General features: G+C 37.8%; 1 long non-coding RNA gene and 1 pseudogene across 1 annotated transcript; both read right to left on the bottom strand.

Annotated features, from left to right (window-relative positions):
* Positions 1–10,418: 10,418 nt before the first annotated feature.
* On the bottom strand, positions 10,419–127,093 carry LOC138833747 (uncharacterized). Its single transcript, XR_011373954.1, has 4 exons — positions 126,975–127,093; positions 20,704–20,794; positions 13,594–13,728; positions 10,419–10,760 (listed from the first exon to the last, which is right to left on the bottom strand). It is a non-coding gene; the product is annotated as an uncharacterized lncRNA (long non-coding RNA).
* LOC138834249 (U2 spliceosomal RNA) lies at positions 94,752–94,915 on the bottom strand (annotated as a pseudogene).
* Positions 127,094–130,655: the final 3,562 nt, after the last annotated feature.

The following is a 130,655-nucleotide window of genomic DNA, read 5'->3' as shown; positions in this document are numbered from 1 at the left end:
ACGAGAGAAGAAAGGCTTGAGGAACTGGGGAAATACTCGTTAATGGAGTAGCTACCTGACAAGCACAAGGTTCTGCATTCAAACCAGAAAAAAGAATTAAAAGAAAAAAACAACCTCTCAACAACTGGTAATCCATTATTCACGTGTCATTTACCTTGTCGAATGATCCAGGATCAGCATAGAAGTCTTAGAAAAGTGGGAAAATTCTATGACATACCAGATCACTCACCACAGAGGTGGAGAAACTGGGTGATTGAGAAGTCACTGTGTAGAAAGGATTTGTGATGGTATTTGTGATTTGTATGATACCAGCAGAAAGGTAACAGGGACAGAACCATTCTCTAGAGGAAATGATACTAGTTTCCTATTCATGCATAATGAAGTATGCATCAAATTATTACCTAATAAATGTTACTAGTCTGGGCATGGATTCACTAAGACCTATGCTTAAGGTAGAGGTCAGTTCCACCAGGAACCATGGACTGTTCTTGTCTGTTGGTAGAAGCTGGTGGCAGCATTGAAGTTCCCTGTAGTTATTGGAAGCTACCAACAGTTAACCTATCCAATCTGGTCACTTACTTCATCCAGCCTCGAATTGCAATGCAATGAGAAGTCTCATCAATGAAACATAGCAAGGGGTGCTTTTAAAGGGGACCATGCATTGCCTATGTTATAATCTGTTGCTTAGAAACCAGTCACAGAGGGCTGGGAATGTGGCTTAGTGGTAGAGTGCTTGCCTAGCATGCATGAAACCCCAGGTTCAATTCCTCAGTACCACATAAACAGAAAAAGATGGGAGTGGTGCTGTGGCTCAAGTATAGAGTACTAACCTTGAGCAAAAGAAGCTCAAGGACAGTACCCAGGTCCTGAGTTGAGGCCCCATGACTGGCAAAAGAAAAGAAAAGAAAAAGAAAAGGAAACAAGTCATAGATCTCACTTGCACTCAGGAAGACTAGATTATAGTGTATGTTAAAAAAAAAAAGAGTCCACTTATGCTAATAGTCTGCAAACAGCAGTAGGCTTTCCCTCTCTTTTCTTATGCCCCATAGGCATGCAAGCCCAAAAGAAAGACTGAGTACCCTTTGTTTGATATTGGCAGGAATTTCAAACATCCAAGTCTAGAAATAATTCACAAGAACCCTCAACCCAGCTCTCCTCCATAACCACTGAGGAAACTCCCATTTATTTTCCCGGACCACAACCTATTTCAGACTTCTTGACAACTATTCTCTTCCCAGAAAGCTATATTATGTAAGAAATAAAGCTGTTCACAATAAGACAAGATGCAGACATAAAGGGGATCCAAATAGGGAAAGAAGAAATAAAACTCTCCCTCTTTGCAGATGACATGATCTTGTATTTAAAGAATCCCATGGACTCCACTCCCAAATTACTCAAGCTAATTCAAAACTTTGGCAAAGTAGCAGGTTATAAAATTAACCCCCAAAAATCAATGGCTTTTCTATATGCCAACAATGAGAAAAGTGTGGCTGAAATTAGGAAAGCAACTCCATTTGTAATAGCCCCACAAAAAATAAAATACCTAGGAATTAACTTAACCAAAGAAGTGAAGGACCTCTATGATGAAAACTTTAAAATCTTGAAAAAGGAAATCAACACAGAACTTAAAAAATGGCAAAACCTCCCATGCTCCTGGATTGGCAAGATTAACATCGTGAAAATGGCAATACTCCCCAAGGCTATCTACAAATTCAACGCGATACCTATCAAAATTCCACCCTCATTCTTCAAGGAAATAGAGGAGGCAATCCAAAAATTCATATGGAACAATAAAAGACCCCGAATAGCAAAAACGCGCCTCAACGGAAAGAATACTGCTGGAGGAATATCAATACCAAATTTCAAACTCTACTATAAAGCCATAGTAATCAAAACAGCTTGGTATTGGCATAAGAACAGACCTCAGGACCAATGGAATAGAATTGAAAACCCAGAAATGAACCTACAGACCTATAGCCATCTAATCTTCGATAAGGAAGCTAAAACAATAGAATGGAAGAAAGACAGCCTCTTCAGTAAATGGTGCTGGCAAAATTGCTTAACTACATGTAGAAAACTAAAGCTAGATCCTTATATATCACCCTGCACCAGAATCAACTCCAAATGGATCAAAGACCTTGAACTCAAAGCAGACACTCTGAAAACATTACAGGATGGAATAGGAGAAACCTTAGGTCTCCTTGGCTCAGGCCGAAATTTTCTGAATAGAGACCCGGAAGCACAACAAATCAAAGAAAGGTTGGACAAATGGGATTGCATACGGTTGCAGAGCTTCTGCAGGGCAAATGACATAGCTAGCAAGATCAATAGAAAGCCCACCGATTGGGAGAAGATCTTTACTAGCCATACAACGGACAAGGGTCTCATATCTAAAATATACTTGGAACTCAAAAAATTAAACCACCCAACAACAAATCCTCAAAGAAACAACTGCCCAATAAATAAGTGGGCGAAAGACTTAAAGAGAAGCTTCTCTGAAGAAGAAAGAAGGATGGCCAATAGACACATGAAGAAATGTTCAACATCCCTAGCCATAAAAGAAATGCAAATCAAAACAACATTGAGATATCACCTCACTCCAGTTAGAACAGCAAAAATCAAGAACTCTAACAACAACAGATGCTGGAGGGGATGTGGACAGAAAGGAACCTTACTTCATTGTTGGTGGGAATGTAAACTTGTTCAACCACTTTGGAAAGCAGTATGGAGGTTCCTCAAAAGACTTCACATAGATCTCCCCTGTGATCCAGCAATCCCACTTTTGGGCATTTACCCAAATGTTTACAAACAAGACCACACTAAAGCTACCAGCACAACTATGTTTATTGCAGCATTATTTACCATAGCTAAGATATGGAACCAACCCAGATGCCCCTCAGTAGATGAATGGATCAAGAAAATGTGGTATATATACACAATGGAATTCTATGCCTCCATCAGAAAGAATGACATTTCCCCATTTGTTAGGAAATGGAAAGGCTTGGAAAAAATTATATTAAGTGAAGTAAGCCAGGCCCAAAGAAGCATAGGTCCCATGGTTTCCCTTATTTGCAATATCTAGTATAGGTATGAGTCAAGCAGAAAAGGTCAGATAATGTGATGTTAGGAAAATGAACCCTTAAATATGTATTTTAATGTTTTCGTTTCTTTCATGCATATGTTTCTATCGCATTTATAAGATTATTTCTTTGTTGCTTTGTATGTCCCTCCCCCACAGTGTAACCCCCGCTTTCACTATATTTGATGTCAGTATAACATGTGGAGGAGATGGGGGCAAACAAGTCGTTTAAGGATTCAGGTGGACCTGTTGCAACAATGAGAAGTACAAAATGTCATGTCAAAACCAGCTTTACAAAGTCGGTGGGGGGGGAGGGGGGTATAATTGGGTGGGGGGAGGGGGGAGGCTGGGAAGGGAGGTGAAGGGTAAACAAAGGAGGAGGCTGCAATGCTTGGTAAGAAATGTATGCATTATCCTGCCCATGTAATTGTAGCCCCTCTGTACAGTATGTTCTCAAATAAAATAAAATAATATTAAAAAAAATAAAAATAAATGCAGTGCATACACCAAAAAAAAAAGAAATAAAGCTGTTCATACTTTCTTGGTATGTGTATTTGTCATCACTTTTAACACTTAATTTTTGAACCATGGGCTGTTTCATTGTGTGTGTATTTGTCATCACTTTTAACACTTAATTTTTGAACCATGGGCTGTTTCATTGTGTGTGTTAGCCGGGACACCAGGCCACCAAGACATGGGTGTTGGTAACATGGACACGAAATACTCTGTAACCAGAGAATCGAATCAAAGTGTGAAGGGCTAATATGAACTCTTTAACTCCAAGAAGGATAAATTTACTTATTCCGTTCACTCATTCACTTACTCAGGCCTTCATCCTTCCACTCATTCTAGAAAGGTTTACTGGGCACCTGTGCATCAGTCCTGTGTTCGATGCTAAGGATATAGTCGTACATATGGCAGAATGTATCTCTCATTGCAGATGTATCTAATGTAGTGGAAAATTTGGACAATAGACAATTCCATCAGGGATACACAAAAGCTACAATGGAAAACATCAGTTCAGTGTTAACAATGCTGAGAGGAAATTCGTATTCCACTAAGCGAGGTGACCTGAACTGAGAACAAGGGATGAAACAAGTAAAATGTGTAAGCATACATATGACAAGGCAGTAGGAAGATAGAAAGCCCATGAAGAGATATAATAGCCACAAATAAACATTCAGGAAAGTAAAAATATTTCAACAAGTTAGTGTGATGACAGAATAAATCTACAATTTCAGTCTCTGAAGATCTATTCCAAATAATGTGGGAAGCATAGACATACAATGTTAAGATTAGAGGTCACTGAAACTTAACATTCAGAAATGTTCTCCCCTCTACCCATGGCAAAGGACATAGCTAGCAAGATCAATAGAAAGCTCACGGGATTGGGAGAAGATCTTCACTAGCCATACAACAGACAAGGGTCTCATATCTAAAATATAATTGGAACTCAAAAAATTAAATCCCCCAACAACAAATCCTCAAAGAAACAACTGCCCAATATATAAGTGGGCTAAAGACTTAAGAGAAACTTCTCTGAAGATGAAATAAGAATGGTCAATAGACACATGAAGAAATGCTCAACCTCTCTAGCCATAAGAGAAATGCAAATCAAATCAACATTGAGATACCACCTTACCCAGTTAGAATGGCTATAATCAAGAACTCTAATAACAACAGATGCTGGAGGGGATGTGGACAGAAGGGAACCCTACTGCATTGTTGGTGGGAGTGTAAACTTGTTCAATCACTTTGGAAAGTAGTATGGAGGTTCCTCAAAAGACTCCACATAGAGCTCCCCTATGACCCAGCAATCCCACTTTTGGGCATTTACCCGAATGATCACAAACAAGACCATACTAAAGTTACCAGCACAACTATGCTTATTGCAGCATTATTTACCATAGCTAAGATATGGAACCAACCCAGATACCCCTCAGTAGATGAATGTATCAAGAAAATGTGGAATATATACACAATGGAATTCTATGCCTCCATCAGAAAGAATGACATTGCCCCATTTGTTAGGAAATGGAGAGACTTGGAAAAAATTGTATTAAGTGAAGTAAGCCAGGCCCAAGGAAACATAGGTCTCATGGTTTCCCTTATTCTCAACAACTAGGGGACAAGCAGAAAAGGTCAGATAAGATGATGTTAAGCGAAACGAACCCCAAGATAAGGACTCAAATGGTTTTTCTTGCTTGCTATTGTTTCTATTTATAAGGTATACCATGTGATTTTTTTGTTGCTTTGTATGTCCCTCCCCCATGGTATAGCCCATGTTTTCACTGTATTTGATGTTGGTATAATTTGTGGAGAGGAAGGGAAAAAAACAAAATTTTTTAAATAGGGATACAAGTGGACCCATTGCAACAATGAGATGTACAAGATGCTATGTCGAAAAACGAACTTCACAATTTAGCAGGAGGGCAGGGGAGGGAATGTAGTTGTGGAGATGGGAGGGAAAGATGGTATGGGAAAAACAAAGGAGGAGGCAACAATGCTTGATAAGACATGTACTCATTACCTTGCTCATGTAACTATAACCCCTCTGTAAGATATTTTCACAATTTAAAAACTTATTAAAAAAGAAAGTCAGACCTAGACAGCTATTGGGTCTCCTGTATGACTTTTATTATTTTTTAATTACTCTTAAGTAATTGTACGAAGGGGTTTTCAGTGAACCTATCAGGTTGTGAGTACAATGCATCTTGATCAACGTCGCTTCTTTCATCCTTCTCCCCACCTCTCCCAATCCTACCCATCCATTGCTTCAATTTACCTGGTTCCATTTTCCCATACATACCTTGAATGTTATATCTGTATTTACCACCTTTCTTCTCTCCATTCACCTACTTCTACCTTGATCTCAGCACCACCAAACAACATATATTCCAGCTTTCTGGTATTCATTTTGTGAAACTGTTGTTAGTTGTTCAAAGAAGTTACACCACTGTCATCCTCCCATGCATATACCAGACTTTAGTTAACATGTTGGCATCTATATACATATGCCCTTGTATATATTTGCACGTATATTTATAATTGAACTGTGACTTCCACCTATTAGAGAAAACATGTGTCCGTTTTCTCTCTGAGCCTGACTTACTTCACTTGGCAAAATTTTTTTTCCAGGTCTATCTATTTTCCTGAAAGATGACACTAACTTTGAAGATAGATTTCTCTCTCCCTCGCCAGTTTTCTCTAGAGCATCTCAGTAGGACAGGGATTAAGTACACATGTGGCCCTCATGACAAATGCTCTGAACATTCAGGTGTATGGATTAGTTTCAACATTTAAGAGTTATGTAATTCTGGGTTTCCTTGCATCCCAGTTTCTTCATTTATAGACAGGCAATAAAAATGTTTGCAAAGATATCACTTGTGAGAATATGGGATTGTCTTTGATTGCATGAACTCTATACCCCAGGGCTATCTTAACAACCTACTCCACAGTTAGAAAGAGATAGTAAGTCTCCTCAGAGAGGCAAATTTCTGATCCAAACTTGACTTAACAACGAAGGCTCCTTGGGTCTGCACAGTACAGGTTTTGCCATTGTTGATTCATTTTGTGTCAGTGCCTGAGAAACTTAGTGACTTGTGTTTATATTTATGTTGGCATTTGGAGTCTCCAGAGGTGTGACTGAGATATGAAAAAAGACAAGAGAAAACAGGACTTTTAAAAGCCAGAGCAACCTCGGGAATTTGCCTCTTCACTTTGGGCTGACTTCTAATAACTTTTTGAGCCCTTTTTTTTCTGTACCATATTGCTAAGGAGAAGGACCATGACAACAAAACAAAAAACAAAACAAAACAAAAAACACTTCAGGGGAAGGGGGAGGAAAGAGAAAGAGACAGAGAGAAAAACCAACTATAAAGTGCCTAAAGTTGACAGTGATTAAGTTTTAACTAATATTTGCCAAATATGAATTTGCAAAAGGTCACTTTTTTAAAAATATTATTTAATTTCTTATTTCCCCCAAACAGAACAGTCCAGAAGTAAAATTTGATGTAGGAAAGTTAAGGGGGAGGAGATTCCGGCTTTCGCTTGAACTTTCCTTTAGTGAGAACTTGATTCTCTGGACAATGCATATGCTCAGAGACCAGCTGAGAACCTGAGGGTGGCTCAAAAGGCTTACAGGACTAGACAAGTCCATGCATCACTCTCAGTCTTCACTCAAGACTCCGAACATAGCCACCAGTAAAACCTTCCCAGCTCCAACTCAATCACATGTACACACATGCCTGGTAACACAATCTTTGTGTACCTTCTTTCAAGGAGAGCAGCTTAGCCAACAAAACAGCATAGTCAGCATGTCCAGGGACTCTTCCCTTTCTGACCAGTGTGCAGGAGAGGGTGCTTGCAGCTCATGCAAGCACTTATCTGGTCTAGGAAACTATAGCTACAAGAATTATGCTTCCACTAGCTTAGCACAAGCAAAAGAGAGATTACTTCTTCTGTGATAGTTCTTTTTGTTCCATATGCTACTTCTTGTTATTTAATACAATAATTATGTACCCCACACTGACATGAAAATTTTTCTCTTTGCATACCAGTGATGAACATGTTTTAAAGACCGATGTTACCTGTCTCCAGAACAAAGGCCATTCTGCCATTTTATGAAATACGGTAATAGAGATTCCTGAAAGGTGACCCAGTGGGCTTGGAAGATCATTAAAATGCTTTCAGAAAGAAAGGACTGTTAACAGGATTCAGTTGTAATGCAGTTATAGTGTCAAACTAATTATCTAAAATCAAGATTCTATTAAATAAAGCATGTGATCATCTTAAATGAAGTTCCACACACTCATTGCAATCAAATAACAAAAGCATATTTGATACGATTTGATTGGTCCTGCAATTGTAAATTTGTAAAATACAATGTGCCAAAACTTAACCTTAAACTCTATTTTGGCAAGATCCCCCCCCTTTCCCTTTCTCCTCCTCTTCCTTCTCCTCTCCTCCCTACCTAGTATTCACATGCTTCCTTAAGAAAATCTTGCAGAAAATTCAATTTAAACCTAACCTCAACACCCCATCTAAAGTTCCATGCTCTTTTTCTCAAAGTTTCCGATGCCTTCCCCTTTGTTTATTTTTCATCCTTGGCATACTAAACATATCAATCAAGGCCCTGGACCATAACAGATGGCAGGCAGAATATGATCATTAAGAGAAGTTAATGGAAGGACCATAAACAAGGGTGTGAGTAGCATGAGCAGAGCAAACTAAAGAAAACCTAGACCTCATCTCAGGATGAGCAACAGTAACAAAACCAATACTACCCCTGAGAAAAGTGTGTAACAGAAGAGAGCTGATAACAGAAGCAGGAAAGAAAGTTGTAACTATAGATGCCGAACAGGATCTGGGCCTTAAGTGAGCCCATAAACCAACAGGCATAAATAGCTTTCTCTCTCTCCTCCTACACATTCTTCCATGACTCATGTTCTTTAAACCCAATCAGAAGTGAGAGGACAACCAGGATTGATGGCCCATGCCTGCAATCCCAGCTACTTCTTAGGAGGTATAACGGGAGGATCATGTTTCTAAGACATTCCAGGCTCCCCCCCCCAAAAAAAAAAGTTAGAAAAGATCCTATCTCAGATGAACAGCTGGGCATGGTAGTGACCATCACCTCTTAGAGGTATAAATAGGAGGATTGTGGTCTGAGACCCAGGAAAAAAAAAAGTGTAAGGTTTTATGTGGAAAACAACAAAAGCAGTCAGTGCTGGGGATATGAATAAAATGATAGAGCCCTTCTCCCCCTAACGCAGGTTCCAAGTTCAAGCCCCAGTACCACCATAAAAGGAAGTCACAGAAAAAAATGCATCCATGGAAATATCCAAATGCTAGTATCCAACAACTTCAAAGTTTATGTTTTTTTGTTTATTGACTCACTGCACCTAAATTATAATCTCCAAGAGGATAGGGACATTTTTCTGTTTGGACCAATAATGCAATTCCAACACTTGGAGGAATGCCTGTGTACAGTTAGGTGTTCCGTAAATATTTGATAAATGAATGAATATTGAATGATGGTTACAAAATGTTTGCACTGGGGTAATGAGTTTATGGGCAACTTTAATTTCTTTCTCTGACTTGCTGTATTTTCCCTGTCTTCTCCACACACACACACACACACACACACACACACACATACACACACACACACACACACACGTACATATTTTATAATCCTATGCACAATCTTTATATAAAATATATGCAATGTATATGTAGCCTGAACTGCAACTCCAAGTAATCAACCAGGAGAAAGGAGCTATTTCCTTTCCTGGAACACATCAAGTATGTAATAGCACTTTGGGACAATGTAGATGCAGTCATGTCTAGGAAGGTCTGATCAATATTACCTTTCCAGTCTCAGCATATACCCCAGACCAATTGCCTATATATTATTTATGCTTTTAAGATAATATTTAGGCGATACATAATTAAACAACAGCCAGCTTTGAAAACACAAGTAGAACGGTGATCGTGAAGGAATCCAGCCTTATTTTGACAAAAGAAAGGAAAGATATCCTTCAGGGTTTGACAACTACTTTTTAATAAAAGTAGACAAGAACCTTGGAGGTTGCTTTTCCTGTCAGAGGCCCCTAACCTTTAGCAAGGTACACCTCCAAGTGAATAGTATTACTTCCACCTTTATCTCATTTCCTATAACTTTTAGTCCACCTGTATGGCTCGCCAATTCAATCATTAGTCCCTAAACGCAGTGACAGCAGTGATTTCTGGCAAAGTGTTTCCCAAGGCAGGGGTTAGACTGTCAGCAACAGAAATGATGATTGGATGATATGAAATTGGATTTTATGACTTGACTCAAAACATCCATAGTAAAAATTGTGTTGAGAGTGCCTTACTGCACCCTTAGATATTAGGTAGTTGGTCATATAGCTGTAATAATAATATTAAAGGCCCATAGCAAAAGGTGTTACCTGAAACATTGAGGCAGACCTGGTAAGAGAGACTGCCAGCACTTTGAATGGAGAGTAATAGGTATTGATTTGCACACCCAGGTGTGAATGTTGTACTTTCCTTTGACCACCTTCCAGCTTGGAAATAAATGAGCTTCTATTTCTGTTCACTGTTGCTCTTTTCCTCACTCCAGATGTTGTGCCCTGCTTTCAGTGTGGTAATTGCATATCTAAAAGCTTCACTCCTTGAACGCTCGAAAAAAACACACTCATCTGCATGAAACTGTTTTGTCAATCAACAGAAAAAAAAATCTTAGATGTAATTCATAAATGCCATCAAAGCAACGCAGGTTTTAGTTACTTTTCATCTGTTATATATTTGTTCAAACATATGTTGTGTACTTATAACTATATGCATAGCAAATAGGGCTTTTTCCCCTGTCATCTCCAAGAAATTTCATGAAGGAGAACATATTCTGTTCCAAGAACAGTTCCAACTCAGGTGAACGGCAATAAAAACATACATTAGAGTATTACACGGCCAGGGTATATTATAGTCATAAACTAACATATTGAATTGAAATCTTTTTGTATAATGACAAAGATAAATTTAAAATAAATTTCAAAAGCCTTATATGAATAGGGGAGATGATACACAATGGATACTTCCTTTCTAGTGTTTCTCTGTCAACCATCAGTTCACTGAAGATCCCACAACTCCATGGACTTCTTGCCAAGACTTTTGGGACCTACAAGGAGTGACAACAAGGGTGAGGGCACTTTTGATTGGAGTAACGAATGACTAACCAATGATATCCAAGTTCTTATAATATGATGAGGACCAGTTTGCCATCCCTTCATCAGGGAGGTATCTACATGTCAGATCACCAGTGAAACCTCAAGGAAAGGGTAGGGCTGGAATAAGGAGCAAAGAGAGCAACTATGGCAACAGCATAGAAAAAAGAAGCATGATAAGATGCTTGTGCTACATTTGAGCTATTAGGTGATCACTTGAGAATCTGGGCCCATCTCTAACGCCAATCCTGTTTACTAGACTCTGTTGAGTCTAGAAAGCTTTTTCTTAATCTGTTCTTCCTGCTCATGTCTAGACCTGAAAAAGACTACTCACCTTACGGAAGGTTATAATGCAATCCTACAGACTTTGGCAGAGACAGTAGGATGAAAATTGTGTCATATCATCCTGAGAACAGGGATTGGTCAAGGCATTATAGTTGTCTACTGCCTCTTCAGGTAATCCCTGGACCTTAAGTAGCTGAGGGTCTGGTTATTCTAGAATTTTCATCACATCAACGCTATGGCTCAGCAGTCTGCAACCAGTTCTACATTGGTTCCATCATGCCATGATGTGTACAAGTGTCCCAAACTACACTGAAAAGCAAGCAAAGACAAAGAGAATCTTTGTTTTGCTCAACACATGTACTCTTTCTTCCCATAGTGCTGCAATGAGAATTGATGATTGAAAGCTTCTATGGACTCAGAGAATAAAGGGACTCGATGTACCTGAGTGTAGCAGAAAAAAAAAATAATAAAAGTGCAGATGTATCCTTTGTCACCAATAATGCAAATTTACTCTGAAATTTTCATAACTGCTGTGGTGCTGGAAACAAACTGACTCAGTGCACCAAGTAGAACTGTGTACTGACAGTGAACTGCTTATAGAGGTGACATTTTCTCACATCTGTTTTATTTTGAAGTTTAAACTTGCTATTTTTTCCATTGCCTTTGCTGACATTTCTACCAGTCTTTCCTTAGTTAAGCCAGTGCTTTTTTTTTTTTTAAATTCAAACATCGCAGCCAGGTCCTCAATGTTTCTGAGGGCTATGTAAAGAATAATTTCTGATGCCCTACTTCTTGTGCCTCTTTAAGGAAGCCAATGGCTATCCCTGTGTAGGAAGGATGATTCTCACACAGGGTCAAACTTTGCTTTATATTTCTTGTTGTAAGTGGTGCCAAGTCAGTATCTTGCTTAATCTAAATAGGAACAAACTGGGTCTATCTGTGTATGAAAATGTAGTTGGAGATCTGCTTGGTACAAGGTCAGAAAGTAATTGGAAGTATTGTTTTATTGTTGTGATCTTAAGCCAAAGGGCATAGAAACTGTACTGTTAAAAGGCACCGGTTTTTCTTCAAGGGATTGAACGGATACTCTTTTATAATTTTATTGGGTGTAAAATGAAGTTTTTAAAAATGTGTTTAAGTAGCAGGGAACAAAAGCTGGCTCAGTAGAAGCATCAAAGAAAAGTCTACTAGTATCAGGATAAAGGATAAAGGTCATCACTGATACAAAGAGAGACTGAATTTAGAACTCTTCTAGAAACAAAACCAAGAGTCTGTTTAGCAAAATGGTTACTAACAATATTAGAAGAAACAACTTGGACATTGTATAGCAAGCCAAACTTAAAATGACTTTGGTGAAATTAAAATCATAAACCTGAACTCTAAAAATGAAACAAAGCAAAATAAAAATTGGTGTGTTTATATACGTTATACAAATAATATGCTTTACTTCTTTCAATAATGCACAAACAGGCAATGTTATCCCCACTTTCCAATGAAGAAACTTAGACAGAAAAGAAGCTAAATGATTTGATCACTATGTGACAGCCAGCGCATGTCTGAGGCCTACTTTTAAGCCATTCGATGAAGCACCAGTCTTTCCCAATTTGGCATGTTTGTTTTGTTGTGTTCCTCCCTATTTTTTCTATCATATACTGCAATAAGTAGACACATACAGGTATAGCCACAGAGATGGCACCATGGAACAAATCATGAAACAACACTGGCTATCTTCTTGGGAATGTCTGACTCCCTCAGTGAGAGCGAGTGGGTAAAGAGATGTGAGATGTCTGGCTAAAGCTCTTCATCATTCCCTGGAAGTGGGAACAGACTGATTGTCTATCACCAGTGAGAAGTGCGAGTGAAAGGATAATTGAAACAGAAAAAAAGACCTTCAATAGGATGATGTCCCAAATGGCCTCAGTAGGTATGGGAGCACCAACTTACCTTGAGCTAACATGTTCTCTTTCCTTGCATTTACCTTTTACAGGCCCAAGTCATCTACCAGTCTTGCTACCCTTATCTCAGGCCTTATTTCTAAGGGAAATCTTATCTAAGATATCATCTAATGCACAATTTATAGGGTGTATATTAACGCTTGGTGAGAAATCTAAAACTCTAGAAGGTTTAGTGATTTACCCAAGGTCATACATGGGCACTGGTTAATTTTCTATCTGTATCTTTCAAAATCCATTCTTTTAACCACACCATGGCGGTTTCTCTTGAGGCCTAATTTAAGAGTCTGGGCTCCATCTCTGGGTTTCTTCTTTGGGAAAAAGATAACAAGTAAAAGGTCTTGAAATTATTATAAAGATTTTCACTGAAATATCATAATTATAAAAAAGTCAAATATGATGTAGGAGCTCTAGGGGAAAAAGAACATCTAAGAAAGTCCCAAGTACCTTCCATTGATGGGTCCTAGATAATTTCAGAAAAACTTGATAAAGACCTAGAATGGACAATACAGATATAGGGAATAAAACCCAAAAAGCCAAATTTACTTGCCTTTTCTAGGAACCTAAAAAGATCAATCTGATGGGTCATTTGATGAGTCCAAACAAATAGACTGTGTCGCCTAGTTTCTTCTGTGGAAGTTTTGCTGTGAAGGTATTTGGCAACTGAAGTCTATAACCAGTGGACCTGAAGTAAGAAAAGATAATCTGGATGAACCTCATCAAGTCGAGGGGAAATCAAAGTCAAGAGGGCTGAATTAGCTAATGAAGAAAATCCACCCACAGACAGACGCTTTAGCCCATGCGGAGAGCTCCAGTCTGCCTACCTGCAGCCTGTTGTGGCTTGCTTTGGACCTGTAATTTCACAATTCCCCCACCAGTCCCCACAACCACATTAGCCTATTTCTAGCCATCCGACGGTTAATTTCTATCTCTCTCCTATTCAGATCTGCTTCAATCTCGTACAGGGTCATTTTGCAAATAAAAACAATGTAAACTTTACTGGACATGAATAAATGATTCTTATTAGTATTAGGATGAGGTGACTGATGTAATTTACTAATACCTTTTCTTAGCACTTTATACTTCCTTAGAGTTGCTATTTTAATGTTCCTAGGGGAATATATCATGAATGTAAATCATTATTAAAACATGGCTTTATGGTTTACTGATGTTTAATCTAGCTCACTGTTTTCTAGTTAAATGTAAAGTGGGACAGAAGATATAAATACTGATAAGAATTTTTTAAATGTTTTTCAAATCTTCTAATTGCTCAGGAGAGAATCTTCGTATTTTGGTGAGAACAATATAAATGGGTTACTTTTTACTTTTCTTGTTGAAGGCAGTTGTTTGGCTTTGCCATGTTATGGTTTAGAGGAGAAGCTCTATGACAAGCCTAGTGTCTCCACGTCAGATTGATATTTTCTCTGCATAAAACTAGCAGAAAAGAGAAAATGTTTGAAAATCCATTCTGTTTGCAAGGTGCTAGGTTCTGTACTTGCTGAACTCACTGAGAATCTATGTTCTTTATTTACAGCCCCACAAGGAGGAACTTCTTCCTTTCCCCTGTATTCCCAAGCCTAAATTTTAAGATTCTCTCTTTTACTTAAAATTCTGAACTCCAGTACACAAAGGTTCCACCACATTGTTTACTATTTTCTGTTGCTCTCCAGTAGGTTTCATATACCCCTCTGTTCCCTGTAGCTGTGCTTCAATTTTATAAAGAAAAGTATTGGATGTCTTTCACCTGCCATTTTCCTACCCTTATTCAGTGTTGCAAGCATCCATTGCTTTTATTGCTTTTCACAAAATTATAACATCACCGTCTCGAAGCACATTAGCATCAAATAAAGCCATGACGTTGGAGCCAAAAGGCAGACCCCAGCTGTCCCCCGAGTAAAGCAGGCAGAGTCTTACATGGTTTCCATGAAAATCACCAGCAATGTGAGCAACTCAGTAAGAAAGGCTTTTAAGTGGATATTTCAGAAGCTGATTGATTCCTTCAAATCCAGAGGTATTGCTTAGCTGAACACTGAGGGCTCATGCCAGTAATTCTAGCTATTCAGGAAACTGAGATCTGGAAAATCACAATTCAGAGCCAGTCTGGGGAGAAAAGTCTGTGTGAGATTTTTGTTTCCAAAGAAAAATCAGCAAAGAAGCATAGCTGGAGTTGTGGTTCAAGTGGCAAAGGGCCAGCCGAGTACCAAACAAGTTGACTGACAACAAAAAAAGAGAAGGCTCTTGCCATATTACTCTATAATCCATCATCACCAAATCACTCACATGCTCTAGATTTAATAGGAATGTAATGCTCTCTGACACCAATCATATTTTAGCTAATTATCAAGTGATTAAATTGTAATTTGTTCCACTTTTATGACTGCCTTTCCTTCCCAGGGTCCTAAAAAGATGATTATTGTCTCCCATAAAATATTTTCACTCTAAATAATCAGTATTGATTTAACTATATCCTAGTATTTGTCCGATTTATTGTCTTATTCCATATGAAATTCCAACCTTGGTACAATTGATGAAAAGACAAAATAGCTCCATCCACCTGCCTCTCAAAACCCCTTTCAAACAACTGTCTTCTGTATTCTTTTTCCTGCCTTATAGTCCTAGGGAAATTATATTTGACAGATTTCTAATTGTGAATTTATTTTGTTACTCCTTATGGACATATTTAAAGAGGAACAGGAAGAAATGGAAGTATTATATTAAAAGTAAAAACTATATTAAAAATGAAAAAATCCCTGGTTTCTGAGCAAGTATTTAAGGCAATTGAGGTAACTATCTAGAATGCCTGAGAAGACAAGTTATCACATCAAGAATTCCTTACACTTCTGAGCAATTGTGAATACAAAGCCAGGGAAGACTCATCATCTAATTTAAAAAAAAGCATTGGACAAAGTTAATGTAGTGTCCTGAAAATTCATTTTGATTCAAATATTTGGATATTAAACTTATGTGATGTAAGAATCACATCATTATCCATAGCACTGTGGCCTACATAAAAGTATCAAATCATGTCAAATATTAAAATTATACCCTGCCATAGAAATGTAAGTTAGTCTTAACTTGTGATGTGAGTTCATAAGAATTGCAATATTTTTTAAATCAGTCTTTGAGTATACCTTCAACTATCAGGATTATCTTGTTCATTCAACTTAGAAGTATATGTTCACTCTCCTTTTCAAGGGTACTTTGATGAGAAAATTGGAGAGGTACTATGCTTGGGTACTGGGCTCCTGGAGAAAGGTATTTCAGTGTTATGATCCAGTAGAGAGTGGTTTCTAATAATGAGCCAGGGAAGATCTTAGCAGGAAAGACCTGAGAAGGAGCTGCTGTTCTCCATGCAAAGGAGGAACAAAGGTCCCAGGCTATTTGAGGGAGCTGTGGAAGAAATCAAACAAGCCTCAAAGATCTTTGAATTCAGGGATAAGACAACTGTTATTACAAAGTTTTTGTTGACACAATACAAAAATCCCATGCATAAATGTGGAAAGCTCTTGAAAGGCTTCTAGTGGTCTTTAATCACCACCTTCCTTGTTGATTCCAACTCCTAGGGTTGAACTGATTCAGGCAGATCAAACCCAAAGAAAACCTAATCATGCTTGTACTGAATATGTACACATGCAAAACATATAGGCTTTCTCTTTTTAGTTAATCCTTAATATAGTATAATGCCTAGTTTCATGGTACTTACGTTGCAGTATTGTAAATTATCTAGAAATGGTTTAAAATACACTTGCAGATGTTTATACCTTCCATGCAAATACCACACCATTTTATGTGAGCATTTCTAAACGCTTAGAATTTGGTATCTAAGGGGTCCGGGATACAATTTGTACCTTTCTGTTAGAATCTCACCAAGACAAAAAGTTATCCTAGAATAAACTACAAAGAATATAGAAAATTAAAATGGAATATCTCAACCTCCTGTGTATAAGAAACAAAACTTAAGAGATAGGACAAGGATACTGGTCAAGTGAAATTCTCCCACTCTCCACTTCCTATTTTCTGAAAAACATGAAGGAGATAATCAGTATTTTATCCTCTGAGGAACATTATTTTGCCATCCATGCTGCTTTAAGGTAGAAAGGAAGCTGACCTATGTGGGGAAAAGGATAGTAAGCTCAGGGATTCTGTCTTATCTGCTCTGAAATACTTGCTTCCACTCTTTCTTGAAGCCAATTTTCTCTCCCACTTTCTAAAATGGGGGCCATGACCCACCAAAACTGGATTGAGAGAAAATGTCTGCTGCCTTTCAATAGACAGTTTTTAAATAATATGTATAGATCTATTCCATAGGCATTTATATATCTTTCCTTCAGAATCGATAGAGTTGTAGACAAAATAAATAAGGCCATTTAGTGCAGTCACCAGATAGGGTCAATAACTTTATGACAGAAGTTAAAATTCTGCTAGTTGAATTAATGCCTTTAGACTATTTACAAAAAAATATTTTTTCAAGACTATTGATCAAAACCAAATTCTCATGTTGTAAAGCAAAATGTACAGTTTAAGAATACTTTCAGATAATAATGTATTAAGTTTGTTTATTGAATTTTGCTCTTATGTACCTACTATTGAAAGAAAGACATCTTAGTCTAAACAGGCAAATAATTAAAATTGATTTTACAAAAGATCCTTTACTCTGTTTGCTGTCCTCTTCCCCACAATGGTGCTCATATGCCAGCGCCTAAATCTATGCAAGTGTTCACAGCTCATAATAATATGTGTGATTTTTCTTTGTATAGAATAATTACATACCTTAGACTGGGACTTTTTCACTACTTTTATATAGACAGCCTTATCACAGTAAGTCATCAATCTTGATGCATACTTGTTTCTTAGCTGCATACATTCATTCTAAAGCTTCAAGATTAGAAAATCAGACACTAACCTAATAATTCTCTCCTCAATGAACAAAATGAAACTTAAGGAATTAAAATTACCCAACCAGCAAAACACTAGCATTTTAAAGGAAAGATTACTGGATTTTTAATTTTATTGTTTATTGTTTTTGCGTAGTTGATATAAAGAAGTACTGGATTTTCTAGCATTTGCAACAAAAAGTGATATGCACACACATACACGCGCGCGCGCACACACACACACACACACACACACACACACACACACAGTCCCCTACTGAATTTGGATGACACATACACATGTATGTATACTTCATTTGAAATGTCATCTTTGAGTGGCCATATGTTCATGCACAGGCCTCTTTTTTATTTTCTTAGCCATGTATAATAATCTTATTTTATGACTTAGAAACAACAACAGAAATTGAGGGCTTAGACTCTTATCTAATCCATATTTACTTCAGCTAGAGAAGATGAAAAGAAAATGAGATCTAGTTCTCTCTATAATGAGAAAAGATTTGGGCTTGGGTCTGGAGTGTCTATTTTTGTATCCTAGACATATGAATGTAATGATACTGGCACAAAATTATCTGGCTGCCTTTTTCAATAAACAGCAAGACTGTTAGCCAGCCATTTTACTGGCCTATCTTAACAGTGAGGGGGGAAAAAAAAGAGAGGCATTAAAGCAACCACAATTGTGTTAGAGCTGTGTAGCATCTTTCCTGTGAGATTCTTAAAACATTCTGGAAATTATGATCCAAATGCTGCACAGAGCACATAGCTCTTCTCCCTCAGTTGTTTCTCTCAATGAAAAAATACGACGACGTAACTGAGTAAAAATGAACTCCCCTTTTATCAGTGTCCAGTGAGTCCCACTGCTGCACGGTTTTTTTTTTCCCTTGAAGGAACAACAACACTGTACAAAAGGAAATGTAATCATGACCTGACTCATGGAATTGTAATCCCTCTGTACACCCCTCTATAATAACAATGAAGTATATTAATTTTAAAAAAAGAAAGAAAAATTGACCTACCAACTAAATACAATTTATTTGTTCATGATACACAACTTTTTAGACAAATACATAAAATTTAGAAAAATGATGGTGACTGAAGCTTAAGAATTCCTGTCTATGAGCTGCACACCTATGCCCTCACTCAGATTAAATTAAATTTATTGTGTGGAAGGAGGAACAGGGGGAGGCGTTAGTTTGGCCTGCACTTGCTTGAAAGCATTAAACATTTCACATGGTGTCTATGTGAAAAATCTGGAGTACCTGATGACCAAAAAGCCCACATCCCATACAGCAGTAACAGAGGGCATCTGGATAGCTGTCCTCTCCTCTCATACTCAGTGACCTGTTGTCCTAGATTTGCTTTACCATCCCTGATAACTTTAGTTTCTCTTTTGTGGAAGTAATGAAGCTTGAAACCCTGATTTTACTCTGTACAAATACACTATCTCTTCCTTAAATAGGTGCTGCTCTCCAGGTGTTCCATAATCGCACTTTAAAATGTGGTTTTTGAGATTACCCTGGGATGACAATTCAAATTGCAACCTAGATTAAATTCTTTGACTTGGTAGCTATTTTGTGACCTATGCAAGGCCCAAAAGACTAGGAACTAGAGAATATGAGGAAACAGATCAGATGTAAATACTATTTTTGGAAAGTCATTGATATCATAAGAAAAGCAAAACACAAACAGAAATTTCAAGGCAGAAACATTCCAAATCTTCAAGAGAGATACCTAAAGTAGGAGCTTTCAGGAAAAAAAAAAAAAAAGCTCATTCCCACTGAGAATGGCTAAGGGCAGACTTTGTGAAGGTTTTCTATGTTGTCTTCTTTGGAAAGTAGACTTAGAATAGAGAACTTGGCAGTTCTTTTGCAGTGGAATCAGCTCTAAATGTTAAAGGAAGGAAGAACACTACAGAGTGATACCTGTTTCACAGTATCTGCTGCTTCATTCTGATCCCATGCAAGACTTCATTGCAGTGAAGTGCAGATCTGCTTCCTCCTCATTCATATTGCTCACACACTCCCAACACTTCATCCTATCCGGTCTATCTAGAATAGTCATCCCATTGATTTAAAGTCAAACCACTAACAAGCCATTGTTGTACCTACAAAATCCCTTTCCGTTTGCCAAGCAATTAAATTTAAGCATGGAAGAAATACCCATCATATTCACAGCCTTCATCCACATTCAATTGGAGGAGATTATATCAATAATGCATGCTAGGAAACAGCAGAAAACTCAGGAACTGCTTTAAAATTCTGCTTCCACCTCTCTCAGTGTGTGTGTGTGACACATGTCACCTCCTCTGCAAAATATTCCAAATGTACAACTAAGGAGATATTCCTTTATGTGTTTTGCTGCACTGCAATGCACTTAACTCTATTACAGAATAAATTGCATAACAAGGTCAAGAATAGAAACTATGTAATATTTTTAGATAGGCAATACAGAAGAAAGTCTGCCATCATAGAACAGTGTTCAAGACAGATATTTTACTCAGTAGATTCAAGAAAGTAACCCAGATTGCAAGCTCTCAGAGCCCTAATTATCTTATCTTTAAATTTGGAGACATAGGCTATCTATAGTAAGGCAAGACACTCAGACTCTAGAACCAGATTGTGTATATTTCATTGCTGCATTTCTGATTAACACTTGACTGGATCAGTAAGGGATAAACTAATGATGCAGTTGCAAATCTCTTACATAAACAAATGAATCCCTTGGTTATTTAAAACAATAAAAGCTTCTTTCTCATTCTTGCTACTTACTCTACACAAATTGGCCAGAAGCTCTGCTTCCACAGTCCACACACAGAATTCGGATCCATGATAATATCTTTCTCTGGAAACTTCCAGGTCACTGTGAAGAAAGTGAAAACTCTGTTAGGTCTAGGATCAGCAGTTAAATGTTGCGGTTGGTCACGTGTCATTCTATGGTCCCACACAACCACTCTATGTTAAGTTCTTCATATTGTGCCTAGTAGAAAGTAAATACATATTAATATTAGACTATATCATAAGTAATGTCATGAACATTAACTTTATTAGTTCTCCCATTCATGAACTTTTTTTTTTGTATTTTGCTTTCAAGCATTTACTTACATAAGTGTCTGTCTTTCTGGCTGACTGATATAGATACTATTTACATCAAATGATAAAGTAAGTGGTAGCCAGAATGTGCCTATAAATCTACAAGTAAACACACTGGATGGTTAAAAAAAATACACCAGGGGATGATAAATTATACAGGTCTGTAGGCATTCACCCACAGTGAGACCAAAGGAGGATATTCATAGGAGAGAAATACAAAGGATCGATACCTATGTGCTTCTGATCATATAAAATAATATTTATTGAAACAAACTCCAGGGATTGGAATCAAGAGGGGTTTTTGTTGCTATTTCTGTTCTCTTTTCCTTTTGTCTTGTTTGTTTGTATATCTACCTTTGGGAGGGCAGGGGGGCACAGAAATGGTGGGGCAAAAGGTGAACAAACGCAGCTCTGGCACTCACTAGACACTACGTTGTAAGTGAACTATACAACTTGTACGTGGAGATGAGAGAGAGAGAATGAGAGACAGCGATGATGGAGTGACACTGTTCAGAAAGAAACACACTCTGTCTTATATAATTATAACCCTTCTGTGCATCACCTTTATAATAACAATAAAAAGGCATAAAAGTTTAAAAACATTAGAAAGCACTCCAAGGGTACTTGAGAGACAAGAGAATAGAAAATTTAGTCATGATTTTAAGTTTTACCACAAGCAATCCAAATGTAGAAATCAGAATAAAGATCTGACTGATACTCTATTGTGTAAAAAAAACAAAAAACACAGACATGAAAGACACATGCTGCATGATTCCATTTCTATTAAACGTCCACAATAAGTAAATCTATAGAGACAGAATATAGCCTGGTAATTACTTTAAGCTTACACATAGGATGAGGAAGAATTGCCACATATAAATATAGAATTATTAAGGTACTCTTTGCAGTACAAAGAATAACAAAAATTCTGTACAAAATATAAATATATAAATAAGGGGAAAAAGGTCAACCAAAGAGTTTACCCAAAGCCATCAATTAAAATCTAGGTCTGAAGTTCAGTGCACACTTTGTCTAATTTGAATTGGTTTCCTTATGTCAAGTCTTTGGTTAAGGTTCCTTGAGAAAAGAATCTCAAATCAGCAAAGGAAATCAATATCACAGTTGGTGAAGGCCAAGTTCAATAACACTGCCTGTATCTGAGTGCAGTGAGGGAAAACAGCATTCATTAGTCATATAATAACTACAAGGCCTCCCGTTTATCTCAGAAATTCCTCCAAGGAACACGACCATTTCCCACCTATTATTGCCTATTGATTTCCACCACCTGCCAAGAGGCAGAGCAGGAAGAGCCAAAGAAGGTGAAGTCAGAGAGAGCAAGGAGAAGGGAACCCTGCACAGATCTGTGGACCAGACGGCAGAATAGTACACAAAGATTGCAACTTTGCCCTGGCACACTTCCCTGAGTATCCTATTCTCTGACTCTGGGGAGATTATTAGAGTTGGAATGCCATTTTCTCACCTGAAACTGTGTCCAAGGAATTTGAAAGATTATTAGATAGAGAGTGTTGTCTTTGTCATCACCATCTTATTATTATTAGCATATACACACAAGTATCACTACACTTTCCGCTCAGTCTTCCGTTCCCTGAGTGATAATACTACCTAGCTATATTTCTATCATGAGGAATCTTCTCTCCTAAGCAGTAAAGGTTTGCAGAAGAACCTTAGCTATTAGGAACAGACAATGAATGTTCCTTTAAAACATTTGAAGAGACTCAACACAGCATTTATTATGTCCTAAGTTCTGTTATCAGTGTTTAACATATATCAAATCTATATAATGTTCCAAGCAAGTCCACCGGGAAAGCTTCTTTCACTAGTGTCCTCATTTACAAATTAGAAAGGTAAAACAGGAAAAAATCTAGAAGCTATGAGATACAATCACTATGAAATGGTAGAAGATATGAACCAAGGCAGTCTCTCTTGTGCTTACTCCAAATTGCCATGAAAATTGTGTTTTGAGGAAAAAAATGCTTTTCAAGTGGAACACATTTATCTGAATTTATATTGTCCACAGACACTCCATATATCCTAAGGCCAGTGGGAGAAGCAATTCTAGTTATCATTATTTCCTAAATCATAAATTCTTATAATATCAGTGAATTAATATACCATCAAATTAGATTGTTTCTGTACATCAGACTTAACAATATTTTGTGAGCAAGAATTCATTATGTATGTCTCAGAAGAGAGTCTTGACTATATTAAGGTCTTAAGATTGTGTTCATACACTTCTTCAGTATTTCAGTACCATTTTTATGAACTGGGATTTGGATTCTAAGCCATGTACTTCCTAGCATGGTACTCTACCACTTGATCCACACCTCTAGTCTCAGTTATTTTTTAGATAAGGTCTCGCTTCCTAGGTAGGTGTTTTCCTTAACTGCAAAGTATCTACTTTTGGCTGCTTGTTATTGCCGGAATAATAGTCATGTGCTACCATATCCATGAAGATGGAGTCTCAAAAGCTTTTCTGTACAAGCCTGCATGGATCCACATAGCTTGCAATGGCAGTCATGTAGCACTGCACCTAACTATGAGTTGCATTGAGTTCTCTTGAAGTTTTTGCCCAGGCTAGGATCTCAAACAGCATCTCAAACACATTCTCCACACAGGCTGCTGGTTCAGTTATTCAATATATTTACTGATGCTAAGTATCCTGAATAGTGGCACTATTCTAGGCACTGTGAATAGGACATAAATAGGACAGGCAAAGTCCCTGCACTTGAATTCCTTTCATCTGAGAGAGTTTCCCAACCTCAACCACTGTGGATACTTTGAAGTAGATAAGCTTGTATTTTAGGAGTTGATCAGTCCATTGTAGCAGTTTGTTTTTTTTAGCATTCCTCCAGTTGTGAAACAAAAATATCTATAAATATGTTAACCACAAAGGCAAAAACCATCCTATCCTCAAAACCACTATCCTAGTGTGAATCATTTTAAAAATAAATTAGTGAGAAAACACATCCGATGGTGAAAAACAGTTCTGCAAACTATTAAATGATAATGATATTTTAGGAAGCAACTCAGAGTGGTTAATAGAATGGTCTTCTCGAAGAACATGCAAGTACAATGAAATCTAAATATCAAGATTATGGATGCATCAGTTATGGAAAAGAGTATTTCAAGCATAGTTTGAATCTAGCACAAAAGTCCTGCGAAAGTGACAAGTTCAATTTGTTACAGCATCAGAAAGAAGCCCAAAACAGCTTGGAAAGTGTGAGAAAGGGGATAAAATAGCTTAAGACGAGGTCATGAGAAAAACAAAGAAACAGCGGACATACGGCGAAGCAGAATAAAGAATTCTGATCTGCTGTTTCTAATATAATGCAGTGGAGGGCACAGGAAGACTTCAGGCAAGAGGAACAAAATAACCTGTTATACTCAGTGCTGAGTGAATTGTAGGGAGATAGAGGTAAAAAGCAAGAAATCTAGATAATTGGGATACTTTCAGAACTCTAATAGAAAGGTAACGGCCTGAGTGAAGATGGTACCCCTGGTGGTGAAAACAAATTTATGGAACAAATGCATGACGTGTGTGTAGACCTTACTAACCAATTAGATATTATTAACAAAAGAGATGGTTTTCTTTTAGTCTTTTTTCCCGAAAAATTCAATGATGGTTAGTTTCTAAGAGAGACAGAATGGAATGAAGGAAAGAGCTAAAATTAAAAGTTTGGTTTTGATAGTGTTAAATTTGTTTGGTCTCCAGTCATTAATCTAGAGATAGCATATAGCATCTGAAGTTCTAGGAAGAAGTCAAAATTACAGAGAACAAGACTGACTTAAGTAGGTGGTATTTAAGTTCTAGATCCAGATTAATTCAGCTATGGAGACTGAACATAAAGTAAAAGAAAGGGACACAGACTACAAAAAAAGACTGGGGACATTTAGAGTTGGAGCTATCATAGAGCGAAAGGTAGGAAGCAGGGAAAGAAGAACCACTGATAGCTACTGAGAGTGAGTAGCATGATGAATGAAATAAGTCCATCATAAAATCCATCATAGGGTTGATTAGAAAGAAACAGTTAAACATAGAGACATTTCCAAAAGAAATATCTATGTGGACATCTCATCATTGAAATAATTTTGCATTAGCAAAACTAAATCCCTGATTTTAGTACAAAATTAAGGTGAGTTCTGGAGGACTTTCTCTCTCCTTCCCAATAGGACAGATGCTGGAAAGCTCAGAGATCAACACTATAACTTAGCATAGCACATCTTCAACATCTAAGAATGATCTAGAATCACTATTGTATTTGAATTTGTCTGATAGCTATCTCTCTCTCCATATATATGTATATATATAAATGGTCTGATATGTATGTATATATGTATATGTGTATGCATATATATTTGTATAAACAATATGTATATGTATGCAATATGCATATGTATACACATGAAAATATATATGCATGAAAAAGTTTAATAATTGCTATTAAGTTCAACTACACAGCATTAACATAGGTATTTGCTATTCTAATTGTAATAGATGTTATAATACTCAAAATTCATATAAAATTAAAATATAAATTTGTTATTATTTATTTTATGAATAATATTTGTAGGTAAAATATGTAGGTTACAAACCCTGTGGGAGTGAGATATATATATATGTGTACATATATATATATATATATATATATATATATATATATATATGCTTGTATGTGTATGCACATTTTTTTCAGGATTTTCCCAACAAGTATGTACCTATATTTCTTTATTCCCATTCTGTATACACACACACGTACATGAACACACACAAATATAATCTACATTTTAAGTTCTATGATTTATCTGTTCTTAATTACTCTGTACAGATAGGTCTTTGGGTCTCCTAGCAATTGGGTATGCGTTTGATACTAAATAAGAAGTAGCAAGACGTTTAAAGCACTGTGATAGATTTTTAGTTTTCTGACTCATAATCTTTTCCTTTTCTCCATCAATCAACATTTAGATGGAGTATTATTCTCATTCCAATTGGGGGGATAAACAACCCAATACCAGCCAATCAACAGAAGGAATTCCCTTACTATTGTGATTAGGTCAAGTGTTGTAGACATGTGATCGGCTTTCAACCAATCAGAGTGCATTTGTGGAGGAGTGGAGGAGTTCCATCTTTAAGGTAATGCACAAGGCTGCCACGTGGAGCCTAAAAATGAAACCAGTAAGGAGCCAATTTGTTGAGAGCTAAAGAACAACACAAGACCCTGTAAGTGCATATGTCCAAGTTGCATAAGTAAATAAATTCTTACTCTTAATTTATCTGATTGAGCAAAGTTTTCCTTATGCAGAATCCAATTAATCTTAACTGCAATGAGTGCATATGATAGCGACCAAGCTTGAGTTTTAGGCCAAGACTCTTTACAAGAAAAGAGATGTCTTTTCAGTATAAACCAGTGGGCCTAGAGAGTTTCATAGTCGGATTTAGGCCAGCCAGGAACACATGGCCCATTAAAACAAATCATGCCATCTGTCTCCTGTTGGAGATGGCTTTCTTTCTGTGTGTTTCAAATACCCTTTGCTTTCAGGGTCTTTCAATGACAAGTGTCCCAACTCCTTAAGCTCAACAAGCAAAAGGAAACTATAACATTTTCAAGAACATCAATGAGGAAATAAAATCTCACACACAGATTATAAAATGTCCCTCCCAAGATACTTGCATTTGGAAGAGAGATTTGTGATTCAACATACCACCAACTTATTTGCCCACCTGTTCATATCATGTCTAATGAGTACCTTACCCAAAGAGTAATTCCTTTCGTTAATATTCTCTGTTTCCTAACACTCCACAAACTGCCTCAGGATACTAAAATGGTACCTTCCACATAAAGTGTAGTAATACTTTCCAGGCATTATTGTGATGATCAACCTGGGAGAGATGTTCACAAATGAGTAACTCACTTTATATCACATAAAAGCATCACTGGGCATCTCTGGGAAATAGAACAAAGGAAACAGTCATACTCAACAAACACACACACTCACATACTTTCACAGTGTTTACATTCTGAAGGGAACGATTTATATCTATTTTAAAACCTTGTTATGTTCTGTAATCTCCCCAGGCTTTCATGCCCTTGACAATTTATCTGCACTTTTCTTGCAAAATTTATCCTTTTCTACTTATACTTTGTTATGTGTATAAGTCTTATCTTCTCTACAAGAATCCAGGTTCCTTGAAGGGAGGGATTTTGTTCATCCTTGTATCTAAGGCATGACATATAGTAGCTTGTAGATACTGGGTGTTCCATAAATATTAGCCGAGTAGAAAAAAAAATGTTTGGTTGTTTTCTATATCCAGGGTAAACCTGAATGGAAACAGGAAGCTTTGTAAACTTGTGAAAGGAGATTGCATTAGAAGAAAGTTGCAAAAGTTAATACCACTGCTTCTCAAACTTCAAAGAAGAAATGTGTTCTTCATGTAAACTCAATTATTCATTCCTACATATAAATGAGTTCATTAACTGAATTAATATCTCTTAAATTTATTGATAAAATTAATAATATAAGGGAAAAAATTAGAGAAATTTAGTTGTACGGAGTGAAGGAAATTTCTATTTTTCTTGATCTCAGTATTTTATGCAGCCAGCAACACCATGGGATTTTGTTGTTTTCCTATTTTTCATCTTACTCAGGATGCAACAGAAAGGTAGCATAAGACTAGAAAATTTTAAAATTAAAAGTGGCATTTACCTTAGCAAATTAGAGGGGTTTTCATTTATTTGTAGGTTTACTTTTGTAGTTAGAGATTGAAATCTAGCAAGAAGAGAGCAGCACACATACAAACATATAGAAAAAGGCCTAGACAGAGACTGACAAATACCTAGAAAGACTTCTGAGCTAAGAGATGAAAAGACTGCATTCTGGGAAAAATTCCTCTTAAACACGAGAACTGATCTAAAAACACAAGAAAATCATGACTAAAAACAGCTTTGTAAAAAGGAATAGTGTAAGAATAACAAGTTGTACACTGTTCCTGAGTTTCATTTAGCCTAGTTCTAAAATAAGTAAATGTTTTAATGCATGGGTATTTTCCAAGCCTATAGTTTTCTATTGTCAAAAATGTGGTGATATTCACTTATTATTTTACCTTCTTCCCATGTAGAAGAAAAGTACTAAATTCATGTGTGTGCACTTGCAAAACTAAAGTAGAAAACAAAAGGCCAATGATAGTGATCCTAGAAATTCTAAGCCTCTATGGTGGATAACAACTTCAGTCACAAAAACCACTTGCCTTTGGATTTCTTCCCTTTCATAAAAATAAATTGCATCTCCTGCATGGAAGCATACTGAGTAAAGAAGAGATATCATTATCTATTTAGAATCCTTAATTCTGTAAGTGGCATGTAAATACAGTTATGCTCCACAAAACAACCGAGTTCTTTGTAACTAAAAACAAGGGGCACAAAAGCAATTCTACTTCCCTGTGGATGAGGTGTATACAAAAGAACACTTTTTTTTTTTTTTAATTTTTTTTGGGTCCGGTCATGGGGCCTGAACTCTGGGCCTGGGCGCTGTCCCTCAGCTCTTCAGCTCAAGGCTAGCGCTCTACCACTTAAGCCACAGTGTCACTTCTGGCTTTTTTCTTTTTGCTTATATGGTGCTGAGGAATCGAACCCAGGGCCTCTGGCATGCAAGGCATGCGCTCTACCACTGAGCCACCTTCCCAGCCCCAAAAGAATACATTTTACTGTTATATAAAAGCATAACTTATGGCTTATATGATATCTTGAAATCTCAGCCTTTTCCCTGGGGAAGCTTTCAAGGGATGGGTAGAGTTTGCATAAACTACATGAAACAAGGTGGCAAGCCCAGCCCTGTGTGGATTTGGTCACCAGCCCACACTAGTAGCTGTACAGGACACGCCTCATTCATCTTCACATCAATATGACAGGTGCAGCAGTTTCTGCTGTTTTTGTATTCTGCTGCTTAGTGTTAGAGGAACCTTTCTAGTCTCCCTAAACTGTGGGGCTCTGAGACTTTGACAAGAACACATGGATTCAGCAGGCAGCCTTTTCTGGGGATCTTGCTGCTTCCTAGAGTTGAAACTGGGTAATATCTGTTGGAGAAAACAGGGTCATCGCAATGGAAGAGATAGAAAAAGTTGCAGAATGTGCTTAAGAGGTAATAGTACTTTTCATCTGTCTCATCCCATTTCCCCAAACATTATTATCTATGCTTAGAGCTCTCTCGCTGCTGTAAGCTTTAAATCCAGGAAGAGATTGGGCAGGCTATTTTTTCTTCTTTTGGTTTGCCACATCCTTTTCTTGAGGCAAAAGCCTAGGATGCCCTCACTGTTTGAATAAAAAGAAGTTCAAGAGAATAGAATTATCAGGAGGATGAAAAAGCATGTTTAATATTTTAAAACTTTACCAAGAAATAGGGAAAAAATGTCTGTGAGGTTATATGGGAGAAAATTAGCATAAACTTGAGGTTAGATAGAAGAAATTAGCATAAATTAGAATAATGCTCTCTGATTTGGCTGATCTCTTTGCCTCCCAGCAATCCTATAGAACTGAACTTTAAATCTCTTTTAAATAGGGAGAGTTCCAACAAAGGCATTTTTCCCCACCGCATATTCTTCTGGAGGCATCATGGTATACCTGAAACATGTTGAAGGATAAATCTTTGTTTTCAATAGACCTCACTGTTAAAAAAATGAACTTTTCCTTCTATGGAATCAATTTTGTACTAATCCCTGTTCATTCTGACCTTGTCTTTTCATGCTTCCCTCTAACTCTGTCCTTTCCAAACCAAAGAAATCTCAGTACTTTTTTTCTATTAGATTATAAATTCCACACCAGAAAATCATCACAAAAGTAAGACCACATCTATGTAACTTGCATCCTGTACTCCAGAAAGGTCTATTGACAAAACCCTTTTATTCTGCTTTTACTTCAATAAAAATCCAATTTTTCCCTTATCTGGGCAGATTGTGGATAACTTGATGAGTTGTAATTTGTAGATTCGTAATTTTTCCATTTTATTTTTTTAAATATGTCAAGCATGTCAAGTCTGTAATCTTTTAATATGGTGAACAAATGATCTACTTGGACTGACTCTGTGTAGAGAACATTCACCAACAAGACCCCAATATTGGCTATATGCTGGTCCTCTTCTACCTGTAAGCAGCCTACTGTTCCAAAAGACCAAGAAACTTGCATTAGCAGATGTACCTGCTACTAGGGTGCAGAAACTCAATATTAACCCTAGAACTTGCACGCACAAGTGCACACAGGAACTGTAGGTGATGACCAACACTCGATTCTGAGAATGTGGGCATTGACAGTTCAGCAGTTGGTTTTGAGGAGACGTTCTATTGCTTGCAGGGAGCAGTGGCAGAATTTTAGACATCCAGACTAACACAGTGAGAGCCACTATGTTCTCTGCAGAAGGACACTGACTAAGAATTGTTGCTAGTTGGCTGACTCAAGACTGTTTGTCTTCTTACTCTCCTGAAGAGCCATACTTTACAACTAAACTTTAAAAAATTCATTTACTGGTTTAATAAAATGTTTGCAGTGCTGAACACTTATAGTAACTGGAAAACTAAACAATCACACAGTCTTATATTTGTATGCAAAATAAAGGAATTTCATTCATGTTGACATGCCAGCACTGCTGCAAAGACTCAAGAATCATTTGTTCATTAAGCATTTGTTATTTATTCCAGGGACATGGTGGCTCAATCTTAATGTGATCGTAGATTTTTCAGGCCTTTTTTCTCTGTTTTTGCATTCAATGAATGTGGTTTTTAGTGGTTACAAGAAAGATAATGTTCATAAGGATAGTTTTTATTAAAGTGTTCTATTTTAATAAAGTCCTGGGGAAATATATACAGCTGACTATACCACTACTTTAAACAAAGTGTTTAAGCAGTTATTAAATATTATCTGTATCAAATAGAATCAAGGGAAAAATGCACAAAATAAATGATAAGTTACAGTCTGGTTTCCTGGTAGTTTTTGTTATCAGTTTCCTTAGAGTAAGAATTGTATCCAAACTACAAAACTTGTCATTGCCAGGCACCGGCTCACACCTGTAACCCTAGCTACTCAGAAGGCTGAGATCTGAGGATCGCCATTCAGAGCCAGCCCAGGCAGGAAAGTCCATGAGACTTATCTCCAATTAACCACCAGAAAACTAGAAGTGGTGCTGTGGCTCAAGCAGTAGAATGCTCTCCTTGAGCTGAAGAATGCAGCGACAGTGCCCAAGCCCAGAGTCTAAGCCCCACAACTCTCTCTGTCTCTCTTTCTGTCTCTCTCTCTCACACACACACAAACTTATAATTATACCTCCATGATTTCTATACATTTCTCTAATTAGTTGCTTTTTTATAAAAATTAATTATTACTGAGGCTATCCAAAGAAAATAACTTATACTGTTCCTATATACCCTCATTGGTAATATTGAGAGCCATTGTGTAAATAGTTCAGAATAATATTATTATACTTCTCCAATGGACCATATTAACCAAACAAATGTCCTTTGAGAAAACAACCAGATAAATTACTTATGTATCTCCATCCATGACCATTTGTCTTGTGAGAATCCAAGCATTAGCCACCCATCCTACTCTCATTCTAACAGAACCCTGCATTGTGGTATCAATAACTAATTACATTACAGTTCTGCCTCAGTAACATAGATTGATAGTTTCATTATAGCATTTAATTAGAATTGTTTTTAATTTATCAGGAAGAAATGGTGTAATTGGTGAAAGAACAGCTGTTACAGGTCGCAGGGAAAGAATATGATTGAATAACAGAAAAAGGCAAACTTTGCTAAGGAAGTCAACTTGCACTGAAGTCTTCAGGAACGTGCTATGTGGAGGAACAGAAGTCAGCCAGCTGGCACATTTAATCAAATCGACACCTCAGAACTTCAGCCTTAGCATTGCTTGGGAAGGGGGCACAGACATGAATAGCAGAGCAGATTTCTAAATTTCTCCAATATATCCAACCTGACTCTACACACGAATCCTTTCAAGGGCTGAAAAGAAATTCTCAAGAAAAACTACTTTCAGTTTCGCAATAGAACCCAGAATTCAGGAAAGGGAAAACATTTCTCTCTTCCACAAGTAGAAACACCAAGTCCCTAGAGGTTAAGTACCCAAAGACACGTAGACAGGAAGCACTACAGAAAAGAACTCCTAGAATTCAGTGCTGGTGCATTTTCTGACCTTTATTTCTAAGCACCCCAAACAGAACATCAAAGAGCAGTGGGAAGGAAGGAGATCTTCACTCTAAAAATAATAGCCTTTATACCTTGTCTCTGGTGAGTTCACTCCTATAACTTCAATATGTAACTTTGAAAAGCCTACTCAGCAAAATGGCATTGATTTTATTGCATATGCCGAGACATCGTAATGATAATTAATCTTGTAAAAAAGAAAGAAAGAAATGAAAACAGTCTTGACTCTCCAGAGAAGAAAGGAGTTAAGCTTGTGTTCAGTAAATTACACCCAGTGGCTGCCACTAGCCTGAAAATGTGCTACTGCATTATTTAACTTTCAGACAGATTAATATAGTTCTTGATTATTAATATGATTTTAATATCCAATAGTGCAAAAGGGTAATAATGTTGTAGAGCTAAGTCAGGAGGAAAAGGTAAAATTATCAGCACTATTGGTGATTCACTGCTGGTGTGTGATGCTAAACATCTGTTTCATTGCTTCATTTTAATTTAAGAATTCCAATAAGAGGTAACCATTCAGAAAAGGATAGAGCTAATTTTTTTCATGTGTGTGTGTGTGTGTGTGTGTGTGAGGGGGGGGGAAGAAGAGAAAGAGAGAGAGAACTCACTAAAATGGAAAACTGAGGGTGCTTCAGCCATCCAAAGGAACAAGTTTTTTTTTGTTTAGTGTTTTGTTTTCTGTTTTGTTTTTGTTTTGTTGGTCATAGGCTTGAACTCTGGGCTTGGGCACTGTCCCTGCACTTTTCAGCTCAAAGCAAGTGCTCTACCGCTTGAACCACAACTCCACTTATGGTTTTCTAATGGTTTACTGGAGATAAGAGTCTCATGGATTTTCTTGCCTGGGCTGGCTTTGAACTGTGATCCTCAGATCTCAGCCTCCTGATTAGCTAGGATTATAAGCATAAGCCACCAGCACCCAGCAGAACAAGTATTTTTTTTACCAACTATTTCCTTAGCAGCTACTATGAGCCAGTCTCTGGACTAGGCCTCTTACAACTCTTAGAACTCTCAGTGTGACTGGGAGACCAGATGAGAAAAGAATGAATACTACAGGCTAAAATACAGAAGAGGCAACTACTCTCTTTTGGAGGCTACACAGGAAAGTTCACAGCAAGGTAAAGGAAGGTGAACAATAGAAGTTGCTCTACCTAAACACAACAGGAAAGAGGAAGAATAAAGAAAGTGTGCACGCGTCTGGCTCTGGGCTGTAAGTTACACATACACAAGGGTTTCCTATATTGTTGCTTCTCCTGTCTTTTGTGTTGCTGGCACTCAGCAAACTTCTATAGACTTATTGGACAGATGAACTCCAGGAGAGTGAAGGTAACAGAGCATGAGAAGTATTTGTTCTCTTGACTTTATTTGCTTTTGAAGTCAGGCTCACAGTCCACTATTAGCAATGCAAAAATACAAAAAAAAAGTTCTGAAAGCCCAAAATATTTTCTTAACTTATTTGATGTCAAAAAATATAACCTGACTTGATCTCATTTAGTGGAGAAAAAAAAATCTGACCTAGACTGACTGACATACAGTTATTTTTAATCTTTATGTACTCACTTTAGTGTGAATATTTATCCACTTTGCTGACAAAAATGTCTGATAATGGGGTCCTGCCCTAGACCTCTCTAGGAGGTGTTTATATAAAGTACAGATGCAAGATATATTCTTTAATACCTTCCAAACATCTGAAGGAGGTGGAGTTCCAAAATAGATTTATCCCAAGGGTTTTAGATACAGGATGGTAAGTCTCTTAAACACAATTCCCTAGATGAGACTCACAGATCCTATCACCTGTTACTTCTTTTCCTCTTCTGGCTTACTGCTCAGTGTTTGCCTATAGCCAATTTAGTTCATAGTGGTGGTTGCCTATAGCCAATTCCGTTCATAGCGGTGTATCATTTTTCTGGAATTATCACTGCCTCCATGTATCTTCTCCACCCTGGTCTGTCCCCATTTGTAACTGTGTGCCCCAGCCACTCCATATCAGCTCCAAATGGCCAAAGGCATCTCTTAGAACTAACCCTGATATACTGTCACCATTTCAGTGATCATAAAATATACATTACCTCTTTAATCGTAATGAAAACAGGTTTCACCTAATAAAAAGAGACAGCCAAGTAAGAAGTGTGATAAAGCTAATAGGCAGGGATTATTTAGGGGTGCCTCAAGGAGTAGAAAACTCAATACACCAAATCGGGAAAGTGAAGAGAACTAAGGAAATCAAATCAAAGATGATAAACATTGTCAACTGCAAATCTTCCTGAGGACAACCCTTGAATAGAAAGAAATATTATTTATACTGAACATAAAGCGTGTGTATGTGACATGCAGCTGCTGACAATTCCTTTTTCATGTTTAATGCCTACAAAGACTCAGATTCATTTAGAGACCTTTATATTGCACAGAAATCTCTTAGGATTGAAAAAACTTCTGAAGAAAAGAACTGGTTAAGGCAGACCTGGGATTAGGGCAGAGTTAGGTTTGACCCACATGATAAGTAGCCCATTGCAGACAATGGGGTTTAAAGCCACATGAAGAAAGATGCTGGCCTTGAGAAAAAGGAGGATCCTCACTTCCTTTAGCTAGAAGGAAGAAGAATGCTCACCTTTCCTCCAACACATAGCAGTGCACAATCCATAATGAATAGTCAATAGGGCATATTCTAGGTTCACTTGGCAAAGGCTTATGCTGACTGCTTAATTTAAGGGGAATCATCTTTTATACCCTACAAAGCAAGAATTTTCATTCCTGAAACTCAGAGAACTTGACTTACTTGCCCAGCATTTTTTTTATTGTGAAAATACCGTATAGAGAGGTTACAATTACATGGGCAAGATAATGAGTACATTTCTTATCAAATGTTGTTGCCTCCTCCTTTGTTTCTCCTTCCCATCCCTTCCTGTCTCCCCCACCACCAAATTTGTAAAGTTTGTTTTTTGACATAATGACTTATACATCTCATTGTTGCAATGGGTCCACCTGTATCCCTATTTAAATGATTTGGTTTTGCCCTTCCCCTCCCCAAATTATACCAACATCAAATACAATGAAAGCAGGGATTATACCGTGGGGAAGGAACATACAAAGCAACAAAGAAATCATCTTATAAATATGTTAGAAACAATCGCACGAAAGAAAGAAACATTTGAATACTTACCTTGGGGTTCATTTCACCTAACATCAACTTATCTGACCTTTTCTGCTTGTCTCAGTTATATACTAGTTATTGCAAATAAGGGAAACCATGAGACCTATGTGGTGAATGAAAAAGAAAAAGAAAAAAAGATGTTTATGTCAATGATGATCAAGTTCTGAAACACAAGCTCTTCTGAGAGAGAGAGAGAGAGAGAGAGAGAGAGAGAGAGAGAGAGAGAGAGAGAGAGAGAGAGAGAGAGAGAGAGAGAAGCATTGAGAACACTGGGCACTAGTGGCTCACACAAATAATTCTAGCTACTCAGGAGGCTGAGATCTGAGGATTGCAGGTCCAAACCACCCCAGGCAAGAAAGTCAATGAGCCTCTCATCTCCAATTAACCACCAGAAAACTAGAAGTGATGCTATGGCTCGAAGTAGTTGAGCAAACAAGCTCAGAGATAATGCCCAAACTCTGAGTTCATGCCCCATGACCAACAACAAAAAAACAATAAAGAAAAGTTTGGGAATTAGGAATACTTAAGAATGGCTACCTGAGCTAGCCTTATCTCATTTTAGAAATTAGAAACCCAAACTATACATCATTGTATTGTAATCAGAAGAATCCATCCCTGGGTTGCTTGATTCCAGACAGTTCTCCCATTTGTATATCATGGGACTAATCTGCACTAATTAGGACAGGACAAGCAAGACACCTGTAATGTGATTTGTCAAAGTACACAGACAAGAAGAAAATCTCCCTATACTTTAGAGTAGGAAAAGATTACAGCAAGAATGTTATCTTCTGATTGCAATCTAGGGTGAAATGAAAGAAGAGGAACTTCATCAGCACTGACCTTTGTGACCTACCATTAGGAAACCTCCTCCCTATAACTGCAGTCACAAGGACTTAGGAATATCTTTTCCATTGCATTTCCAGCCAGGTTGTTAGGCTGGGCTAGATAATGCAGTGAATCTCAGTCCTGGGAGATACTAACCATTTCTGGGTAGGGCAGTTAAGAGTAGGCTTTAGATGTATAAATGGGCTGTAAGAAGTCTTGTTATTGTCACGTGGAATGGAGAACTGATCTGAGCTTTAGAAGAATAAGACCAAGAACCTAAAGGAGTGGCACCAAGCCTGTCTGAAAAAAAATCTCAAGATATTCCTCTATTGGAAAATAAGAGCATGTAATTGTTATTTCTTCCCAGCCTATCATTGATTTCTGATACCCACCTCCCACTTCTGTCCCCCAGTTCCTCTAACCACCATGCTGCTTTCCCGCATAATGTCTTATAAGAACTACCACATTGCCTCTATGTTGAAATTAATGAGAATCTTCTGATCCATAGTCAGACACATTATACATGGTGACACTGTATGTAACTGTAACCCCTCTGTACAACACCTTCACAATAAAATTAAAATAAATACAAAAGAAAAGAAAATACTCAGAGTTTTATAGTTTCTAAAAATTTTGCCATAAAGGAGACATACAGGTACCTGTGGTTCACACTCTTAGCTACCCTAGAGGCTGAAATCTGAGGATCATAGTTAAAGCCAGTCAGGGCACGAAAGTCTGTAAGATTCATCTCCAATTAACCACCAGAAAACTGGAATTGGTGCTGTGACTCAAAGTGGTAGAGTGCTAGCCTTGAGCAAAAAGAGCTCAGAGACAGTGCTCAAGCCCTGAGTTCAAACCCCACAACAGACACAAAAAGGAGTTTGTGAGGATGAAGAAGAGGAGAAGGATGAAGAGAAAGAATTTGACAATGCCATAGGTATCTGTACAAAACCAAGAATATAATTTTACAGCAAACATTTCGTACCTGTGTTGATCATTTGTAGTTCAATTCACAGCCTACATAATAAGCACTTTCCTTAGGCAATGATGGTTAGTGATGGTGGTAATAGCACCATTCATGAAGGCCCCAAAGCCAAGTTCTATCTCTTAGTAATAAAGATATGGAAAGAGAGTTCCCATTATGTCCGATCTTATTGTGCTCTAGAAGCACCTTGGCAAAGGACTGAGTATTGCTGCATGCTGACAAGAATGCCTTTGTTTTGGTTTAAGGTTTTTACCAATAGTCCCCTTCTACTTTAGGTCTTCCCAGTTATAGGGAGTTATAGGGAGTTATAGGGAGGAGGTTTCCTAATGGTAGGTCACAAAGATCAGTGCTGATGAAGTTCCTCTTCTTTCATTTCACCCTACATTGCAATCAGAAGATAACATTCTTGCTGTAATCTTTTCTTACTCTAAAGTATAGGGAGATTTTCTTCTTGTCTGTGTACTTTGACAAATCACATTACAGGTGTCTTGCTTGTCCTGTCCTAATTAGTGCAGATTAGTCCCATGATATACAAATGGGAGAACTGTCTGGAATCAAGCAACCCAGGGATGGATTCTTCTGATTACAATACAATGATGAATAGTTTGGGTTTCTAATTTCTAAAATGAGATTGAGTGCTCAAGGCTAGCTCAGGTAGCCATTCTTAAGTATTCCCAATTCCCAAACTTTTTTTATTGTTTTTTTTGTGAGAAGTCCCAGGGCCAAACAGTTGTTCTGAGCTCTATTACTCCTACCTCAGTTTTTATTAATCCTTTGCCATTGACTAGCTATAAATTAAGCAAATACTGCCATGGAGGGGATTATGAAGCTCATAATTAATGAAAGAGACATTTAGAGGATTTACAATGAAGGCTGATCCCAGTCTAGTTTCACTGGGAAAGTGCATTGTCTTGCTCTCATTTGCCAGTAATTAGCTTTGCCTTTACTGCATTGTAAATACCGCTTTAATTACTGCACTCCTTAGTTCAGAAGATGGAACTCAGTGTCCTTATTGGATTTCATGTTCTGGCAATTCCTCCCCTGTCACTCTTGGAGCCTTTTGTGCAAGATGGATGCGTGCAAATGCAATTGGCAATGGCTGTGTGAAAGGATGATAAGGCGTAGAAACGAACAATGTGGAATAGGCACCGTTCTCAAGGAGGAGCGGCCTCTGTCCCTCTTTCATTACTATCCTGAAACTTCTTACTGTACTCTCTTGGGAGGAATAGTAGTGGGATAACTTCTTTCTTTTTACTTTTAAAAAGTATGTATAAAGTAATTGCAATGGATAACTTTTGAAAAGGCTCAGTAAAACCACTGGAGATAGCCATCTTTAGAATGCCAGGTTAGTGCAAGGTCTACTTGGGAAGGCCTGGGACAGATTTCTCCCTCCTCTTGGCTAAGTCTCCACCCAGTACCTTCATTACCTAGGTAACTGGCATTCTTGGAGGCAGTAACCTCCTCCTCCTCTGAGGTCACAAGCACACCAGGCATGGCTACACCTTCTCCCCACCTGGCCACACCTTCTCTCTGCCCCTTCCCTAGGTAAACCCCAGGCCAGACAGTAGCCCAGCCCCTGGGCCATGTGTCTCCATCATGCATGGCTGGACAGCAGTTTGGGACAAAACTTCTCTTTCTGCCTGAATACCGCATGGTGTTCTCTTCTCAATGACCTAATTAAACCTAACAGTTACCAGAAGGAAATGGTCATTAACTAGTCATTTATAGTATCCATTAGGGAAAGAACCACCATGTACCAAGGCCACAGCCAGAGGACTCAGGTCAACTTGAGGCTTACTAACTCGTCGAGGGTCTTCAGTAAATCAGTTCTCTTTTCAGACTTCAACTTCCACACTGAAAAAAAATGGCGAAGGTATTTATACATTATATATGGAAGGACTTTAATAAAAGAGAATATGCCACCTTTGACTTTCACTACAACTACGGTGGATGGTTCTGGGAATGCTCAAGCTCCCTTGGAATTGCCGATGGCTGAAGCAGGCAATTTTCCTGCTCCCGGATCTGCTTCCTGAGCAGTAAAGAAGCTCCGTGGGTAACTCCCAAAAAACAGGGCCAGGAGTGCTTTAGGATGCCATATTTCCATTCTGAGAAGTATTTGGCATGCTGTTCGGGCTCCAAGAGGTTGTTACCTAGACCAGTAACCTTCTTAGTGTAGGTTCAAGATCTTCAAGATCTTCCCTCCTTTCTCCTCTACATTTGCTTCCTTGGTTTACCCCCAAGATACCCTTTGAACGCAAGTACTTGCCACAAACTTGGCGTTCATAGAAGGCAAAATAACGTTCTTTTGTTTAAAGATAAATCAATTGAGAAGAATACAGTGGAATCAAACAAAAGTCAGTGTTGACTCCAGTGTTCTTTTTCCACTCTACTAATGGAGAGTTCACACATTTGCAAAATATACCCAGAAGAGATCTTCTGTGCTCCTCTGAACATCTTATAAAGAGAAAAAGAAGGTGCAGCCTAGCAACAGAGCAATATTAACAAACATTATTATATAAAGAGAATCATAAATAGGGAAACTATCAGCAACAAAAGAAAAGAACACATTCTGAGATACCAAATCAATCTAGATTTGTTCAGTAACATGGCCATCTTGTAGCTGTGTGACCTTGTTTTGTATGCTTTCTCTACATTTTACTCTGCTAACTCATAAGATGTCAATAACAATAATAATTAATATCACTAATACAACACTCTCCCAGTAATAAGTATAGTATCATAGTATTATCATAATTACTTCCATTCAAACAAATCTATCACTTCCATCCAAACAAAACTATTGATACTGCAAATGGTAATCTTTCTCAAAATGTGAGATATTAACTCTTGTACCCTTTCAAAATAACACCTAGTTGGGGTTTCTTTCTTTCTGATTACTCACACAAAGACGTGAAGAAACACAAATGGAAAGGATTCTTACAAATTGCATTCTCTTCCACCTTTCCTGTAGGACTTTGACAAAAGCCCAGTGATAACACATGGCCTTAATGTGCTTCATCTCCATGTGATACAGACTGGCACTCCAGAGTTTATCAAGACTTCCCCTCCTGGCTCTCCACATTCCTAAGCCACCTGTGCCAACTGCTTGGGAACTCATCCCAGACAGGCAGAATGAGCAGGCAAGAATCCAGGGTTGAATATGCAGGAATGCCAAGCCCTGTCAGAGAATCATCCAGTTTCAAGGACCTTAAATGTCATCTGATCCCAGCTAGCTCAACGCCCCCAAGGGGTCACCCCACTTCTACTGAATAGTCTCACGTTCTAAGACAGCCTAATCTATATTTAGACAGCTGGGACTTTTTAGAAATCTTTTCTTTGTATGCATTCAAACTATTTTTTCCCCTGTGGCTTACATTCATCATGTGTCATAACGCTAATCTAGTAAGTCATTTAGAACAAAAGCTAATCCTGTCTCCATATGGCAAACCTTGAAAAAAATTTAAAAATCTCAGTTACATCTTCTGTTGGCTGCTATATTCCTTCTGGCTGGACTGCCCATGTCCTTTTATATTCTTGTATTCTCTACTACTGAAATAGCAGAAATATTGGGAGAGAAAATGAGCTTGAAAAAGAACCATTAGCACAAAAAGTTCATACACAAGTAATTGAGATTTGGCAGTATGATTGAACAGTTAGTCAACAACTGCATTTTACTTAAAAGTCACTGGCTCAGATAGGAAGAACTTAGACTCTGAAGACAAGCCAACTTGAATTTGAACTTCTGCTTAGCAACATATTAGGTATATGATATTTAATGGATCACTTAACCTTTCTGAGCCTCAGTTTCTTAATCTACAAAATGGACTTGGACCATCTTCCTGAAATAATCTGAAGACTAAGTGTGATATGTGTGTGTGTGTGTGTGTGTGTGTGTGTGTGTGTGTGTGCAGATACATTATGCTAGTATAACATCATGAACAGCCTAGACACGTGGTGTGGAAAAACATGTCAGAAACAGAAGGAAGAACTGGAATCTTAACTCTGCTATTACATATCTATGAAAACTTGTACAAGCAATTTTCATATCCTGAAGTTCATTTTCCTCATTTGCCAAATGGAAAATATATGAAATGTCTTGCCAAATAAAAAAGCCAGAACCTATCTCTTGAATTAGCCACACAATTTGTCCAAATTACAAATTTTTATTGTTTTGCTTTATCTCGATAGAATATTACTAGAGAATAAAAGCAAACAAACAGAATCCGTTAAGTCTAAATTGCTACTCCTAAGGTAATGGTGGGAGAAAAAGATATTGTAAGATGATACTGAGTATATATTTCTGAACTATATAAAGTTTTGAAAATTTTCTCTAGGCAGTAAATAAATGACAAAATGGAAGGGCTGATGATAGTAAAGGGCTTGCTTAGCAAGTGCAACTTCATGAGTTCAAACCCCAGAAACACCTAGGAAAATAAAAGACAAATGACCAAGCACAATTAAAAATAATGATACCAAAAGAGCATACACTCTGACTTCTTTCCATACTAATGTCGCGGAGAAAGAGACCCAAGGTTGTGACAAGTACAGTGGCACAGGACAACTGTGGTCCTGTGATTGTCGTGTTAAAGGCCAGACAGAGCAATTCACAAGATAACAGCTATTATGATTATTAGGGAGAAGTCAAATATTCTGGACAGTGCAAAGGCAGGGTAGAAAGAACACCAGGGAACACATCATGGGTAGCACCTATTAGAGGTCATGTGATCTTCTCAATAGCACTAATAGGAGGAGGACTGCAATGGGCTCAGGCCCAGTCCATCAGGAGGAAGAGGTTGACATCATTACACATAAACCATTACCAGCCCCGTTCAGAAAGAAAAGTACTCTTTACCTGACTTATGTTACTGTAATCCCTCCATACATCACCTTAATAAACTTGGCAGGGGGCAGGGGGAAGCAGTGAGTGGTAAGCAGGAGAATATGAAGGAGGGGGTAATGGTGTTTAAGAAGAAATAAACTCATTGTCTTACCTAGGTAACTGTTACCCTATTGTCCATCACTTTTACAATAATTTTTTTTTAATCATCAACACTGCCATGGAAAACTGCCTAATACACAAAATTACACATCCTTCCAAGGGCTGAATGCATCACAGCCATGATAGACGTTAACAGACTATGGGTTAAAAACACTTACTTTCAAGCTGAAAATTCAAAGTAACTCTGAAAACACAGTTTCCACTTCTAGCCTGTCCTCCACTCTGCTTTGTACCTGGAGCAGATCACTTCTCTGTCTCCAGCTCTGCTCCAGCGTCCCCATCTGTAAAGGGGAGTGAGGTTGCATGGGGGAAAATTTTGACATCTCTTTTAGCATCATCTGATTCAGGGTTTCTTTTCTGTCAAAGATGTTCAAAATGGATTTATATCAAGAAGTTGGCAAATTACAAGGCAAGCTTACCTTAGCATGGAGCCTGGAACATTAGATGTCAGAGTAAGAAAATATGCCACAAAATGCACTTGCCCCCTGTGAAGTTGATAGGTAAATGCCTAGTTAACACTCACAGTGGTTTGTTAATATCCAGATCATTCTGAAGAACATAACTTTCATGACATTGGAACTGATGCAGATTGAAGCCCTTTGAGCTTTGCAAACTCTCCTGTTAAAATGTAATTTCAGGCTCCCGTGTGACTTTCAAGAGGCCTTGTTCAAGCCTTTACATGGTTACATCAGTTTCTGTCTTCAGCCCCATCAGGCAGCCATCATGTTTGTCCTTTCTCACACTTGGTACGTGCTTCCTCCCTAGTCCTTCCTACAATCCAGCCTGGCACTTCTTTCTCATGTGCCATTCACTTCCCTGTGTAGTCAGCAAAGACAAGTCTTGAAGGGAGAGGAATCATGCTAGAGGACCTGACCACAGAGACAAAGGGCTGCCATACCTTTTACTACCTAGATCTATGGAAAAATGAAAGAAAAAAAATAAATGGGCCCCTACAAAGCAATACTCTTGGGAGTATTTCCCCTCTTCCAGTTACAGCTTAAATGCTTGATACCAATGACATAATTATTACCTGCAATGTTAGTCATGATATAATTATCATAGTCACTCTGGAAATATCAGCACACTACCTGACCCCATACACATGTCCTGCTGTCATTATGGAGCTTATAAATTGCTTCCTCAGGGGTATTATTTTCTTGCAGAAATGAGGGTGCTCTGACGCTTGGCTCTTAGGCCATCTGGAAGGAAGCTGATCATGCTGATGATCTACAAAGAAATGTAATCTTCTTGTCCCTTGCCCTCACAAAGAGGAAGGAGAATATCATGAGCAACCTACTCTTTCTGTCACTCCTTATCCCCGTCATTAAGTGTCTTTGCTATTCCTCTCCAGTAACAGAAGGCTGGGGTGGGCCAGCCGGATGGCATGAGGCTGAAATCGCTCCCCATAAAAACGTGTCTGCAATGTTACAACAGCTTTGATGCAGTTGTAATGCACCCATAAAATCAAGGAACATATGTAGAGGCATCTGCTGGTGGCAGCGAAGGAATGTAAAAAATATGGAGCTGTTGAAAAACTTTGATAGATTTTACTGCTAGCCAAGTATATGGGTTTTTTTTTTTTATGGTCTGCTATATGAACCTACCAAAAAAAAAAAAGTCATGTTTTGCTCTAGTGTGTTTATTCATTGAGTCGTTTACAACCAATTCCTGAGACAAACTAGGAGAGCTGATGACTAGTCTTCAAGCAGTGGTCTCCACTTAGCCTTGCTCAGGAAAACAGACAAGGCTGTCAGTAGCTGGTGCCTGGAAGGCTATACATGCAGGAAGAGGTTAATATAACTCCACAGAAACCATCTTGCTAACTTACACCCTTTGCATGCATCAGAATCTTTACTTCAACTACATTCAAATGACATGAGCTTGACATCAATTAAGTGATAGTGAGGTCAGGAAACATAATATATATATATATATATATATATATATATATATATAAATCTGCATGCATGCATGTATGTATGCATGTAAATACATATTATATATGTATTCATGTATATATGTATATGCATGTATATACATATATCACATTATACATGTATACATGTATATGTATATACACATATCACATTATACATGTATGTGTGCATATATGTATACATGTATACATATATACACATATATACATACATATACATATATATACATAAATGTACATATACATGTGTATATGTATACGTGCATGCATGTATACACACATTATGTATGTATACATGTATACATGTGTATATAAATATATACATGTATACATATGTAATGTGTCTATGCATACATGCATGTATACATATACACATGTATATGTACATTTATCTATATATGTGCACGTGCATACTTACATATACATATATGTATCATTATGTGTACATATATGATGTATCTATATGCACAATGACAATGGGTAGGTAAAATTACTTAAACCTAATAAGATTATGGAAATAATGCCAAGGAACACAAAGTAACTCAGCAGGATATGATTTAAAAAAAACATTAGAATTATTACAATATCCATTTATATGTGAAAGAACAGGGAAGAAAAGTGTATTTTGCTAATATTTAATACATACTCAGTGAGGGTTCTATCCCTGACAGAGCAATGCAGGCTAGGACTTGAAAAAATAATATATCTGTATATTAGAATAAACTCTCCCAAACTCTGTATTGTCGATGTGTGATCAAAAGCTTTAGAAATTTATGATGTACAAAATTCTTCACTGCTACAAGAAAAAGTTGAACTATTCAAGGAACAGATCATTTTTAAACAATGAGCATGAAAATATGCAAATTTCCCACTCACTTTATTTGGTTGGAGCATGTGTTCTGTGTTTGCCTTGGCTTTTTTGTTCTTTTTTTTCTGCCTTGGTTTTTGTTTGTTTGTTGTTGCGTTCTCTGTAAACCTTCTGTGACTTGTAAGTTGGTACTTTTTTCTTATGTCTTTTTATTCCACTAACATTTAATTTGAGCCCTGTTCTTTTCTCTTTGCTTCAAGGCAAAGCTGAGTTCAAAAGATTCATAAAATATCAAGAGACAAAATGCATGGCTAGAACAACAGCCTATGCTCTGGATTTTAATAAGAGACAATTTGGCAAAGTTACAAAACAATGTACTAAGGCTGGGAATGTGGCTTAGTGGTAGAGTGTTTGCCTAGTATACATGAAGCCCTGGGTTTAATTCCTGAGTACCACATCGCAGAAAAAAAAAAGCCAGAAGTGGCACTGTGGCTCAAGTGGCAGAGCACTAACCTCGAGCACAGAGAGGCTCAGGGACAGTGCCCAGGCCCTCCTGAATTCAAGCCACAGGACTGGCAAAGCAAAAATAATAAAAACAAAAACAAGGTACTAGTTTAGATTTGATCATGGGATACAGCCCATAGAGCTCTGCATATGTATGGAAGAGATGTCCACATGTTGCTCAGTTCTGGGTTTCATTTTGGAAAATGCACCATTATACAATTTTGTGATTGCGTGAATATCATCTGCAAAGTTTACATGATATAACTTATCACTGCACACTGATTCAAAAATCAGGAGGGACAAAGTAAGAGACAATTAAACAAGAATAAGAAAAGATGATGTGAACAAGAGATGAAATAGACAGGGGTAACTCTGTAATCCCAGTAGTGGGCGGTCAAAGGCTGAAGGATTACAAATTTGAGGTTAGACTAAACAAAGATAGGAGGAGCCTATCCCCCAAACAAAGTATGAAGAAAGTGATTTGGGCATGGCTTAAATGGTAGAGCCTTTGGCTAGCATGCTAGAGGCCCTGGGTTTAATCCTCAATGTGATTAAAAAAGAAAAACTCAACAAACACAAATGTATGAGATTACTGCTGTAACATGCCATACTATTACACTATTACACAGTAACCAATTTATAAGTGGGACTTTCCTAAAATATCTGTAAAAGTACAGCATAGTAATACACAAGCCAGAAACATAATCATTTATGATCATTATCAAGTATTACGTCATGAACAAACTTGTACTGCAATGCTTTTTTATGACTGGCAATACAGTGAATGTGGTTGCAGCAGCATCACCACACACATAAGAATGAAATGCTATGCTACAATGTAACAACCACCATAGTATCTCATGAAGACAGTTGTTCAGCTTCATTGGAAATTTAAATGACTACTACTCTATATAAAGTCTGTCACTGAACACAGTGTTGTTATACAAACATGTGACTGGTGTTAAGTGAGGGAACTGCTAACTCTCTCCTAGATGCAAGAGAGTTATCTGTAAAAAGGGAGAGATTTCACAGGTATTGTTATAGGTTCCAGTCTTATTTCCTATAGTCTTTGTCCACTTTAAAGCAAATACAAATGCTCCCCAGTTCATGAAGGAAACACATTCTGATATCATTAAGCTCATTGTAACCTAAGAAGATCATAAATTGAAAATACATTTGAAGCATACCAAACACTGCAGCTTAGCCACTCAGTACACTGTAAAGTATCAGTTGTTTACCTTGGTGAACATTGGCTAGATTAGGACCTGTAGCTCACTGATGCCACTCAGGATCAAAGAAACACCTCACACTGCATTCTTCTAACACAGAATAATATCAAATTTCAAAGTAGGACTTCTGAATGTATATCACACATCTTTATAAAGCAAAAGGAAAAGAAAAGAAAATCATATGTCAGACCATCCTAAATCAAGAACCATCTGTAATTCAAAAGCTTTCAGCACATGATGTTGAAAATAAGGTTTAAAGAAGTGGAAAGTAAGAGAAGCCAGAATGAAGAATAAAAATGAAGGAAAATCTAAAACATGCTCTAATAAATCTTCTTCAGATTCATGCTAAGCACTATAAAACAAGGATGTTAGCATAATCCTAAGCAGCCAGGGATAGCTATCTTTGGAAAAAGACACTGTGTTGTTTTGTCAATGATTTATTTCTTGGCAACCTAGGAACCCATGAAACAAGTACATTTCCATTCCTGACTTTACAGGCTCAGGTGAAAAACTATTAATATGCACAAAATGCCAGATGGATGGTCCAGTGCCTGGAGCACAAAGGTTAGTTTTAGAAGAACCATCTGGGCCTTGTTCTTATGCCTTAGTGAAGAAGCCAATAAGAGCCCAGAACACAGCACAGCCAATTAGGAAAGTAATCACCAGAGTCCTCCTGGCTCTACTCACCTTTCCCTGCTAGAGAGAGATGCTGATGTGAGAAGGCGAAAAAAAGAAAAGCAGCTGGTTTTTCTTCCTCTTTAATTCCTAAAAACATCTGGACACACTTTGATAGTTACAAAAGGAGGGGGGCGCTGGGAAGGTGGCTCCGTGGTACAGTGCTTGCCTCCCACACATGAGGTCCTGGGTTCGATTCCTCAGCACCACATAAGCAGAAAAAGCCAGAAATGGCGCTGTGGTTCAAGTGGTAGACGCTGGCCTTGAGCTGAAGAGCTGAGGGACAGTGCACAGGTCCAGAGTTCAAGCTCCACAACCGACCCCCCCCAAAAAAAGAAGAAGAAAAGAAAGAAAGAAAGAAAGGAAGGAAGGAAGGAAGGAAGGAAGGAAGGAAGGAAGGAAGAAAGAAAGAAAGAAAGAAAGAAAGAAAGAAAGAAAGAAAGAAAGAAAGAAAGAAAGAAAGAAAGAAAGAAAGAAAGGAGGCAGAGGAATTAGGGTACATCCTGGGCAGACATTTCCCAGTCTCACAGAAGTTTCTGAAACAAATTTTCTGAAACATTCTATGTCATTAAAATATCAGAGATCTCATTTCAGTGGGCACCCACTGACATAAAGTCAAACTAGTAAACAGAATTAACCAAATATCCACACAATATTGTTTATATTACCTATTTCACCAAACAATTCTTAGGTCTGAGCAATACTCTGGGCAAAGTAGAAAGTATAAAGTCAACATAGAAAATTTTGTAGCTTATCCACATACCAATCATGAGTAAGGTAATACATACATCAGTAAAACAAAGCCATCCATTACAATCACAAAAAATACCTAGTAATAAAACTAACTGTGGAGATGACTTATAATGAAACTTTATATATACATATATATATATATATATAACAATGAGGAAGAAAATCTAAGAAGATTATTTTAAATATATATTATATATATTTATATATATATTATGTTATTATATATATTTAATATTTTTTATTGTAATGATACTGTGCAGAGGGATTACAGTAATGATTACTTACAGAGTAAGGTAATGAGTACATTTCCTATCAAACATTGTTACCCTCTCTTTATTTTTCCCTTTCTATCCCTTACCTCCTCACCTCCCAACTCCACCTTCCCCCCTCCCAAGTTGTAAAGTTCATTTTCAACATAGTGTCTTGTACATCTCATTGTTACAATGAGTCAACCTGTATCCTTATTTCAGCATTTTGTTATTTCCTTCCCCCTCCCCAAATTAGAAAAATATATATACAAGATGCAGGACACCGGAATCAAATACAGTGACAACAGGGATTATACCATGGGGGAAGAACACACAAAAGAAACAAAAAAAAAATCACATTGTACATTAAAAACAACAGCGATGAAGAAAAAATCTCTTGTGCCCCTATCATGGGGTTCATTTCATTTAGCGTCATATTATATGGTCATATGTACATAGATTTTGACCTTTTCTGCTTGTCTGGTAAGATTATCCTAGATATATACTAGTTATTGCAAATAATGGAAACCATGGGACCATGTTTCTTTGGGTCTTACTTCACTTAATATAATTTTTACAAGTTTTTCCATTTCCTAACAAATGGGGCAATGATATTCTTTCTTATTGAAGCATAGAATTCCATTATACATACACACACACACACACACACACACACACACACACACACACACACATACACACCCCACATTTTCTTGATCCATTCATCCATTCATCTACTGAGGGGCATCTAGGTTGGTTTCATATCTTAGCTATGGTGAATAATACTGCAATAAACATGGTTGTGCTGGTAGCTTTAGTATAGCCGTGTTTGTGATCATTGGGGTAAATGCCCAAAAGTAGGATTGCTGGGTCATAGGGGACTCTATATGGACTCTTTTGAGGAACCTCCATACTGCTTTCCAGAGTGGATGAACGAGTTTATTCTCCCACCAAAAATGCAGTTGAGTTTTCTTTTAGCCATATCCTCTCCAGGATCAGTAATTAGATTTCTTGATTCTAACTGAGGTGAGGTGGAATCTCGGTGTTGTTTTGATTTGCATTTCTTTTATGGCTAGAGAAGTTGAGCATTTCTTCATGTGTCCATTGGTCATTCTTATTTCTTCTTCAGAAAAGTCTTTCTTTATGTCAGCCCACTTATTAATCAGGGGTTGTTTCTTGAGGATTTGTTGTTGGGGGATTTAATTTTTGAGTTCTAAGTACATTTTAGATATGAGACCTTTGTCTGTTGTATGGGTAGTAAAGATCTTCTCCCAATCTGTGGCCTTTCTATTGATCTTGCTAGCTATGTTCTTTGTCATGCAGATGCTCTGCAGTTTTATGCAATCCTATTTGTCCAAACTTTCTTTGATTTGTTGTGTTTCTGGGTCTTTATTAACAAAATTTCAGCCTGTGCCAAGCAGAACTCACACCAATACTCATCCAACTCTTCAATGAAATTGAAAGTGAAAGTTCACTACCAAATTCTTTCTATGAAGCCATCATAACCCTCATCCCAAAACCAGATAGGGAATCATAACAAAAAGAGAACTATAGACCCATTTCTTTGATGAACATTGATGCTAAACTTTTCAACAAAATTTTGGCCAACCTACTTCAACAACTCATCAAAAAAAAATCATATAATACGATCAAACATGATTTTTTTCAGGGATGCAAAGCTGGTTCAATATATACAAATCAATCAATGTAATTCATCACATCAACAAGAGCAAAGATAAGAACCACAAGATTATCTCAATAGATGTAGAAAAAGCATTTGACAAGATCCAGCACATCTTTATAATGAAGGCTCTGGAGAAACTAGGAATCCAGGGAACATTCCTCAATACAATAAAGGCTGTATATGACAAACCTACAGCCAGCATTATACTTAATGGCGAAAAGCCAAAGCCATTTTCTCTAAATTCAGGAATGAGAGAAGGATGTCCGCTCCCTCCATTTCTCTTCAATTTAGTATTTGAATGCCTTGCTACAGCAATAAGATAAGATGCAAATATAAAGGGGATCCAAATAGGGAAAGATGATGTAAAACTCTCTCTCTCTTTGCAGATGGCATGATCTCATATTTAAAGAACCCCATAGACTCCACTCTCAAGTTACTCAAGCTGACCCAAAACTTTGGCAAAGTAGCAGTGTATAAAATTAATCCTCAAAAACCAATGGCTTTGGGCTGGGAAGGTGGCTCAGTGGTAGAGCGCTTGCCTTGCATGCATGAGGCCCTGGGTTCGATTCCTCAGCACTAAATAAGCAAAAAGAAAAAAGCCGGAAGTGGCGCTGTGGCTCAAGTGGTAGAGCACTAGCCTTGAGCTGAAGAGCTGAGGGACAGTGCTCAGGCCCAGAGTTCAGGCCCCACGACCGGACCCCCCAAAAAAACAAAAAACAAAAACCAATGGCTTTTCTGTATGCAAATAACGAGAACAGCGCAGGTGAAATCAGGAAAGCAATTCCTTTTACAATAGCTACACAGAAAACAAAATACCTAGGAGTTAACTAAAGAAGTGAAGGTCTTCTATGATGAAAACTTTAAAAACCTGAGAAAGGAAATTAAAGCAGAACTAAGGAAGTGGAAAAACCTCCCATGGGAGGATTAACATTGTAAAAATAGCAATACTTCTACAGGCTATCTACAAATTCAATGAGATACCTATCAATATCCCAAATCTCATTCTTCAATGAAATAGAAGAGGCAATCCAAAAATTCATATGAAACAATAAAAGACCTTGAGAAGCAAAAACAATCCTTAGCAGAAAGAACAGTGCTGGAGGAATATCAATACCAAATTTCAGACTCTACTACAAAGCTAGAGTAATAAAAAACAAAAAAACAAAAAAACAGCTTGTTAGTGGCACAAGAACCAATGGAGTAGAACTGAAGACTCAGAAATGAACCCACAGACCTATAGCCACCTAATCTTTGATATTTTTAAAAAATAGAATTGAAGAAATACAGTCTCCTCAATAAATGGTGCTGGCAAAAAATGGTTAAACACCTGTAGAAAATTAAGCTATATCCTTATAGATCACCCTGCACCAGAATCAACTTCAAATGGATCTAAGAAGATTCTTAAAGAAAGACCATTTATGTTAGTGAGGCAACAGAATTAGTACTGTGAATATGGCTATTAAATAGGAATTTAGTATCCATTGTATTTGGTTCCATGACACTTCCATGGAGAAAAAACCATGGATGCTCAGAATGGATGTACTGGAATGTATGCTTTGTTTTTCCCCAAAAATACTGTGCAACATTGGTTAAAGATATGCTCCCTATCAACAAATCTAAAAAAAATGCACTTTGGGCCAAGAAGGTGGCTCAGTGGTAGAGTACTTGTGTTGCATGCATGAGGCCCTGGATTCGATTCCTCAGCACCACATAAGCAGAAAAAAGCTGGAAGTGGCACTGTGGCTCAAGTGGTAAAGCACTAGCCTTGAGCTGAAGAGCTCAGGGACAGCGTCCAGGCCCAGAGTTCAAGCCCCCACGACTGACAAAAGAAAAAAAAATCACTTTATCACTTAAAGTAAGCACACTAAACCATCACCTTGATTTTGGAGTACTGTTTAATTTTTAGAGAGGCATATTTTCACAAAATTGATCATAAGGAAGCTCTCAGCAGATAATAGAAAACATGATGACCCAAGACAGACTGCTTGTTTGCATCAACTGAGATAGTTCATGGAGAAATACCAGATTTTAAATTTCTCTTGAGTTTTAAATTTTATCCTATACATGCTCAGTTAAAACTGTGTATAGTGGCCAGGTGCCAGTGGCTCATACCTGTTATCATAGCTAAAAGGGGACTGAGATCTGAGATCTTGGTTCAAAGACAAGCCAGGCAGGAGAGTCTGTGAGACTCAAATCACCAATTTACCAGCAAAAAGCCAAAAATGGACCTGTGACTAAAGTGTTAAGAGCATTAGCTTTCAGCAAGTAAGCTTAGGGACAGTGTCCAGGACCTGAGTTCAAGCTCTAGTGCTAGTGTGCATACACACACACACACACACACACACACAAACACACAAACCTGTGTATAATAATGCTATGAATAAGGCAGTCTTATTGTATTACTGACAGTTATCTATGGATAAAACTCTAAACCCAAACAAATTTCCAATGACATTCTTTACAGAAATATGAAAATCAACCCTAAAATTTTTATAGAAGTAAAAAATACTATGAACAGCCTAATTAATCTTCTAGACATATAATATTACCAGACTTCAAATTATACCATAGAGCCATAAATAACAAAATCAGTATGATACTGGCACAAAATAGACACATGGACCAATGATATACAACAAAAAACTCAGAAATAAACCCACACAGGTATAGACACCTGATTCCAAAAACCATGTTGAAAACAGCTTGTGTTTGGAAAACTGGATTTCCACATGAAGGATATTAAAATTAGAACCCCAGCTCTTTCTTTGTTAAAAAAAAAAGTCAATTCAAAATGTACCAAAGATATTAAAATAAGATCTGAAACTCTGAACCTATTTGAGAAAAACATGGGGGCAGAAGTTGAAGATATAGGTCTAGGCAGCAATTTTCTAGATACGATTCCAATAACTCAGAAAATAAGAGCTAGGATTAGCAATGGGGATCTCATCTCATAAAGTTAAAAACTTTCTGCATACCAAGCCAAACAGTAAAAGACACAGCCAACCAAATGGGATAAAATCTTTGCCAAGTAGTCGTGTGACAAGGGACTAATATCCCTGTGTACAAAGGGCTTAAAATTAATTGCAAAAAAAGAGCAAATACACAATTCATAAGCGGACAAGCTAGACATGAATGGCTCATCTCTCTAATCTTTACTACTCACGAGGCTGAAAGTCAGAGGATCACACTTTGAGGTCAGCCTCTGCAAAAAATGTTTATGAGACCCCCTTCTCAACCAGGATCTAGGCATGATGGTACATAATGCCGTCCAGACATGAGGATCATGATACCAGGCCAGTCTGGGGGAAAAATTGTGACATCCTATCTCCGTAGGGCATGATGAAAACAGTGGGCATCATGGTACGTGGTGTCTTTCATCTCAGGTATAACAGGCAACAAATATGGACTAGACCAGTGTGAAGAATAGCAACATCTGATTTAAAAACCAAAACAAAATGGGTTGGAGGCATGGCTCAAGCTGTAGAGTACGTGCTTAGCAAGCTTGAAGCCCTGATTTCAAAACCAATACTTCTAAGAAATAGAAATAAATAAATTAAATAAATAAATAAACAACCAAGTGAACAGTTAGCCATTAAGAAAAGTCACATCAAGAGACCATTGATGTTCCATCTCACCTCTAGCAGAATGGCTATTATGAAGATAAAAATGAAACAAAACACAAACATGAAATGCTAGTGAGGCCATAAGGAGAAAGGAACCCTTACTTGTTTTTGATGAGAATGTAAATTAGTGCAGTACATATGGAAGTAAATGTGGAGATTACTCAAGAAACTTACAATAGAATTACTATTTGGTCTACCTATACCATTCCTGGGCATATATCTAGAGGACTGCATGTCCATCAACTGGTCAGTGGGTTAAAAATAAATGTGGTACATATACACAACAGAATACTATTCAGTCATAAACAAAAATAAAATTACAGCATTTGTAGGAAAGTAGATGGAACATCGGATGAATCAAAATAAACCAGACTCCAAAAAGCACACATCATATATTTTCCTTAATATATGGACTCTGATCCTTCCAAAAGACTGAATAGAAAATGGTAGACTATTTGAGCAGGCAGACAGCTCTGCCTTACACAGGACAAAAGCTACCAGCACAACCATGTTTACTGCAGCATTATTTACCATAGCTAAGATATAGAACCAACCCAGATGCCCCTCAGTAGATGAATGGATCAAGAAAATGTGGTAATTGTACACAATGGAATTCTATGCCTCCATCAGAAAGAATGACATCACCCCATTTGTTAGGAAATGGAAAGACTTGGAAAAAATTATATTAAGTGAAGTAAGCCAGGCCCAAAGAAACATAGGTCTCATAGTTTCCCTTATTTGCAATAATTAGTGTATGTCTGGGACAAGCAGAAAAGGTCAGATAAGATGGTGCTAAGCGAAATGAACCCCAAGACAGGAACACAAGTGGATTTTTCTTCCTTGCTATTGTTTATAAGGTACCATGTGATTTTTTTGTTGTTGTTGCTTTGTATGTCCTTCCCCCATGGTATGACCCTTCTTTTCCCTGTATTTGATGTTGATATAATTTGGGGAGAGGAAGGGAAAAAACAAAATGTTTAAAAGGGATACTGATTGATCCATTGCAACAATGAGATATACAAGTCATTATGTCGAAAAAATGAACTTTACAATTTAGGCAGGGGTGGGAGGTGGGGGGAGAGATGGTGGGGTGTAGTTGAAGAGGTGGGAGGGATGGGATGGTAGGGGAAAACAAAGGAGGAGGCAACAATGCTGGATAAGAAATGTACTCATTACCTTGCTCATGTAACTGTAACCCCTCTGTACAGTATTTTGACAATAAAAAACTTATTTTAAAAAGAAAATCACCTAGTTTTCTACTTCTGCTATCAAAATCTTGCCTGAAAATCAGACATGAAAAAATGTAATTATACTATAATATGATTTTTAAAAACCCCAAAGGAAAGGTGAACAGAGTATTGTGGTAATATAGAGGTAATGGTATATTTCCACCTATTTATTTATTCTTATTTAAATTTTAAAGTGATGTACAGAGGGGTTATCATTTCATAACACCTATTTATTTTCTATAACCAGTTGTCTAGCTATAATGCAAGTTGTATTATAATTTCAATTACTATTTCTTTATTTCTACAAATAATGTGTGAATTCCTTCTATTGTGAAATTTTCTCATTCAGAAATATTGTCTGTGGGGGGCTGGGAAGGTGGCTCAGTGGTAGAGTGCTTGCCTTGCATGCCTGAGGCCCTGGGTTCGATTCCTCAGCACCACATAAGCAAAAAGAAAAAAGCCGGAAGTGGCATTGTGGCTCAAGTGGTAGAGTGCTAGCCTTGAGCTGAAGAGCTGAGGGACAGCGCCCAGGCCGAGTTCAAGCCCCACGACTGGACCCAAAAAAAAAAATATTGTCTGTGCCATCATTTATATTTTTCCAATGAAATTTTGTCATTACCTGCTTGAAGAATTTTGTATTAAATATGTGCATGTTAACAAAATAAAAAGAAAGAAAATGGGAGCCTGTTGAGCCCAGAAGAACCAGTGAGAAGTGAGTGGGGAATAGGAAATGGTGACTGGGACAGTGTATATGGAAATTGAGTAATGAAATATGTGAAAACGATGTAAAAAGGGGGGTAAGGATACAAACAATGGGGTAACTTTGATAAAAATACCTTCTGTGTATGTATATGCCCATCACACTTCAACAAATCCTCTTCATAACAAATATTTGCTAATAATTCAGATAAAGATAAAGATAAAAATTTTACAAAATGGAGAAGTTAATGAATCTATTGAAAGTCATGGAGTAATTGAGTAAAGAAAGGAATGATATTTGAATTCAATTCTACGAGCCCTGGAAGCCTGCACTTGCACTCTCTTGGGCAAAACATAGTTTCAGGACCCCTAGCAGACAGGAGTTTGATGATTTGATGATCATTCCAAAGAAAGGTTTTGAAATATTTGAAAGATTACAAAACAGAGACAAAGAGTTATCCCACAAGGAGCAGGAGCTTGGAGAACACATTTTGGTCACTTAGTGAATCTTGATCTTGGATGACTTAATTCTTGTACCCTTACTGTCCCAATATATAAGGTAGATAATGAATCATAATTATCACCGGCTACGATATAATTTAAATGCCATTAAAATGTAAAACTTAGTGTGCTTGTCTTCTAAGAAAGATGCACATTATTTACAGCATTGTTTTATGCATGTATAAAAACAGTAGCTTGTCAATAGTGATTGAACCTAAACCTTAACTAAATGGCTGCTTACATAACTTGATCTCCCTGATGTCAAGAAGCTCAGAGGATTAATCCTCCATAAGCTGTTAGTTCTTTCCCTGTCACAGCTAAGCATAATGACAGCAATATATTATGACACTAACAGCTCCTTTAACAATTATAATTAACAATGACATTGTGCACATACTATGCAGAAAAATCACAAAATACCAACAGACCCTGACATCCACCACTTACCAAGCACTGACTATTGAGTATATTCTTATCGATCTTCATGATGATTTTTCCAAGGAATTCAGATCCCCAGGTCTCTGGTCCAAAGGATTCACTACCATTCACTGTGCCATTGAGTTCCTAGACTCGCATGAAACCCAGGAATGCAGCTACACCTTGTTCCTCTTTGCCTTGAAGAGTCAAGGTAGAATTGACTTGACACTGTTGAAATGTTATTTCCCCAAATCAACTCATCCCATGCTCTCCTGGTATGTTTGTCACACCTCACATTCAGATTTGCAAAGGAGATAAACAAGACTGGAGCTATTCACTGTAATAAAAATATGTTAGAAAATTGTTGACTGAATTTCTTCTCCAAAACAATTAACACATTATTAGATCTCTAAAGCTCAATTAGCCTGTGATGTCAGAGGGACCACCTGTTCTACAAAGAAAGAAAAGCCACCAGTGCCAGCCAAAGAGCTGTTTGTTAATTTGACAAAACCTCAGGGGCTTGTTTTTAATTAGTTTTATCCCTAATATGGTTTGATTTCCTGGGTGTGAGCCCAGCCCTTCAGAGGACTAACACCATTTTCCTGAAAAGGATTCCAGGAATTTCTTCTTCCAAGGCAGCATGAAGAGAGTAGGAGATGAAACCATTAAAATTCTGGAAATTAAGAGGTTTAGCCCTAAGAGCCATATCAGACCAGTGGTTATAAAGACTGGATAAAAGAAGTATGGGGAAAGATATAAAGGAAATTTGCAAGACAATATGCCAGAAGTTGTAAAATTAACCAACTATGGGACCCAGGCTCTCCTAGTCAAAGTTATAACATCCTATTTTAGAACATAACTTCTATCAGGGCCAATATTCTTTCCAAGAGATGTGTTCAAAGTCAGTTGTCTTTAGAGTTCTAGCATATGAAGGATGTGCTTCCCAAAGACAATAGAAAAGAGCAATCTGAATAGTTATTCTTGAAAAAGAGAGAGAATTGCTTGGTTTAAAGACCACTCAGGACTGCAAGTTTGGGTTAAAAGGTTGTTTCAGCAATTCTAATTCATGGATGGAAAATAGCTTCATTGTGCGATTCTGCCATAGGATAGCAATAATCTATATAGTAAGCTTCACAACTTTTAAGGTGGCTAGTGGGTGTTTCTGTGACACAGAGCAAAACCCAGGAAATCCAAGCTATGATGATGGCAACGGTGGGTCATGACTTACAACCATCTACTCAGCGTATCAAAAAGGAGGCCTCAGCATTCTCTACGTGCTTTGAAATAACAGCTTAAATAGGCTTTGGGTCTTATCAATGATCAAGTCTTATTGGTAGGGATAGGAATCATTTAAGATTATTTACATTGCCTCACTGGTGGCTCATGCCTGTCATCTTACCTACTAGGGAACGTAAGATATAAGGATCATGGCTCAAAGCCCCCTAGTGTAAGAGAGCTCATGAGACTTTTATGAGAGTCTTATGTCCAATTAACTACTCTTTCCCCCAATTAAAAATAAAGCCAAAAGTAGCCAGGTGCTGGTGGCCCACACCTGTAATCCCAGCTACTCAGGAGGCTGAGATCTGAGAATCACGGCTCAAAGCCAGCCCGGCAGGAAAGTCCGTGAGACTCTTATCTCCAAAAAAATGCTTAGAAAACCGGAAGTGGCGCTGTGGCTCAAGTGGTAGAGCACTTGCCTTGAGCTGAAGAGCTGAGGGACAGTGCCCACGCCCAGAGTTCAAGCCCCATGACCAACTAAAAAAAAAAAAAAAAAGCCAGAAGTGAAGTTCTGGATCAAGTGGTAGAAAGCTAGCTTTGAGCAAAAAACCCAGGGACAGCACCCAAGGACACTCTGTCTCTGTCTCTGCTCTGTCTCTGTCTCTGTCTCTCTCACACACACACAAGATTATTTACTCACATACTATATTATATACTTATCTTGAAATGTTACTTAAGAATTAATTCAGCATGTGCATTCTTCTTTTACCAAGTTCTGGCTCCCTGACTGTGCTTATTTATTCTGTGGTTGATAGTGTGAGCTCAGTCATGATGTGAGCTCAAGTACTTCTTGGCTGGAAATAAAGGGGCTAGTGTGAAAGGAAAAATGAAATGAGACACACAGTACGGTGGGAGGAAGGGAAGCTCTGGTGTAAAGGGATAAAGGACATATACATGAGAGGCTGGGAGAGATTCAAGCTATACGTAGAAAACAGGAACTCCCAGGAGCTAGAAAAGTGAGGGAAAAAAAGAGTCTAGTATGCTTGGGGAGGAGATCCAGAACTATTTAGTATCCCTGGTGGCCAAAAGCAAGATAGGGCCTGAACCTATATGGTGTAGGTAAGAACATCCCTTTCTTCACATGGAAGAAATCAAGAGAATTACTTGATTTGCATCAGGAGATAGCATCGCCAATCATCATGATACCCTTGAAAGTCGTTTCTGTACAGAATGCTAAGGACAATCATAGAACCAAAGGTTTTCCAAGAAGATAGAAAGAACAAAGTGGTGATGCTTGTGGGGTTGGTGGAAAAACTTCCACGCACATAAAGTAAGGATTGCTTCCAATCATCTTATCCTCAGAGTGGATCCTGTTATATAAATAAAATGCATGCTATAAGACCAAATGTTCCTAGCATGTAGCATTTTATTTTATTTTATTTTTGTTGGTTGTGGAGCTTGAACTCTGGGCTTGGGCACTGTCCCTCAGCTCTTCAGCTCAAGGCAAGTGCTCTACCACTTGAGCCACAGCACCACTTCCAGTTTCCTGATGGTTTATTGGAGATCAGAGTCTCATGGACTTTCATGCCCAGGCTGGCTTTCAACTGGCACCTGGCTGTGGTAAGACAAATCCTTCAAAAGAGGATTTGTATTTTGCAGAAGTATTGATTGCAATTTTATATTTGAGGCTGCTACTTGCAATGTGACAGAACAAACACAATATTTTAGGAAGGAGTTCTACCATTTGTGAAAATACCTATTGAAGGCAAGGTACTTTGGGTACCCCCTATGAGGTGCACATGTCGTGTTCATTCTAAAAGTAAGTGAGCTGAGTCTTTGAAAGAGCCAGTATTCGGCTCAGGGTCACATTGCTCATAATAGCAGAGAAAAATCTCACAGTTACATTTTTAAATTTATGAGACGGGGCTCACAAAACATATTGTGTTATTACTTTCCCAGATATTGTTCCTGAGGTGGTGAATGGGCAGTAAAAGCATCACTGGGAAGAGCACAGAGTGATACCTTTATAGAGAACAAGGCAGTCTCATTTATAGTAAGTGCCAATGACTAAAGGAAGGAAAAGGGCTGTTTGCCAAGGTTGTTTGCCACCTGAATATTGTAATCAGAAGCCTTTTGCAGCTCCACTAACATCTTGGAATCCCCACCCTCTTGCTAATAATATGATTATATCCTTCTGCCTTGGGGTCCAATCCCAGCTACACCTCCACAAGTTATCCACTTGCAGACAATACTCAAGGTGAAATTCCATCAGCAGTTTCACTAATCATGAAAGCTATGTATAAGATGTATAAATTGCCAGGGACCCTGAAATACACTGAACATCGGAAAGAATTATCTTTTTTTTATCGGATGTGGGGCTTGAACTCTGGGCCTGGGTACTGTCCCTCAGCTCTTCAGCTCAAGGCTAGCACTCTACTACTTGAGCCACAGTGCCACTTGCAACTTTTTCTGCTTATGTGGTGCTAAGGAATCGAACCCAGGACCTCATGCATGCAAGGCAAGCACTCTACCACTGAGCCACCTTCCCAGTCCCAGAAAGAATTATCTTAATGATCTTTTCTAAATTCACCAAACAATTTTCCAAACCAGGAAATGGAAGAAATCGTATCTCAGGTATAATCCAGACTGGAAGAGAACTGACTCTTTCTTTACTATAGGAATCTCCCAGCAAGGTAGACAGTAACACAGGAAGCATTAGGATATCCAATCGGCTTTGTTGAAAAAAATCCCAACTTACATCACTCAATGAAACTCAATATGCTGAATAAATGGAAGGCTCATATTGTCTCAGAGGAAAAACAAATGACCACAATCTTCTCACTACTTCATTTAATAAACAAAATTACCGAGACAACAGTTTGATGATATGAGTGCTACAAAGAACTGCTTTGGGAAGACATAAGGGAGATAGATCTTCACTCCTAATGGACTGAAAAGCAAACCATCTTGTATTACATATATAGGCTAGACCTTTAAATAAAAGAATATTAATAGTTAATTTTTTATAGCTAGTCCACTGTATTAGCCAACTAGGACAAGTGTATTTTTCATTGTCATTAACGTTCCAGGATATGATATAGAATGTCAGTGTGAGTACTGAAACTATCTTAGCTCCCGTTCCTCAGTGAGCTACACTGGGCTAATTTCTCATTACCAATAGGGCTGGACAAGTCTGATGCCATGACCTGTTTCTGCCTCTGACTTTAGACTTAGTTCAATGTGTCCACCTGCCTTTCTACTACAGAATGGAATAAAGTCAGCATAATGCCCCCTGCAAAAAAAAAAAAAAAAAAGCTTCCAACTCATTTAGTATTCTAAAGACCAACAATGACCTTCACATTGCATAAATTCAAAGGATCGTTCCTGTTCCTTAACACATATTTTTCACTTGACTCCCCAGATCCCACTGACCTGAACTTTTCCTCCTACTTCCTTGAGTTTCAGAATTCTTTAACTGATTCTCCTCACCAACTAGACCTCCAAATACTGAAGTATCTTAGGTCTCATCTCTTGAATGTCTTGTCTTTTTCGCCTTCCTCTCTCTCTTTTTTTTTTTTTTTTTTTTTGGTTCTCTCATCAAATCTTACAGTTTTAAATGTTATGTGTATGTTGGTGACATAAAAATGTATTTCCTAAACGCTGATGTATTTTAAACTTGTATTTAAAGGTTTTATTATTTTTTTTTAAATTTTTATTTTCTTGTAAAGATGCTGTACAGAGAGTTTACAGTTATATGAGTAAGGTAATAAGTACATTGTTACCTCCTCGGTTTTTCTTCTACTATCATTTCTCCGCCCCCCCCCTTGCCTCCTTTACTCCTCCCCCGCCTAAAGTTGGAAAGTCCATTTCCAACATAGTGTCTTGTGAGTCACATTGTTGCAATGGGTCATCCTGTGTCCTTGTTTCAGCATTTTGTTATTCCCCTTCTCCTCCCCAAATTAGATAAATGTATATGTAAGATGCAAGGTACCAAAATCAAATACAGTGACATGGGAGGAAGAACATACAAAAGAACCAAAAGAATTACATAGTACATTAAAAACAACAACAACAAAGAAAACCTCTCTTGTCTATATCTTGGGCTTCATTTGGCTTAGTATCATCTTATGTGGTCATATGTACATAGCTTTTGAAATTTTCTGCTCATCTGATAAGATTATCCTAGACACACACTAATTATTGCAAATAAGGGAAACCATGGGACCTACTGTTTTGGGTCTAGCTTACTTGGTTTAATATGATCTTGTATTTAAAGAACCCCATGGACTCCTTTCTTAAGTTACTCGAGCTGATCCATATTTAAAGTTTTTAACAATATTTAATTATTTTTTAAATTCTGGGCATACACCTGTGTTCTCACAGAACTCCCTATCATTTCTTAGCATTTTTATTTTGAATAAACCAATGGGCTCTTTCCATTGTTTACTCCTTTCTATTGAGTAGGACATTTATTTTAGGTGCCTGAGAAATAACCACAGGACTCAAAATCTTTAAAATAACCCAGACTAATGCTTTGACCTCCACAGATAAGATGGCTGAGTTCTGGAGAAGACTTGTATCTTCTGTTACCCAGTGTGGGTGTTTATTATGAATGGGGTTATATGGTCCACTACAAAGCTGTTTCATAATCTGCAAGGCTCATTTGGAGCTAGGAAACTTCATTTTTTCTTCAAAATAGTATGTGACAATGGCAATGGCAGTAAGGTTGACAATGACAATGATACAATAGCTTTAGCTATCACATTTTTACTCATCACTCATTGCAGTAAGAAATTTTCATACATCGCCTCATAGAATTTCAACAACAAATGCACGAGGCACCTAATGCTATCAATTTCTTAATAGATGAACAAACAGCTTAGCAAATTAAGCAATATGAAGGCAGTTACACAGTTAATTAGCAATGGACTTTTTAGTTTCATTGTAATATTGTTTTCTTTTTTAAAATTTTATTTTCTTGTAAAGATACTGTACAGAGAAGTTACAGTTACATCAGTAAGGTGATCAGTACATTTCTTGTGGAGCATTGTTACTTCCTCCTTTGTTTTTCTCCCTCTAACCCTTCCCTCCTCTCCCTCCCCGACTCCTCTTCTCCGAAAGTTGCAAAGTTCATTTCCAACATAGTGTCTTGTGAGTCTCCTTGTTGCAAGGGGTCATCCTGTGTCCTTGTTTCAGCATTTTGTTATTCCCCTTCCCCTCCCTAAATTAGATAGATGTATATACAAGATGCAAGGTACCCAAATCAAGTACAGTGACCACAGGGATATACCACAGGAGGATGAGCATACAAAAGAAACAAAGAAAAAAAATCACATAGTACATTAAAAACAACAACAAGAAGTAATAGATTGTTGTGATGACCTGTGGTCTCCCTGACACCAAACCTCCAAATTCTAGTCTCTATGCTGCTACCCTGATGTCTTTACTTCTAGGGTGCCTTGCTGCATACAGAGATGGCAGCTCCTTTGATGACCTGAGGAAGGCTGCAAAAGGAAAAGAGGCTTCACTGGGGGGACCAGATGATTGACATTTCAAGCATCCCATGTGTTTCTAGAGCAAGGATCTTTTACAAACAAGAAGAGCAACAATGTCCACAATTTGTCATTCAATTCATGTGTGGCTCTAAGTCAAGCAGAATTAAATGTTATAAAAATTTCCGATGGCTAATTCTATGTCTGTTTTTAATATTGGCCAAGACAGTGTAAGAAAAATTTTGATTTATGAAAACATGTGATGCAGATGTATATCCTCTTTTGGTTCTTAAACAAACAACAGTGGCATGCAATCCATTAAAATGCCCCACTCAGGACTTGACTAAATGAATTATCTTAAAAAGTAATTTTGAAGGCTGGGTGCCGCCAGTGGCTCAAGTTTGTAATCCTCGGTACTCAGAAGGCTGAGATGTGAGGATTGTGGTTTATGAGACTCTTATCTCCAATTAACCACTAAAACGGTGGAAGTGGAGCTTGGCTCAAGTGGTAAAGCACTGGCCTACAGCAAAAATACTCAAGGACAATGCCCAAGCCCTGAACTCAAGCTTCAGGACTAGCAAAAGAAAAAAAAAAAGAAATTTTGAAAAAAGATAATGGTCTGAGTTAAACAGAAAAGGTCAGATAAGGTGATGTTAGGGAAATGAACCCAAAGATATGTATTCAAATGTTTTTTTCCTTTCATGCGATTGTTTCTAATGCATTTATAATTATTTCTTTGTTGCTTTGTATGTCCCTCCCCCACAGTATAATCCCTGCTTTCACTGTATTTGATGTTGGTATAATTTGTGGAGGGGAAGGGGAAAAACAAATCGTTTAAATAGGGATACAGGTGAACCCATTGCAACAATGAGATGTACAAGTCATTATGTCGAAAAATGAACTTTACAACTTTGGTGCAGGGTGAGGGGATATAGGGGGATAGCGGGGAGGATTGGGTGGGGGGCGGGGGGAGGATGGGAAGGGATGGGAAGGGGAAACAAAGGAGGAGGCTACAATGCTTGATAAGAAATGTACTCATTATCTTGCCCATGTAATTGTAACCCCTCTGTACAGTATTTTCACACTAAAAAAATAAAATAAAATAAAAATAAAAAAGATAATGGAAGTGGATTTTTATCAATTTCTTTTTTAAGAACTTATTTTTATTGTGAAGGTGAGGTACAGAGGGGTTACAGTTGCATAGGTCAGGCAATGAGTACATTTCGTTTTGAACAGTCTCTCATTTTATCCCCATAAGCAAAACATGTACTCACATCACATGGCTTCAATGCTGGTTCTAACATTTACTAGATATAGGCAGTTAGAGCCATGACCAGCCTTGGTTTGTCATTAATGAGACTCATGCACAGGTATATCCTATCTTTTGAAGACTAACTGAAGTTATATACATAAGTGGCTGACACTTATTTCCCAGGCAGGATAATTTACAATTTGATTCTATTAATAAGTTTTTAGCAAAATGTGATCCTTAATTAGAAGAGCTTCAAGAGAATATTTTTTTTTTTTTTTTGTCAGTTGTGGGGCCTGAACTCTGGGCCTGGGCACTGTCCCTCAGCTCTTCCGCTCAAGGCTAGCGCTCTACCACTTGAGCCAAGCACCACTTCCGGCTTTTTCTGCTTATGTAGTGCTGTGGCAGGGCCTCATGCATGCGAGGCAAGCACTCTACCACTGAGCCACCTTCCCAGCCCCAAGAGAATACTTTTTGAGCTTGCTAACATTGTTTCCTCAAAGGCAGCAAATTCCATGATTCTGAACTCATAGATCTTTTGGATTTTCTAAATGCAAAGTGTAGAAGTGAGATGGTAAAGTCCTGGATAATGAAGTTCTCTACTCATCAAAATCAGAACCTGAAATCATTTCCTGTGTCTTGGCTCTTGAACATTACTACCTCAGCTTGTGGTGTGGGGGCTAAGGCTGGAGTCAAAGCCCCTCATGAGGAATATGCTCAGAGGGAAAGAATACTTAGTTGGGCGGGGGGGTGGGGGGAGTGCAAAAGGAGGGTTTGGTTGGGGGTTTAAAGATAGAAGGACAGCAACACATTGTACTCTATTTTTCTTTTAATAAAGAAGTAGGTTTTTTTTCATTTTACACTGTCCCCTTATGTACTGTGTCACTGCTGTAGTTGTGCCAGTTTCAAAAATAGTTCATTGAATAAGCCATTCTTACTATTTCCCTTAAGTTTTTATTATCTCTTCTCATGCAAGCTGTTGGCTCTTTTGTTTGTTTGTTTGTTCATTTGGGGTTTTCTAAATAAACACTGTTAGTAAGTTAGCAATTGTTAGTAATACCTGTTTTAAAGTTAATCTAACACAATCCCTACAACACAGCTCAAAGCTAGAGTTAGAAGAACAAGCCCCCACCTGGCAGAATGCAGGTGAGACAGCCCCACCGGTGGCCACCTCGGGCTCTGGCTCTCAACTGCAGAAACCACCGCCAGTTTCCACACACATACATTGCGTCAGGTCTGTCCTCTCTCAAGCTCATCCACACTACCTTCCCTTGAATCTTCCCTTCTGCTTCTCCGCTCCCTAAACCAACATGTGTGTTTGGTTTCATGGTGAAATTCCTACATGCCCCCGGGTTTACATACCTCTAAAATAAAGCCCAAGAGCCACAAAAGTATCCAGTGGTCTTCCTGGGGCTCCAAGCTGTCTACACTTTATATCCAACAGGTCAGATTCTACTCATAACTGCCTAGATGCTAGATTTCAAGTTTCAGAAGGAGATGTTCAGACAGAAGCCATATCAAAAATGATTAACTCCCACAATTGTGAAAAGTCAAATCTTATCATGTACATGCACAGATATATTCATATACATGTATACAGACTCACTTAATCGATTTTGTCTTATTGTAACAAAATACCTGAATCTGGATTATGTTTTATAAGTAACAGAGTATTATTCTTACAAAGCTGAGGGGCTTGCATTTGTTAAGGCCTTCATGCTATAGAATTTCTAGGGAGGTGGAAGGGTGGGAGAGGGAGAAGGAGAAACAATGTGTCAAAGGGGAGCATGTTCAGCCATTTATAAGGAAGCCACTGCTTCAGTAATGAAAATGTGCCCATGATAATGCCAAAATAACCACATAAATCCACTCATAATCAGAGCACTCATGGTCTAATCACTCCATTAAGGCTTCCTGACCTAGTCATGTTACAATGATGGTTTAATTTCCAACACACACTTTGGAAGAACATATTAAAACCCATATATGCACAGACACACACATACTAATGTATCTGTGAGTATATTTTTTTCCTTCCCTTTGTTCTGTTTATATAAATGAAGTTTCAAAGACAGACACTGTACTCAAGCTAGGGGAAAACCCTGATGAAAGCCAACTCCTTTTTTTTTTTTTGAACGCCAATCAGAAAGTCTGAGTTCAGACAAAACCATAAAAACTGATTTATCTGTCAATATGTAATAGCTTTAAATATGTTCATACATGTCAAAAGTCATAATGAAACTGCAAGTATCATTAAGATTACATTATGATAGAACTTTATTACAAGAGTGAGGAATTTTAAACTCCTGCTCTTCACCATGGTCACCCTTTGAAAGCAAGACAAAGTAATATTTAATGGATTATAGACCTTCCCAGTTCTATTGAGATGATGCATAAGTGAGGTATGTATCACACGCTGCAAGGAGTAATATAAAAGATAATTCAACCTCATTTTCCATCATAGGAATTCAACAGATCATATTCAAAACTCATTCTTTTCAAGCAGTGAAAGCTTGTACATGACACTGCAGACCAAAGGATTATTAATAAATCTGACAACAGTTAAAAAGTATTAGTAGGTGCTGATATAAGCACATTAATTAAAAGTACGGAAGTAAATGTTAAGAAGAAGAGCTACAGGGGTAGAAACAGATTGCTTCCAAGAAGCAACTCTTAATGATGAGGAAGAGAGGTACTGCATTGTGTTTTGTTTTCTCTTCCCTGTGTCTGCATGAGCATTTAACATCTCTAAGGTGCATGCATGTGTTACTTCGATCAAAACTTGAAAATAAATTAGAGGATATAGCTACAAGGTTGCTCATCACACTTCATAAATATCAATAAATTAAAACCATCTATAAACCTAGAGTCACAGAATAGATAGCTAAATAACTATATGCTATTCAATGGAGAGCAGTTCTCGTGATCTTCAGAAAGGGTTTGAGTAGCAAATGCTCACAGTAAGTTAATGGAAGGATGAATCTTCAAAAGCCTTTGGGTTGCCTATGTGTGTGTCTGTACATGTGTGTGTGTGTGTGTGTGTGTGTGTGTGTGTGTGTGTGTGTGTTATACAATATTTTAATGGATTTATACATGAAAAAGGGAAGAAAGACAAAAGACAAAAGAATGGGGAAATAATAAGTGTGGGATGGGAGGGAATGGGACCTGTTAGGATATGTGATTGGATGGCACATGGAAAAGATGCTGATGGAAGTCTCCACAAGCCCATGAGCAGCAACAGGACCATGGGGAAGGGTAGACTCTTTGCTACAAATCTTTCCTTATCTACATACTTAGCACACATACAGAATCGAATTACATTTTATGTGATAAATATAAAATATATTTACCTATATTGATATAAACACACTTATATCAATATGTTAATGTATCCACATAATATATTATATATTTATAATTATCTAAAATATTATTTACAACTATATTATGCAATTACATAATATATAGCATAGCATGTTTAATATATTAAAATTTATATGACATGTTTATGTTAGATAAATATATATCTTTTACACAGAAATAAATACATCTATATAATATACAGCTATATAATATAATAAATATATCTATATAATATACACATATAGAATATAGTAAAACTTTGCTACTATGGGACAACCTTAAAAACTATTCCAGATTATTCAGAAGAAAACAAATATTTCTTCTTAAAAAGGATTGTTCTTATATTGTTTAATTATACATTTTTCTCTGCATTTTATTTTCAACTTTTTAAAGAACAATTTACAGTAAAACTCACTCCTACAGGTTAACAAGTTGACAGTGTTTTACAAGTGTATATACCTGCATAAGCATTTTTCCAGCCAAGATATAAAGTTTTCCCATTAATCCTAGAAAGTTTCCTTGTGCCTCTTTGCATCAATTTAATACGTTCCTAGTAAATCACTGCAATGAACTTCTGACTGTTAGTTTATTTTGTCTGTTATAGGCCCATATACATGGAAAATAATAAGAGTTAAACTAACATTTACAGTGCTTATGTTTTGCCAGGACACATCAATAAGCAGTTAGAGTGATACACACCTGAAATACCAACAATCAGGAGCTGAGAAAGGAGAACCACAAGTTCAATTACAATCTGAACAACATAATGAGTTCAAAGGCAGTCTGGGAAACATAGTAAGACTTAAGTCGAAAAGGAAGAGGACAGAAGGAAGACAGCCTTACTTTAACCTTTATTGATACTATAAAAGAAGCTATTTGAAATAGTAGATTTTAAAAAAAAACTAATATTTTACCATGGTCATTCAGCCAATTAATGGTAGATAAAGAATTTGAATTTCTATCTGTTTGAAATCCAAACCAACAGTGTTTTCTTAAACTTTAGGTAGCATCACTTCAGGAGCCAAGAAAATAGAAAGTGTTTGTAGTTATTCCTGACCTTACCAGACCATTGACTCAATTTCAATTAATTTAGCCATTAATGTTTCATTCATTTATTCATACTTGACAGGCTTATTCTTTGTCCTGAGTTAAGTTTCAGATAGTATGGTGCCCTAAAAATTTACTATATTATAAATTGATCCTTGGACTATCCCCAAGGCCATCTGTTGATAAACTCAATGATGAGAAAACATAGCTTTGATACATTTTCAATGGAAGTTAAAAAATAAATATGTTTACCCTAAAGCCGGTATATTGGATGACAACCTGCAAATTTGCTTTTAATTACTTCCATCCCCATTCATGTCACATTCACCTTTGAAACTAATTATTACAGGATTCTCTTGACAACACATTACTTTCCCATGAGTAAATAATTGTTGTCAACTGTAAATAATAATAAAAGGTTAGCATATGCCAGTTTTATACTGTATAGTTGAGTAAATGTGGTTTGTACTAATTTGAAAGAAGTAAGGCAGAAAGGTCCAAATAATCACAAGTGTTTTGGGTGTTCAAATAAAATTCTCTTTGGCTAATCTGGGAAACAATATGAGTTATCATGGATAATTTATGAGTACATTTTTTTTCTTTTTGCTTATGTGGTGCTGAGGAATCGAACCCAGAGCCTCAAGCATGCAAGGCAAGTGCTCTACCACTGAGCCACCTTCCCAGCCCTCATGGATATTTTAGAGCACTGATGGCTTTTGTTTGGTAAGTATTGCATGCAGCAAGATGCATTTACTAAAACAGTTTTGTCTTAAAGTTGACTAAAAAGCAGCAAGTATGTTTTTGAAACTATACAAATCTTTAAAGGGCAAGGATAGGACCTGTATGTATAATAACAGAAGTTCACTAAAGCTATGAATACCCTAAAATATGCACCAGTAATTCTGATATAAACTATGTCAAATAAGGAATAGTCATAGATGCTATCTCTAGGGAGTCAGCTAATAGTTTATGTTCAAAACTTCATTGAATTTCATTTAAAGGTATGTACACATTTTGTCTCAAAATGTGAGACAATAAAATATCATGCTTTAAAGCCAGAGTGTTGAGACTAGAATATTTAGTCCTTTCATTTGTTCTTCTTATTTTTATTTTTTTTATTTTGAAAATACTGTACAGAGGGGTTACAATTACATGGGCAAGATAATGAGTACATTTCTTATCAAGCATTGTAGCCCCTCCTTTGTTTCCCCTTCTCATCCCTTCCCATCCTCCCCCTGCCCCCCCCAATCCTCACCCCCTCCCCACACCAAAGTTGTAAAGTTTGTTTTCAACGTAACTTGTACATCGTTGCAATGGGTCCACCTGTATCCCATCTTACCTTGAGAATTACACCCAAAGCTTGGGTTTATTTCTGAGTGAAATGATAGATAATAGATTCTACCTTACAGAATAATGAAAATTAAGTGGGTTAATTCAACCTAAAACATATATCACAGTATCAGATATATGAGTTTATTAAATGTCATCTATTTGTACTATACATGCATTCAAATATTGGCAATTCAAATAAAGTATTTTATTGCTTTCATCAAGACCCAATTAAACAATTTCACTCATGATGTTATAGTGTTAAGATTAAGTGATCCCCATGGAAGAATTACAAGGTGTATTCAGGTATAACACAGTGGTAGGAAAAGCCAGGTAAGCATCGAGGCTGGCAGAATTTTATCTTAATAAGAGGTATTTATGCCTCGGTGAACTACACATTAGAGCAGCATCTGGAGCTAGTCTCTGCACCCAGCAGGCATATGTGGACAGCAATGACTCCCATTTGTACTACAGAAAAAAAGAGATAAGAGTTGAAATCAACTGAAAAAGAAGGCATCAGAAACACACACTGCTCTTGGCATTGCTAGGCCTAAAGAATGGCTAAATTGCTTCCCTATGCAGCCACGCAGATGCTAGTCATTCACACCTGTGCTTATGCATGAGAAAGTGGAGGACAAAAACAAAGAACATCAAGGGCAAAAGAAAGACTCCTATTTAGAAATACATTCACCCACTGAACACCACCAAGAGGTATAGATGATAGCTACTGAAAGAATTATAGTCTTTATCAAACTTGTCAATTGGACAAAATACCAATTATTATGTCTTATACACTAGATGCTCAACAAATACAGACTCAATCCAACTAAAAGAATTAACTAGAGTAGAATGAAACACTGACAAATGTGTGATAGAATAACTTACTAATATGGGCTCTGTTTCAACTGAGCCCAAAGGATCAGAAAGGTAACAATTATCCATGGGGAGAATACAGAACGCTTTAAACCATGGAATATAGATCTCCAAAAGAAAACCAATCTTCATTTTTGTCTCTGTCAAGCTTACAGAGGCAAAGAGTAAAGGTGTTTGTGGGCTTGTAAGGCTGATAGGAATGAGGAATGAGGAACTACCCTAAGTCAGAAGAAGAAAGCTGGGAATATGGAGAAGATGTGTGAGTGCAGAATGTCCAAGCAATAAGACTTCTGGTGATTTGTAGACATCAGAAACCCTCAGACACTAAGAGGTGGTGATGTTGTGATTTTGCGGACCTTAGCCAAAATTTCCTGGTACAGAAGGGAAAAGAAGACAGAGCAAGGGAGCCTGGTCAGGGAATACCTCAGCTGGCATTGTGATGGGTTAAGATCAATGTCCTTCCATTTTAAGGGTTCCATGTAAAATACTCAGGTTTCTTATTGAATCCTAGAAAGAAAGAATAGCAAAAGGGACACAAAGAAAAGTACTCAAAGATACATTTAATTGATCCAATACAATTTAAACTGTGCCATTTACTTGCCAATATCGTTGTAGGGCAAAATTCTAACCTATTTCTTACAGTAAATAATGGAGGTAAGACACTGAGTGTTAAAGCTGTTGCCTTAGGTGGTATTTTTGTAAGGTATATGTGGTTTTCCCTTGTAATCATATATTCATGTATGTATGTGTCATACATCTACGTATATACACTTTTTTCTGTCATGGGGCTTGAACCAGGAGCTTAAGCACTGTCCAAGAGCTCTTTTTGTTCAAAGCTAGTGCTCTACCACTGCTCCATAGCACTACTTCTAGTTTTCTGGTGGTTATTTGGAGATAAGAGCCTTATGGACCTTCTTGTCCAGGCTGGCTTTGAACAGCAATCCTCAGCTCTCAGCCTCTTGAGTAATTACGATTATAGACATGAGCCACCAGTGCCTGGTTACCTATATATATTTGAAAGTTAACTTTTTGTAAAGTGAGATTATGAAAACTTTTTTTTAAATGAGAGATACATTCCTACCAATGGCTTATCAGAGAATACAAGTTTTCCAAAAGTCATGCTCCCCACCTGAATTTGAATTTTGTACTTGTTTCTATGCCCTCAGAAATTTTTGGCACAACAATTGAGAGCTAACTAAAACTTTCAATAAGAATATTCTACTAAATCAGACACTGGCGGCTCACACCTGTAATTGTAGCTACTCAGGAGACTGTTATCTAAGGATTCTGTTTCAAAGCCAGCCCAGGCAGGAAAGTCTGTGAGACTCACTTCTAGTTAACCCCTAGAAAATTACAAGTAGCACTGTGGCTCAAAGTAGTAGAGCATTAGCCTTGAGTGTAAAAGCTCAGGGAGAGCTCTCTGGCCTTCAGTTCAAGCCCTCTGACAAGAGAAGGAAGGAAGGAAGGAAGGAAGGAAGGAAGGAAGGTAGAGACAGAGAGAGAGAGAGAGAAAGAAAGAAAGAAAGAAAGAAAGAAGAGAGAGAGAGAGAGAGAGAGAGAGAGAGAAAGAAAGAAAGAAAGAAAGAAAGAAAGAAAGAAAGAAAGAAAGAAAGAAAGAAAGAAAGAAAGGAAGAAAGAAAGGAAGAAAAAGAGAAAGAAAGGAAGAAAAAGAGAAAGAAAGAATAGGAAGAAAGGAAGGAAGGAAGGAAGGAAGGAAGGAAGGAAGGAAGGAAGGAAGGAAGGAAGGTTTCTATGTAATAACCAGCATTAAATCATCCAAATCAGAAAATTTAATGTTACCAACAACGAATTCTCAGACCTCATTCTCACTCCTTTATCGTCAAAGAATTCAGTAGCAGAGATAGGCATGAAAGTTTGTCATGTTTATTTTTCCCTTTCCATTTCAAAGTATGTCAACATTTTCTCATCTTTAACACATTTGGAGACAACACATAAGTAACATTTTCAGTTGTAAAAAAAAAACCACAGGATTAAATTTACCATATAGTCTAATATTTTGATTAATTTGACCAGTTTCCACAACTGACATCTCTTGATGGAAGGTATCATGTCTTGTTTCATATCCCACATCCTTAGCACATACCTGCAATAAGATGGGCTCTCAGTAAGGACCTGTTAGAATGAGTGAGTGAGTGAGCAAGTGATGTACAACCCATCTCATAAATAATACTGACAAGTAGGAGCTAGGTTAGGTAAATGTTCCTTTAATTTATTCATCCAGAGAGCATATTCCTTGCCCACCTACGTTGGAGCTGACTTTGTGAATAAAAATCTGCTTAATCAGAAGAGACAGCTATAAGGAAGTGCAATGATTGACCACTGTAAGATATTTACAGGTGGATTTACAACCACATAAAACTACTGTCCGCTCCCTCCCGACAAATGGGAGCAACCCATTCTCCCTCAATTATCAGGAAAAGTCTTCCAGAAGTAGCAGCAATAGATTTGACTCTTAAGGGCTAGGAGTTTTTGAACCATCGGGAGGGAGAAGCCTTTGAAAACAGTTCTTCGCTCATTGCCAGCACACTCTTATGCCTGTAATTGTACCTCAGCATTACTGACAGATGAATAAGACTGAAGTGACTAACCAGTAGCATGGTTGAAAGGCGTGAATCCCAATTGCTGTCTATTCTATCCTGAATTCATTCATCTGGGGACCAATGCATATGTCCTTTTGCATAACAACATGTTTGGTGAAGTCATTTCCTCACAAAGCATAAAAGCTGGCTCCCAGGTGCTTCTTTTTAGTTTTTAACGTGTGTGGCTTTATTTAATTCCACCCTCATCTTCCAAGATTTCTTTATAACGATCAGATTGTCTGTAACAATGCCTGAATAGACTTGTTGCCTTAAGAGTAGGTTTGATTTTATTGATTCTCCTATAATGCTTGTAATTGTTCCAGTTTGTTGGAGCTCTTTTCTCCCCCTTTTCTTTTGTATTTCCTAATTACGTTATCTCTCACAGAAAGATCTGTTTATGACTTGCTGATCTTTTTCCTTCATTAAGAATGTATGTTGCAAGATAGGGATTGGCATATAAAGGCAAACTCTATTATCAAAAACTTCATTATGCCCTCTGATACATGATGGGTTTTTTTCTATCATGGAAATGCTATAAAGTGCCTTTGTCCTTCATTTCATAAATAATTATACGCTTTGGGAGAGGAGAAAATTGTCTGTTATGACTGGCACTTTTGTTCTGATGTTGGGTTATTAGTGTTTGCAGAAAAACATTTTAACTTGGCTATTTGATCCTCTTTGTCCTTCTTTGCACTTCTGCCTTATCATCTGTGTTTTAACAAATGAAATGAGGAGGCAGACAAGGTCAGTGCACAAACCCCAGAGGCAGAGCAGCCTTTCTTATAGATGCATTCATTCAGCTAACATTTGTTGAACACACACTAAATACCAAGTAGGTTTTCAATTACTGGAAATAAAGAGAGAATAATATCTAGGTTTCCTAGTTTCCTATTGTGATCACTGAATGAAACTGCACAGGGTCATCAGACCTAGCAAATTTCTCATCTCTACCAGGAGCAGGTAGTCCATCTAGTAATCCTAGTGACATGGTAGGCTGGATCAGAAGGATCACAGTTCCAAAACAGGGTGGGGAGAAGAAACTTAGAGAAAGTGCACACCTGTCATCCCAATTATGATAAGGAGACTAAAATAAGTAAATTAAAATCAGGGTACATTCCTGGAAGGTAAACAAGATTGTAACACACACACACACACACACACACACACACACACACACACACACACACAAATTACCAGTGCAAAAAAGGCTATAAGTGTGGCTTACTGGCAGAGAACCTGCCAAGCAAGTACGAGACCCTGAGTTCAAACCCCATACAAAACAAAGGCCTCTCCATTGTGATGCTACCATAGGATTTAGGCTCCGGTCATATTCATCCACAATCTAGATTAATACAGGTATGCTTTCAAGTTCCAGTTTTTCTACAAGGTGAATGACCTAGGATAATTGCTTATCCTATTGAGTCACAATTCTCTTATTCATAAATTGTGGGTAATAACAACATCTACTTCAAAAATCTTGTGAAGATTAAATGAAATATGGCATTTACATTCATAACCAGTGTTACGTAGATAATTAGTGCTCAGTAAGTTTTATCACTCGATAAACAGTAATTGACCCTCAATTACATGTATCTACTAGATGAAAATCATAGAAGTTACCTACTAAATATTTGTTGATTAAAGTCAATCCATAAATTTCTATTGCCATACAATAAATCAATGTATGATTGGACCTTAAGTTAATATCTCCAAATTGTACTCAGGAAATTCACAAGAGTATTTGACAATAGAGGCACGGATGAGGCACAGATGCATAAATTATGCTGTGTAGTCCAAATTGTTTGCATTCATATTAAACCCCAAGTATTTCTAGTGATATAAAATTAAGATGTTGATTAGCAAGCAGGCTACAAGTATGCTGATGTCCCACAGTTCCAAAGCAGAGCAGAGAAAGCATAGTGAAGATGAAGAGTCAAAATACAACACACAGTGAGGATTGAATCTTTCACTGTTGAGGCCTCACATGTTCCAGAAAAATGAGCAAACTACCAGAGATGGAATATAAAATCTACCTATGATTCTACTCTACAAGACATTTCCCCCACAACACTCCAGGAAAAAAAAATCTTCCCATAGTGTCAAGAAGGATAAAAATAATTTAGCTAGTTCTGTAATACATGGAAGCTGAACAACACACTGTTGAATCACCAATGGGTCATGGAAGAGATTCGAAAGGAAATTGAAATGTTCATGATATTCAACAAAAATGAACACACAAATTACCAGCTCCTCTGGAACACAGGAAAGGCAATACTCAGAGGCAAGTTTATAGCTCTGAGTTCCAACATCAACAAATTGGAGAGATCTGAAACCAACAATTTAATGAGACATCTGAACCTCCTTGAAAAAGAGCAGCAAGCTAAACCCCAATCACAGATGGAAAGAAATAATTAAATTAAATTAGAATTAAAAAAATTAGAATCCAAGAAAAAAAAACATAGAAAGAATCAACAAAACAAAGAGTTGGTTCTTCAAAAACATTAACAAAATTGACAGACCCTTAGCAAATCTTATCAAAAAAAGAAGAGAATACACCCAAATAAAAACTCAGAGATGAGAATGGTATCACCACCACAGAAACAACAAGATTCAAAACATTATAAGGGAATACTTCTCAAACCTTTATGCTAATAAGTTTGAGAATCTGCAAGAAATGGTTGATTTCCTAGCAAATATCGACATACCAAAACTAAATCAAGATGAGTTAAACCAACTTAACAGGCCCATATCAAGCATTGAAATAGAAACAGCAGTAAGAGACCTCCTATCTAAGAAAAGCCCAGCACCAGATGAATTTACAGTGGAATTCTACAAGGCCTTCAAAGCAGAACTCACACCAATACTCCTCAAACTCTTACATGAAATTGAAAGAGAAAGTTCACTACTGAACTCTTTCTATGAAGCATTATAACCTTCATCCCAAAAGCAGGCAGGGACGCATAAAAGAAAGAAAACTGTAGACTCATTTCTTTGATGAACATTGATGCAAAACTTCTCAACAAAATTTTGGCCAATCAACTTCGACAATTTTATCAGAAAAATCATACACCACAATCAAACAGGTTTCACTTCAAGGATGCAACACTGATCCAATATACACAAATCAATTAATATAATTCATCACATCAACAAGAGCAAGGATAAGAACCACATGATTATCTCAATAGATGGAGAAAAAGCATTTGACAAAATCCAACACCCCTTAATGATGAAGGCTCTGGAAAAATTAGGAACCCATGAAACATTTCTCAATTCAATAAAAGTTGTATATGACAAACCTACATCCAGCATTATTCTTAATGGTGAAAAACTAAAGCCATTTCCTCTAAACTCAGCAATGAGACAAGGATGTCCACTCTTTCCACTTCTCTTCAATTCAGTATTAGATTGGCTAGCTACAGCAATAAGACAAAATGCAAACATAAAGGGGATCCAAATAGGGAAAGATGAAGTAAAACTCTCCCTCTTTGCAGATGACATAATCTTGTATTTAAAGAATCCCACGGACTCCACTCCCAAATTACTTAAGCTGATTCGAAACTTTGGCAAAGTAGCAGGGTACAAATTAACCCTCAAAAATCAATGGCTTTTCTGTATGCCAACAATGAGAAGAGAGCAGCTGAAATCAGGAAAGCAACTCCATTCATAATAGCCCCACAAAAAATAAAATACCTAGGAATTAACTTAACCAAAGTAGTGAAGGACCTCTATGATGAAAACTTTATAAACCTGCAAAAGGAAATCAAAACAGAACTTAGAAAGTGGAAAAACCGTTATGTTGAAAAATGAATTATACAACTTTGGCTGCCAGTGGGGGGGGGGGGAGTTGGGGGGAGAAGGTGGGGGGGGAGTGGGAAGGGATGGGAAGGGGAAACAAAGGAGGAGGCAACAATGCTTGATAAGAAATGTACTCATTACCTTGCCCATGTAATTGTAACCCCTCTGTGTATGGTATTTTCACAATAAAAAAGAAAGAAAGAAAGAAAGAAAGAAAGTGGAAAACCTCCCATGCTTCTGGATTGGAATGATCAACATCGTGAAAATGGCAATAATTCCCAAGGCTATCTACAAATTCAATGCGATACCTATCAATATTCCAACCGCATTCCTCAAGGAAATAGAAGAGGCAGCCCAAAAATTCATATGGCACATTAAAAGACCCCGAATAGAAAAATGATCCTTAACAGAAAGAACAGTGCTTGAAGAATATCAATACCAAATTTCAAACAGCTTGGTAGTGGCACAAAAAAAGACCTCCGGACCAATGGAATAGAATTGAAAATCCAGAAAGGAACCTACAGACCTATAGTCACCTAATCTTCAATAAGGGAGCTAGAAAAATAGAATGGAAGAAAGACAACCTCTTCAGTAAATGGTGCTGGCAAAATTGGTTAAACACCTGTAGAAAACTAAAGCTAGATCCTTATATATCACCCTTCACCAGAATCAAATCCAAATGGATCAAAGACCTCGAAGTCAAAGCAGACATCCTGAAAACATTTCAGGAAAGAATAGGAGAAACCCTGGGTCTCTTTTGCACAGGGTGAAATTTTCTTAATAGAGATCCAGAAACACAACAAATCAAAGAAAGGTTGGACAAATTGGATTGCATGAAATTGCAGAGTTTCTCCATGGCAAAGTACATAGTTAGCAAGATCAATAGAAAGCCCACAGATTGGCAGAAGATCTTCACTAGCCACACAATGGACAAGGGTCTCATATCTAAAATATACTTGGGATTCAAAAAATTAAATCTCCCAACAACAAATCCTCAAAGAAACAACCACCTGATTAATAAGTGGGCTAAATACTTAAAGAAACTTCTCTGAAGAGGAAAGAATGGCCAATAGACCCATGAAGAAATGCTCAACCTCTCTAGCCACAAAGGAAATGCAAATCAAAACAACATTGAGATACCACCTCACCTCAGTTAGAATGGCTATAATCAAGAACTCTAATAACAACAGATGCTAGAGGGGATGTGGCCAGAAGGGAACCCTATGGCATTGTTGGTGGGAGCGTAAACTTGTTCAATCACTTTGGAAAGTAGTATGGAGGTTCCTCAAAAAACTCCACAATCCCACTTTTGGACATTTAACCAAATGATCACAAACAAGATCATATTAAAGCTACCAACACAACTATGTTTATTGCAGCATTATTTACCATAGCTAAGATATGGAACCAACTCAGATGCCCCTCAGTAGGTGAATGTATCAAGAAAATGTGATATATATATATATATATATATATATATATATATATATATATGCAAGGTAATGAGTACATTTCTTTTTTTTCTTTTTTTTTGGGGGGGGGGTCCGGTCATGGGGCTTGAACTCTGGGCCTGAGCGCTGTCCCTCAGCTCTTCAGCTCAAGGCTAGCGCTCTACCACTTGAGCCACAGCACCACTTTCAGCTTTTTTCTTTTTTTTTTAATGTGGTGCTGAGGAATCGATCCCAGGGCCTCATGCATGCAAGTCAAGCACTCCACCACTGAACCACCTTCCCAGCCCATGAGTACATTTCTTATCAAGCATTGTTGCCTCCTCCTTTGTTTCCACTTACCATCCCTTCCCACACCTACCCCTGCCAAAGTTGTAAAGTTTGTTTTTCAACATAAGGTCTGTACATCTCATTGTTGCAATGGGTCCACCCATATCCCTATTCTAGTAAATGTCTGAGACAAGCAGAAATGGTCAGATAAGTTGATGTTAGGTGAAATGAACCCCAAGATAAGGACTCAAATGGTTTTTCTTTCTTGCTATTGTTTCTAACATAGTTATAAAATGATTTCTTTGTCGCTTTGTATGTCCCTCCATTTTCACTGTATTTGATGTTGGTATAATTTGGGGAGGGGAGGGGAAAAAATAATATTAAGTGAAGAAAGGCAGGCCAAAAGAAACATAGGTCCCATGGTTTCCATTATTTGCAATAACTAGTAAATGTTTGGGACAAGCAGAAAAGGTCAGATAAAATGATGTTAAGTGAAATAAACCCCAAGATAGGGACACAAGTGTTCTTTTCTTTCTGCTACTGTTTCTAATATATTTATAAGGTACCATGTGATTTTTTTGTTGCTTTGTATTTCCCTCCTCCATAGTATAACCCCAGTTTTCACTGTGTTTGATGCCAGTATAATTTGGGGAGGGGAAGGGAAAAAACAAAATGTTTAAAATAAGGATACAGGTTGACTCATTACAACAATGAGATGCACAAGACACTATGTTGAACAACGAACTTTACAATTTAGCGGGAGGGAGGGGTGTAGTTGAGGAGGTGGGAGGAAAGGGATAGTAGGGGAAATACAAAGGAGGAGGCAACAATGCTTGATAAGAAATGTACTCATTACCTTGCTCATGTAACTGCAACCCCGCTGTACAGTATTTTCACAATAAAAAGCATATGAAAAAAATCAGAAGTCTTTAAAAGATTTAGAAAAGTAATTGAGCTACAGGAGAAAGGAGAATCATATGAATCTATAACAAAGAATAACATTTTGTGTGTGGTGGGGGGAAATATTAGGGCTTGAACTTGGTGCTTGGGCATTGTTACTTAACATTTTAGCACAAAGCTACCCTACCACTTGAGCTCCACTCTGGTTTGGAAATTAGAGACTCATGGACTTTCCTTCCCAGGCTAGATGCCTTGCAATCCTCAGATCTCAATCTTAAGAGTAGCTAGGATCACAGGCATGAGCTACTAGCTCCCAACAAATAAGTATTTTTAAATTTTATTTTATTGTAAAGATGCTGTGCAGAGGGGTTACAGTTACATGAGTAAGGTAATGAGCACATTTCTTGTCTAACACTGTTACCCCCTCCTGTGTTTTTCTCCTACATCCTTTTCTTCCCTCACCTCTTCCTTGCCTCCTCCCCCAGAAGTTGTAAAGTTCATTTCCAATATAGTGTCTTGTGAGTATCATTGTTGCAATGGGTCATCCTGTGTCCTTGTTTCAGCATTTTGTTATTCCCGTTCCCCTCCCTAAATTAGATAAATGTATATACAAGATGCAGGGTACCAAAATCAAATAAAATGACAACAGGAGGTATACCATAGGGAGAAGAACATACAAAAGAAACAAAAAAATCACATAGTACATTAAAAAATGACAAAGAAAAACCTCTTGTGTCCATATCTGTAGATAAACAACTTGTTTCATGCAGACAAAGAACAGCCCGATTGTAAAAGTTATCAGGAACTAATTACTGACCCTCTTCTTTGCATTCATATGTACCAAAAGATTACCTAAGAGAATGCTGGGAACTATTTTGTTGTTGGGTAAAGAACCTCTCAGGTGACAAATCCCAAATAGGGAATAAAGGGAAATCTACTAAATTAATAGACTAGATCAACTTACTCAAATGTAGATAATGTTACATATCAATAGTCTTCCATATAAGAGAGATGTGTTGTAGACCAAAATCTCTAGTGAATTCCAGGATAAACATATGGAAGAAAGTAACGTAAGAGGCAGGTCCCTGTCAAAAGTAGTATATACATATATATATATATATATATATATATATATATATATATATAAAACTTAGGAATACCCTATGGTTTACGGAATTCTCCTTTTTTGACACTGATATTTACCGTCATCCTGATGAGTGTCTCTTTATAGGCAATTCATTCTTCATTGGCCTGTGTCTTGCAGCTCTAATATTCATTTCATAAAGGAACGTTTCTCAGACTACCACAGATAAATCTCCTCATGATAGAGGGTTTTCCCACTACCTATTATGTGTCTATTGAGGCTCAGCCAGCACTTTATTATCAGCTGAAAAAAGAAGACAATGAGGTAAAAAAAAAAAAAAACTGAATTGTTTTTATGGCGGTGTCCACATTTCTTAAAGAGTAAGAACCTTTATGAAAGAAATTCATCTTGGAACCACATGAACCACCACACATTTGAAGTAAAGTGATCTTGTTATAAAATATTGAAAACAGAATCAAATTCTATGAGGCTGTCATTCTGTTTTACTATCAGGCGTTATTTCAGTCTCCCACTCAGTTGCTCTCTACCTCTTCCCAAATAAAATAAGAATGTGTGCTTGCAAATGTGGGTTCCTTTGACCACCACAAGTATTGACTAGAATGAACACAAGGCATTAGAATGTAAGGCACTAATACCATTTCTCATCCATTCAATGATGTTGACAATTTTTTTAACTCAGGGCCTGTATGCTGTCCCTGAGCTTTTGTGCTCAACAGTATTACTCTAACCACTTGATCTATAGCTCCACTTCAGGCTTGTTTAGTGCTTAATTGGAGATAAAGAGTCTCACAGATTTTCCAACCCAGGCTAGATTCGCATCACAACCCTCAGATCTCAGCCTTTTTAGTAGCTAGGATTACAAGCATGAGCCACCAACACTTGGCAGGTTAGCATTTGTATTTGATTTGAAGTATAATAATCTGGTGGCATAGAAGTAAGAATATTAGTTTAGGAATCAGAAAAGTCTCAATCCCCAAACAGGCAAGAACACATACTCTTATCTCCTTGTGAAATGATAAAGAGGAAATTAACTTATATATCCTGTCAGATAAATTTTCATGGTGAAAACACTGTACTCTCCTTGCAGTCTCCCACAATGCAATATATTTTTATTAACGTTAGTCACCATATTGAACAATAGATATTTTATTTGTTTCTCCTCTCTAGCACACTTTGTTTGAACTGATCTTCATTAATTTCTTTATCTATAAGCTGAGATAAAGGGACCGAGATTCATTTTAATGTGAATAGCTAGTTATTCCAGGTTTACCTATTCAAAATATAATTCTTCCCTTGTTGAATTACCCCTACATTTGTTATAAGGAGTTGATTCTAATCTTGATATTCCTATGATAAGAGCTTTCAAGTCCCACTGTCCCTTCCCCAGGTGCCAGGGAGAAATTCAAGTCTCTCAAAGCCCCAGCAGGAACTTCTCCCCTGCACCGCAGTTTTACCACTATCAGTCTCAACCCACTCTTTTGGATTCACTCAAGCCAGCCAATGGACTTCACAATGGATAGCGGATTGCATTGGAGAAAAAGTGGATGTCTGACCAGCTTTTCCCAGGAGCTTACTTTCCCTCCGATTTTTCTTGATGTGTATGTAGAGAGTTCCATCTTCCTCCACAGCCCTCCTAGGAAGAGGCCCATCTACCTCCAGATGGAGACTGTCAGAAATCAATTGACCATTATAAGTTGAGATCTATTTTTGGATTATCAATTCTGTGCCACTGATTTGTATGTCTAGCATTCTGTCAAAACCATACACCCAAAAGAAATAAAAACCAATGTGTCGGAAGTGGCAATGTAGCTCAAGTGGTAGAGCGCTCACCTTGAGCTGAAGAGCTGAGGGACAGCGCTCAGGCCCAGAAGTTCAAGTCCCACAACCGACAAAAAAAAAAAAAAAGTGCATGAAGGAGACACATGGATTCCTGTGTCCATTGCAACATTACTCACAATAGCCAGGCTATGAAATCCTAAGTACTTAGGAGGCTGAGATTTGAGTATTGTAGTTCAAAGCCAGCCCAGGAAGGAAAGTTTGTGAGACTCTTATCTCGAATAAACAAAGAGTTAGAAGGAGAGCTGTGGCTCAAGGAGTAGAACACTTGAGCAGAAAATGCCCAAGGATAGTTCCAGGCCCTGAATTCAAGCTCAGGACCAACACACACACACACACACACACACACACACACACACACACACACACACACACACACACACACACACACACACACACACACACACACACACACACACACACACACACACACACACACACACACACACACACACACACACTTCTAAATATCTGATATTTAGAAGAGAGAATTTTCAGAGTACTCAGCATAATGAAACAACAAATATATAAGGCTATGGATATGCTAATTGTCATTGAGTTAAAATGTCACACTGTAGCATAAATGTGTACAAAGATTATGCCAATCAAAAGATTGATTAGGAACATATGGTCTTAATTTCTATAGCTTTGCAATTACTTTGAAGATCAGACATTTTAAGTCCCCCAGCTTTCCTTTTTCCAAAGCTGTCTTGCTTACTTTAGAAACTTTGCAACTCCATATAAACCTTATGATCAATTTTTCAAGGTTTCATGGTTTCCCTCATCCATAGTAGCTATAATGCACCTATAAATCTAAAAGTAAACACACTGAGTGGTATGTATGTGGTTGCAAATGAATTAATTGAAATATAGTAGATGCTATGGAGAGCGCCAATAGTGTAAAAGTCTAAGTCAAAGCCCCACAAAATAAGTACCATGAAAAAGCTACTTGCAAGGGCGGGGTGAGGCCAAGGGGAGAAGGGGAGATGAGTGAAAATGAGGAGTGGAGAGAATGCCGTCAACAATTCATTGTAAAGACCACAAAATTAGTAAGGGAAGGAGTGAGTTCAAGGAGAGGGTGAACACTGAAGGGGTGAAACAGATCAAGATGTGTCGTATACATAAACCGCTCTGTTAAATGGCAAAAACCAAAACACCCAATACATATCCTACAAAATTAAGAAAAGTGAGCGAAGTGGTGGGTGCGTTGGGAGGGGTGGGTGAGAATGTTGAAAGGGGTAACATTGATTAAGACACAAGACACACACACACTGTATTCATAAACTGCTTTGTTGAATGGCAATCCCTTTATTCAACTACTCAAATACAATAACTATATGCTTTAGAAAAGAATAGCCACTATGCCAGGCACTGGTGGCTCACACCTCTAATCCTAGCAACTCAGAGGCTGAGATCTGAGGATTGTGGTTCAAACCCAGCCTGGGCAACCAAGTCTGTGAGACTCTTATCTCCAATAAACCACCAGAAAACCAGAAGTGGCCCTATGGCTCAAGTGGTAGAGTGTTAGCCTTGAGCTGAAGAGCTGAGGGACAGAGCCCAGGCTCAGAGTTCAAGCCCCATACCCGACAGCTGGAGGAGGAGGAAGAGGAAGAGGAGGAGGAGGAGGAGGAGGAGAAGGAAGAGGAGGAGTCACTAGTTATATGTCAGAATTTGAAAAAAATTAAATTTTTTAATTTAAAAAATTTTTATATATTTTTTATTGTAAAAATACTGTACAGAGGGCTTGCTGTTACATGAGTAAGGTAATGAGTACATTTCCTATTGAGCATTGTTACCTCCTCCTTAGTTTTTCCCCTACCATCTCTTCCCTCCCACTGCTACAAATCCTCCCACCGCCCTCCCCCAAAGTTGTAAAGTTCGTTTTTAACATAGTGTCTTATATACCACATTGTTACAATGGGTCAACCTATATCCTCATTTCAGCATTTTGTTACTTCCCTTCCCCTCCCCAAATTAGAAAAATGTATATGCAAGATTCAGCGCACCAGAATCAAATACAGTGAAAACAGGGGTTATACAAAAGAAACAAAAAAATCACATAGTACATTATAAATATATGAAAAACAATAGCAAGCAAGAATAAAACCACTTGTGTCCCTATCTTGGGGTTCATTTCACTTAACATCATTTTATATGGTCATATGTATATAGCTTTTGAACTTTTCTGCTTGTCCTAGACATATACTAGTTATTGCAAATAAGGGAAACCATGGGACCTATGTTTCTTTGGGCCTAGCTTACTTCACTTAATATATTTTTCCAAGTCTTTCCATTTCCTAACAACGGGTGATGTCATTCTTTCTGACGGAGGCATAGAATTCATTTTTCCTGATCCATTCATCTACTGAGGGGCATCTGGGTTGGTTCCATATTTTAGCTATGGTAAATAATGCTGCAATAAACATAGTTGTGCTGGTAGCTTTAGTATAGCCTAGTTTGTGATCATTTGGGTAAATGCTCAAAAGTAGGATTGCTAGGCCACAGGGGAGCTCTATGTGTAGTCTTTTGAGGAACCTCCATACTGCTTTCCAAAGTGGTTGAACAAGTTTATACTCCCACCAACAATGCAGCAGGGTTTCCTTTTGGCCACATCCCCTCCAGTATCTGTTGTTATTAGAGTTCTTGATTATAGCCATTCTAACTGGGGTGAGGTGGAATCTCAATATTGTTTTGATTTGCATTTCTTTTATGGCTAGAGAGGTTGAGCATTTCTTCATGTGTCAACTAGACATTCTTATTTCCTCTTCAGAGAAGTTTCTCTTTAAGTCTTTAACCCACTTATTAATCAGGTGGTTGTTTCTTTGAGGATTTGTTGTTGGGAGATTTAATTTTTTGATAGATAATGAGACCCTTGTCCATTGTATGGCTAGTGAAGAACTTCTCCCAATCTGTGGGCTTTCTATTGATCTTGCTTGCTATGTCCTTTGCTATGCAGAAGCTCTGCAGTTTCATGCAATCCCATTTGTCCAACCTTTCTTTGATTTGTTGGGTTTCTGGGTCTTTATTAAGAAAATTTCAGCCTGTGCCAAAGAGCCCTGGAGTTTCCCCTATTCCTTCCTGTAATGTCTGCTTTGACTTCGAGGTCTTTGATCCATTTGGAGTTGATTCTGGTGCAGGGTGATATATAAAGATCTAGCTTTAGTTTTCTACAGGTGTTTAACCAGTTTTGCCAGCACCATTTACTGAAGATGCTGTCTTTCTTCCATTCTATTTTTTTAGCTCCTTTATCCAAGATTTGGTTTGTGGGCACATTACTGGGCCTTCAGTTCTATTCCATTGGTCCTGAGGGCTCTTCTTGTGCCAGTACCAAGCTTTTTTGATTATTATGGCTTTGTAGTAGAGCACTGTTCTTTCTTCTAAGGATAGTTTTTGCTATTCGGGGTTCTTTTATTGTTCCATATGAATTTTTGGGTTGCTTCTTCTATTTCATTGAAGAATGAGGTTGGCATATTGACAGATATTGCATTGAACTTGTAGATAGCCTTTGGAAGTATTGCCATTTTCATGATGTTAATCCTCCCAATCCAAGAACATGGAAGGTTTTTCCATTTCTGCTTCAATTTCTTTTTTCAGGTTTTTAATGTTTTCATCATAGAGGCCCTTCACTTCTTTAGCTCAGTTAACTCCTAGGTCTTTTATAAATTAAAATAATTTTTAAGAGGAAAAATAATTCTAAATTTTTATATGGATAACTTCAAATCTAGAGACTAATTGTGAGGCAATTTTTATTACCTTATTAATACTGAGCTTTTTGTTCTGAGGTCAGTAAATAACTCTCCATCTATTCAGAACTTTATCTCAATGGGAAAGACTTTACACATCAAAATCTATCCCTAAGCATTGTTTGTATAGTTTCATTTCACAGTTTAATCACAGCATGTACAAACACCATCAATTTTCATATTGTGATCTTACTAAATCTTCTTACTAGCTCCAATATCAGTGTCTTCCTTCGCATTCTCTCTTTGACCATAACAAAAGATGGATTCTTTCTTTTCAATGTCTTTGTCTTTTTTTCTTGCCTTATTGCACTGGCAAGGTTCTCCAAGACATTGTTAAGCAAAAGATGAGAGTAGCCGGGTGCCGGTGGCTCATGACTGTAATCCTAGCACTCGAGAGGCTGAGATCTGAGGATCATGGTTCAAATCCAGTCCGGTCAGGAAAGTCTGTGAGACACTCATCTCCAATAAAACCACCAGAAACCCAGAAATGGCACCGTGGCTCAAGTGGTAGAGTGCTCTCCTTAAGCCAAAGAGCTGAGGAACAATGCCCAGGCCCATAGTTCAAGCCCTACAACAACAACAAAAAGATGAGAGTAAATACCTTGTTTTGCTCTTGATATTTAGTTGGCTTCATTCAGTCTTTCAGCCTCAGGTATAGTGGCTTTCTTCTATCCCTTGCCCCAACTCTCCAACTCTTCCATCTACGTGCTGCCATTCCTCTGCAATGATACACTGCTACTCCACCTTTGGAGATGTCTATGTGACTTACTTTTACTGGTTGTACTGAAATATACATGAATCAGAAGAGGTTGGAAAAAAAGTGCTTGTTTTTTTTTTCATGTATTCTCTTGTCCTCTGTCACATCCATAAAACATGACTAAAGTAACCTGATAGTAAAAGAAAAAAAAGGCATGTGGAGCAAAGACAAAATACTCCAGTCATCCCGGCCAAGTCAACCTTCTAGTGACCTCCAGACATATGAAAAACCTTGCCAAAACCAGCAAAGCCACCCACAAGCTGCAGGTGACTGCAGGTACCTCGGCAAGCCCAGTTGATATTTCCCCAGCCAGGTCAGAGCAGCTGGGGCTCACAAACATTTATTGCTGAAGGCCAGTGAATTGTTATGATTGCTTGTTATGCAGTGTTATTGTGGTACTGGATAGCTGATATACTAGATTAGAACCAGCTTGTGTAAATTTTATCTTGTTCAGCCCCAACAATGCCAATTATCTGACATTCGTATGTACTTTTCAAAGGGTTGCACTCTGTTCTTTCTGTGTAAATTTCTATGTAACAAAAACAATTTCAAAGAAAATTTTGAGTTGCAAGTTAAGTTCCTTTTAAATGAACTCTTGTATTCTCAGAGCCATCATACAATAATGTTTATAGTAACCTTGAAAATACTGTTTTATACCAGTGAGTGGTGGGGGTTGTGCATGATTGGCGAAAAGTAGGATTTGATAATACTGGATAAATTGGGCCTATTGTTGCATGCCAAGAGTGTCTGTCATCTGCCATGTCTCCTTTTCCAGTTCCAAAGGCAGTTGCCCTTCATTGTGCTCCATTACAAGGGAAGTGTTGGCAATGGAAATGCAACATTCCTCTTGCAATTCCAATTTCACAGTTCAGTAAGGAACAAGCCTGAGCAGAGAGTAGCCTAAGAAAAGAATGACAAGCATGGCAGATGGGGGAGTCCTGTCATCGATTCTGCAGCTCTCCTGCCTCCCAAGCTTTCACTTGGTGAAAAAGAGAGAGTGAGCCTCGAGTTCTGACATTATACCAGACATAACCTTTAACTTCCCAAAGTGATTAGATGGCAATCAGGCAGAAACATGGAGCTTCCGTGTCTCTATTAATCTGATTGTATTTCTTCTTTAAGGTTTATTTAAAGAGCACATTTCTTGAAGTCTGGGCAAACTGAATAAGGGAGGGGAAAAGAGGACAGATAGAAAGTTACAGCTGTCAACGAGCAGTAATTAAGTAGCAATGTGTGGAGTTTCCAGGCTCTAAATGGTCCTGTTAAAATGTTGATGAGCAGTGAAACATCTGATTAAATTTTAAGCAGGGATAAATGGGCCAACCTCACCATAGGATAAAGCTAATGGAGTAGCAGACTGAGCAAATTAAACGAATAATGTATCAGGACTAATAAAAAAGGCAAGGTGGCACAAGTATATGCCTGTACCACCTAAAGACAGCTTCTTCTGGGCCACCACAAATAAAAACAAAACAAAAATAAACAAGTCTTAGTGCGTACCCTTGGCCTTCAGAGTAAGTCTCTGTCCTAGAAAATGCATCAGTTTAGAAAATAGGAAATTAGAGTCCTAATTCATCATATATTGCCTAAATAAGGTGGTAAATCACATGACTTCTTTGGGTTTTAGTTTTTTCACATATGGAATAGGGGGTTACTTCACAGATAGGTAGTCCCAAAGATCTAAAGAGTCTGGGTTTTTAATTTATTTTTTAATAATTAAGGTAAAGAAGCCAGAAAGGGTTGGCCAAAAGACCCACAGTTTGTATGCTTCAATTCCCTAAGTAACATGAAAATAAATAAAGGGATAAGTAAAGGTCCATTTGTAATAGCCTCTGTACCCCTTTCTACCATTGAATTGTAGCTACTTTTCTTTCATGTGCTTTTTGAAAATTGAGTTCTTCATGGATGTTTTGAAATATGTTTGTTTATTTTAACAGCTCATTTTCACATACTTCAGGGAATAGGCAAATTTGAAGAAATAGGGTCAGAGGAAAGAAATAGGATAGCGAAAAGAACACTTATGGAATCTTACAAAGCAATCCATTTTCTCTATCCATTGTTTTAGAGCGATCAGAAAAAATGACAAGCCCATGTAATTGTAACCCCTCTGTACAGAATTTTCACAATAAAAAAAAAATTTAAAAAAACTGACAAGTCATCCAAATCTGCAAGGACACAGGAGATGTCATTATAGAGTAGGGAAAACTATAAAGATCTATGCTTCAGCTCATGGTGACTAAAAAGTATTCATTCATATACCCTATAGATGAATAAAATAATAACATCTAGAACTCAGCAGGATCCTAAATATCATTAAATTCAGACCTTGTGTTTGATGTTCCTGTGTTCTCTTAGCACCTATAATTAATTTTTAGATTATTTTTAAGTACTTATACAAAGCAGTTGCCATTCAACATGTTACCATTCAACATGTCAGTTTATAAGTACAAAGCGTCGTGATCAATGTTACCTCTTTCATCATTCTCTCCTGTCTCTCCCAACCCCAGCTCTCTCCTCAATTTTCCTAATTTCATGGGATATACATTGTCTATTATGACTCAACTATTTGCCCCTCATTCTTCTCTTCATTTTTCTATGCCCCTTCCCTTGACCTGTCCCACATATACTTCAAGTACCAGCTTTCTGCCATTCATTTTGTGGGACTGTGATTTACCTTTTCCAAGGAGTTATGTCATTCAAATGCCCCCCTGCATATACCAAGCTTCAGTGAATATATTTGTGTGCATTTGAATATGACCCTGTGTTTGTTTGTTTATACATTAGATCAAATTTCCACATTTGTGAGAAAATGTGCTCTTTGTCTCTGTGGACCTGATTTCATTTAAATAATTTTTTTGCTCATTACTCATTTCAAATAATAAAATGGCATTCTTCCTAATGGATGAATAAAATTCCATTGTATTATATGAATAACACATTTTCCTGATTCATTTGTCTATTGATAGGCATCTGTGCTTTTTCCATGCCTTGGTTATAGTAAATACAGCAGCAAAGAGCATGGTTGTGAAAGTGACTTTACTATATTCTGATTTGTAATCTTTTGGATAAATATGCAAGAGTGGTATTGCTAGATCCATTCAAAAGGTATCAAAGGGAGGTGGCGCTGTGGCTCAAGTGGTAGAGCGCTAGCCTTGAGCTGAAGAGCTGAGGGACAGTGCCCAGGCCCAGAGTTCAGGCCCCATGACCGACCAAAAAAAAACAAAAACAAAAACAAACAAACAAAAAAAAAGGTATCAAAGACTTCAAAGTAAGTCCTGAAGCCTTGAAATTACCACAGGAAGGGGTAAGAGAAACACTCAAATGTTGTGATATAGGAAATAATTTTCTGAGTAAAGTTTTAGGGGCTCAACAACTCAAAAAGAGAATTGACAAATGGGATTGTATCAAACTCTACATGACCAACCACAAAGTTAACAAGCTAAAAGACAGCCTACAGAATGGAAAAAGATCTTTGCCAGCTATATGTCAAACAATTGCCTAATATTCAAAATACATACAGTATTCAAAAAATAAACCCTTAAAAATCAACAACTCTAGGCTGGGAAGATGGATCAGTGGTAGAGTGCTTGCCTTGCATGCATGAGGTCCTGGGTTTGACTTCTTAGCACCACATAAGCAGAAAAAGCTGGAAGTGGTGCTGTGACTCAAGTGGTAGAGCACTAGCCTTGAGCTGAAGAGCTGAGGGACAGTGTTCAGGCACCATGACTCTCTCTCTCTCTCTCCTCTCTCTCTCTCTCTCTCTCTCTCTCTCTCTCTCTCACACACACACACACACACACACACACACACACACACACACACACATCAACAACCCAATTAATAAATGGGCAAACAGGCTAAATCGAGAGTTCTTAGAAGAAGTAAAAATGGTCTATAGACACATGAAGAAATGCTCAACATCTCTGGACATAAAGAAAATGCAAATCAAAATAGCACTGAGATTCCATCTCACCCCAGTTAGAATGGCCATTATCAAGAATATAAACAACAACAAATACTGTCACAGATGTGTGAGAAAAGAAGTTCTAATATATTGTTAGTGGGAATATAAACTGGTACAACCACCCTGGAAAACAATTTGGAGATTCCTCAAAAAACTAAACATAGCACGCCTCTATGTATTTTTTTAGTTCTATCTTTTCACTTTCTTCAATTTTCTCCTCTTTTCTCTATTCTCTTACACTGATGACCTTATCTTATATGTCATTAGAAAGCAGAAACTATTACTCGTGAATTCCCACAGGTCCCAACCACTAATCTGAGTATATAGTCACATCTTCACCATTTTTAAAAAGAGGAGAAAATCCTCATCCTTTCATCAAAAGTCTTAGGACCCATCTCCTTTGACTCTTCAGAAGTATCAGTTCTTAAATTATTCTGCTTACTTTCTTATACCTTAATTTTCACTCTGTTTGAAATGGTTCATTTCCCTCAAGAATCAAGCATGTTGTATGTTGTTTTGACTGTCTATCACCACACTGTGCTCAACTAGCTACCAGCATTTTATAATTGTTAAGCTTTTAAAATAATTGACTATGGGGGCCGGGAAGGTGGCTCGGTGGTAGAGCGCTTGCCTTGCATGCCTGAGGCCCTGGGTTCAATTCCTCAGCACCACACAAGCGAAAAGAAAAAAGCTGGAAGTGGCGCTGTGGCTGAAGTGGTAGAGCGCTAGCCTTGAGCTGAAGAGCTGAGGGATAGCACCCAGGCCCAGAGTTCAGGCCCCACAACCGGACCCCAAAAAAAACAAAAAACAAAAAACAAAATAATTGATTATGCACACTAGCACTCCTACACAAAATCTTTAACTCCAACTACCATTCACAGTAGATTGACAGGTAGATAGATAGATTAGATAGATAGATAGATAGATAGATAGATAGATAGATAGATAGATAGATAGATAGATAGATAGATAGTTGAATTTCATTAACTCTACTATTTATCTACTCTATTATAGCATTTCTCTCGCTTTTTAAAAAGTCAGGCAGATTCAGGAATGACTCATATGTGTTGCAGAAAGAAATCCAAGAGAAAGAAATTGACGTTTTCATCAATTCTCAAAGCTGACATTTTTAAAGTACATAAACATTCGTTTGTTTCCAAGGGAAGAACTAGTCAAGAAAGAAACTGCATTTTGAAATTCCATACACCCTCTTTATGTAAAACAAAGTGTGTATTTTGAAACAGCCTTATGAGAAACTGAGGATTGAGATGTGGAGGATATAATAATGTAAAATTATTTTTTCACCTTCTACCTGACAGAAAGTGAAAGAGAAAAGCCATCCAGAAGATTCTAAATACAAGGGGACAAGAGTAAGCAAGCAAGATAAACAGTGAGATGCACATGTTCTAGCTCTCTGTTCTGGGTCAAAACATGGTAGATCATCCTTTTTAAAATAACTATAGCACACTAAATACTATAGGCAGTGGAATGCTGGAATTAAGTATGTAAGGTCTGAATTTAAGTTATCACCCTGAGCTAGGGCTAGTAGAGGTATGTGGGTAAATTAATTACACATTCTGAGTCTTCATTTCTTCATCTATATACCAGGAAAAATCACTGCCATACAATCACACATACAATTATTTTCTTTCATATGCATGTGGTTACAGAGCAACCACCTTACCAAAGGTTATAGGTAACTTTTATTACCATTCTTTTAAAAAATATTACTTTGTAATATTATTTTTATACTGTATAAGCATGTATAAAAATAGAACAACAAAACCTGTTGAAATTGGTTTAGGAAGTGAGGCATAGAAGGAGAGAGAGAGGGGAGAGAGAGAAAAAGAGAGAGAGAGAGAGAAAGTTTAATTGGAGTATATTTTTTGCATGTATAGAAATATAATAATGAAGCCCCCGTGTACCACTAACAAATGCTAGTTTAAAATGCTAGCATATGCTAGGTGATGGTGGCTCATGCCTGTAATTCTAGCCACTCAGGAGGATGAGATCTAAGGCTTATGGCTCAAAGCTATCCAGAGCAAGGAAGTGCAAGAGACTCTTACCTCCAATTAACTACTAAAAATCCAGAAATGACACTGTGGCTCAAAGTGGTAGAGCATCGACCTTGAACACAAAAGCTTAGGATAGCACCCAGGCCGTGAGTTCAAGCCCCAGGACCGACAAAAATAGAAACAAAACAAGCAAACAAAAAGCTAGCATGTTAGCATGTATTTATATTTTGAAATAAAAAGAATCATTTATTGTAATCAATTTCATAATGAATTCTTTCTTATATGTAGACTTTTAAGTGCTTTTAAAATTTTTGTCATGCTAACCATTGTTAACTTGTAGCAGTGTAAAAGCAAAGAGAGACTACATTATATAGAAATACTCATATTTAATCAATAATCATTTCTATAATTATATAGAAATACTCATATTTAATCAATCACAATTTCTATAATGGTTACCAATTTCCAGGAGGCCCTGGTTCAATTTCTATAGTATCAAGTACAATTCTGGGAGCAAAAAGATATATTACATTGGATTCTACCAGGAGCCTTAATTCACTAATACTTTACAAAGCAAATATACTCAAGTTTTTCCTAATCATAAATGACCATGACACCCAGACAAAATTGGGGATGAAATGAAAGGTGTGACTTGAGCCTGTTTTTCATCTTCTTTATCTACCTCGAACTTAATGAGCCACTAAACACTTGGGCTGTACTCATAGCTGTGACTAGAGCAAAACACCCCCAGGAACTTTGAAGTGCATCCTCTGAATAGATCAATTTCTAGGTCATGTCTTTACATCTCCATTTTTTGGCTCTTTGGTCAGGGATCCTGGGAAAGCGTGCTAGGAACTGTTACCCCTATCATGTGGTGACAAGCAGTGCGATGAGTAACAAATGATCCCATTACTGCTTTACAGTGGAGGAGACAGGTTAATCCTTTGTCAAATCGCTGTGTGCACTGTCCTCTGCCTTGTTCCAATTACCCAGGAAGTGATGGCACTTTCTCATCCGCAGCCTTTCAACACCTGCTGACATGTATTTAGGACATTCCCGGGCTTGTGAGTCTTAACCACACTAGGCTCAGAAAGCCACACAGACTAGAAAAGAAACAAAGACATGCAAGAGACTGAGATGCAATACTTTCTGGGCTCAGGCAGCACCAATTTAAAAACCAGAGGAAGCAGCAAGGTGGACAAGAAGAGAGCAAGCTTTTCACCAAATTAAAATATTTACTGAAACCCAGAAGTCAAATAATTTCTGGAATAAAACTGACCATCAAACATAAGTATCATCACTGAACATGTTTATTTTCTTCATAAGAAATGTAGTGATTAAACTGATAAGAACAGACATTACACTTGTTCTTAGCCAAAGGGTCGAGAATCGTGATAGCTCTATGCATATGACCATATAAAATGATGCTTATTGAAATGAACTCCAAGAAATGGAAACAAGAAGTTGGAGGTTTTTTGTAATGTATGCAGGTATTGCTTTTCATTATTCCCTTCAGTTTATTCCCTTTTGTCACTGTTTTTCATTTCTGTACCCTTTATCTAGTATATGTTTATCTGATTTAGAACAAACAAAAATGTAGTGATTTGCCTAAACTAATTTGCCACAAATATCTCAAAGAAGTTATACACAGAAATACAATTTGCCTTTCCCTTATCATTAACAACTTAGATTCCCCTCATGTTTTCCCAAAGTTTCTTAGTCATTCGACACATAATTTTGGAATATTTTCCATAAAATGACTACATTAGACATCTGTGATTTAGCTAAGGTTGAAATATAGTGATGCTAAGAATAGAAAATAGAAAGTCTCTACTTAGGTGAAATTACCTATAGACAGGATTAAAATGCAGTGTTATAGAGAGAATCAAAACAGAGTGAGCCACAAAGAAGCACAATCCAAAGTCAAACTGTGGGACTGAGGCGATGTGTCTCTAGAGAAGTGTCCCAGGAACTGACCTAATGGGGAAAACTGCGGTACCACCAATGAAATGAGGAAGAGAAAATATCTCATAAATGGGATAGAGAATTAAGAAGCAATTAGTACAGTTTGTCCAACTTGGAGGTTTTTTTTAAATTTTCATCTCTAAAGGGGCACTCCCTATTGACATCTTCCTTACCTTTACTTTGTCTCATTCCTAGTTTTTCTTTTTTTTTTTTGGTCGGTCGTGGGGCTTGAACTCTGGGCTTGGGCGCTGTCCCTCAGCTCTTCAGCTCAAGGCTCTACCACTTGAGCTACAGCGCCACTTCCGGTTTTCTGGTGGTTTATTGGAGATAGGAGTCTCATGGTCACTCTTGCCTGGGCTGGCTTTGAACTGCGATCCTCAGATCTCAGCATCCTGAGTAGCTAGGATTACAGGCGTGAGCCACCAGCGCCCGGCTCATTCCTAGTTTTTAATGTCAAATGACTTCTGAGAGAAACAATTATTCTTCAAAGGTTTATGGGCTTTGCTTTATTGGAGACAATATAGAAGTGAGTCTCCTAGATTCTCCCTGTTTGTCTCAGCCAATGCTCCCCAAACGAAGAGGTTTTGGTTTGCTTACATATTTGTTTTAAAATTCGATTACGATATTTTCTAATTCTGTTCACTTTTGCCTTGTGTGTGTGAAAGTTGTATTTTTCATATAGATAATTTCCCATTATAGTTTCCTTCTAGTATCTTGAAATACTCTTCTTCATATCTAATAATGATTATTTCTTTAATATCTTCTTTGTTTTATACCAGCAGGGCTGTGTCTGCTTTCTTTTGTTTTAGTATATTCACAACACCTCATTCTTTTACTTTTGTCAATCCCTTTTAAGGAGATTATCATCTTTTGTTTTTATCAACTTTTTAAAAAATACTTGCATGAATATTAATTATACAAACAGATTCCATTGTAATATATATGCACAAAATGTATTTTGATCAAATAATACCTTAAATACACACTTTTAAATGGAGCTCTTTCTGAGCTCCTTTTCTCCTTCCCTTTCCTTTTAAAGAATTTTTAGTGGGTTTCCATATGCTATTTTTGTGTATGTAAATAATGTATTTCTGTCATATTAACTGTCATCAGCCTATCCTTTCTCTTGTACACGACATCATTTTTTCTTCTTTTTAAATTGCCTCTTCACACATATATGTGCATATATATATAAGTTATTTTTAAGTACTTGTACAAAGGAGTGACCACTAGCAAAACTGTTTGTGAATACAATATATCTTGATCACTGTCACTTCTTTGAATATTCTCATCCTCCCCTACCCACGCCTTCCCTCACTCTTCCTAGAAGATACATTGGATTCTTGTCTGCATTTTCCACTTCTCTTCTTCATTCTTCTATCTCTTTCTCCTTGACCCTGCCCCACTCCTTTCAAGTATCTACTTTCTGCTGTTTTATTTTGCTGAACCTTGGTTTTACCTTTCTAAGAAATTACATTACTTGAAATCTCCCTTGAATCTACCATACTTCAGTTCACACACTTGTTTATACTTGCACCCCACTCAAGGTATTAATTTATGGTTTGTAATCTAAATTAACTTATACATATCAGGGAAAATATGCATCCTTTATATCTCTGGGCCTGACTTGCTTTACTTAACATAATTTTTTCAGGTCGTTCCATTTATTTACAAATGGTAAAGTATCATTCTTTCTAAAGGATGATTAAATTCCACTGTGTATATGTACCACATTTTCTTGATCCATTCATCTATTGAGGGCCATCAGGTCTGACACCATACCTTGGCTATGGTTAATAGTGATGCAATAAACATGGTTGTACTGATGGCTTTACTATACCCTGGTTTGTAATCTTTTGAGTATGACCAGGAGTGCAATTAAACCAAATTATATTTTTCAAATTAGACATAACTGGACACATGGATAGTTGAATAAGTGGTTGAATAGGTGAGTGAGTTCATAGAAAAATGTAAATATGTATGTGTGGATGCATGTATGGATGGATGGATATGTTGAAAATGATAGATGACTAGATGATAGATGGATGGAGAGAGAGAGAGAGAGAGAGAGAGAGAGAGAGAGAGAGAGAGAGAGAGAGAGAGAGAGAGAGAGAGAGAGAGAGAGAGAGATCCAGGGATAGAAAATAAACCTTGGTTCAAATTTAGCTCAAAATTAAAAAGATAAATGACCCAGATTGTAGGCAATAATCTGTGACTGAGTTAGTTGCTTCTCACATAGAAATAGTTGAGTGAATTATGTGTTAGCTTACTTCAAGGTGAATAGCACCAAGAACTAGTTTAATTTTGTTCCATTTATTGCCTATCCTATAAGATTTTATTGGGTATATATTCTGTACCAGATACAGGTTTAACATATAGTCAATATAAGAAAAAGTATGTCTGTAGCTTTCAGATTAGAATATAAACAGCCTAAGGAAAGAAAGAGAAAATAATCTTATCACATGGTTGAAAAAAGGACTAAAACAATTAAAATAAAATTTAGAAAGGTCATCTCCTCAGTATGCATATATTCTATCCCTCAGGAAATCTAAAAGTTGCCCAACACTGTTTATCAAGCTTACACCAAGGCAGAGTCATAGATATGTAGATTATATACAGATATATAATATTTAAACCATATTCTATAAATCGACTCTAATCAGTAAGTTTATTCTCCAAAATTTGATAAAAATTATTTAAAATAGTTGAAGAAATGTATAGGGAAATGGCCAATTATAGTCTATTTACACTATTACCTAGTGAAAGTATCTGTCATTTATTAAATATACAAGATACAGGGCTAAGAGATGTGAATTTGTATATATATTTATGCACCATTAAGTCCATATATATATATGAATTTCTATCCTTATATAGTGTGTGTGTTTGTGTGTGTGTGTGTGTGTGTGTGTGTGTGTGCATGATTTAATCCTACAGTTTGAGAACCTCAACAGGCATCTGAGACATTTCAAAATACCTTTAGATTTTAGTGTTTTATACTAAGCAACTGGCCTTGAATGAGACTCCTACACTGCTCCTTAAGGGTCAATTTTCTGACAGTAACAGATAATATCTTCCTTGGAAGGATTTAAACACTCAGATGCATGTGGGCACATGCACGCCTGCACGTACAGACACACATGTGCCGAGCACACACACACACACACACACACACACACACACACACACACACACACACACACACTGTCTGTCTCCATGAAAAGTGATTTGTTGAGTCATCTAAAGAGAAATCTGACAGGAGAAACTAAAGACAGCTACAGGTAAAAGAAAGCCTCAGCTTGATCCTGCAGGGATATCTGAAGCATGACTTGTACCACCCTAGTTTCCCTACTTTGAGTAGAATAGGACATATACCATTGTACTAGAAAGCCCAGAGGTTCTGAGCAGCCCCTGGAGGAGGTAGAGCCAAGCAAGGACTAGAATGAGGTAAGTCAAGAATCACAGAATGGAACACAAGTGTGAACAGAGAGATCATCAGTGCAATAATGGCGAGTGATATAGGAGTCAGAGACACCTGTTTGTGTAACTAACTCGTGATCTCTGAACATACACAGGATTCCAGAAGCACCAACAGCATCTTGCAATGGATTGTATGACTGGTAGGGTATGACAGTATTTGGTTCACGGTGAACATGTTACCTACCTACTCTTTTAGGCCCTGAGTCACATAACCACATTCTACCAAGGCCCAGTATCTTGCTAGCAACTGCTTGTTGAATACAGAAAAACAGGTTTTGTTCCTTTTGTGCAGGTGGTTTGGCAATACTCTAGAACCTTGGGGATCTGTGCTGTAACTTTCCTACTGGGACCTGACAGAGACACCACACAATATCTTTGCTCACTACAAATACCTCTAGTAACATAGGGTCTACTAAGACATATGGCTCAGGTGGGAAAGCAGCTACCTGGACCTGTGAATAGGCTTTCCTGCATCTGAGCCTCACTCAAAAATCAATGTGGTAAAAGCAGTATTTGTGATATGCTTCTTCTTCTACCCTTACTCCCAAATCACTGTTATTTCCTCATATGAGCCTCCAAGTTCAGGTGATACTATCCCTTTAAAAATTCCCATAGGTGGGCTGGGAAGGTGGCTCAGTGTTAGAGCACTTGCCTTGCATGCATGAGGCCCTGGGTTCCTCAGTACCACATAAGCAAAAAGAAAAAAGCCGGAAGTGGCACTGTGGTTCACGTGGTAGAGCTGAGGAACAGCACCCAAGCCCAGAGTTCAGGCCCCCCAACTGGACCCCCCCCAAAAAAATTCCCATAGACATCCTCTGAATTTCACCCTTTGCTTCACCTTGGTGATTAATAGATCTGAAATTGTAATCTTTTGATGTATCACTGGTGTTTTCTGCCAATATTCAGTTCCAAAGTCCTTATAATTATCATTCCAGGAGAATGATAGATTAAACAAGCCAATGCATTCCCTTCTACCTATACCACATATCACTTCAACAACAATGAAACCATAAACAATTTTCTTGGTACAGCATCATGCCAGGGATCATGAATGCTCAACCTACAACTAGAGACAGGGTTGTCCATTGCTATTCAGCCAGCAAATTAATGCTAGAATCCCCATCTTTTAGTCAGCCTTCTGAGATTACCCTTGGTTTTCTGCCAAATTTCCTAGAAGCAAAGTCTGAGATGGGATTTTTTGGTAAGAGATCTATTTGAGAAAATGTCCTTAAAAGCAATTGTAAAAGAAATGGGGAAGCAGGATGAAGGAAACACTTTTAAAAAGATGCAATTTTGTTGAAATCTAGAACTAGACAGATTTCTTGGAAAACTCTAGAATGTATACAGATGTAGAAAGCTTTGAAGCAAGGTGGTTAGGCTTTTGAAACCTCTTACTGGAGTACATTGCATGTAAAATAGATCTTAACGGCAAGTGTGACACTTTACCAGACAGTATTTCCAATAACCAGAGAATGGGAGCACCAATCTGGTAGATAGCATCATAACAGACTACCTAGCAAAGACTCTACTGCAGGAAATGAGATTCCAGAGACCCATCACTGTACTCTGCCCTCAAGTAACAAACTACCTTGTTGGCTACCAGCCTAGATTCCCACATATGACTTTCTCAGTACTTTGCAAACACCATCCACTGCCTACATGATAGAGACAGACTGGTATTGAACATCTTCAGCACCTGCCACAGTTAAGGCACAGGCCTCATCAGCCAGCACACCACACAACTTAACTGTGCAGCCCTCTCCCATTTAAATGTGTGCAACAGGAAGTGCTTTTCAATTGCTTCTAAGAACATAACTTCTCAGATGGACCCTGAGACTTTTCTTACCTTTCTTAAACATACCAGAAGTTAAAAATCCTAACCTAACAGCCAAAATCACACCCTTGCTGTCAAACTCCCCACTTCCCTTCAGTTATGCACCTGAATTTCAGGGAAAGAAGGTTGACTGGTTTTCTTCCCAGGTTGGTGCTGAGGAGGGAGAAGAGATGAGCATGGCAGAAAGCTTTCCTTTGCTGGCACCCTATGGTTCTTTCTTTGCCCTCTGTCTTCTCTAGATGACTTGAACGTCTGTGAGAGACTTGCATGAGCTCAAGAACATGCCATTCACCACTGAAATTTTCTTATCCATAACTTTTTCTTTTAATATGACTTACAAAAGCATGACTCACAAAGAAAAATTATATAGATGGAAGGCATACAAATTAATTTTGCATGCACAGGTATGTAGAAGGATCACCATATGCAACCTCACATGGTCAATTACTTTTTTTTTTTTTTTTTTTGCCGGTTGTGGGGCCTGAACTCTAGGCCTGGGCGCTGTCCCTCAGCTCTTCAGCTCAAGGCTAGCACTCTACCACTTGAGCCACTTCCGGCTTTTTCTGCTTATGGGCCACTGAGGAATCAAACCCAGGGCCTCATGCATGCAAGGCAAGCACTCTACCACTGAGCCACTTTCCCAGCCCGGACAATTACTTTTTTATGTGCATATGTAAGTGTATGTGAACAGCAAGAGCACTTAAGATCTACCCTTGTAACAAAGTTACTATTCATGCACAAGATATAGCATTTGCATGTTGACATCCAGACTTAGTAAACCTGCCTATGTTGCATGTAAGACTTAATAATTTGAGGTTGTAGGTTACATTGCCTATGCTGTACTAACACACTTTTGTCCCACCTCACCGCGGGCAGATGACTAGGCTCTTGCCTTTGAGATTTCTCAAGCAGTTTTAAGAAGCAGGCCTCCATATACTCTAAACCAAAAAAGACAGCCATTCAACCCTGACTGTTGAAACCAATCATGAAGTTGGAGATTCAAGGAGGACCTCTCCCACCTTATTCAATAGGGAGTGATGGAATTCATAGTACAGCAAAACATTTTCCCTGAACTTCGTTATTTTCCCCAGATTCTTTAAAAGTGTCTCTCCATCTTCACTCTCTCAGACTTATCTTAGAACAGCTAAAGTGGACAAGGGGCCCAGAACTTTTACAATCAATGTTTTGGCTACTTTGCAGAAGTTACAAAAGTGCATCTTGCACTTACTTTTGAAGGGTGTATCCACTGTTAATCTAACATGTTTATAACACTTCCACACTATTGCCTTTTACATCCAATTTTTAAGGCAAAATCTAACTTATTCAATTCTTTCAGAATTAAGATTTTAAAACTATGACATTCTCAATTATCTACTTCTTTTCTATACAATCATCTTAACCCTCTTTGTCTTAAATAACCTGTTATATTCAGAAGACAGTGCCTTTGCTCTTTCTCTTTCTTTTCTTTCCTTCTTTCTTTCTTCCCTTTTTTCTTTCTTCTTTCCTTTTCTTCCTTCCTTCCTTACTTCCCTTTCTTTTATTTATTTTTCTCTTTGTGCCAGTAATAGGGCTTGAACTTAAGCTTCATGCTCTTTTGCGGATTTTTTAAAATAAAAGGCTAAGTGCTCTACCACGAGTTACTTTCTTGGGGAATTATTGACATGATAAAAATAATGAAACACATAAAATGAAAAATACATAGTAGAATTTCTACAGTTTTTTATCTCTACTTACAATTTTCCTTCATGTTGTTCATGGCAAAAATCTACCTTAGAGACCCCAATAAAATTCCTGCATCCTACCCCTTATTGCCTCTCACAAGCAATAGAAAACCAATATTCTTATTTCAAGAAGTAAGTGTTTTGTCTGCCCTGGAATAGGAAGGAAGGAAGGAAGGAAGGAAGGAAGGAAGGAAGGAAGGAAGGAAGGGAGGGAGGGAGGAAGGGAAGAAGGGAGGGAATGAGAGGAGGAAAAGGAAATGGGAAAGGAAAAGGAAAGAAAAGAAAAAGGGAAAGGAAAAAAACCGTTGAATCCTTGGTGAACAACTTCAAATTTACTCAAGCAAGAAAGGCAACATAGTTTACAGAGTATGTTTCAATTGAAAGCATGGTTTCCTTTGTTCAAATATTGCTAATAATTTCAAGATACCAGCAGCAGAATGTTCAAACCAACCCCAGGGCCCTTCTGAGTCAGGCTATGAAGCTGCCTCAGCCCAGAGGTCTAAACCCTTGACTAGCGGCTGGCTTCCTTTTTCTATTCTGTGCTGTATTAGCAAAGTTACACAGACAAATAAAATAAACTTGTTCCAGCTTCAACTTAATTGAAGCTGATAGGGCAAAAACCCTAACTAGTGAGATAATGACCCTCTCCCACCTCTATTGCAGACAAAGGGAGTTTCACATGGTTACCTGCTAGGCTCTATTCAGCTGACAGGCAATGTCAGGAGACAAATTATTTGCAGACCTTGCTGCTGTTTAAATGTCTCTATCAATTTCAGGCATCTTACAGCTGGTGCAGCTCCCAAAAGAGATGGGAGGGAGATAGAAGGAAGGAAGAACTGAAGAGGTAGAAGGAAGGGGAGGAGAAGGAAGCTATCGGCCTCAGCTAAACCCAAGCTGGGCTCTCTGAGTCATGTCCCAAGTGCATTAGAAGAACTCTGACTTTATCAGCTAGGTGTCAGAATCTCCTGTATCCTTAATGTTGACTGCTGTTTAAAAAAATTATGTGATGTCAACTAATGGCAACTCCTAAACTGCTTTCTCCAAGCTAAGAAGTATATCAAACACTAAGTCCTACCTATATCTGTTATTAAAGGTGACTCTACAATACACTGGAGAACTATCCTGCAGTTAGAATGCAAGTAACAACAATCACACACATACTAACACACACACACACATACACACACACACACACACACACACACACACACACACACAGAGTCAGTCAGTAGACTTTGTATTTCCAAATGAGACCAGATCCTAGATATCCTATTGTATAAGATTAAACTTTTGAGAAACATTACTTTGCAATCCCCAAGGACTGAATGGTACTTACAGAAATCCCTAAATCCTCAAACATCCTAACAGTGCAAGAGAGAGACCTATAATTTCTTTCTAGTACAACCTGCTTCAGCTTTCTCATTAGTGGAATACACTGCCATACTCAGGGACCACAGAGAATCCGCTAGGTGTGGGTTGCTTTGTTCTGCTTTTCCCTGCTCTTCAAGGTGACAGAATCCTGGCCTGGAACATGAGAGGGAAAGCTATCCTCCATACTGATGTGGGGCCAATGCATTCCTGCAGTTTGACCATGATCATACACGACATTTTAATCTCAAAATATTTCCCAAATATTTTCCAGAGCTTCCTGTGAAAGTATATCAAAGCTATAAAGGTAAGGAGTGACATGAATTTGAAAATGCCCTGTTATGCCTCAAATACAGAATAGAATCAGATTAAGACTTTTCTGCCAGTTAGTGTCTCCTAATCAGTGTGGCAGCTCAGGAATGTGAAGAGGAAAGAAGGAAGAAAAGGAGCCATGGAATCAGGAAAAAAGGAAAGAAGGAAAGAAAAAGGAAGGAAGGAAGGAAGGAAGGAAGGAAGGAAGGAAGGAAGGAAGGGAGGGAGGGAGGGAGGGAGGGAAGGAGGGAGGGAGGGAGGGAGGGAAAGGAGAAGGGAAAGTGGAGGAGGGAAAAGGAAAGGAAGGAAGGGAGGAAAGGGAAGTGGAATAAAGGGAGAAGGGGGAAGGAAGAAAAAAGGAAGAAAGGAAAAGGGAAGGAGAGGAATAGAAGGGAGGGAAGAAAGGAGAGTGGGAAAGAAGGAAGGAAAGAAAGGAAGAAGGAAGGAGGGAAAGAAGGAAAGAGGGAGCGAGGAAAGAAGACAGGGGAGGAAGAAAGAGGAAAAAGACAGCACCTACATTATAACGTACCAACTATTAGTCTAGGCATATTCACATACATTTCTTGATTTAATTAGGATTAAGATCAGAATGTAGCATCCAAATTATCCACACCATGTTGTCCACACAGTAACCAATATTTCATATGCTTTGTTAACGCACTCTACCAGCTGCTAAACTTCTGATTTTTCTATTTGAAACAATGCCTTCTGGAGCACAGGGCTGACACTCCCTCTGTGAGAAGACCCAGGAGCTCTTAGCAGTAGTATTTGGCTCTCTAGTTTCACTGAGTTCCCTTTCAAGTGCTCAGGCAGTTGGCTCAGTTAGTTGGAGCAAAACTGACCCAGACCAGTAACAAAGACTCATTGCTCTATAGTCCCAGGACTGGTTCCTAATGGCCTCATGACTTTGGCATAATTCAGATCTGATGGAGGTAGAGAGAGGAATGGAGGGAAATGATGGAGGGGAGGGAGAGGAAGCCCTACAGATGACCTTGGAGCAGTGTGAACGATGTCTAATGTTCAGCCATTATAGGCTATAAGACACTAATATACTCTCTGGGCTGAGCCGAATAGGCCCATTACTCTCAACTGCAATTCACCATCTGTGAAGTGAGCTGGTAGCTTCAGACAAGACTACAAATTGCACTTGATACCAAAAGAGACAGAGAGGAGATTATGATGTAAAACTAAAGAAAAAAACGAAGACCTACACTGACCAACCCATATAGAGATTCGAAGAAAGGATCTCTGGCCAAAATGACACAAGTCACTCATAAGGTCAGATTTGAGGGTTCTGGCACATTGTATGGGAAGTTTCTGGGATCAAAGGTTTGCTGTCATTAGGATAGACGTGCATAGCTGGAGCCCATAGACCCTCTCCCTACCAGACAGCTCTGTTGTCACAATTCATTAGCTCTTTCTGACATTCACTTGATATCAGTTCAGAAAATGGATCTAACTACAGCCCCAAGAAAAGATAGAGCCCTTACAGAAATTGATGGCTGCATATACAGTTTATCTTATCAGCTTGGAATAGAGATAATGAGGACAGCAACTCATGATATTGACCAATGGACACATTTTCCTTCCCATCACAAGCTATGCCATTAAAATAACACATGAACTGCACTTCAATCTGGACTTCACCGCATAGGATCTGTATTGGATAGGATTTTGTTCCTGAAACTTAACCTCCAACTGGCTGTATTTTGAGATGGGGCTTATAAGGAAGTTCTGTGAATCAAATGAGTTCATAACCATGTGACCCTGACAGAATAGGGCTGGAACCTTTATAAGAAAAAGGGAAAGCAGTATGGAAGTTCCTCAAAAGACTAAACATAAAGCTCCCCTCTGACCCAACAATCCTACTCCTGGGCATTTACCCAAGTGACCACAAACAAGGCCATACTAATGTTTCCAGCACAACCATGCTCATTGCAGCATTATTTACCATAGCTAAGATATGGAACCAACACCGATGCCCCTCAGTAGATGAATGGATCAAGAAGATGTAGTATATACACACAATGGAGTTCTATGCTTCCATCACAAAGAATGGCATTGCCCCATTCTTAAGGAAATGGAACGACCTGGAAAAAAATATATTAAGTGAAGTAAGCCAGGCCCAAAGAAAAGTATGTTGCAGGGTTTCCCTCATTTGTAATAACTAGAATATGTCTATGATCTTCTTAAAAGGGGATCTCAATAGCTCACTTGCTAAGTGCATAGGACCATATATAATGAATTGTATCAACATTAACTCCAAGAATCAGAAACAAGAGGTTCTTATTATGCCCTGTATGTAGTTATTTCTTTTCTGTTTTAGTTTTCTGTACCCTTTGTCTTGTATAGAAGTGATCCATGGAAGGGAAAGGGAATCACAGAAACAGCAGGACAAAGGATGAACTAATACAACTATGATACTCACTTGACACTATGTTGGAAATGAACTATATAACTTGGTGGGGGGCAATAAGGGGTAAGCAGGAGAAAATGAGGGAGAGGTTACAGTGTTTAAAAAGAAATGTACTAATTACCTTACCCTATTTATCACTTTTACAATAAAGATAAAAACTAAAAATTAAAAAAGATAAAGGACAAGATCAGTGAGGTCCATCTGTCAGAACAAGGTGAATTATCTTGCCAAAGAATACACAATTAAGCAATGGAGACAGGAACCCATATTTTAAAATCTCTAGAATCATCTGGCATGATCTACTTGTAGCCTCCAAGAAACCCTACAAGCCAAAGACACTCAGCCTGACACAGTGAATCTGCCTCTCTCTCTCTCTCTCTCTCTCTCTCTCTCTCTCTCTCTCTCTCTCTCTCTCTCTCTGTCACACACACACACACACACACACACACACACACACAGAGCTAGTAATCCCAAGGAGTATAGTCAGTCCAGCATTTTGGAGCCCTAAGATCATTTCATGTATCCATGCTTAAAAGCAATCATTGGCCTAAAAATAAAATCAATAGACTCAATTTAACTATTGTTAGGAAAAATTATGTTTATTTTTAAAAGCAATTCCTATGAGTACCAGTGCTATCTGTCCTCTGTGCCTCATGGAGTCGCCTTGTTCAAACCCTCCGTAAGGGTTTAGTGTAGCACTATTTCTGGAGCCTGAACTTTGACTGAAAGCAAGTTCCAATGGCAGGCCTGTCAGCCACCACCTGGGTCAACCCACTGAACCATTCAGACCCTTTATTTTTTGCCAACCTAGGATACTATTTCTGTTGTAGGCTGTTAAAAAAAACAACTCAAGTGTTATAGTCAAAATGTAAACCACTATAAAACTGCAGACTTTTGATCCTACATGAAAAATACATTATTCAGAAATCTTTTATGATTATGAATTCAGATAGATACACATACATATTTCCTGGAGCATGACAAATCTATCCTATCAGAAATAAAATTACTCCTTTCTTTCCCAACAAAACATCTAAAGATGCTAATATGCAGTATCCTTTTTGGACTGCTTTTTGATCCTTCTTGGAGAGAATTTCCTTTCTTGAATCCAAAGCTAATTATCTGCCAAATACCCAGCTATCACATTCATGGAGTCAAGGGCATGAGAGAGGAAGGAAACTAAAAGAGATAATACGTGAACGGAAAAGGAATCATTGGGATGTTCACTGAATCTCACAACAGGTATAGTCCAAAGGCAAAGGGATACAGACCTAGAAGGTTTTGTATCCTATGCTTCCTCAATATGAGACAGCCCCTTGCCACCTTTCCAAATACTTTCTTAATGCCAACCACGAAACAGCCCATCTAAGAGCTTCATTTCCAATTGCCCATGTACCATATGCTGCATCTTCCAAGCAAATGAGAAATTAAAAAGTTCCAACACCATTAGGAAGCCACATCACATGGGTGATTGCGTGAAAGTTTTGACATTCCAAAAGAACATGGCTTTCTGAGAAACCTGCTAGAAAACAGGAAATCTAGTGAACCTCTAAATAATAGTAATCCACTTTTACCCTCACTCAATCTCTGAAAACGCCTTTTTAAAAATATTTTCAAGATATTTGAACATCAGCTTCTCTGACTGGCTCTGATAGGATCCACTTCAGAAATAGGTAAGTGAGTTAAACACATGTCTATTGAAGTTAACACTCTAATTATTCATTCTTTTTTATTTAATGTGTATCACTAACCTAAGTCTTAAAGGATAGACATGGTACGTGAGAAGTAATTAATGATAAGTTCACTACTATGAAGACGTTGTAGTGCTCTATAGCTGATCTCACGATTCTTTTATGTTTCTTAACTAGTAAAATTGCCCCTCATGCTCCACAAATGAGAGGATGTTCTATTTCCTTGAGAATGCAAGTTGAATTAATACACATGTGTTTGAGATATAGATATTGGTTGATATACACAGACTTAGTTGTAGACAGAAATATCACTAACATCAATTCCCTTCCACCTCTAACTCTGACATTTACATGCAATTTAGTAAGCATCCTGCAATACCATGTTGATCATTCACTCTCTCCTACCAGAAAAAAAGGCAAGAATATGGAAGTATTCCTCTTTTTTTTGTCTACTAACCATTTCTTACATTTCTCAAAATGGTCTCTGACACCTTCTCATACACAAGTCAACCAGCCTTATCTTATGTTCCTCCACTCAGACTGCTCATCAGCAGTGAAAAGCAGATGTTCAGCTACTCAGCAAAGAATGCAATTCTGGCTACAAATGCTATAAGCTAGAACCCCTGGTCACCAAAGGGTTGCTTTTTACCTTTTTAAAAAAAAAAACTTTACTGTTTCTCAGTGTACCCAGGATGGAGCCTTCAACATAAAAGATAAATAAAATATAAGTAATAAAGAGAAACTCTGTCTTTCCTTCCTTCTACTTAAAAGTCTGGATCTAAATTTCCCCTCTTGGAAGAATAACCTTTTTGACTCTGATCATGCATTCTCAGACATCAAATTGACTTTGGTAACAAAGCACTTAGGTTAACAAGTTCCTTTAAGGTTGTCACCCTAGGATACCATTTAGTAAATTTTTGCCACATGAACTAGGATGTACAACCAGTCCTTGTATACAGTGTATTCACTCTTAGTTTGGTTCAGCAAGTTAAGCCAATATTTCACTTATCTTTATAACTATATCCTCTAGCTTCTGAAGAGGCAAGCAAAGATACCAGTTATAGAAGTTTATTCCAAAGTATTTTTAAATCCTTTCTTTGTGACAGAAATTGAAGATGACAAAGACATGATCTGTCATGATCCCCACAAAACCCTTTGCAGGAAACTAAGTTTACCCACTAACCCAAAGTCACAGAGCAAGTAAGCCAGGAAGTCAGGATACAAATACCAACCTGAGTCCAATATCTATCCCCTTTGAATTTAGGTTGTTTCTTTATTCCTATGCTAAAGGAAGCTCACACATTCAACAGAGAGAAATCAATAGGTAGAGATACACTTACATCCGTTTTTCCCTAGACACAGATAACTTTGAAGGAAGAAAAAGCATCCTATTTAATTAAGTCAACTTGGTTGGTCTAAATTGGAAGAGATGCAAAAAGGTCATCCAGGTGAATCCTCTGTTACAAAATAAAAACATACCTTAAACATCCAAGATTAATTATTGATCAACTTGAGACTATCAGGAAAGCCACTAAAGTACTGAAATGCTGACCTTCATATCCCTTAATGGGTCAATGTAGAACTGTCGTAATATTCCAGCAATACTTTCAACTAAAGGAGGCATGTATGGATATGTAACTTTCTTTTTTTACTGTTTTAAGTCTCTTTTTAAAAAGCTTCTCACATATTTTTCAAGACATTAATTACATATTGCTTCCATCTTTGCCCTGGTAAGAGAGAGAAAAACAAACAAACGTGTTTTAATGAAAGCAAAACCTCTTTCAAGAAGAAGGTGTTTCTTTTTCCCTCAAAAAAGAGTCCAATACTGAAAGAACATGTTTTTAAATATATCTGAAACCAAGAGGCTCTCCTACGCCTGCATTTTGACTGACGTTTCATTAGATGTGATTACAGGCCATCTCTGATCCCACAAATGAGCTTTATAATCCCCTGGCAGAGGGAGACAAAAGTGGGGATTTGCTAGTTGATTTTCTATGAAAATCATCTCATGATGCATTTTGATTCAAAAGTGGAGGATAAGATAGTTCTTGCTTGGAATGTGTTGAATTTTAGAGAGAAGGAGAATGCATTCTGAATGTGTAGACCATTTAGTATTAGCTCTAAGAGTTATCTAGTTCATAGACAACTGAAATAATATTGTGAGGAGCAGATACATCTCTCTCCATATTTGATGTATGTTGGCTTTGTTGAATTCTTTTTCATTCTTTGAGGTATTACTATGAACTGTCAGAAGCACAACTTCAACTTCCTGACAACTCTCAGAAAGCACAAAGATCCCAAATTAGTTCTCTTCAAGCCACGTTCAAAGTCAGGATTCCTACCTAAGGAAGAGTTCAAAGACAAAGTCCAGAAAAAGAATTGCTACAATGGGGACAATGGGTACATACAGTCTCCAAAACCCACCAACTTGTCTTCACTGAGAGTATGAGTTTTGAAAGGGAAATAAAAAGTTAAGAATAAGCAAATAAGACCTTATTGCTCTTTCTCATGTGATGTTACAGTGTCTCCCACTGGAAGAAGCCATGCACCTCACCACCTCTTATCTTTGGGGGAGGGAGAAGAGGGGGGGAGAGGGTGTGACTTTAGGTCAGTAGATGTCACTTCAGTAGAAGCATGAACTTTCCATCTTGTATTCTATCACCACCATAGAAACGGCCTAGCTCAAAGGGGCTCACTGGACACAAAAGAATGTGTGTGACACATGGAGTGGGGATGTGACCTGAGCCTATGACCTGGAATTGAAAACATCCAAGCAGCATGCCTACTCTGGTTAAAGGCAAGCCTGACAGTGAGAATAACTAATGGTAATTTGAGCCACTCAGTTTGGGGGTGATTTATTACATGGAAATTTTGCAAGATAATGAACTAATAAAAGCTTTTAATGGTTTTATTTTCCTTTCACACACATGTCTTTGCAAAAATGACTAAAAAATAGTTGTGGACTTTGCTCCTAGCAAAAGGGTATGCACAAATTTGAGATTTGATGTAATTCAGATGCTTCACTGACCTTCCTAAATGGCCCATGGAGTCTTGGTCATTAAGAGTATTTGTTTTTCCATTTGTCTAAATAAAGATAAACTTCCATTTGTCAGAGTAAGAACTGGGATTACCAGATAGGATATGATGCAAAAGAGAAAATGTGCATCCGTTTTACTTTACAAATGACTCTCGTGAACTCTATGGACAAGTCCTATGGTAAAGCTCTTGTTCAGAGCCAAGGGACCACCCTATTCCAAGTAACTGTATCACTCATCCATCTCCAGAATGATTGGCATGTCCTCCTGACTGGCTTCTTTGCCTCCTTTTTGCTCCACCCAACCCATTCTTCAGTCAACAGCCCCAGGTCTCTTCAAAAACCTCCCTTGATAATATTTTGTTATTTCACTTTAAAGAACAAGTATAGAGTCATGTCAAGAAATCCCTTTTCAATTCACTTAAGAAACGTTTGCTATAGCTCAGCAAGCATATAGTAAGAAGATAATGTTTTAAAAGTAGGTCATTCATCTGGTCATTTATATGCATAACATTATTTAGGTATAAAATAAGTAAGACAGCTGAGTGTCAGAAGCTCACAATTGTAATCTTAGCTACTGAAGAGGCTGAGACTTATAGATATCTCATTGTCCTAGGAGCACAGCCCTGATACGCATTTCTTCCGCTTGTTGGCTATTGTATCTTTTATAATTTAGAGGAGGCATTGAGACTATCAGCATTGGGATGTGATAAAAAACCATTCAGAATCTGGGAATCAGAGAAATTGGAAGAGGCAGTGAGTCACCATAGACATTTGGAAGTAAATTATCTAGCCTGCAAACAAGTGAGAAATGGGGCATTATGAGATACTTAACCTAAGTTTAGGATGACATATCTCATACAAAAACCTTAAAGGAACATTATATGTTCACAGGGTTAAAAACTCACAAAAGGAAAACAACAACAACAACTGTCCAGTAAGGCGAGAGAATCTATGAAATAGACATCCAATTGTGTCCTAGGTAGCAGTTACAGGGAGCTGTCGGATTACTTCTGAGCTAGAGAACTAGTGGTTCTAGTGACAATCAAACTGTCACTAGCCCAAGTCAAAACTCAAGAATTTTCTGTAAACCTTAAATCTTCCCTTATATTTTCCTCACTTTGGTGTATAATGAGTTTCAGTCTTCCTCATATTTTTTATCACTTCCTACCAATCTATATAAGCCTGTGTGTGTGTGCTCATGTGTGTGTGTGTGTGTGTGGGTGTGCACGCACGTGCGCTCGTGCACACAGGATTGAATCTGGAACTTCACATATGCAAGTGCCAACTCTACCACTGAGCTACCCCTTACGCCCTAATCTTTTTTTCAGTCATTGATAAGAAGGTCACCCTGCCATCTTTATACAAAACCTTCAAATGTCTGTACTTACTTAAAATGTTGAAAGACAACAATAGCTATTTTAACCTACACATTTTTATAGTTATGTGTACTTATTTTGCTTATACTTAACAGAAAATAAGAAAGAATCATGGTACATATACTTGAGGAACAGTGTGTGCCAATATCAGACACTATTAGAAACAATTCAACAGCACACATTATACACTTGTGTGCTAGACCCTGGGGATATAGGAATTACTACAATTGTAGTATGTCACAACCTACTAAGTGGAACTATTTTAAGTTGGGTGGTCAAGTCAGACGTGTTGATGAATGATGTTTGAACTACTGCCTGAAAAAGAGAGAGAGAGAAACAAATCATGAAGTGCAAGCAGCAATTCCAAGGCCTATAGAAGAGATGACGTGGGCATGCATCAGAAGGAGTTGAGGATAATAAAGAGCAAGACCTGATGACTAAGAAGTGGGAGTTAATGAAATGAAGTCAGAAAGGTATGCAGGGTCAGCACCTACATATGTCCAGGTTAATGAATTTGGATTTTATTCCAAGGACAACAGGAAGTCATTATGTTATTTTAAACAAGAAAGTCGGTGACACAGTACGATTTGCATTTTGGCAAGATCACTCAAGTTGCTGCATAAAAAATTGAATGAAGCAGAGTAAAAGGAGTAGGGTGGAGGGAAGGGACAGTAGGGGAAAAACAAAGGAAGGGTAACAATGCTTGATAGGAAATGTACTCATTACCTTACTCATGTAACTGTAACCCCTCTGTAGAGTATCTTTACAATAAAATATATATAATAAAATTAAAAATAGTAGGGTCAAGAAACCAACCAGATGATCACTATAATTAACCATAAGTTATATAAAAGTGGGTTAGATTACCTTAGTTTATTAAATGGGTCAAGCCACTAATGTGTTAATAGATGATTTAATACATATATGATAAGTGAATAAATTTTCATCAAAATTTCAAAGATATTTTACCAGGAAAATAAATAGAAAACAACATTTTGTATGTGTTTGTGCTGGTCCTGGCTCTTGAACTGAGCCTGGGCACTGTCCTTGAGCTTTTCTGCTCAAGGCTAGCACTCTATCACTTGAGCCAAAACTCTATTTCCAGCTTTTTTGGTGTTTAATTGAAGATAAGAGGCTTGTGGATTTTCCTGCCCCCAGCTAGCTTTGAACCTTGGTCCTTACATGTCAGTCTCCTGAGTAGCTAAGATTGCAGGCATGAGACACTTGCACCCAGCTTAGAAAACAACTTTTATCAAATAGAGTGTGTCTATGTAGCCCAGAATGGCCTTGAACTCAAATCTTCCTAATTCATTCTCTTCAGTAGCTGAGTGGGAGTCACAGGCTTGCTACACCATGCCTGCCTAGAAAATTTTTATAGGAAAAAAATTCCATGACAATCTAATTTCTATATGATTAATAGGGGTTGAAGATTTAGCTCAGTGGAAGAGCACTTGCCCAGCAAGTGAAAGGCTATGAGTTCTGTCCTTGGGTCTGAGAAAAGGGAAGGAAGGAAGGAAGGAAGGAAGGAAGGAAGGAAGGGAGGGAGGGAGGCATGAAAGAAGGAAGGAAGGATTAGATAATGCAGTAAGCAAAAAAGAAAAAACATGGAGAATGGTGCCAATGATTTTCTTGAGAAATCAGAAAAATGAAAGCCCTGGAAACACTCAAACAAAATCCCTCCCCTCCCCTCCTTCCTTCTTTCCTTCCTTGGCTCTGTCCTTGCCCCTATCCCCCTTCTCTGTACCAATTAATGTTGACCACCCTTTATCTCTGCAGAGTATTTATTTCTGATGGTATATAATTAATCTTCATGAAGAAGACTAAGAGACTTTTTCATGAAGATTAACTATGGCACAGTTTGTTAATAAACAACTTATCTCTCTTCAGTGAGTATGAAAACCCCAACAAGCTGATCTATAAACCTAAAACTACATGTATTTTTTTAAAAAAGAGGAAAGAAAAGCATGACTTGCTTATAGTTAGTTCAAGTGGCTCAAAATGATAATCACAGTCATTTTTGAATGCCTCAGGCTCTGTCTTTAATAACCTGTTCCAAAACACTGCTTGAGATAAGCATCGCACTTAAGGCTTGTAGTTTCCAAATCCATTTGGGGAGAAAGAAGATCTCCCCACTATTAATCATCTGGCCTCTCTTCAATTCCTGTGATTTTCCAGGCATTTCGGACAATGATTCTGCAAATGTGTCTTTCAGCCTTCTATTTTCTAATTAATTTTGGCCTAGAGACTCAACCACTTCTTTATCTATTTGCATCTCTGTTTTCCAATTTTACACTATTCTCTTTTCTAAAAGGAAAACAAACAATGACAAATAACCTAAACACTGAAAGTAAAACAAAATTACAATAATTCAGTTATTTTTTTCTTTGAAAATGTTTTCATAAGTTCATAAGGTTTGCAAGAAGAGAATTTCCTTCCATCTGAAAGGTTGCTTACCTGATGCTTCAATACCTCTGAATAATATAAATTATGCTAGAAAGATGTTCTCTCATAGAACTTCAATGATCAAAACCAGGAAATTAACATGAGTTACTCTCTGCCACCAAACTGCAGTGTCACTGTCTTTCCCATGCTTCTTCACAAACTCTCCCACATCATTAACACTCCTACTCCATATACGCAGTAACTATTGTGTGGATGTGGATGTGTGTGTGTTTTGTGTGTGCTGGTCTGGGGACTTGTATTCAGGGCCTAGGCACTCTCCCTGAACTTTCTTGCTTAAGGTTACCACTCTACCTCTTGAACCACAACTTCACTTTCAGCTTTTTTGGTGGTTAACTGGAGATATGAGTCTCTTGGACTTTCCTGTCTAGCCTGGCTTCAAACCACCATTCTCATATCTCAGCCTGCTGATGTAGCTAGAATTATAACCAGAAACCACCAGTGGCCAGTACCAAGTAATTATTTTTGTTTACTTGTACTTTGACCATTTTTAGACTCGGCTTGGGCTCAGGCTTTGACATTGTGGGTCAGGCTTCCAGAATCTTCCACCACTACCCAAGTAAATGGATGGCTTCCTCATTCCATTTGTTTTCTGATATCCTATCACCACTCCGTAATATTCTGATCTATAAAGAAAGGAGTAAAGGAAAGAAGGAAGGAGGAAAAGAGGGAAGAAAGGGAGGAAGGGAAGGAAGGAAGGAAGAAAGGAAGAAAGGAAGGAAGGAAGGAAGGAAGGAATGAAGGAAGGAAGGAAGGAAGGAAGGAAGGAAGGAGGGAAGGAGGGAAGGAAGGAAGGACTAGCTAAGTTTTTAAGGGCAAGAAGGAAAGCAAGAGACATTAGATATATCAAGTTTGAAAAGTATTTGGTAGTCCATTTAGTAAGTAAAAAATGATCAAAATTCAATATTCAAACACTTTTGTCTATGAAATAATACAATATGTTCAAGAGTTACTATGGGTATCTTCTATTTTCTTCAAGGTCTTCTTGTGAATTCTCCTTTGGAAAGTAGCACGACTTCTCTGTCACATGCTAGAAAAGTGTAATCCTCTACCCACTCTCTTTTCAAGCCTACTAGCAATCTTCTCTGTGTGGGAATCTGCCTTCACCACCTTTGTACCAAAACTGATCCACCACTGGACATGGACTCTAATGTTCAGAGGTAAAGGCATATTCTTTGAATCCTATCTTCTTGAAAAGAGCCTCTGCAGTCATTTCTAACAAAAATGCTGTGACTTTAAGTTCTTCCCATTGTATGTATGCTCATACTTAAGGCAGACTGCCTAATGACACAGAGAAGCTGCTATTAATAGTGTTTATGCCAATTTCTAAACTCAGAGCAATTTAGCTTTTCAAAGAACTTTTGAAATACTTTCTGCATGTAGCATATGATTTAGGAGACTCTGAAAGGGGAATAATAGGAGAAGATGAGGTAAAGATATAGGAAATAATGAGAATGATATAAAAAACTTATAGTGTGATCTGATTAACCCTGTCCCATAATACAAGACTGAGACAGCATTTAGATCAAAGGAAAATGATCTTTACATATGTAAAAATTAATCTATGGAACCCTGAATCAAAGGATATTGTTGAGGTAAATTGTTCAGTTAAGAGTGGAAATGAGTAACCTTTTAGATAAGGAGAAACTGCAGAATTCAATGGAGGGCCTGAGATGTTTAAAGCAGTTTTAGTTCACGTGACAGAAGCAGAGATAATCGCCAGTTTAATCTCTTGTAATCTTTCATGCCTTGATTGTTCAGCATATGAAACAGACATGTTTTGTTTAGATCAAGTCTGATTAGGTGTACATCTATATGTGAATAAATACATACAGAAACACAAAAATACAACAGGATCCTTTTAGGAACCCAAAGGGTAAGTAAATAAAAGCAAACATGAGATGATTAAAGTTGTAGTACCTAGTTTTCATCAAGAAAAAGAAGCATGACAGCACTTGAATGATCTTTTTTTCCTACAAAATTGTTGAATAACACATTGGTATAAGATAAATGACAACTCTTTTTTTCTATTTATCAATTCTATAATATTTGCTAAAACCAGATTTTTTAAATTAAGAAAACCTATTGATTAGAAAACAAGTTTAGAAAAGAGTCAACAGTACAATGATGCAGTAGAAGCTGTGCTTTTGGTTAATGATGGGACTTAGGTATCAGGAGGTAACAGAAATAATAATAGCTTGGAATTATTCAGCTCTGACTTTTGAAACTGCAAGATTGTAGTATCTTTGCCAGTTGTTCAGATATTTAGTTATATAAATTAGGATTTCATAATTATATCTGTAGAAGAAAGTCTTATGGCTGTAATGGAGGCTGAAAATTCCCTAAATATTGAAAGCACAACATATACATACACACACATACACACACACACACACACACACACACACACACACACACACACACACACGTTCTTTATTAACCAGCCAATAGTTTTCATTTCTGCATCCATAACTGAGGATGGCAATTATTACCTTAAGGAGTTATCAAGCAGATAAAATAAGATTACACACATGAAAATAATTTAAAAAGTGAAAGCCATCCAAAAAGATTAGGGTGGCACACTGTTCTTATTATTCAATGTTGATCCTTGTATGGAGTTACCAATGACAGATAATAAATGAAAACTCAACAGCTAAATAAAACATAATTTTATTTGTTTATGTACTTGTAAATCTCTGTTACTTATAATCATTATATACCTTATATACCTTTAAGCATATCTCTATGAAGAACAAAGTATTGAAGCCTTATATTTCCCTTTACTGGTCATATAACATTAGGACAAGTCTTAGGCAAATGTCTACAAATGTCTTGGTCTTAGGCAAATGTATGCAAATCACATTTAAATATCTCATTTAAATCTCATAACTAGCCAAAGTTGCATTATTGCTTCTGTAGTCTCTTCTCTGTGGGAGACTGTATGGATAAGAGTTAATGCACCCATCCCTCTAGGCATGATACATGATAAACATCCCATAAACAAACACTATAGTTATTACCCTTGTGGCACCACAGGGGAGAGGAATTTCATTTCTTTTATAAATAGGAAAACTCTAAACCAAAGAGACTAAATGTTTTAACATAGTTACAAGACAGCCAGGCTCACTTACTTTCTCATGGCCCTTTTAGACTCTGCTCATACATGTTTGTTTGAAAACAATCCCCAAAGATCAGAAAACCAAGGGTTCTCTCTACCTGATAATCAAGATCACTGCAATTGGAAATCTTAAGGGTAAAGAGGCATATTCCAGGACTACATTTTTTTTTTTTTGGTTGGTCATGGGGCTTGAACTCTGGGCCTGGGCGCTGGCCCTCAGCTCTTCAGCTCAAGGCGAGCGCTCTACCACTTGAGCTACAGCGCCACTTCCCAGGACTACATTTTTTATTCAGTTCTGCATCAAATTGGTGTTTTCAGAGAAAGTTCTGAATGGAATCAAGCAATACCTGCTCCCATTGTCAACTTGCCAGCACCATCATCATCTGTTTCTGTGTGGGTCTAAATCAGCTGGCCAACAAGAAGGACTAAAAGGAGATTTGAAAAATAGAAAAGCAGTATAAATCCACCACCTCAAGAGGTCATGATGGTCACTTAAAGAATCTGTTCATGACTTGGCAGTCCTCCAGAATTTTGCCTACAGCACTCTGCTCTACTGTTACAGTAGCCAAGTGGAACTTGACCTAGACCCCTCTTTTTAGTAGATGCATTTCTCCAACATCTCCCAGAGATCTCATGATCCAACTCATGCCAGCACTTTGGTTTTAAGGGATCTTCTAGTTTAACCCAACTCCCAGCTCCTACAACATTTCAACATTTTTCTATGTGCTAATATTTGTATTAAACCTTTACTCCTACATATTTTATAAAGCCTCTATTTTTCTAACCACTCTGTTTTTCTTAAAGGATACCTTTAGAAAAGAATTTTAAAACCCTTCTTTTTCTTTCTTGCTTGCTTCCTTCCTTCCTTTCTCTCTCTCCCTTCCTTCTGTCCCTTCCTTCTGTCCTTTCTTTTCTTCCTTCCTTTCTTTTTCTTTCCTTCTTTCTTTCTTTTTTCTTTCTTTCTTTCTTCTTTCCTTCCTTCTTTCCTTCCTTTCCATTCTTTCTTTCATGGTACTGAGATTTGAACTGAGAGCCATACTGCCATCCCTTCCCCCTCCTATACTTATATGTTATTTTGTTCTTCCAAACTACTCAAAGATTTTTTTATCACTTTTATAAGTAAATCCTATTTTGCTTCACATATAAACCATTCAGAGTCAATAAGGAACATTCATTCATTCATCCATTCCATTTCTATTCTACACCAAACTGTGGGAGAAACAGTGATGAGACAGACCTGGTCTCAGGGACCTTACAGTTTATTAGGGGGGGGAAATGACATGGGTTACATATTTGGTCAAGGCAATCTAAAATGTCTACTTTAAGAAGTGCTAAGAAGCAATTCACTGTCCTCTGCTAGCCATGGAAAAGTATGATTCACTCAGTGACTTCATGATTTCTCTGAGAGCAAGTGATGAAAACAGAAGGATCAGAAACTATTAATCAAGAGAGAAAGGATATCACTTGCCCAGAGTACTGTAAGGGTAATATACTTTGGTGAGGATCCAGGAGGGAAAGAACTGTAACAAGGAAGCACTAGCAGCATGGGGCTAGAGCAAGGTAGTGGTGGTGGGCAGTTAGGAGGCTGACTGCATACTGGGAGGTGAGAGGCCCTCAGACTATGCAGATCAGTGTAAGCTATGTTAGCATTTTTCTTTCTTTTATCCTGAAAGCAAATGAAAGTCGTTGACCATTTGTAGGCAGGATGTTTTTGTAATCAGAATATATTTAAAGGTCACTCTGACTAGACTAGTAAAGGAATAGATTGAAGAATAGGAGCTGTGGTTATGCTCAAAATAACCACCACTTCTTGCATAAAGGTCAACATAAAAAATCAGATGATAAAATCAAGACACATTCAGAAGGCAAATTAGCATGATAGGATATTGTGTTGACTCTTCAGGAATAAGGGAGAGGGAAGGACCAAGGATTTATGCCAGACTTCTGGACTGGACAGTTAGACTGATGGTAGAAATCATTCACTAAATAAGGAACAAGAAGGGTCAGATTTCAGGGGAGAGATCACAGACCTAAGTACTTTCCAAATATTCAAGACAAGTAGCCTCGATATCTGTCAAATAGAATTGCAAATGCTATAGATCAGAGACACAAAATTCTTTTTTCCCATTTTGTAAGTCATGTTTAATCAAGTACCAAGACTCAATTCCAACTGTCCAGATAGGAGATTCACTTGAATTCTTCCCGCCCCCACCCCCTACTCTCCAGTTCTGGGACTTGAACTCAGAGCTTAGGTGCTGTCCCTAAGCTTCTTTGTGCTCAAGACAAGTGCTCTACCACTGGAGCCTCAGCACTATGTGCAGTGTTTATGAATAGTTTATTGGAGATAAGAGTCTCATGGACTCTCCCAGATCTCAGATCTCAACCTGCTGAGTAGCTAGGATTACAGGCATGAGCCACTGGCATCCAGCTTCACCTGAATTCTTGATCATCTGTTAATGACAAAGTTAAAGGGAAAAACCAGTTCTGGTGGGATTCATCCTGATGGTCTTACAGAGAAAAGCTAATATAGTCTAGAATATTTTCTTGGAAAAATTAGCAAAAAATAATTAAAATCTCAAAATTATCAGTGTGAATGAGAAACAGGCAAGAGTGACAGTGATTTTTAAGTGGTTATCTGAGCTACAACTGCTAAAGGTTCTGCCTGGTTTCCCATTTCCTTCAGAAAATAGGAAGAGTGAGTCAGACTCTGAGAGTGGGCACAGCTTGCAAGAACTGGTCAGAGGAGGTAGTGATATTTTTGTTAATTCACAAGAAACAACCAGAATATAATTATACCAACTAAAAATAAAGAAAACTTGGGAAAAAAGTAGAAAAAGAATTTACTGCAAACGTTATTTTATTTCAGAAGCTTTGTTAAATAGTAATTTATTTGGGGACAGAATAGGAGTCTTAATTTTATCCACCTAACATATTTGGTAAGAAGGACACTTTTTGGCAGACTGAGACACACATTAGTAGTATGGACAACTGAAAGTGTGATCTCACATGAATGGAAATTATGTCATGTTGTATATAATTAAAATTTTGAATTCTTTCCACACAAGATCTTGTCAATGGACGTTAATCTTTATTTATTTATTTATTTATTTGTCGGTCATGGGGCCTGAATTCTGGGCCTGGCCTCTGCTCCTGAGCGCTTCAGCTCAAGGCTAGCATTTATCACTTGAGCCATGGCACCACTTCCTGCTTTTTCTGCTTATGTGGTGCTGAGGAATCAAATCCAGGGCCTTGTGCATATTAGGCAAGCACTCTACCACTGAGCTACCTTCCCAGCCCAGATATTTACATCTTAAACAGAGATACAACTATTGCTATAGTTTGGATCATAAGGGTGCCTCAAAAGTTCATGTGGCAAAGCTTTGCTTCCTAGGTGGGTGCTGTTTGGAGATGATAGAAACTTTAGGAGATGAAGCTTACAGAAAGATTTGGTGTCCCTGGGGATGTGCCTTTGGAGGGGTTTGTGGGACCTTGGTCTCTTCTCTTTGGGTTCCTGGCTCTGAGATAAACAATTTTGCTTTTCCATGTGTCCCCCAAAATGATGTGTCAACCTCATCCTGAGTAACAAAACCAATAGATCATGTGGTTGAAACCTTCCGAGGCCATGAAACAAAATTAACTTTTACATACATTTATTGGTGTAGATATTTGTTTTAGTGACACAAAGTTGATTAACACAGCTACATAATGATGAATAACTATAGATCTGTGCTCTCCCACCCAACCAATTCTCTGCCATCTAGTCTCCATTTATCTCTATAAAAAATTAGTGAATTCACACATGTCATTTCCTTAGGTTGATACTGAATCAACCTCTAATATAATGAATCATTGTCAATAAAGGATATTGTCTTAGCCATTGTCTATATATTTATTATAATAGTCACTTTACATGAATTGGCAAACAATTTGACTCACTGTGTCTTAAATCACATTTAAAATATCAATATATCATATGCTTATCAGGGTATCCCCAGTCTGACTGGAGCCAGAGAAACTAACATAAAATTGAATTTAGATGTACTGTTTTTCCTGTAATCATTCACAAGGTGTTCGCTGGTAGTGTATTATGTTCCTAGTGCTGGCACAGTTGGCCAGGGCTGTGGCATGAGGAGGGGCAGACACAGTCCCCTAGTAATTCTAATCAAAGCTCAAAGTGGCAAAGAATAATATGATTTTAATAAGCATTTTAGAGTGACTCACCTGCATATAAAAGTAAAACTGAGTTTTTAGAGGAGTATAGATGTATAGCTATGGGGATTCACTGGATAAAGTATGGATACACTTTTCGGAAGGGAAATTTTGTGGAAGGTAAATCATGAAGAAAGTTATTATAAACTAAAGAAAAAAGATAAGCCAAAGGAAATGAGGTTAAAAGCAAAGGAGATGCATGGAGAAACCATAGGCAGATCAGTTTTTACTCTTGCTACTTCTCATTTTTACCTGCATGTCTGCACATGGTACTCAGCCTCACATTTCCCATATCCACACATTCTTTGGAATATAACTCTGATGAGCAAGCTCTAACTCTGAGTTAGATTACATTTCTCTCTTTTGTTTTATATTTCTCAGTCATTATACCCACCACCTTGCTGTAGAGTCCACCAAATGAATGGACCACTCACCAGGCTATGAATAATTTAAGGGCAAGGACTCAGTAACACATAGAGTAATTGCTTACATCTCAAAATGTAAGAATCACAGAATATGTGGGAACTTTGCAGATGTGATTAAGCAAAGAAACTCCAGTTTGGGAGATGATCGTGGAATTATCTGAGTGAGATCAATGTAATCAAGGAGTGAGCATGCACCACTCAACTCTTCTCCCAAGATGCACCACTCAACTCTTCTCCCAAGAGGCCATGCCACTTGAGGACTTTGGTTCAATTGGCAGCCTAGGATAAGATTAAATTTTAGGATCACCTCCACTGAGGTTCAGTCTATAGCATTAAAAGCAGGGTTGAGACCTCCCCATGGAATAACAAGGGAAGAGTAGAGCACACCTCTCACACCTCGAGTGGAGTGATCTGTTCATTCCAGCTCCATTGTGAGAAAGCTAACAAAAAACTCCTCCCTCCTCCCTGTCAATCTTCTAAGCCAGAAGCGGGCACTGCTCTTCCAGACAGGCCCTAGTACAAGCCTAGGAATGGACATTCAGGATCTTCCACAGTGAGATTCCTCACAGAGGCCAAGAGGAAGACTCACCGATACCTCATTCAAAATCACCAAGCTGAGCTTTCAATTACCTCTGTGCTCCATGCAATAGATACCCAGATCCTGCTAGAAAGGCCTCCCCAGTGAGTGGATCACACAGGACTCCACAGAGTTCTGCCTCTATTTACCTCTGTGCTAGTTTAATAATAATAATGATAATGATAACTAATCATAGTAGTAATAATAGTAGCTAATGTTTGCAATCGTTACTACATTATGATCCCACTTTCCACATAATTAGAACCAAAATCTGAACCTACATCTCTTTGATGCTGGAAATCATTCTCTGGTAGGCATTATGCAACCCTTTTCCTACATTCTTTCACAGTTGTATTTCTTACCCAAAGTCATAGTAAGGTGCTCTGACAGCTTGAGAACTAGCGTGGAGTCTTATTCATTGTGACTGCCTCCCACTTCACACAGTAGCAAGCATAAAACAACAATAGCAAAAGATAGCAAGCCAGAGCACTTGTTGAATATGAGGAGCTACTTCAAGAGCATCTCATGGGTAAACTCAACAGGTCCTCTCAACAGCTCTGTGGTGCAGGCATAGCCTTGTGGATAACCATGGGCACTGACAACTATGGACTCAGTGTTCCTTTTCATTTGTTATTTGTCTTTGAGATCATCCAGTAAATGTCGGCAGGTACAAATGTTAACTCTACCTTAATTTACCAAACAAGTGCCCCATCCAGAGAATACAGAGTCCGGGCACAAACCTGGTCTAGTATGCCAGACCGAAAAGAAAAGAAAAATCCCAAGATCTGTGTTTCTGTGTTTCTCTTATCTTTATTACCAGAATACCATTTATCACTGCCATCAACTCTTGGGCTTTTCCCCTGAATATTTAATATGACTTGAGTTTTGTTTTTAAGACTAGAGCTTGCTTTAATTATTCAGAATATCATTTGTCTGCCAGAAGTTGAAAACTACCCAAGGGTCTGAGATTTAAAAAGCAAAGCAAACAAACAAACCAAAACCTCAAAGGAATCAATGAAGGCAAGAACTTGTTGACCATTGCTTATCTGGCACTTATGTTACTATTTTAATTATAAATATTGTCACATAAGACAATAAGTTCTACAGGACATTAGAAAAACTGGTTTTGACAATATTATAATAGTATCACACTTACATTAGAAATTCTTTGGTCTGGTGATTTTGAAAAGGCTTGTCTTAGACAGCAAAGCCAGATTCTTTCCCATGGGACTTTTCTCAGAGCCCTTAGCAGGAAGTAGTATAACCTGACCTCCAGAAAACCACTTTTCACAAACTAATCAGAAGGAAAGGTACTCTTGGGAAAAAAATGTACCTCTAATTCTAGCCCCATGGGGCATGGCGCATAAAGAGAGGAATTGTGATGTGCAATCAAATAGAAGAAATCATTTATTAAACATGTGTAATTGGAAGTTATCCTGAATCCTGGAAATCTACTTATGTAGTAAGTGTTCAGTACACTAAGGATCACACTTTGTTGGAAGAAAATGATACATATGACTAGTTATGAAGACATCATCATCATTAAGGCTGAATAGGTGATCAAGAAGCTAAAGATATTGGATTTTATTCCCCATTATCTCACTTCTCAGATCTGAGGTTGATGCACAGGATTTGGTCTGCAGAGATAAGCAAATTTATTTATCCAAATTCCAGGTTACATCCTATGGCCCCTACTAAAAACTGTTTGAGGAAGAGGCATCAAGGTGAGGTCTTTGGGATTTGAACATACACAAAAACTATGTGTGTGTGTATGTGTGTGTGTGTGTGTGTGTGTGTGTGTGTGTGTGTACATATACACATATACATATCAATACACATATACATGTCATGTCTAGTGTTAATGCCTGTGTCCAGCCTCATGAGCCTCCTACTTACACCTCTCACATAGCTGAGATGACAGACAGGCCACCATACCCAGCTTGTGTACTTAGATGGGGCCATGACATTTTCTTTTTGCCCAGATGGCCCACAAACCACCATGCTCCTGATCTCTGCCTTCTGCATGGATGGGATATCTGAGCACAGCTTACATATGTGTACATATGTATAATATAGAATATATAATATACATAATATATTATTACATAATATATCACCTATAATATATAATATGTATAGTATATAAAATATATAATTCTGTAGAGTAAGTCCAGTTATAAGCATGATGCATCTTGACCAATGTCACCTTTTCTATCATTCTCCCCCATTTTCCCCTCCCATCCCTACTCTCAAGCGACATAGTTCAATATTTACATACTATACATTGATTGGAATGACTGCCTTTTCTCACCCTCCCCATCCCCCCCCTACATTTTTAACATGAGGGAGAAAGCCAACAGATCCAGGCAGAAATTTCTCCAGAAGAGATTACAAGATTGCCGGATGCCAGTGAACACCACCCTTCGCTCACATACCTTCCACCTGCCGAGTGGTAGCTACTCTGTGCATTGTTACATCTTCTCTCCCAGGAAGCTGAAGAGGCTTCTAGTCTCAGCCTCTCCTGTCCAGGCAGAATCAAGCTGAAGTTGTTCGTGCTGGTTTCACCATCTATTTATTGTTTCACTTCAGTGCCCCGTTGACACATCTATTTCTTATTTATCATTGTTAACATATTTTACAAATCATTCTGGTAGCAGACTCACCAGTACTCCAAATTTATAGAGCTCACCTAAATATCACATTTGGCAGAACATGTGTCATTTTTCTCTACATATTAAAAAAATCACTAATTGCTGCAAGAGATCCTGTATTTGTTCAAATCCCAAACAAGATATAAGTGATGAAGAGAAATACCATTCTCTGTTTTAAATTCAGAAATAAGGCAGGTCTGATTGCTTAATTCTTTTGAAGTGTCTACAATGTGCCTGCATGTACAATGAGGCCCAGCATGTTTTCCTTACTCTTTCTTCTGCTGAATTGTTATTATATTTCACATCTTTCTTTAAATGAACATTTATATGTACCATATCATCCTTATCCAAATTAAGAGAACCACATCTACATAGGAGCAGAAATATATCATGAGTTGTGTTGGGGGAGGGGGATGAAGTTAAGCATAGCCACCTAAAGTGATATCTTCTAAAAAAAATTAGCATGATATATAACATGACAGTTGTAGGCCTGACAGCTGAAGGCTTGGTAGTATATGCAGGGCATATATGATTGTTGGTATAAAATTTTTAGTTTCTGTGTGTGTGTGTGTGTGTGTGTGTGTGTGTGTGTGTGTGTGTGTGTTCCTGTGTCTTCCTTGTCTTTTTAATATGTAATAGATGATAGATAAGATAGATGATATATAGATGATTCATAGATACATGATACATAGAGAGATACTACATAGACAAGATGAATAGATGTAGCAATGGACCCTAATCTACAATGAGATGACATCTTGGAAAATGCATCTAATGCAAGTTAAACATATTATAAGTTGCAAAATAACACACCTAAGCAGGGCAGCTTTCTGTAGTACCTCAGTAGTTCACCTCTTGATTCACTGGATCCCTGGGACCTGCAGCTTGCTTGTGCTGCTTGGCTTCAGGAGACAATTCTACATGAAAATCACTAGACCTGAAAAGGGCAAAATTCATTAAACAAAGTCAAAAGTTGTTAAGTCAAACCATTGTACTTTTGAAACTATCTATAAACATCCACATTATACACACATGCATACATGTAAGTAACTTTTATCAAATAATATCATGATGTATACCAGATATTAAAGACTATAATTTAAACATTTTAGGAGACATGAGTAAGAGTACAAGCTAATATATATTTTTCTATTTTCTTAGGTGACCTTGCCAAAAACAAGCCATTTTGAAGACTATTACTTTTAAACACACATACACATATACACACATCAGATAGACCGACAGATAGATATAGAGAGAGACAGTCATATTGTCTAAAGTATGGTATACACAGGTCATATCATCCATAACATATGCAGGTTGTATTGTCTAAAATATGGCATATGATGGTTAAGATGGGAGGTTAAAGGGAAGGAACAGGTGAATGGAAAGGGGAAGGGTGGATGAATATTCAATGTAAATATGTGAAAATTGAACCAGGTAATTTGGGATGGGTGGGTTGGAAGAAATGAGGGCAAACAGTGAAAAAGGTAGCACTGAACCAGATAGACTATAACCACTGACATGTTGAAGTGAAACCCCTTCTTTCAACTACTTAAAGATATTTTTTTTAAGTAAGAAGAAAAAGTCAGAAAGCTTTTTCTATGAATAGCCTGATGGTCAGCCCCTCACCTTCGGGGCATACAGTCTCTATTACAACTACCTAAGAAACACTCTGACTATAGGATGGAAGCAGTCAGAGACAACACATAAATGAACAAGTGCAATGGTTAGATTCCAATAAAACTTCCCTTACAAAAACAGGCAGCAGGCCAGTTACTGCCTCTGGCTAACTAGAACTTGCCAATCTCTGTCTTAGAATATGATGGAAAGAAATATTTGAAAAAGTAGTGAGAAGAAAAGCCTATGAGAGCTATAGAAAAAGGAGTTGAAGTCGGGTGCTGCTGGATCACACCCATAATCCTAGCTACTGCAGAGACTGAGATACAAAGAATTGCAGTTGAAAGCCAAGCAGAACTCTCCATCTCCATAATAACCAGCAAAATTCTAAGCTGGGGGCGGGGGGGTGGGAAGGAGTTGGCCAAGCAAACAAGCCAAGCAAACCCTAGGCTCTGCATTCAAACCGCATTCAAACCACAGTACAACATAACAGAAACTTTAACAGAGTAAAAGCTGAAGAGCTACTCTCTCTCTCTCTCTCTCTCTCTCTGTGTGTGTGTGTGTGTGTGTGTGTGTGTGTGTGTGTGTGTTTATTCTTTTCTGCATCTATTCTCCCCCAAACCAACCCTAAAATACTCTTATTTTTCTTTATGGCTCTCAACCCATTGTCCTTGCTTTAGAACCTGCTCCTAAAAACAAGAGAATGAGGCCAATATACATGCATACAAACAGTATGGTACCTGACATCACTTACGGTCAATAAAACCTTAAAAAATAAAATTATACAGGGGCTCTCAATGGGAACCCCTGAATTCACTTTTAGCTTTGGTTGGGGTTGAATTATTATGTACTATATAATATACTTTGATTCACAACTCATTATTTCATTTTATCCTAATGAAAGAACTCTCCTTTTACAAAGGAGGAAATCGTTTCATGGAAAAGTGTTAAGTAGGGACAGCTTGGGAATTCTGATGGAAACAAGCACCATATCCCACATATGCGGTAAGTTCAGCCTGCATGTACACCAGTCTCTCCAAATCCCTTAAATCTGGGTGCAAGCCCTCACAAAATAATAAATACCAAGAATCCGTTCAAGAAGCTACCACTTGCGTCCCTGAGTTAAATTCCTATTTAACTAAGAGAAAATGGGTATCGACCACAGTTGGCTTGATTGCAAATGTCAGGCTCTTTGAATTATTAGGAACAGCAATGAAAAATTGATTACATTTAAAACATCCTGTGAAAAGTTTTACAATTGCACATTAAGAAACGGTGTTAAGCAAATAAGAACTAATTGCTCTCAGCTGCACTGGTAATAGCCCTGTCTGCCTTCCTGGTACAATGCATATTCATTTCATTTGAACAGGAAAAGTAAATAAAAATAAAAAGTCCCAGATCTCATTCACATTCAATCACTGTAATTCAAAGCCTAAGGTTATCCTCTCAAGGGAGGAAAGCAATGTAACCATTAATGTTTTCCCTAATCAGTTCAACTGGGTTCCAGAAACTTCTACCTGGTTGCAATACTGACACCCCTCGCCCCCAAACAAATTGACAAGGAAATGCCAATATACTATGTGCACTGAAAAGTTGGAGCATAATTCTCAAGAATAAATTGACCTTTAAAATATCAAGGGTCCTAAAGGAATTCACTTGATCATAAGGAAAAGAATAGTGATTATGGTGGGACAGGGTAGGAAGGATAATAAGAAGGGAGAATGGAAAGATGCCAGATAAAGGGGAGCCAAGATTCAGTTAGCTATAATTAATTAGCTCTAGTGTTCTGTAGAAAGAGAGAATGACTATAGGTTACATATAACAATAGAGACAAATGTATATGTATGTATATATGTTTATGTGTGTATGTGTGTATATGTATATATAGATAGATAGATAGATATAGATGAAAGATGTTTTGTTTCAAGACAGGGATCTTACTATGTGTGCCAAGCTGGCTCTAAACTTCTAACCCCCCTGCCTCTTCCTCCATAGTGCTACTATAACTAGAAGTATATTTTTTGAAAGCTCCAAGAAGAGATCTGCTAAATGTTTAAGGAGAAGGAAAGACTAATTATCGTGATATGACCACTACATATTATAAACATGTGTATAGTTATTGTGCTGTGCCTCACAAATATTGTGTCATTATGAAAAAAAGAAGAAATTGAGAAGAAACATTCTGAATAAAGATGGGGTTTCTATACTTGTGTTGTGGCTTTCACAAATCAGCGAGAGCGCCCTGGTCTAGGAGCCCAGGTTTATGTAGTCTTCGTTCTTCTTAATGTCTCTAGTTGCCGAGCAAGTAGGGTTGGTATGGAAAACCCTGTGCTAATTTATAAAATGTCCATCTAAAAGTGAGGAACATCACATCTACTTACATTGACATGGACACTCAACTCCAGGGAGTCATGTGTCCCAATGGAATATGTGTGGGGAGTCCTAAAACTACCAAAGCCATGCCACCCCAATTCGATACTCATATCCATTCTGATCCTTTAAATGCAGTCTCTAAAACTCACATTTGGTTATTACAATTTGTGCCTAATCACAACTTATTCTCTTCACCTCCTGCCTTTATGAATGTCCCTGTCTCGCCTAGACGGCCATTCCTCCTGTAGCAGTCTCCAAGTTTCCTTCTCTTCTTTCTTCCTCTCCCTCTCTCATGCACATTCTCACCTGCTTCTGTTAATAACTTGAAAGCATAAGAAAAATACTATAATTTTTTGCCTGATTCATTTGTTTCTGTCTTTCAGTCACCAACAAATACTTACTAAGTGACTATATTGTAAGTCAGACTCTGTCCCAGGCAATAGAATTCCCAAGATAAATGACCCAGTTTGTGTCCTCAAAGCTCTTCCTGTCTATTGGGAA

This window comes from Dipodomys merriami, unplaced genomic scaffold, assembly GCF_024711535.1.
Source record: "Dipodomys merriami isolate MVZ:Mamm:240054 unplaced genomic scaffold, mDipMer1.0.p SCAF_21, whole genome shotgun sequence".
Classification (NCBI taxonomy): Eukaryota; Metazoa; Chordata; class Mammalia; order Rodentia; family Heteromyidae; genus Dipodomys; species Dipodomys merriami.
This window is presented reverse-complemented; position numbering and strand designations above follow the sequence as displayed.